We start from the raw sequence: 144,179 nt of genomic DNA, 5'->3' as shown, positions 1-144,179 counted from the left end.
TTAATCATGAGGTATCTTTATAATATTGGATATTAAAATTCATTGATGAATTGAAATTGAATTGTCGACAATTCAAGTAGATATTTATCAAATTGCAAATAAAATATATATTTCTGTATGTAAGACCAGAGTATTTGTATTGAAAATTGCAGCGATATGCAATCAATTATTGTTTAAAATTCACCTTTTTTCCATTTATGTAAGTGTAGTTTTTATCCTGATTTTTTTTTTTATTTTGTCAAATGTAAGGCAAATTGGTCTGATTAAGGATTTATCTCCTTTCCTGAGTGACGACATAAAGCTTACAGAACTAATAAACGTTACCCTACTAACAATTTTGCTTCTATAATGCTTTACAGAAGCAACAATTTCATTTTATTTAATTTATATGTACCTATGTGCTAAGTTTTTATGTGTGTATATTTTTTTTAAAATAATGTGTACAAAAAAATGACGGACATGTATTTAAAAAAAAATTATAGGTAATTTTCTACTGTCACGGGTGGGACAGAAAAAACAAGTGGATTTTAGATTGTATTCCAATATTTGCTTTTTCTATAAATATAAACATAAATATAAAAACGCTAGCCTTTTTATAAAAAAAATCGAGTTATTTCTGTTAAACGGGTGGGACTGTTTTTGTCACGGGTGGGACATTTGTGAATTGCAGAGCATGAATAGAAACCATTTCGAGGACCAACGATATCAATAAAATTAAAATAAAATTTACTTTCGATAGAAGGCTGAAGATTCGCATTCCTAGTTGTTATTCCAATAACTTTTACAAGTGTTTGAATATTTATATCAGCTTAACTACATATATAATAAAACCTACCACATTTGACTGCTTTAGATATCAATTTTTATTACACATTTTTATGAAATTGCTTGATGCAAAATTTTTTTGTAAAATAATGGTCAAAATGCAATTTCCGGGACTTTGAATGATAGAATTTTACTGACATAAGACTTTTTGTTTTTTTTTTGGCATTTCGTTCCAAATTTTATCCAAAAATCAAAAAAAAAAAAAAACAAACAAACATAAGAAAAACTCAAAGCTTAGTTAAACAAAGAACGAGTTTATTTTAGATAAACGGTATACAAATTTATTTTAAGTCAAAAAGTACCTACACTAGTCTGCAAGGAAATCCTCCTTTTAATAAAACTATACTTTTCTATAGGATTTTTGTATGCTGATTTATAATCTGAAGTCAGAATTGGCCTAGCACATCACGTTTTTTTAGACATTTCCGTTAAAAAATCTCAAAAACCCATTTTTTTTGCTGTTTTCGAAGAAATATTTTGGCATAATGTAATATTTTTCAATTAAAATCGTTAGGGTTTATGAAAGAATTTATTTTTTTTTCTTTCAAATTGAGTTTCAATCATCTCGATACTTCTTTTCTTCTCCGAGATATCTTAATTTAAGTAAGTTTAGTAGGTTTGGCATATCTTACCATAAAGAAAATTATCTCTAAAAAATTCATAAATATCTTTCTCCCTAGAACAAAAGTATACTTTTCTAATGGATTTGAGTGTGTTGATTTTGAATCCGAACTCAAAAAAATTCGGTCAGCTCTGGTTTTTGAGATATGTAGTTTTTTTTGTGAGATTTTCTAAAAAAAAACTTGATTTTGTGATCCTTTAATGTGAATATCTCAAAATTCTGACCTGATAGAATTTTGTTGACTTCGGATTCTAACTCAGCCCATCAAAAAATATAAGAAAAGTATACTTTTGTTTCTAGGAGAAACAAATCTGAAGATTTACAAAAGGCAGTTTATTGAATGGTTTATTACAAATAAGATATTTCTAAATAGAAAAATAGTACCTATGTATGTATATAAAATTACAAAACATGTACAAATTTTGTTTAATGTATTTTATTATGGTTTTCTTTACATATTTGACTTTTTAAATATAATAGGCGTTAATATTTTACATTTTTCTTAATCAAGGTGTTTTTTTTTAATGTGGGATTTACTAAAAACTGCAGGATTTCGATATTTTTGCTGTTTTTGTCAATTAGTATCTTAAAATGTGTTTAAACTTTTCTAAATAAATGCAAATTTGGTGTCATATGACAGATCATGTTATGAGAAATAAGTCCTCCAAATTTGAGCTTAATATGAATAACAGTTTTATTTTTGTACAAGGTCAACGGAATCTAAAAGGGTTATTTTCTAAAATTTACTCATATTTTAAAAAAATTATTTAAAACAAAAATGGTACATGCATGCTAGAATTTTTCCAGATTTAGATTCAGGAAAGTCAAATCTTTCATAATTTCAAAAAAATTATTTTAAGGAGAAAAAAAAGATAGATTTTGCAGACAGGACTTTTAAAAGTCATTCGTTTTGTTGATGTTCCAAACTAAAAATATTCTGTATATTAGTAAATTATGTCAAAAATGCCATATGGTATATGAATTCACCCACCAGTCATTCAATTCAACTAAATGTACAAAAAGCATACGCATCAAAGGATTCATATGTGAAGTGCAATTATAGTGTCACCTTCAAAAATATGTAGCTGACACAATTTGAAGAAGTCTTATGCCTTATTACAGAAATAGCTTTTGACACTTGAACAATAATAACCCAAGAGTGCAACAATCGGATTTTCTACTTTATTTCAAACTTGAAGCTTGTTAAAATTCATAACATTTTGTGTGTGTGTGTCTCCATATTCTCTATTCTTCACCTGAATTTTATTTTTCAAAAATATAAAAAATTCTCTCCATGTTTCTTTGTTAAGGTGCTTTCTTTGCAAAAAAATATGATGTACCTCCTACATATCTATAAGGACATATGACGAAAAAAATGTGCATCTTCTGTTATAAGAAAACATGAAAATAAATTCCATGTTATCTTCTATAACAAAGGAATTTTCTCTAGCATTGTCTGCTTGGGTTTTTCTTGAGAACAAAAATTTCTCACTGAAATATATGTACGAAAGAACAAAATTCTGTGTGATGACATCGAGGATATTTCTTCGGACAATATGAACAAAGAATTTTTTATTTTTTTTTTTAAGTCCTTTACACAGGTTGTATAACAATGGTATTTCCTCCGGTGTTGGTGTGGTCTTCCTGGGCTAGGTCTAAGAATATAATGTTCATTATAAAGTCACTTGAAATACTTACATGACAGGAAATATTATTCTGGAAGATGAAAGTCAAAAATTCTTAAACCATTGTTATTGTGAATTATTCGTTACATGTTATTACAACTTACATATAAAATTAGATCTTCTGAAATATTGAGCAAGGATGATAGTTCCTGGGGTAGGTATAACTTTTGTAATTTAAGTTTTATTTTGAATTATGTATTACAAATAATTTATAATTTTTAATACATTAAACAAAGTCGTGTTAGTTACAAAATTTATAACTCAAGAAAGGCTGAGGTGTTTTTTGATGATTTGTTGGATTTGTCTCACTTTATAATTGCAAACGAAACTACAAAAAAAAGAGGTTGTCTGTAAAGCCGGCTTACGGACGATGATTTTACGTGATAACGTCGTCAGAAAACAAGTTGTGTGCTTTTAAAATGAGTCAATTGAAGCGTTTATTTATTTCAAATAATCATAATTTACAAGAAAAAGCTTAAAAAAATTACCTTTTTTCTTTTCTCATTATATTATTTTTTTTATTTTAAAAGCTTACAAAAAAATTATACCATTAAAAAACCAAATATTTCTTCTAAATAATAAATTAAATTTTTACAATGCTCAAAAAGTATTAAAATAATTTATTAAAAACAATCATTTCTTATGAAAAAAAGAGCTAGAATTTTTTGAACTCGATCAATTTTCATCAAAAAAAGCAAAAAAAAAAAAAATTAATTTTATGTTTTCACGCTATTGAATCAATTTTTTTTAGACAACCTATGAAAAATTTTATATCATGTAAAATCTTATAATTTCACCTTTCATATGACGTTTCAATCTTATTTCTGCAATGCCTAGAAAAAAAGTTATAATTTTTTAAAGCCAACCATGTCGAAATTCCAAACTGAGATTACGGTACTTCCCACTGATCAACAGATCTCCACAGGTGTTTTGAGGTATTTCGCAAGTTTTTTAATTTAACATTGTGTAGCTTGTAATGAATGTACAGTTATGTATGATATACCAAATGAAAGGTAACATCATCAGGATGTTCAATAAAGTTAAATGAAATTTGAATTTGCTTTAGATCAACAGATGGAACATGTTGAATAATAAAACTTTATTATCAAAAAACTTTATTATCTCAAAATTGTGACCACAAAATTGATTGAAATTTTGCACAGATATAGTTCTGTCTATTATCTCTTTACAATATAAATGTCATTAATTTATCTGTTGAAGAAAAAAAGATAAAAATAAAAAAAACGGTTAAAAAGGTAAAAAAAACTTGGGACAAAAAAACTTGTTTTTCCCGTTATTTAGTCAAAAACCATTTTGAAATACCAATTTTTTGCACATGTATGCAGTCATAGACTACATGTTCTATAAGCTTGAGATTTTTTGAATGCTACAAAAAAATTAAAAAAAATAAAAACTCACCCAAAAATACCCCAAAATAAGTAGGGTAGAAGGGGGAGGATTTGCCAGGATTTAGGAAAATTGACTTAACGCAAAGATTTCACGTTTGTTTTAATTTTTTTATATCTGATATTATTATTGTCTTTATTATCTTCACTTAAATATTTTGTTCATCTTGATATATTAATTGTTTCTATTTTTAATAATTTATTCAAAAAAACGAAAAGTGATGTGGCAAAGCCTCCCCAGGTGGGTGGCTTTGCCACGGGGGTGGGGAGGGATTGCCAGTTACCTAAATATCAAAGTTAATACAAATAAAACCAATAAAATCAAAAACAAAACTTCTTTTTAGCTGAAAATACGAAGAAGGGATTGATTTTTTAAGATTTTGCTATCCTCTTTTGAGGAATCTCGCTTCTGGCAAATGTACCCCATGAGGTGCATATGCCAGAGCAAAACCTACCCAAAAACAAATGGCAAATGTACCCCACAAGCTAATCTTTCGAAAATTTACTTGTAACTTTTTTATAAGTTAAACAGTAAAAAAATCACTTCTACACAGCATAGTACACATAATTTTCAAAAGATACATATTTGTATGAAAAAGTAATTTAACAAGCCAAATACTAAAAATTTACGACGGTTACGTACCTTCATATTTTGGTTTTCAACATTAAAAAACTAACACAAGCGTCTAATTTATTTCGTGTCCAGCCAAAAGCTGTCAAACTTTGTGGAAAGTTTTCAATCATTAATGTGCAACAGAAAATGATTTTTCGGTATTTAATATTCTGTTGGTTTGGAAAAAAACCTAGACTGGCAAAGGTATCCCATTGGCAAATGCTCCCCCTTCTACCCTAGGTGTTTTTCAAAAATTCATATTTCGAAACGCAGAGACTTAAAAAAAAATCCGTATCAGACCCCTAACATTTTTTTTTATTATATTTAGAATGACGTTTTTCAAATTGTCAAAAGAGGTAGGAGTTATAAAGCTTCTTTACTAAGCTTATTACATTATCGGCATCAGATATACTCGTTTATTAAAAAAAAAATAAAATTTATAAAAATAAATCCCAACAACAATTCCTACAAAAAATTGTTAACCCCATCGACTTTTAATTTCTTGCAATCCTATTAAGGAAAAAGCTGTTTGCCCTCAAAGTTGTTCTTATTTTAAAACCTTATTATAAAACTCACCTTTATTTTTTTTTTTTATTTTTTTTGCTAGATTAAGGTTAAATACAATGATTTAAGTATATGTTTTATTTATTCAAAATACATGCACTTTGCAATCATTGTGAAAAAATGTAACACAACGTAGAACTTTTGTTTTTTTCCTGTGAAAGTCAAGAATTAAATTTCTTAATGCTCTTTTGTTTTTTGCTTTTATCCGCACCATAATTCCATTGGATGTTAAAGTTTCCTTGCTTTCTTTTGTGAAAATAAAATTTAAATGTTAAGAATAATTCTTTGAACCGAAAGCCTTAAAAATTTACATAAAAACACTTTCAAGAGACCATTAAAAACGAATCGACTGCCGCAGGTGAAATGATTCTTCTTTTTTTGTTTTCCTGGAAATATTCACAGACAAAAAAAAAAAAAACAAGAATGAATTATAAAGAAAAATTGAGTAAAACATTCAATTTTTGCTGTAACATTTAAAGAAGGAGCATGCTCAAGGTTGATGAAAGTTATATAAATTATACTTTTTTTTTCGGCATGGGTAAACATTTCTTTAATTTTATATTCCTGTCATTGAAAAAAAAAAAGTATAAACAAACCACCTACGTCCTTGATCTAACACACTCTTGTAAACTTCTAACAACATCCACAGAACTTTAGGCGACTTGAATTTTGAAAGGTCAACTCATTATAGTCTTCGCACTTTTAAGAATAAACTTTGATAATTGTTTTTTCAGCTGAGAAGTGTCTTTTCAATAGAAAATATCGAATTAAAGTTAAATTTATCTGAAATTCTAAAATATACCTAATCCCGAAGGATTTGCTCGTGGATACTGAATGTTTTTCTATGGATTCGAAGAAATAATATTGAACAAACAATAAATCTCCGTGAATCAGAGAAAAGTTCTAGATTAAACTTTGCTTAACTTTTGTTTGTCTGTGTTGTTGGCAAATTGGCAATTATACTTAAAAATAGTACGTGGGTAGGATTTTAACAAATTAAGTGTCAAAGGAAGAGAAATACCCAAAGGTTTCATTGAATGAAAATTAAATTCTCGAAAATTAACAAAGTTGAAAATAAAATGTGTTTTTGTATCAATTAAAATTAAGATGCGATGATCTTAAGAATGGCTTAGAAAAAAAAAAAAACAAAAAAACACAAAATCAATTTTGTTTGTTTTTTGTTTGTTTGTTTCGACTATTGTCATGATATCGAATCGGATCATAACTAACCATCCCAACTTTACTAATTAACCTTATTGTGGAGTACCTAACTAAAGCAAATTATAAAGGAACGTAACAAACTATTATGGCCAAAACATTTTGAAACATAAATTTATATTTTACAAGGAATTTCATAATATGTACATACATAAGTAGTGTAAAAAACATAAAATCTGTTTTTATGATTAATTAAGCACCATTTTAAATGATTTCTTGCACAAAATGGAATTTAAAAAATCGTTAGAACCGGTTTTTTAAAATAATTTTATATATATACTAATTTTCTAACATTTTTCAAAAAAAAAATTGGTATGCCATTTTTAAGAAAATTTTATTCAACACATAAAAACGAAATTTCGATAAAATTCATCAACCCGTTTTAAAAAAATCGATTTTTCAAAAAAAAATTGAAATATTTTAAAAAAATCCAAAAATGTGTTTTTTGAAAAAATTTAATGTTTTTAAATAAGGTTTATTTTAACGTTTTCGTATAAGTCTGTTTTGTAGTTCACGATAAATTCATAAATTAAAAAAGAAAACCGTTCTAAGACAGTTACCGTTAATAACGGTACAAAAAATATTTTTTTTATATCAAAAGTTGGCTCTACACACAAAAATTTTAATCAAAATTGTTAGATCCGTTTTTGAAAAAAATTAACTTTAATTAATTGATTCCTTCAATTTACTTGATTTTAAAATTATTCATTAAAAATGACATTATTAAAAAAAAATAAATAAAGAATATCGTTTTTGTTGTTTTTTTTTTCTACAGAAAACAATTAACAAACTTTAAAAAGCATCTATAAATCAAACTAGTTATCAGAAAATTTTTAAATTTTTTTTATAGAATTCAAAAATGTGTTATTTATAACTTATTTTTAACCTTACGATAACTTAAAAGCACTTGTGGGTCAAAATCATGGAGTTGGGAAATTTCGATGACCGAATTCTTAAAAAATCAAACTTTGTTTTATGATACAAATTTCATGCTGAAATTTTTGCTTTAGCCATAATTTGTCGGTCCATGAACGGGCAGAGCACTAAAATGTATATTTTTCAATTTACCGCAAAACTTCAAAAACAAGTAGGTACCAGAAAAACGTTGCTCGAAATGGTGGTGATCTCTTCCAAACGATTTTAGAGGTCTGGAAATAGTATCAATGTGAATGATATATTATTATTTATTACATAAGATAGTAGGTCTTAAATAAATCAAATATAGCTTTATTTCTTGGGGCAGAGACCGATTTCTACAAAAAAAAAAATGCTTTTATGCACCTCAGAAACACTTAGGCCATAAGTAATTTTTTCGGGTTGGGGTCGAAATTCTGTATTCAAATTACTGTATGTCAAAATACTGTATGTTAAAATTCTGTACGTGCAAAATGCTGTAAATTATTTTATCAGATTTTTTTTTTTCAAAATATTTTTTGTTTTTATTTTTAAATTTTCTCAAAAACTATGAAGACATAGAATCATATAGTTTTAACTGTTCGATATGGAATCAATTGAGGTAGTTTTCTGGGTGAGTAATTTTTTTTATTAAAGTCTGGACAAAAATACCTAGTGTAAAATAAGTTTTAAAAAATTTTTGTTTGTCTATTTTTATTTTTGAAATCGATTATTTCAAAAATTATTGATTATAATATATTGATTTAAAAATTAGAATTAAATGTACAATGTTTACTTTTGGAAATGGTATCATTTATTACTGTAAGTGTTGCCGTTGGTTTTTAATAATTTTTTTTTAGAAAACTGCCCCTCCCACCTAAACATGGGGAGATAGACCCCCCTCCAAAAAAAATGTTTTTATTGAACTCCTCTAGAAAAACCCGTTATCAAATCCTGGCGCCCAAGTTATCCTACTACGTGCCAAAACAACATTTTTGTTCTATACCTACATAAAAGTTCGAATTTCTGTATCTGGGTTGAAATCGTAAAATTTTTTTTTCTAAGCCAATTTTAAACTGATTTTCATAAAAAAATACCTCGTTTGATTTGGAAATAAATATTATTTTAGAATATATTTTTAAAACAGCATGTTGTTGTGAAAATATATACTTTAATTTGATGTCGAAGTTGGGTAAATGACGAAAAAAAATGGAATTTTGAATTTTGACAGCTTATAAATTCTAGTTGGTTACATGTTACATGTGTCATACATTGTTAAAAAGGTATAAATATATCCTATCAGAAACTGTAAAAATCGAAAATGGGTGAAAATTTGACGAAGCCATTTTTATCAATGGGTGAAGGTCAAAAAAACCGTTTTTTGCCCCTAAATCCAGATTTTGGGGGTGTTAGGGAATTTTTAAATACCGTTTCGTAATCAGTGCGACTAGCATATATTTTAAAACCTCATTTTTGTAACACCGTGTAATTATGTTTGTGTTACAACTTTATTGTCAATAATTATATTTAAAGCTAATTTTATGTGTTTTTTTTTATCAAAGGAAATTTCTTGAAAAATACTGTATTGAAAGTACCGTATTTGCCGTACAGAATTTTACAAAACAGAATTTTGCAAGTCAGTATTTTGTTTATACGCAGTATTTTGACGTACAGAATTTTGTATTTACATTATAATGACGTACAGAATTATGGTCTTACAGTATTTTGACCCCACAGAATTTTGACAAGCAGAATTATGACCAGCTCCCAAAATACTGAGTAAAAATAGACAACAAATGCAAAATTATGAGTGTAAGACTACATTATTTATTCAGATTTTAAGAGCGTTCCCGGAAATGACGTTCCCGGAAATGACGTTTTGACCTTAATTTATTTTTATTTTTTATGTAACAAAGTAAAACGAAATATTTTTGAGATTATATCGTAGTGGCCTCGATTTTTGATCATAATATCACCAACAAATTTTAATTTCAATCTATCTATACTCCAAAACAAGCGTTCCCGGAATGACGGTTAATTATTGATGTACGGTACTTAAAAATGAAACTAAAACTAGTTTCTAACATACATTTTATATATTAATCCATAAAAAATGGTGTGGAATGATAAATCTAAATAAAATTAACTTTAAAAACCCTTTTGTAGGTTAGATATGATTAAAATATTGATACATTATGTTGGTATTATGCGTTATTTTTCCTTGGATAAATTTTATTAATGTATAAAAAATAACAAAACTTAATTTTTTTGTAAGAGATATACCAATTAATAAAGAGTATTGTGCATTATGTATTGTTAAGAAAAGAAATACTCAAAATAATTAACTTTTGTGTGATTTTAAGCCATTTGATCTTCAGTTTTTGAGTTATGGACATGTCCGGGAACGTTTTTTTTTTGGGTAGGTATATTAGATGCAATAAAAAAGGAATGGAAACTTTTCTAACCGAAACAAATATATTCTTAGATATGTGCCAACTATTTTAATTGGTAAATGAGAAAAAAGCTTTAAATAAATGTTATTTTGATTAAAAAAAATGCCTGGACATCAAATTTTCCACCTCCATGATTTTTAGTTGAAATTGGTCAAATCCTTTACCTGTCAGTTATAAGTTAAGTCCATGCCATGCTTCGATGCTCACAAAAGCCCAATTACATCACGCTGTTATGTGATTCGGGCAGATAATACTCGTACTAATTTGCGTTGGTTAGGGACTACTGCCGTCGAAGAACTGCCCGTCCAGGAGTAAGAGGTAGTTAAAAATCTACGACAAGCAGGCATTTTTACAAAACTAAAATTCGTATGTGATAAGCTTTGAACGTTAGATCATGGTTCATGCAATACTGAAAATAGTTTTTTTGACGTGATAACGTCTTATAAATCGATGAACCATGGCAGGTGTCACAAAAAAGTGACGCCATTTTCGTCAAAAAAATTCAATTAAAAATTAAAAATTAACTATTAGAGATACAAAAATCGTCTATAGCTTATTTGAAAGATAATAACCTAAAGCTTAATCCAAATGAAGGATTTTTAAAAATTCCGTCATTTAATAGGGTTTAACAGGGGTAAAACGGAAAGATGAAATTTGAGTTAAAATCAAAACGCGAAGTCGTAGAGAATTGATTATTATTTATGCTATAGATAGATGAGATTAATTTAAGAATAACTGCATTTAAGAAAAAATTCTAAAAAATTTTGAAACTAAGCTATAACGTTTTGTTTGAACGTTGTACACGTGTTGGAGCTATGACAAAATGATGATTTTGGGTAAGGGAATTTTTTTTTTTTTGACAATTCTAAAGATGCCAGGTGAAAATCGAAGGAAAAAAAAATTAGGCGTCTGATACGGATTTTTTTCCAACACTCTGCGTTTCGAAATATGAATTTTTGAAAAACACCTTGTTTTTTAGGGGTATTTTTGGGTAATTTTTGATTTTTAGCTTTTTTTTTGGAGCGTTCAAAAAATTTCAAACTTATAGGACATGTAGGTTTTGGCCTTATGCATACATGTGCAAAGACTTGGAGTAATGATAGACCATGACTACGACTATATGTGTGCGAAGTTTCAATAATTTTCGTAAACACAATTTTGAGATAACGGTAAAATAAAATTTTAGAATTCAACATGTTATAACTTTTGACCAAGAGCAGATAGAAATTTTATTAAACTTTTATGAGCATCCTGATACAATTACCTTTCATTTGGTATATCACTCATAACGGTAGACTAACTACAATCTACACAATGTTAAATCAAGAAACTTGCGAAAAACCTCAAAACACCAGTGGAGATCTGTTGCCCCCCGAACAGCCACCAGTGTGGGAAGTACCGTAATCTCAGTCTGGAAATTCGACATGGTTGACTTTAAAAAATTCTAACTTCTCCTGTAGGCATCTTTGAAATGAGATTGATACGACATATGAAAGGTGAAATAATAAGCTTTCACATGGTATAATTTTTTTTTATAGGTTGTCATTGAAAAAAATTAATAAAATAGCGTGAGGACATAAAAATGAATTTTTTTTTGCTTTTTTTAATGAAATTTGATGGAGTTCAAAAAATTCTAGCTCTTTATGTAGATGTCTCATAGACCTGATCGATATATATATTTTGAGCTAAGACAATAAGCTTTCAGATGGTATACAATTTTTAATAGGTTGTTAGGGAAAAAATGGAATTAATGACATGAGAAGATAAAAATTCATGTTTTTTTTGCTTTTTTTTGATGAAAATGATTGTTTTCAATAAATTATTTTTATACTTGGCTTTTAAATTGCATAATTTTTTTTTTAAGCTTTTAAAATAAAAAAATTAATATAATGGGGAAATAAAAAAGGTTTTTTTTTAGCCTTTTCTTGTAATAATTTACAAGTAAACGCTTCAATTGACTCATTTTTAACATAAGCACACAACCTGTTTTCTGACGACGTTATCACGTAAAATCATCGTCCGTAAACCGGCTTTACAGACAACATCTTTTTTTATATAAAGAAATACATAACCTCAAACAAGTGATTATATTAATTATAAAAATCTCATTTAATATATTCGCTAATTAAAACCTAACTTGCCTGCAAGTACAAACATTAATTAGTGCAAATGATGGCAACATCAACTTGAGCCGAAAACTATCTTGAATAATATGCTACTAATGATGTTTGAGTCCACACATTACATCCACATCTACATCTTCTTCAGCACACATTCACACATGACAATCCTTTTTCGGATGAAACTCAAAATTAAAGTCATTACCATCCAATTAATGATTCAGCAAAGCTAATTGACGTCGAATGCATATAGTTAGCAAGAATCCTAGTTTCTATAAATGGCGACCAAACCAATTAAAAGCCGAAGAAGAACTTCACAATCCTCAAAAGCTTAATAATATGCCCTAATTACAATGTGGTTCATATAAGCACAGGCATAACAAAATCTCATATAATATTTTCAAATTCAGCCATTGTGCTAGCTTGTAAGTGTGTTTTACCTTTACCACATCGTCATCGTCTCTCTCTAGGTACCTATCTTAAATCAGTCTACCATTTAACTCAACAGATTTTGCGATAAATGAGCACATAAACATGACTGATGAGTGGCATCTGCCGAAGGAAAACTTAATTACCGTCAAACAGGAGACGATTGCGAGTAAAACCTTTCCATGACAGTTGTTGCGCTCGCTGCGGTACAAACCACGACGACGAGCGCGACTAAAAATGAAAATGTTAAAACGTCCTTGATATTCGTCGAAATTCGCGAAGAGATAAAGTTTTATTATCCCTGCGAATGAAAGCTATCACACTCAGTGGAATATTTAATCAAAAATTCAAAAGTACCTTCAAAATTTGGTTCGGTGATAGTCAGAGTATACCGTATAACTGGGTGATGGCAGGTTTTATTTTGTTGAAAACAAAAATACATAAGTCGGATCGATTAATTTCGAGAGAAGAACTTATCTCAGAGAGGATAGATAGGTACAACTTTTTGGCAAGGAATTTAGGAGATAATTGTTTTTTGTTGTTTGTGTTATAAAGATTTTCGAAATGGGGGCGAAACAAAGTCATCAAAAAAGTTGTGCTGGGATGAAAATCAAAAGTCATTATTGGAAAAGTTGAATTGAAAATGTCGACAAGCGAATAAAAGAGTCTTGATACTTTCAACAAAACACTGTTATGTGTTGAAATTTTAGAAACTACACTTATCCAAAGTGCTAATAATAAACAAGACAAGAATTTAAAACATCGAGGACTTTTGAACTTTTAGTGTGAGTGCTTTTAATAATGTAGGTAATCTATTTTTGAAAAACTTGTATATCGATGTAGACCTTAAAACTATGCATGACTTATTTTGATAGGTGTTTTCGAAAAATGTGACAGGTTTGCTATGTTCGTTATTGTAAGTATTCTGCTGCTGTTTCTAGATTTTTTTAAAGTTTCCCAAGCGAAAATTGTTGTTTAAAGAAAATAAAAATAAAACAAAAAATATAAAAAGATTGTCATACGCCATAGTGAACCCTATTTATTTATTAATTACTTGAAAATTCGGGTATTTTTACTTGCGATATCTATTATATATGTATATATTAAAGTTTGGTTTTGTGTACGTTCGCTAACCAGCCACACCGGCTGACTTATTTTCTTAATTTTTTTTTTTTAATCAAAGAGGTATAAGAGAAGAATGTTTAAGGCAAAAAAATTTAAGATTTTATAGGGTAAATAGGGGTAACACGACATTGAAAAAAGAGGCTATTTTCTAAACGGTAAGTCGTAAAGAGTTGACTTTTTTTTTAAATGATAGATAAATTTATTCAATAGTTAAAAAAGGTATTGAAAAAATTCAAAAGAACTTCAAAACCAAGTTGTGAAGGTTTTTTTTTCAGTCATAGACCTTCGACAAAAGACTAATTAGAGGTACGCAAAATTTTGCACAGAAATTTGAGTTACACCATGAGAAAGATATTAAAAAAAAATTAGGGGTCTAAAACGGATTTTTTTCATAGGCCCTGTATTTTGAAATATGAGTTTTTGAAAAACAACTAATTTTTAGGAACATTTTTAAGTAGTTTTTTTTAATTTTTTTGAATTTTTAAAAGCCTGCAAAAAATCTCAAACTAATAGAAAATATAGGTTTTAGTTATGCGCATTCCTAAGTTTTTTGCATAGGTCACTTTTGCTAAAAGTTTAAAAGTGAATATTTTTAAGCTCATTTCATGAACTTTTCAAGTTTTGATCCTCTTTTTCATTTGAAAATTAACTAATTACAGAGTCGAAAATTAGAAATAAATACAAGAAATGGCGGAACGAAGTCCGCCGGTCAGCTAGTAGGTACTATACAGGGTGTCCCAAAAGTAATGGATCAAACGAAATATGCTGATAGGCCAACCTTAGGGCTCTCAGAATTAGGTAACTTGTTCATCCCAAATCCTTACGGTTTTCGATTTAATGCAGTTTTTCTGAAATTTCGAAAAATCCCGACTTTGCAACAGTATTTTGCTTCCTCCGCTCATAATTGATTTTTGTTTTTTACAATTTTTTCACGAAAACATTGCCAAATAATAAGAAATAATTATTTAATCAAAATATTTTTTATTTCATATACGCCATTTTGCTGCAAATTAATTAACAGTTCCATGTTTTATGAAAACTCAATTTCTTAATTTTTTTTCAGAGCAACACCCTGAAAATAATTTGTATGGTGTGACACAGGTTAATTATTTTAAAAACTTGCCGTGTTATTGAACTTTTCAAAAATGTATAAAAGTTTCCAAACATGAAGTAAGAACGAAAGATATTACAATTTAAATGCAACAAAACAGGCCTTTTTAGAGAAAAATAACAAAGAAAAATAAAAACATTTCCTCGACTGTTGTTTGTTTATTTCTTTTTGAATTAAAGTCTCGATTTTTGTTTGTTATTTTGCTCTGAAAACCCCTGTTTTTTTGCATTAAAATTGTAATATCTTTCGTTCTAATTTTAACTTTGGAAATTTTTATACATTTTGGAAAACTGCAATAACACGGGAAGTTTTTAAAATAATAAACCAGTATCACACCATACAATTTTTTTTCGGGATGTTCCTCTCAAATAAAAATAAGAAATTGAGTTTTTATAAAACATGGAACTGTTAATTAATTTGCAGCAAAATGGCGTATATGAAATAAAAAATATTTTGATTAAATAATTATTTCTTATTATTTGGCAATGTTTTCGTGAAAAAATTGTAAAAAACAAAAATCAATTATGAGCGGAGGAAGCAAAATACTGTTGCAAAGTCGGGATTTTTCGAAATTTCAGAAAAACTGCATTAAATCGAAAACCGTAAGGATTTGGGATGAACAAGTTACCTAATTCTGAGAGCCCTAAGGTTGGCCTATCAGCATATTTCGTTTGATCCATTACTTTTGGGACACCCTGTATATCAAGTTATGCATTCGTAAAAAAAAAAAAGTTGAGATAGCATTTTTCCATGACATTACGATGGTAGGGAATGCCAAAAAAGGTGGGTCCCCGAAGTCTGTCTGTCTGTCTGTATAAGGAGCTACAGCTTAAACGGATAGACCGATTGACTTCAAATTTGGTATCTAGCGTTATTTGGCGACTCTCCAGAGGGTTTTTTGGAATTAATTTTTTAGGACCAAAAATAACGGTACTTGTCATATAACGATTTTAGTAAAGTTGAAATTGCTCAAAAACGGCTCCAACGATTTTGTTTAAAAAATTCAAATGTTAGTTTTAAGACAAGGTCTATCTTCTAATGAAAAAAAATTTTTTGAAAATCATTATTAACGGTACCTGCCATAGAACCCTTTTTTTCAAATCCGATTATATCCGAAACTGCTTATTCGATTTCAACGAATAAACTTTTGTGAAAAAGCATTTATATAATTTAAATATAAATTAAAAATAAAATTTCAAAAAAAATAATTTTTGGTTTTTTTTTTGAAAAATCAAGTTTTCGAAAACAGGACATTGAATTTTTTTGAAATTTTGTTTTTAGATGTTGATAAGTGATTTCTATAAAATGGCATACCAATTTTATTTTAAAACTTTTTTTCCAAAAAATTATTTATAAAAAATTAGTTTTTTAAAAAACGGCTCTAACGATTTTGAAATTTTTTTTTCTAAAAATGCGTCTTAATATATCAATCAAAACTGCATACTTGTTTTGGAGGGCAATTTGATTTCAGATTTTATTTTATTTTTTTAAAAAACGAATTTAATTTTTTTTAAATTTTTTTTTACGTGTATAGTAGTAACCTACATTTTCCAAATTTCTATATAAAAGGTCTTAAAAATTTAAGCAACTTTAACTCTTAGAGCAAGTTCGTGCGACCCAGTCGTTCATTTTATTTTTTGAAATTTTCATCATTTTTGACAATTGCACTCAAGTTCGACAAAATTAAGATTCTTAACCATCATAACCCACTGCTATAAATCAGAACCACTGAGTGAATTCACTCACGGACTTTCTCTACATAATCTAATCGCACTAAGATCGAAGTATTTGGACTTGTCGCATTATTTAAAAAAAACTATTTTAGAAATTATTTTGTTAACATGACGTTATTTTTAAAAACGAATAATGGAAAATAAAAAAATTAGATTGTGACAGATTGTTGTGAGCGTTTGTCTTTATTATGGGTACTCCTCTGCTGAAAATAACATAAGAAAGCACTCGCTGAATAGATAAATTAACTTCTTTGATCCGCTGGTACGTTTGGTTGAAAATAATGGTCTTCGAAATCGTCTACAAAAGTTTTGGCCTTTTCCTCGTTGGATGTAACCTAACCGTTAAAGGTGGTGTTGGTTGCTTGAAAATGAAAACCTACTTCTGGATGTTGATAATTATTGTCCTTGTCCTGCGAGGTCATCTTCTGCTTCCGGCTCTCAAGTACCGCGGAGGCAATTTTTTCTTAATTGTCAATGCCTGTGTCAATCTCTAAGTTGACATGATTCCTTGGTGACTGTGAGTCGCTCTTCGGTGTATATCTATGTATAAGAAATTAAGCATCACCAGTTTGCGATAGTTGATGTATTCTTCACGTCGTTGGCTGATATTAAAGATCTAGTGATGAAGTTTTATATGAGTAATAGGTACAGTTTATTAGTTCGAATCAATAACAGGTAAAATAGTACCTACATAAAATCAAAAAATAAAAAAAAATTGTTAACTCTCATGAAACTGGCAAAAAGTTTACTTTTGGGATAAGAACCAAGGAAAGGGTGTTTTTTTCGAAGATACAGTAAAATCACGAATCATTGGCTTTTTGGGACCAATTTCAAATTTTACTGTCTCTTCGAAAAAAAACACCCTTTCACCTAATTTGTTTTAATAAAAACTCTTTATTCTTGTTTTCGATCCCAAATTTAACGTTTTCACCAAATTTCATCATTTTTGTTTTCACTCAAAAAAAAAAAACACCCTTTTAAGCGTGAAATTTTTATAGACACTTTAGATTCTAGTTTCTTATCTCAAAAGTAACATAATTCCTGAATTTAAATAGGGTACCTCTAGTACTACTCTAGTATTGCACACTTTTCCAAATATACCCATATTTCTATACACCTAAAATAAAAACACCCTTTCACATGAAAAATTTTTATAGATTTCTTTTATTCGTAATCCCCATGAGAAAGAGAACATATTTATTGAATTTCGTGAGGGTACCTTTTATACCATTGATTTTATTGGACTTATCGCGGATTTTCCCTATTTTCACAAAAAAAAAAAACACCCTTTAACCTAAAATATTTGTATAGACTTTTTAGGTTCGTGGTTCCTATTATAAACGAAACATTTTTACTAATTTTCTTTGGTGTAACAATTTTTTCCCAGTTTTTGTGGTACTAATTCTGAATTTCATCATTTCTTGAAAAAAAAAAACACCTTTTCACTCAAGATAATTTTGTACACTTTAAAGATTCTTAATTCTTATACCAACCAAAACTTTTTCACCAAGTTTTAAAAATTAATAAAATGTAAGTCAGCTGTTATTATACCCTTCTCACACACAACTTAACCTATCAAAAAAACACCCTTTCACCAAAAATAATTTTAAGAACTTTATGAATCCTTTGTCCCTGCTTTATCTAAAACATTCATCCCCAATTTTATCAGTGTAGCATGTTTTTCACATGGGTTTCGGATATATTTTACCTGTTGAAGTAAAAAAAAACAAGCACCCTTGTTTTTAATCGGCAATAACTTTTCTTAAAGCAATCGTATTGACTTTATTTTTATGTCATTAGATTCATCATCAAAAAAAAACCTTGAAAACATGTGTCATATGATGATATTCGAATAACAGTTTTTTTCAGTATATTTTTGATCGTAATTTAAGTTGGATGAAAAAGAAGTTAAAGGTTTTCTTAAATAATGGTTATTCTTATGACGACATAACTTTTCTCAAATCCTTCTTGTTTCACTTCCCATTGACTAAAATAAATAGATTTTGCGTGTTTAACTTCTTTCAATGAAATATAAACCCATTTTGATTTTTATAAGGAAATATTGATGAATGTTATCAACAGGTTTAAATAGGAGGTTGTTAGGTAACAAAAAAAAAATATTTTAAATATTTAAAGCTACAACATCAAAGATAAGACAACTATGCACAATAAAATACAGGAAGTTTGAATGCAACGTGACCTTTCCGGATGGAAGTTGAGGACTTCCATTCAAGTGACAGATGTTGAAAAAATGTTTTCCTTTATCATGACTACGACACCAATATCACTTTTTCTTTTAAAGAGAAAAATTTTTAAAATAGAAATATTGGCTTTGATGGAAATTCCACGAAAAAGAACAACTGACTTTACCAAAAGAATGAATTTCAAGAAGCTCCTGTCTTTCTTCTAGACACATGCAGGAAAACCAAGATATAGGTGCATATGTATTTCAGTAGCCCTTTTAAGAGGTAATAAGTTGATTGTGTTTAGCTTATTCAATATTATTTCTTATTCCTACAATCTTGATGCCTGTGGCTTTTTCATTTTTCACTCTCCCCACCCACTTAACTTTAGCACAACCTTAAACATATCTAATATTAAATTATTCTCATCGTTTAAATTAATAAAAACAAAGTAACATCAATATATTTGACTCCACACTGAGATCAAAGGAAACAAAATTAAAATTTTAATAAAATTCCCACAGGTATTGTGTGTGTGTAATTCTAAGCATTCCATAACCTCTCTCTACAATCTCATTTTGCAAATGTAATTTCCGTTCATTTGAAATTCCATGAAAAATTTAAAATGATCCATTAGAAAAATGAGAATGAAAGAATAATAAAAACTAGGTACTGCAATGAGACTCAAACATTACGTACATCATCAAAATTAATTTCTCAGAGAGCAAAAAAAGACAGAAATTCTTGTGTAAATTAAACAAAAAAAAATATATTCAACTGTAATTGACTGCAAATACACTAAAATTACTCTTACTGTCGAGCCTATAATAAAAAGTTATGAAAAATTTAGGTCACTATTTGAGTTTCCTCGAAATATCCCAATACTATCGTTTTTTGCCTGCCTGAAATAATATTTCCCATCATCCTTAGTTAAATTTACTTCCCAACTCAATCATATTATATACTTTTATTCCATGGAGAAGAAAAAAGAAAGAAAAGAAACGAAACGAAAAAAAAAAAAAACATGAAATTGAAACCCTGAGCTGATTTCATTCGTTCGTTAACCTTAAAAGTAACATTGTTACATTGTTAGGCCCCACACTGATACATTTCTCATATTCATTAAAAAGGATGAAGTTTCCTTTTTCCTTCCCTTCATTCAAACAAAAATCACGATAGGATTCGCGTGATTGGGGGGACTTTACTTGCTATATAAGTAAAAGTGTGGATGGATGGAAATTTCACCATCATCAGAACTATACCCAACGAGCGACGACGACCTACTCTCATTTATCATGTTTGGGAGAGGTATAAAGAATATTGCATAAATTTGTGAAAACACACTGCACGCCTATATTATACTATATACTACCGACTGTGTACCCACATGTTTGAATTGAATTAATTACACAGAATGTATAATTAAAATTTTGCTAAAATTAAACGAAATGAATTCAGGAGAGCTTGCTCTGCGAGAAAACCAACATTTCCATAGAATGTTTTGATTAAAAAAAAAAAAAGGTTAAATGCATGTTAAAGGCTTGAAGAAAAGGATAATATTATTCACAATGGAATTGTGCAGTGTTTCTAAGAATCTTATTGTTTACTTGTTTACTTAATAATCCCGATGGGGGTTAAGATAAACTTTAAAAGGGCTCAAAAACATACTTATTTGATATTTTGTTTTCACAGTCCAAGAAATATTTCTTGGAATTCCAATTTATTTCTGTTAGACGATAACATTTTACAAATTAACACCGTATTTTTTTTAAATAATAAAGTAATAGTTTAAACAATTGTTTATATGTAGGTAGGTATATATTGGGACAAAAAGATAGACGACGACATGCAATATCTAATCGAAATTCAAAGAGACATTTCTCTGAAAAATAACACTATCCTTAACAAAATACTTGAAACGAAATACTTCGCTTACAGTAATAGTCTTACAACTGGCTGTGAATTACAACCTCAATCGTAAAAAAGAAAAAAAAAAGTCATGTGTACAATTCACACGAGGTAGAAGTGAAACCTTAAAAAAAAAATGTTCTTGCAAAAAAAAAAAAAAAGAAAAAATCTACCTATTTTTTTATTCTATCTCCTTTAAATACATGTTTTTTATTTGACAACCTATATTAATTTTATATCATCTGAAAGCTTATTGTTTCAGCTCAAAATATTTATATCGTCCATGTCTATACAACATCTAAAAAAAGAGTTTATTTTTTTCAAACCAAATCACTTTTCATCAAAAAAGCAAAAAAATCAATCTTATTTCTCTTTTAACACCATTAAATATATATTTTTTTTTAATGACAACCTATAGTAAATTTTATATCATCTGAAAGGTTATTTCACCTTTTATATGACGTATGAATCATATTTGTACCATGCCTAGAAAAAAATAAGAATTTTTTTAAATTCAACTACATATGTTGAAATTTCAAGCCGAGATTACGGTACTTCCTACACTGGTCATCGTAAACAGATCTCCACAGTTGTTTTGAGGTATTTTTCAAGTTTTTCAGTTTAAGATTGTGTAACTTGTAGAGCACGTACAGTTAATTGTGATATATCAAATGAAAGGTTATGTTATCAGTATGCGTATTAAAGTTAAATCAAATTTGTATGTGCACCAGATCAAAAGATATAACGTGTGTAGAAAAAGAACATTTTTTTACCGTTATCTCAGAATTTTGAATAGGAAATTAATTAATGTACAATTATAGTCTATTTAATTACCTATCTACAGCACAAATTTCATTCATCTATCTATTAAAACAAAAAAGTTATAACAAGTTGAATGTTCGTGTCACGTTTTCGTTTCATCTTGTTTCAAATCACTACGATACTAAAGAAGTTTTCACTTCAAAAGTTTTGCTGGTTTGGAAAAAATAAAAAGATAGTACTCGCAAGGTATTCTTGACGAAAAACACTTAAAAGAAGATCTCAATACACTAAGTGGCGGGAACTAAAGCTGGATTTAAAGAGTTGTTAGAAGGCTCTTAATTGACCATTTTTGAAAATTTATTTTCTTCTTTACACTGAGGAAAAAAATTCAATTCAAAATGTAATATGGTCAATGTTGATTTATTGTTATAAAAACTTACACGAAACATTTTCCAATTAAAGTTGAAAATTTAAAAACTTTTTTCGGACCTCGGCTTTAGTTAAAGTTTATCACACTAATTTTCTATTCAACAGTGAGATAGCTTGATTGTAAAACACTCGCCTAGTGACCCAAGAGTTGGCAGTGGCTGTCATTTTTTTATTTTTTTTTTTATTTAAATTGATGATTTTTTTTCAAAGTTGAAACAAATTTGAATTGAGTATATGTATTATAACTATGCAAACAACTTTAAACCAACCATATTTAACTTTGACTGTAAAATTATCGTGTTCAACGCAAAATCATTCCGAAAAATAGTTGAATTAAAGTGATTTTCGTTGAAATCTTTTGCGTGACGTTTTGACAATTTGTTCAATACATCGGAGTTCTTTTTTGACGACAATATTAAATTGGCTTTGCTCTCATTGACCGTTTTGCCAATGTTTGCCACTTCCGATTCGTTGCAGAGTGTGAGTCGAATATTTATTGAATTTTCAGCATTTGCTCGGTTTTAGAAGCTGTCGCTCAGGATTTTTATGCGTGGCCGTATACTCAGAGAAAGAATAGTTAAAATCGGGATAACTATTTTAAATAGTTAAAAATGGTTATTCGTGACTATTTGAATGGCAAGCTGTCTGTGTAATCAATTTATATATTGAAGGTTTTGAATGAACAACAACAACTTGTGTGTGTTACCAACAAGTTCATAGGCTGGAGTTATAGCTATTTCACGGGGACCAATCCGCTTATGTTCTATTAATTTTGAAAATTGCCGAAGCGAGGCTTGAACTTACGACCTAGCGATTGGGAGGCCAACGCACCGCTGCCACTTGTGAATTTGTAACCCCGAACAGGTTTTTCAATTATCAAGTTTACTTGAAACGACTATAGCATTTTGTGTGAGTTGTGTGAGTTAATAAAAATGCTAGGCGGTTCATAAATCACAATATTCATTTTTTTTTTTTTTTTTTTATTATATGGCTTTGGTTCACTGTGGCGTATGCGTATCATTTAGATCGACATTAAAATTGGTTTCAAATGAAGAACAAATTAATACTGTAAATAAAAAAATATGGTTGCCAATTTTAAAATTGCAACTTAATTGTGGCAACCCTATTTTAAAAGAAATATTGTAACATGCCCAATTTTGTCATATCTTTATAGTTTGATGAATCTAAAAGTTAAAAATACCAAATAAAACAATTAATATAAATCATAAGATCATTTTGGGAATAAAGATCTATGGACCCAGCAATTCCTTTTCCAATAAGAAAATAAAAACACTATAAAAGCAATGTTTTCCATTTAATGTTGCCGAAAATCTTTTTTCTTAATTTAATAAGTGCATAATAATTATGTATAATAATTTTTAGCAAAAAAAAAAACAAAACCGACTTCCATTTATCAAAACTGGGTTTTATGGTTTTTAAAATTGTTCCTATGGCTAAAAGTGAAATGGGAGCACACTGCAGTTTTCCAATACAAAAAGAATTATCAAAATTGATTCACTCAGTCGAAAGTTATGCGGTAACAAACATAAAAAAAAAAAAAATTACAGATGAATTGAATACCTCCTCCTTTTTGGAAGTCTGTAAAAAGTGTACAATATACATAAAACATGCGACGACCGTGTTAAAGTAATTCAAATTTATGTTTATGTTGTTGACACCTTATTTTCAAAAAAAAAAAAAAAAAACACTCAATCAATAAATCTTATCGTTTCTTTGAAACCATTTATACCAAAATATGGCCTTTTTCGTCCAAATTTGATTTTCTAGAAAACTATAAACGAATTTGTATTAAACCAACAATTAACCTTCAGATGAGAAATATTCTTCATTTCCCTGGAGGTAGTTCGTATGACCAAGTGATACATTTTACTTCTATCCTGAACTAATTGTTTTGTGGTCTCATAGCTCCTTATGCCATAAAACACTTAACCAACTCTCATTCTCATGGCACTCTACACATGCCCATTCGCTCGGTTAAATTTGGCTTAGAGCACACCAAAAATACAGTTATAAAAGAATAAAGTGGACAATGGCATTTTGAGCACTAATTGCCTTTTACCACGGGATTATGCATGCATATGGGATATGCACTTTCAACGATTGGAACTTTTTTTTTTCTAATAAAAAACGAAAAAAAAAAAAAAAAAATAGAAAACATTTTCCGTTTCTCTTTGTACCGCGGTTTTTTTTTCTCTCTCATGCGTCCTCTAGATTCTAAAAACTTTTGTTCATATTTTACGTTTTACACGTGAACGTGAGGTAGAATTGGTAAAATGCAATTTATAAAGCAACGGCGAAGCTGACCTTCCTCCGGTCGTTTGCTTCGCTTCCGTTGTTACTCGTAACCGGGATATAGAACACAAATAAGCCACCCATTTTCCTCTGACCATCATATAGAATAGCTATGTTAAACTGGTATGTCATCTGCAGGACCCTCTCTACAAAATTACAACCCTTAATATATGCAACTTTACCCAACTCTGGAGGATGTACGGGAAGATATACCTGGTGTTGGTGTTTTGGCTGGGAATTGTGTGTGTCAGAGAATCCTGGAAAAGTCAACACCACCATCATAGAACCCATCAACCCAAAGTCGACGATGCGGTTCGGTTGAGGGCAATGATTAGATTGCTTCGCACAGATGTACTCGTAGGTCGTATTCATCCTCTCATATATTAGTGCGGCTCGCCTCTTTCGGTTTTGCGAAGCAGAAATGTATCTCAATCATGATCTGGCCAATGTGACATTGTTGGAGTTGTACAAAACCGAATTTGCATATATTATAGCCAACTTCGGGTCAAGTTTGCACTTCCTCTTGCCTTGTTTGGTCTTAACTTTTAACCATTTAAACCAAACCACACCGCAAACTACGACACATGATTGGGGAGGGGGGGGGGGGGGGGGGGGGGGTTGCGAGGACGTGCTTTAAAGGATTTATCCTTTGCCATGCTATAAGAGCCAATCTAAATTAGTTTATATCATGTGTGTTTGCCAATCCTTGTAATTCAGATTTGGTTTTCCAGGAAAAGGAACTAATTGCCATTAAAGTAAAAAATTGACAAACAAAATAAATATACAAAAATTAGCATTTTGAGTGGAGCAGATAAAAGTTAAAAAAAAAAATAAATCACAATGTGAAAAGTGCGGTTGTTGCTACCACCGCCACCGGAGTAAACTAATAAAGGGTTATTCATTTAATCCAGGATAATTGAGCAAAGTGTTAAATTGTAATTAAATGCAGGCTGAACATAAATTTAATGTCAATACATTTTCCATTATGTTGGGATTAAATTAATTTGCTTTTATTTTTCAATCGATTTAGGGTTTTTTACAGGGACGAACCTGCCATCTCCTTAACGTTTATCACAACAACATATTGTATTTATTATATTGTGACGGAAAAAACGTTTTAACCTTGCAAACATACACAATGTGTATTACACATAGAAAAGAACCTATTGATGTAAGAAACAAAATTTCAGAATAAGTAAAAATTGTCATGAAAAGCCCTTGCATGCATTAATTTGTCGAGAGCTTACTTCTAACCTCGATAACGTCTAAAACGATTTCAACAAAAATAAAAAAAAAGAATACATTTTTAATGACCTCATGTCTAAAAATAAAATTTCAAAAAAAATGATTTTTTAATAAAAAAAAAATCAATTTTTATTTTGAAAATTTAATTTTTTGAATGCAGTAGATAAATTTGTTTGTGTTGATTAATATTTTTTTTCATGGCAAATCATTTCGTCGGTTCAAAGGAAAAACTTACTAACAGCTATTGAAATCCTATGAAATTAGTGAGTTTTTCCTTGGACCGACGATTTTTTCAGTATTTAAAATGTTTTATTTACAAAAACTATTTTTTTTAATGACTAATTAATTTTTTTTCCCAAAAATTCTTAGTTATTTATATTTATTATATATTTTTTTTTTGAAGTTCAAAAACATATTTATTTTTTCCTATGGAAACTGGTCCCAGGTTGAACAAAGATGAGACTTGAAAGGTTAAATAAAACTTTATGAATTCTATATGTGTCCTTAATATTTTCAAAATTAGTTTTATGGATCTTATTGAGCCTAAAGTTGAGTTATGAAAAATCAGGCTTTTTTAAAACAAATGTTGTAGCATCGTTAGCTCCTAGAAAAAAATTGTTGGTACCATTTATTTATTATAAAAAATCAGCTTTTAAACTTTAAATGCCACTGCGTTACCAAGATAAAACACAATGTTACCATAATTTGTAAACAATTCGATCCAAATTTGGGTTCCAAACTTGTAAAAGTAAATAATGTTAATTTTATAACTCAATATAGTTTTTCTACTAATTTGTACTTTTTCTTCAAGAAAAATGAATTTCAAAAAAGGGGACATTTTTTTAGGCCCATAGGTATACACGGTTTTTAGAACTGTTTCGAAATAATTTCATTATTGCTGCTTTATTTACGACTCGAAAAATTCAGTGATGACCTATGTTTTTTTAAACTATTTGTTATCTTCAATTGATAAGTTTTTATTTCATATACAAAATGCTTTAAATAAAAATTAAATTAAAGTTTATTTGAGGCTTGATTAATACATAATTGAAAATACAGAATTATGTTATTTTCTTAAATGGAAATAACTACAATTATTCAATATACTGCCCCTAATCTCGTAAAGGCCCTAACTATATTTTTCATGCTTATGAGTTATAGACAGAAACATTTAATCCAAAACCGCAATTTGCATATAAAAATGAAAAAAAAGAAACTCTTGTAGTTAGGGCCTTTACGAGATTATGGGCAGTATAGTACATATTTTTACTTGCGATATATGTAGGTACTATATTTATCAAGTAATGCATTCGTACAAAAAAAAAGTTGAGATAACATTTTTCCATGACATTACGATGGTAGAGAATGCCAAAAAAGTGGGTCCCGGAAGTCCGTCTGTCTGTCTGTCTGTCTTTCTGTCTGTCTGTCTGTCTGTCTGTCTGTCTGTCTGTCTGTCTGTCTGTCTGTCTGTCTGTCTGTCTGTCTGTCTGTCTGTCTGTCTGTCTGTCTGTCTGTCTGTCTGTCTGTCTGTCTGTCTGTCTGTCTGTCTGTCTGTCTGTCTGTCTGTCTGTCTGTCTGTCTGTCTGTCTGTCTGTCTGTCTGTCTGTCTGTCTGTCTGTCTGTCTGTCTGTCTGTCTGTCTGTCTGTCTGTCTGTCTGTCTGTCTGTCTGTCTGTCTGTCTGTCTGTCTGTCTGTCTGTCTGTCTGTCTGTCTGTCTGTCTGTCTGTCTGTCTGTCTGTCTGTCTGTCTGTCTGTCTGTCTGTCTGTCTGTCTGTCTGTCTGTCTGTCTGTCTGTCTGTCTGTCTGTCTGTCTGTCTGTCTGTCTGTCTGTCTGTCTGTCTGTCTGTCTGTCTGTCTGTCTGTCTGTCTGTCTGTCTGTCTGTCTGTCTGTCTGTCTGTCTGTCTGTCTGTCTGTCTGTCTGTCTGTCTGTCTGTCTGTCTGTCTGTCTGTCTGTCTGTCTGTCTGTCTGTCTGTCTGTCTGTCTGTCTGTCTGTCTGTCTGTCTGTCTGTCTGTCTGTCTGTCTGTCTGTCTGTCTGTCTGTCTGTCTGTCTGTCTGTCTGTCTGTCTGTCTGTCTGTCTGTCTGTCTGTCTGTCTGTCTGTCTGTCTGTCTGTCTGTCTGTCTGTCTGTCTGTCTGTCTGTCTGTCTGTCTGTCTGTCTGTCTGTCTGTCTGTCTGTCTGTCTGTCTGTCTGTCTGTCTGTCTGTCTGTCTGTCTGTCTGTCTGTCTGTCTGTCTGTCTGTCTGTCTGTCTGTCTGTCTGTCTGTCTGTCTGTCCGTCTGTCTGTCTGTCTGTCTGTCTGTCTGTCTGTCTGTCTGTCTGTCTGTCTGTCTGTCTGTCTGTCTGTCTGTCTGTCTGTCTGTCTGTCTGTCTGTCTGTCTGTCTGTCTGTCTGTCTGTCTGTCAGTCTGTCTGTAAACGAAGCTACAGCCTAAACGGATTGACCGATTGATGTCAAGCTTGGTATGTAGCGTTATTTGGCGACTCTCCAGAGGGGTTTTTGGAATTAATTTTTTTGGACCAAAAATAACGGTACTTGTCATATACCGATTTTAGTAAAATTGAAATATCTCGAAAACGGCTCCAACAATTTTGTTTAAAAAATTCAAATGTTAGTTTTAAGCTAAGGTCTACCTTAAAATTTTTTTTGAAAATCATTATTAACGGTTCCTGCCATAGAACCGTTTTTTTTTTTAAATCCGATTATCTCCGAAGTTGCTTATTCGATTTCAACGAAACTTTTTGTGGAGAAGCATTTATACAATTTAAATATAAACCAAAAATTTTTCAAAAAATTAATTTTTGGATTTTTAAAAAAACTTTGAAAACGGGACATTGATTTTTTTTGAAATTTTGTTTTTAGATGCTGATTAGTGATTTCTACAAAATGGCATACCAATTTTATTTTAAAACTTTTTTTCCAAAAAATTACACTGGTTTACAAAATTAAACTTTTTTTTTGTTGCCATAACAAAAATATACTTTTCTGAAGGTTTTCGGTGTGCTGAACTTGAATCCGAAGTCAAAAAAATTCTAGCAGCTCCCGTTTTTGAGATATTACCGTTAGAAAGTGCAGCACTTCGGACCTTATTCTTTTATATAAGGAAAATTGTTTGAGAATATTTAGTAACGGTTTTTATAAGAACTATTTACCACCTTTTTAAATCTGTTTAAATCTCTCCGATATCTTTTTTACTTCCCGAGATATCCTCTTCCTCAGTTGTTTGATATTTTTAAAAATTTTATAATGTCATTATCTTCTTTATGATATATGAAGCCAAACCCACTGACTTCAGTTTAAGATATCTCGGGCAATACATAAGATATTGAAAAGATTTAAACAGGTATCGAAAGATGGGAAATAGTTCTTATAGAAACCGTTACTAAATATGCTCAAACAATTTTCCTTATACAATAGAATAAGGTCCGAAAAACTCAAAAAAAACGTTTTTTTTGCATTTTCTAACGGTAATATCTCAAAAACGGGAGCTGCTAGAATTTTTTTGACTTCGGATTCGAGTTCAGCACACCAAAAACCTTCAGAAAAGTATATTTTTGTTCCGGCAACAGAACCCTTGTTAACCAGTGTTATTTATAAAAAATTAGTTTTTTAAAAAACGGCTCTAACGATTTTGAAAATTTTTTTTTCTAAAAATGCATGTTAATATATCAATCAAAACTGCATACTTGTCTTGAAGGACAATTTGATTTCAGATTTTATTTTATTTAAAAAAAAACCAATTTTATTTTTTTTTTCCAAATTTCTATATAAAAAGTCTTAAAAATTTAAGCAACTTTAACTCTAAGAGCAAGTTCGTACGACCAAGTCGTGCATTTTATTTTTTTATACTACCTATGTATTTCCTCCTGTCCATTATTTATTTTTGTTTCTTATTATTCTTTCTACATATATTACATTGGTTGAAAAAATAAATAATTTGAATAAACATTATTCATTTCTTACACCAATTAACAATTCGAAAAACAATATTAAAAAAAATATTTAAAAAAAAGTCATGTGTGCAATTCGCACGTGGTAGAAGTGAAACCTTAAAAATTCATTTCTCTTACAAAAAAAAAAATCAAAAAAATCTACCTACCTTTTTTTATTCCATGACCTTTAAATCCATATTTTTTATAGGACAACCTATAATAAATTTTATATCATCTGAAAGCTTATTATTTCACCTTGTATAATGACGCTTCAATCTTATTTCTACCATGCCTACAAAAAAGTAAGAATCTTTGAAAGCTAACCATGTCGAAATTTCCAACTGAGATTACGGTACTTCCAACAAATGTGACTGGTCATCGGTAACAGATTTCCACAGGTGTTTTGAGATATTTTTCAAGTTTTACAATTTAAGATTGTGTAACTTGTAGAGCACGTACAGTTATGTATGATCTATCAAATGAAAGGTAATATTATCAGCGTTCGTATTAAAGTTTAATAAAATTTGTTTGTGCTCTAGATCAAAAGATATAAGGTTTTTAGAAAAAAAAAACATCTTTTTACCATTATCTCAGGATTTTGAATATGAAATTAATTGATTGATTTTTCCTGTCGCTTTTTCGTTTCATCTTGTTTCAAATCACTACGATACTAAAGAAGTTTTCACTTAAAAAAATTTTTCCTGTTATTGTTATTTTCAAAAAAGTACAAAAGTTTTCAAAGATGAACTTCGAAAGACTTTACAATTTTTATTATTACAAACCGTATAAATATTTGTAATAATCATTCCTTGTTTGACGGATTTTAGTTCTCACTCAAATCTAACATATTGCATCAAATCCTCATATTCGGAAAAAAAAAATAGGTGCACGTGCAAGAGTTTCCGCTGATATAAAGTTTGTTGTATCTGCTTTCATTTTGTAGGTACCTAAATTTTTGAACCGGAAGATTAGGTCACTGTGGTGTATGCGTAACATTTTGTTTCTATTAAATAAAATTGTTCTTATAACTCATAGTTATATGTATCTAAATGAGTTCGGTTACGATTTTTAGCAAATAATATTTTTAAAAGCCCATATACTTAATAGGTCCTAAAATAAATAATGCTTTTCAAATGGCCTTCCAAATTCTTGCAAACATTTTTGTTTTCATTTGAAACATTTTTAATATAAGAAAATAGTCCGTTTTCTATGCGTTTAATGATTTATAAGCAGAAAAATAAAAAAAAAAAATATGCTTTTTCTTTGCGCCTGAGTTTAAATTCCTCAACAAAAATATTGCGGAACTGCTCATGGTTAGGTTATGTATTTATTTTTGTAGAGGAATATCTATTTGGAAGATTATTAATTTTATGTTACGTTAAGCCTCTATTAATTTGAAACAGTTGCTGTGATTGTTTGATGTTATAAAAAGCCTCTATTAAAATGCATAATAATTTAAATTTGCTAAAAATCTCTATAAGAATAAAAGCTGTATGGTTATACTATGAAACAGAATAATGTTTCACAGTATAATCATACAGCCTTTAATAGCTCTCATAATTTAAGAAACCGGAAATTATTTCAACAGATGGTGCTGCATTTATTTAAGTTCTGAAGTCTTTAAGAAATAATTCACATAAAGACTACTTATACTAACCTGTCGTAGTCTACAGGCTGTAGATCATTTCAACTTTATGAAACCCCAATAGAAAGACGGCGAAATAAAAATAAATGCCTCTAGAGAGGACCCATCTATTGTTTCATTTTTCTTTTGCTCTATATGACTTGATAGTGATATCCCCAACACTTTTCCTTTGCAGTATTTCAGTGTCCGATTATGGAACACTATAACACATTCAATTGAAGATTTGGATATGTAGACTGCAGAATAGGCTAGCATGAATTCGAAGAAGCAAACCAAACGGAATCTGAATGTTTGCCGCGCTTAATCCGCATTAGGATTAATGCAATGCCTATGCTCATTTAGATGTGCTTGAATAGTTGATTCAACGGTATTGTTACTTTGTACACAACAACATAAATACTCGTACATTCGCCGTAGTTCGCGTTCAAACAATGTAACACCAGTTAACAAGAAGCAGGTTTATGGCGTAGGATACAAAGTATGTTCATTGGGAGTTGAGTTGAGATCAGACACCTTTGGCTGACCTTAGTCAGCCTTGTGTTTTCATTTCTTCGTGAGTTTCAAGAAGTTGAATGTAATCGTACAGTATAGTATCTATACTCTATAGCTATAGCAAACCATCATCATGCATTTCAATGGAATGTTATGCAATCGTGTATAAAGTATTAAATGCTTCATTGAGTACAAAGAAATTTGTATTGAAAAGACTCTTGGAAGACTAAGAAGTAGGTGCTCAGAAAAAATAGACCGTCGAAGGAATGGGTGGGTGGTAGGTAGAAAATTCACTTCACAGATCTTTATTTTCTTGTGCCCATTGCAACGTATAAATGATTAACAATCCTATAATTTCGAAATTAGTTCAAAATCTTAAAATTAAAAAAAAAAATATCATGTGTGCAATTTACACGTGGTAGAAGTGAAACCATGTCTGTCAAGTTAGCATTACCATTTTCGAATTTCGAAAATCTAATGATGCAGTTAATTGTCGTGAATTTGTCGTAAATTTGTCGTGAAAGAAAAAAATTTGTCGCGCCCGATTTTTTAAAAATAACCCCTGGTAGTGCTAACTTGACAGTCAAGTTAGCACTACCACCCCTCAAAATGTCTCAAAACGAATTTTAAAACGAAAAGTGAGTATGCAATTAATTGTCGTGATTTTGTCGTAGAAAAGTGGCATACTCAAAAAAAAAATTAAAATTTTTTTTTTTAAAATAACCCCTGGTAGTGCTAACTTGACAGTCAAGTTAGCACTACCACCCCTCCAAAATCTTAATACAAGCTTTAAATGGAAAAAAAAGTATGCAAATAATTGTCGTGATTTTGTCGTAGACCGATGGCATTAAAAAAAAATTTCTCACGTTATTATTTTGGAAATTAGGACCCATAAACTGAATTTCATATAATTACCCTTACAAAGAATTTTTTTTTTCAAAATGCCCAATTACTATAAATTTTTTCAATAATCTACTGTCCCTCGATGATTTTTAATAGATTATGCAAAATAAAAAATTTTCCCAATCTTATTTTGCAAAAAATGCAAAATTAAGCGAATTACCCAAAGCTAGTACTTCTATATGAAAAATGAAATACAAAAACCTAGCACTACCATATGAAAACTTTTTGTTTATAAGACTTTTTGATGAAAATTTGTTATAAACAACGTCTACTATGAAATTCAATCATAAAAAAATTTGTCGCGTCCTTACTTTAGCAACCAGACTCCCTTAACTGAGGCGACTAAAATCAGAAATTTTTTTTTTAATATATAATTTTTTTTCTTTATTAATGCTTATTTCCTATAAATTTTGCCATAATCTATCGTAACTCGACGACTTTCAACAAATTATGCCAAAAAATAATTTGTCGCGCCCTTATTTTGGAAGAAACACCCAAAAAGATGAATTACCAAAAGTTAGCACTACCATATGAAAACTTTTTGTTTATAACACTTTTTGATGAAAATTTGTTATAAACAATTGTCGTAGAACGTCTACTATCAAATTCAGCCATAAAAAATTTGTCGCGCCCTTACTTTAGCAACCAGACCCCCTTAACTGAGGCAACTAAAATCAGAATTTTTTTTTTTTAATTTTGATTTTTTTCTTTATAAATGCTTATTTCCTATAAATTTTGCTATAATCTATCGTAACTCGACGACTTTCAACAAATTATGCCAAAAAATAATTTGTCGCGCCCTTATTTTGGAAGAAACATCCAAAAAGGTGAATTTCCAAAAGTTAGCACTACCATATGAAAACTTTTTGTTTATAACACTTTTTGATGAAAATTTGTTATAAACAATTGTCGTAGAACGTCTACTATCAAATTCAGCCATAAAAAAATTTGTCGCGCCCTTACTTTAGCAACCAGACCCCCTTAACTGAGGCAACTAAAATCAGAACTTTTTTTTTTTTAATTTTGATTTTTTTCTTTATAAATGCTTATTTCCTATAAATTTTGCCATAATCTATCGTAACTCGACGACTTTCAACAAATTATGCCAAAAAATAATTTGTCGCGCCCTTATTTTGGAAGAAACACCCAAAAAGATGAATTACCAAAAGTTAGCACTACCATATGAAAACTTTTTGTTTATAACACTTTTTGATGAAAATTTGTTATAAACAATTGTCGTAAAACGTCTTCTATGAAATTCAATCATAAAAAAATTTGTCGCGTCCTTACTTTAGCAACCAGACCCCCTTAACTGAGGCGACTAAAATCAGAAATTTTTTTTTTAACATTTTATTTTTTTTTTCTTTATTAATGCTTATTTCCTATAAATTTTGCTATAATCTATCGTAACTCGACGACTTTCAACAAATTATGCCAAAAAATAATTTGTCGCGCCCTTATTTTGGAAGAAACACCCAAAAAGATGAATTACCAAAAGTTAGCACTACCATATGAAAACTTTTTGTTTATAAGACTTTTTGATGAAAATTTGTTATAAACAATTGTCGTAAAACGTCTTCTATGAAATTCAATCATAAAAAAATTTGTCGCGTCCTTACTTTAGCAACCAGACCCCCTTAACTGAGGCAACGAAAATAAGAAATTTTTTTTTTTAATTTTGATTTTTTTTCTTTATTAATGCTTATTTCCTATAAATTTTTCAATAATATATCGTTGCGATATATTAAAAAAAAATTTTCTGATTTTAGTCGCCTCAGTTAAGGGAGTCTGGTTGCTAAAGTAAGGACGCGACAAATTTTTTTATGATTGAATTTCATAGTAGACGTTGTTTATAACAAATTTTCATCAAAAAGTCTTATAAACAAAAAGTTTTCATATGGTAGTGCTAGGTTTTTGTATTTCATTTTTCATATAGAAGTACTAGCTTTGGGTAATTCGCTTAATTTTGCATTTTTTGCAAAATAAGATTGGGAAAATTTTTTATTTTGCATAATCTATTAAAAATCATCGAGGGACAGTAGATTATTGAAAAAATTTATAGTAATTGGGCATTTTGAAAAAAAAAATTCTTTGTAAGGGTAATTATATGAAATTCAGTTTATGGGTCCTAATTTCCAAAATAATAACGTGAGAAATTTTTTTTTAATGCCATCGGTCTACGACAAAATCACGACAATTATTTGCATACTTTTTTTTCCATTTAAAGCTTGTATTAAGATTTTGGAGGGGTGGTAGTGCTAACTTGACTGTCAAGTTAGCACTACCAGGGGTTATTTTAAAAAAAAAAATTTTAATTTTTTTTTTGAGTATGCCACTTTTCTACGACAAAATCACGACAATTAATTGCATACTCACTTTTCGTTTTAAAATTCGTTTTGAGACATTTTGAGGGGTGGTAGTGCTAACTTGACTGTCAAGTTAGCACTACCAGGGGTTATTTTTAAAAAAACGGGCGCGACAAATTTTTTTCTTTCACGACAAATTTACGACAAATTCACGACAATTAACTGCATCATTAGATTTTCGAAATTCGAAAATGGTAATGCTAACTTGACAGACATAGTGAAACCTTATAAAATCATTTTTCTTGAAAAAAAGCTCACAAATTAAAGAATTAAGCCATACTTACAATTTTGAAATGCTCAAAAAGTATAAAAATATTTTTAATCTTTTTTTCATGAAAAAAGCAAAAAAAAATCGTATTTTTTTATTTTAACACCATTAAATCCTTTTTTTTTTATTACAACTTATAATAAATTTCATGTCATATGAAAGCTTATTGTTTCAGCTCATAATATTCATATCGACCATGTCTATATAACATCTACAAGAACAGCTAGAATTTTTTTTAAACCCAATCAGTTTTCATTAAAAAAAAGCAAACAAAATTATTTTTTCTCTTCTAACACCATTAAATCAATTTTTTAAATCAAGATCTGTAATAAATTTTACATAATCTAAAAGCTTATCATTTCACCTTTTATGAAGCTTTAATCATATTTCTATAATGACTTCAAAAAAAGTAAGAATTTTGTAAAGCCAACTATGTAGAAATTTCAAACTGAAGTGTTTTGAGTTAGTTTTCATGTTTTTCAATTTAAGATTATGTAACTTGTAGAAAACGTGCCGTTAGGTGTGATATATCTATGAAAGGTGCTATTATCAGCATGCGTAGCGTATTAAAGTTAAATCAAATTTGTATGTGCTCTAGATATTATAACGTGTTTAGAAAAAGAACATCTTTTCACCGTTATCTCAGAATTTTGAATATGAAATTAATGGAAATTTTGTACAATTATAGTTTATTCCATTACCTATTCACAGTATAAATTTCATTAACCTATCTATTAAAGCAAAGAAGTTATAATCAATTGATTTTTCCTGTCGCTTTTTCGTTTCATCGTTTAAAATTTTATAAACCAATGTATGCTATTCATTTAAAAAAAAATCGATGAAAAAAATAAAATATTATTTCAAACTAACATTTCTCTTATTTATTATTGAAAAAAACTTAATTAAATTTTTTTAAATAAAAATAATTAAAAGTATCTTAATAACGAATATTGCAAAAATATCCTTTCTTTTGCATAATGAAAAATATATTTAAATAAACTTTCGAAGGTTTTTCATTTTTTTTTTTTCATAAAAAAAACTTGTGCATCCTTGGTTCTTCTTTATCTATATGATCTTTTTTTTTATTTTATTTTTTTTTGTCTGCTTTAATTATTCTACTCTTGCATAACTAAAAAGGAAATATAAAAATTCTAAAAGTTTTTTTCTCAATCTAAACTATTTTAAATAGAGCCAATACTTTTGTAAGCAAAATTATTATGGGAGATGTCTGAACGTTTTCTTTTATGAAGGTTTCTATTCTTTCGAAGGATTTTGCGATAAACCTTATAATTTTTCTTGAATTTTTTTTTTATTTTTCCACATAGAATCGTTATTCTAAATACAAGTCAAAGCAGTTCGTATTAATATCTTTTTTTTTAAGTTTATAACGCAATTGTTAATTTGATTCAGTTTTTAGTTTAGAGAATATCGCACTTTGAGAAAAACAGTGACTAAACAAAAAAACAATTTTTGAGATATAGGCGACACTGGAAAACCGCGTGTGGAAATTAAACGAGGTATCAAAACGAAGATCTCTGCAAAAGATTCGAATTATGTTTCGGAACTTAGATGGCGCTCTAATTCAAAAATTTTAATTAATATTAAAAGCATTCTTTTCGCTTATTCAAAAACTTCTTTTTATAATTTTAAGTAATTTTTTTTTACATAAAAAACAAATAAAATAAAATTAGTAGAATAGTTAACATGATATACTAAAAGAACTGCCGAAATAATTTACACTTTTTTTTTTGGAAACGCCATATCTTCGTTATACGTTTTTTTTTTTTTGAGAGAGAAATTAAAAGTTTTTTACAGTTTTTATTTAAAACCATTTAAAGCACTACAGCTATTCAAAAAGTAAATGCATTACTAAGTCACACGTACTTCCTCTGAAGTTAAAAGTCACTTGGAATATAAAAGCTTTTTAAAAACTCATAACAGAATTTTTTAAGAAATAAAAAAAAAAAAAATTAAAAAAATAATATAATTTTTTTTTAATTCAAAAACATCTGTTAAAATGGTTTTGATTTCTTAAAAAAAATTTAAAATCGCTAGAACAGTTTTTTTTTTAATAGCTGTTTTATATAAAAGTGTTCAAATATTTTCACAAAATAATTTGGTATGACATTAAAAATAAAATATTAATCGACATATAAAAGCAAAGTTTAAGCAAATAAAATTCATTGGTCTGTTTTCAAAAAATTGATTTTTCCAAAAAATAAAATTGAAATTTTCTTAAAATATTAAAAATTTTTCTCAAATTTTTTTTCATAAAAAATTTCATCGAAATTGGTCGTTTCGCTTACGAGAAAGTCAGACATAAAGAAAGTGTTTCTGTGGCATGTTTTCAAAATCGTTTAAGCCGTTTTAAAGATAAAAACAACATTTTACATTTCGATCAATGGCATTAGCGTTAATTTTGATCCGTTAGTATGTCATTTTTAAGAAAACTTAAATCAACACTTATAAATGAAAATTGGGAAAAAATTCACTAACCCGTTTTCAAAAAATTGATTTAAAAAAAAAAAAAAAAAATTAAAATATTTTTCAAAAATCCAACATTATGATTTTTGAAAATTACGATTAAAAAAAAATTTAAAAAATTGGGTATTATTTGTAGCACTACACAAAATTCGAATCAAAATTGAAGGGTACTGTAACGTAGTGCGCTGCTGAGTGGCTAAGCGCATGAGCGGCAAAACCCAGAGGGCAATTTGGAGCGATAAAGTGACATGACTCATTTACTTAGCGGCAATTTCCAAAGCCTTACAAATGCTAAAAATTTTATGAGTATTCGACTCACGCTGGAAACTTATCGGTTTCATTTTTTTTTTTAATTTCTTAAAAATAAGTGAAATCCCAAATAACATTTTGTGGTTAAAAAGCGGAAAATAAACCGGATATTTACGCTGGTTATTTAACGGATAAGTTACTAAACTCGTTAAAAAAACGTCTTAAAGACGTTCCAGAAACGTCTCCACAACCGAAAATGGTCAGTTATTTTTTAACTTCGTCTAAATCGGGTTTTTAAAAAACCCACTTTTTTCTACAAATACTGGGTTTTTAAAAACCTAATTTTTACGGTTATTAAATAACTGTTTATTTTAAGTTAAAGAAGAACTTGAAATAAACCATTTACGGCTATTTTATAACCGTTTACAAACCGTTATTATACAGTTTAAAAAAAAACCTGTACTGAGTTATTTGACGGTTTTTTTATAACCGTTTTACTACGGTTATTATAAAACCTGTAATTTACGTTATTACAGGTTTTTTTGAAACCTGTAATATAACAAGTTCTTATAAAACCTGTTTTAAACGTTATTTTACGGTTTTTTTTATAACCTCTTACCTATATGTTTTTATAAAACCTGTAATAAACGTTATTTGACGGTTTTTTTATAACCGTTTTCCTCCAGTTTTTTTAAAACCCGTAATAAACGTTGTACAGGTTTTTATAAAACCTATAATAAACGTTATTTGACGGTTTTTTTATAACCGTTTACCTACAGTTTTTATAAAACCTGTAAATAACTTCGTACAGGTTCTTATAAAACCTGTAATAAACGTTACTTGACGGTTTTTTTTATAACCGTTTATTTATAGTTTTTTATAAAATCTGTAAAATGTTATTTCACGGCTCTTTTATAACCGGTTATTTACAGATTTAAAAAAAAAACCTTTAAAATGTTTGCTTACCAACATGCTGCAAACCATAAAATTCTTCCCAGCTGAAAATTTAATATTTTAAATAAGAACTCTGAAATTTAAGTTAAGTGAAACATTATTTTTTAATGAATTTAAAACTAAAACTAAAAATAAAACTAAAAATAAAACTAAAAATAAAACAACCTATGTCGTGGATTGCCCGTCAGAGGCAGAGGAGCTGGTGTTGGAACTGTAAAGAGAAAAATGTTAACTTAAATGTTGATTATAATTTTTTTTTTTAACTTACGTGGACGGTTTTCCCATTCGAAATGGGGCTTGCTTTAAAAAAGCTTTGAAAAATGAAGCACCTTCGGCTTCACTGTAAGTGGGGAACCTTGTTCGGACCGCTTCCATTATAGTTTTATATAAAAACTTGTATTGGCTGAAGCTTTTTTTGGCGTTTGTGCCCAGCCAAGAATGTTCCGCCAGTAGTGCATCTGTAAAAATGCACTTGCATATAGTGCGGATCGTTTTCGTTCCGTTGACCCCCCCATATGAGCTCAACTTACGGACCTGAAAGAAAACAAAAATATGTTTTAAAAATAATGTGCTTTAAAGTGTGTTAAGTTTCGCATCTTTGAGTGCAATATGACACAGACCCCTAAACTTTTAAATTTTCTGAATCAAAGCTAAATACCTCTCTGAAGAAAGGAGACTACAAGTGTGACATAATTATTTACCTAAGTTGTCAAAATCATTTGTTGAAATAAATGAAGCTGATGTAGGCACAGTCCCAGCTCTCGTTTATGAGATATTCCAGGTTATTATTACCGACTTCCAAAAAGGAGGAGGTATTCAATTCGTCTGTATTTTTTTTTTTTGTTTATGTTTGTTACCGCATAACTTTGGACTGAGTGAACCAATTTTGATAATTCTTTTTGTATTGGATAGCTGGTGGCTGCAGTGTGGTCCCATTTCAATTTCGTTTACTTTTTGCCATAGGAACTATTTTAAAAACCATAAAACCCAGTTTTGATCCATGGAAGTCGGTTTTTTTTTGCTAAATATGATTATTTTAATTTTCTAATGGAATACCTGTATCTCAAAAACGAGGGCTGGCAGGAAGATTCTGATTTCGAATTCTAGTTCAGCACATCAAAAGCATAAGTGGCTTTGTTTAAGAATATTAAAAAAAAATCAATTTTATTGGTCTGTGTCATATTGCATTCAAAGATTTCAGGATAAAAATAACCTATCAACATAAACTTAATATTTTTAGAGAAGTAACAAATGAAAATGAAATCAATATAGAATCTATTGATATCTTATAAATTCAAATATTTCATATATTTTGGTACTTACCAATTTTTTTTTTAACAATCGATTTTGATGGAGTTTTTCCTCCATTTCCTCAATTTGTTGGACAGAGGTAAGTGGGAAAATTTCATCAAGTTGCAGTTCCTCATCCACTTCCTCTGCATTGTCTTTTCCATATATATTATATATTATTTTAATATATATTAATTCAATATTTGTTCTGCATATCAAACCATAATTTAAAACATCAACTAAAATTTAGGGGTTAATTTAGAATACAGGTGACGCAGTTCACGTCGCCCAAGTTATTCTTTAAGTATGTGAAACGGAGATCTGTTGCAATAGTTATTATATTTTTCACTTCTTTTACTTTAAGATATCAAGAAAAAATTGTAATATGAACAAGAATTACTTGCTGTAAAGATAGTGATATGAGCAGAGAAGCTTCTAAGCAATCTGTATTTTGAAACACATTTATTTAATTTCAGTATATGACAATGACACTTCCTAAATCTTACTTTTTTTAGTCTTCAGTTTTTATGTAATTTACGACTTCTGTATTCATTAGGGCGTTCGTTAATATTGAATCAAGTTCCTAAGTAGAAAACTGTTTCTAAATAATAAAAAAAAATCCCCTAATTTTTTCAGATTTTTATTTTGACGCTAGATGGCGCCCCAAAAGGGTTAAAGTTTTTTCTCATTTAAAATAGGTGTATGTTGACTTATGAGGCCATTTTTTTAGATAAAGCCTTTGAGTAAAATTATTTGATGAGGTTCTTGTCTACATTAAACACCCTTTTCAAAAAGGTATAAACCATTTTTCTAGGATCACTGGTTTAGTCAGGACATGCACGTCCTATTTATTTGTTAAATTTAATCCTTGCACCCATATTAAATGTTTTGTAATCGGGAGGTTAAATAAGAAATTAAAATTTTCAACTTGTTCTTTAAGTTAACTCGTGGTCCTGTGATTTTTAGCTCATTATCATTCTCTTCAGCTTAATTACATAGTTGAATCCGTTCCAAGATCCAAGAAGTTTCTCTCTATTTTTTCATAATTCTGCTTAAGTCCATTTACATAATCGACATAATGGAACTTTAGTCAGATTATTGTGGTGGATTTGTTTAATCGGATTTGATTCCACCAGGAGAGAGGGTTATAATTACTGATGAACCAATGATGCAGTTCTCTCAAGAGACACCTCTTTTTTAATTTAAATCTTCTTAAACAAAAGATGCTACTGTTTAACGCTTCCATTTAACTGACCTTAAAAAAAAAAACCACTTGTGTTTTCAATCAAACGTGTATAACATCCGTATCATTCAATTCAAGATCAACAAAGATAGATATACCTACCCCAGCCCAGACCACTTAATATCACATTAATGTCGTCGGTCATTTATTCCAAAAGCACACACATAACATAATAATCTCATTTAGAAGATCTCATTCATCATTATACAAAAAAGAAAAATCAACACAATCAAAATAATAAAAGAAAATCTATTCCATCATCTTCTCTATGCAACAAAAATCTACATATAAATACAAGAATAACGAGCAATCAACAAATTTAAGCATTTTATTAACGCCACTCAAACTGACACTTGAGTTTCAATCAAAGCAAAACAAGAAAAAAAAAAAAAACACAAAAGAAAAAAATATTATTACCGCACAAGACTATAACATATACGTGTAATATATGAAAATGTGTACTCCCTTTACAACCCCCCCATTCAACCCTATAACCTCTAAAATCTAGAAGATATTTAACACTCAACCATGAGAGTATTTATGTGTGCAGCGGTATCCTCTTTATGCCAATAATAATAATTTTCACACTTCACACGCACCGCAATCTCCGCATCACTCCCAACCTCCCCCAATAAATGACCACAAAATTCAACAAACTCAATCTAACCACCCCTTTTGTTAGGGTGGTCATCATAATATATTCTTTGTTATAACTCGCCGACGACTGACGACGGTATTGCTCAGACAGAGCATATAATAAAATAATTGATATGATACTTCCATTCCGAGATTGAAAAAGATTTTCGCGCCTATTTTTTTTTCTCTAAAACCACCCCCAACATAAGAAAAAAGCAACAGAGACCTAACCTACGAGAAAGAAATCCCAGTCAAAGTTTCACAACCCCATTTCTATCCGTGTGAAATACACATCTACTACGCAAGAGAGACAATCTTAAGAGGGTCGTGTGGTTGGGTCGAACGGGCCAGGCAAACGGGCGGTTATAAGAATAGAAATGCCAACACCAGTTGCGGGTGACTTTTATAGCTGTATATAGCATAGCTAGCTGTCTGTTGTCTTATAACATGGGGGACGTATGAAAATCGCAGTGTCTAATCTGACAACAACTAAATCAATCTTATCTCTTTTTACGATGACTACGACAACGACTAGAGAAGGAAAAAGCTTTAGCCTGACAGAAACAGTGAACAACAGGTGAAAGCTCAATTAACACAGAGAGAGAGAGTGAGAGAGAGCTGCGCTAGCGTCGGTATTCAGCTCCCAGAGCGAGGACATCTATTCCACATCCTGTTGAATATCACCAATGCGTGCGTATCCTTTTTACACCATCCATGTAATCGAAAAAAAAAAGAATTCTGTTACAGGTCCCGAAAAAACTCAACGATTGTGATAAAGTTAACAGAATCCTTCAGTTAACGCTAAGCTTTCCTCTGATTCGGTTTGTTTGAAATAAGCCCAGCTAAACGGATGCTCAAAAATGACCCTCTCGTCCTTTAACGGTAGATCATTATTAAAAAAATAACCAAAAAAAAAAAAAAAAAAAAAAATGAAAAATGGTGGCTTTTATATCCTGGCAGAAAATAAAAGTGCGGTTTTTCTAATTAAAGATTAACAAAAGGTGTGTATGTGTGTGTTGGATATCATTTCTATCGTGTCTGTTGTCGTTTTGTGTAAATGTAGGGTAAAAGCGGGTGAGATGGCATACCTTTTTTGTTTTTGTCATATTTTTCAAAGTAAACCACATTTCATATTTCTAACAATGCAAAAATGTTCTATATTCAATATCCAACGTATTGTTTGTTTTACAGATTTTTACATATTAAATTTACATTTTTAAATTAATATAGAAAAAAAGTTTTAAAAAAACCATCTCCCCCTAAAGGGTGGGTGAGATGGCGCATGAGTTTGTTTTAGGTTTCTATTGCCAAATTCATTGCACAAATGGTTGAACGATGTGAAGGAGTCAAGCACCAATGCATGCCATATAATAGATTGCAACTAGTCGTCTTTTTTATAAAATTTGAACTTGGCTGAATTACTTAAAAAAAATAGTTTGAGGGTGATATGGCACATGCTACCACTATACTCGAGTAAAAAATTCTAGTACGGAATGCGCCATTTCACCCGCAAAAAGCTGCGCCATCTCACCTTTTTTCGAATAATTCCTATTCGTAAGCATCTATGAAAAGCAGACAGAAATAGAGCTCAGATTTCACATGCAATGCATAACTTATACTCTCTTGTATGTATTGGTGTATCAAGGGCATCTAAGATCCCAACGACTCACAAAATATCGGAACAAAAAAAAAGAGCGAAAAAAAAAATTCGAAAAAAATCATCACATGATTTGCTTTCAAATTTTTTTTAATTTTTTGTATCACAGACAAAGAAACGAATACTGGCTACTTCGATTTAAAATATTTAAAGAAAGCTAAAAATATTTTTCATACATTTTTAGAGCAATAAATGCTCAAGATATTTAAGGTGCGCCATCTCCCCCGCTGCGCCATATCACCCGCTTTTACCCTATAAGTGTTTTTAATGTTTTATCTGTCGCATTGATCTGCTTCCGGGTTGTTGTATTATCTGTCTCGCCAGAGGGCGCATACAATTTATAATGATAACAACTACAGTGTTTTTAGTGGAGTGTCCCTGTGGGGATATATATTATGTTGTGTGTCCCGGATTTCTTCGAATTAATATTGCCCCTTTGTTGTAGTTGTTCTGATGGTGTCTGTGTATTGTGTCATAAATATAGTGAACAGAAATAAAGGATATAAAAATATCCTCTCCGGATTTGCAATTTTATTATTTGTCCTCGAATAATTATGCATTCGATTGGTTTTACGGTTGATTACGGGATGTAAATCGGTCACTATTTTTATGTGAAAATTGTTCGTGAAAATAAATTACAAAAAAAAATGTCCTGAGTCCTTTTAAAATAAGAAAAAAAAAAATAAGTATTAAAAAAATTCTATTAAAATAACACAAAATGACCTGATAACAAGGATTACAAAGAAAAAAAAAATACGGATACAAAAAGAGGATTTCCTACTCAAAAGTGTTGTGATCGTTTTTTTTTTTTGTTTTTTTCGTCCTGTATCCAGTTCCAGGGTTTTTTTTTTTTATTGGTCCTTGTTTAGGTTTTCATTCCCTTTTTTTTTGGTTGTGTTTAAATAATCCCTTTTGAAACGGAAGTTGTGCAGTGTGAAACCTCAAAGTTACAAAAAAAAAAAAAAAAAAAAAATAAATATTCAACAGGATGCAAAACATTTCTATAGATCGCAAAATGTCCGCAACCGTTGGTCAAACGACGGACATGGATGTGGATATTGAAATTGATATACAGCTCTTAACGACAGGATACGAGGAGAGCACGGTAAGTTAAGCCATGCGTTTATACAGCATACAGAAAAAAATATATATTTTAATATAAATTCAGAATAATCCTTTTCCCTATTCCATGAAATATGAATCCTTTTTTTTTATATACTCAATGATGTTGCAGATTTTATATATCAGAGGAGCAACCTTTTCGCAGGAAACAATAAAGGATATAAATTATTTAAGAGGTTGCTTATACGCATCTTATGTTCAAGTTATTAAGGACTAAACAATATACTTACATGGTTGTATTGTTTAATTTTGGCATGATGTCAAAATACAAGGTTTCGAGCAAGTAATTAATGTCGGATTAAGATTTTCACTTCATTATGGTTGGTGGTGAAAACAATACACAAAAGGAAAGAGTAAGATTTTGAGGTGGATTCATTAAATTGATCTTATAGAACCTACCTACTTTTCAATTATTAATTAATTTGATTTTAATTGTTCCGAAAAATTTGGTACCTGTATTCTACCGTTATAAAATACTTCTTCAGCTTATAATGTTAAAGGGCAAAAAAACAGACGGCAATCTAGCTTAATTTTCCTAACTTACAAATAAATTATTTGCAACTAAAATTTTACCATGCAATTTACCATTTTGCGCTTTTTTTTTTTGAAAAATTGGTGCAAACCCCATAAGCACTTTTTGCAATGATTATAAGGGTCAAAAAAATCAATCTACATTTTATCTTTATTTTGTTCTTATTTAATCATTTTCGTTCTTTTGTTTAAAATAAAGGAAACATTCCTACGGAAATTTTTATTCACATCAATAGGTCCTACAATTTATCAATTTCTGAACGTTAGTCTCTTAAAAACAAGAAACTCAAAAATTATTGAATCGATTTGGCTGATTTTTGTTGTTGTTTATATTGAATTTTGTACGCTATAAGAAAAACGAAATTGAAAAAAAAAAAATACGTTTTTTATGGAAATTTGGTGTTAAATCAATACTTAGTTAAACGAGTTAAAATTTCTGACGACAAAACTTTTGTGTGCCTCTTGGCTCAGAACTCTAATAATGAAGGTACATGTACAAATACTCTAGGCTCTTATGGAAAAAAATTGCAATGACGCATGTTTGAATGTCCCTCATAGTAACCAGACCAAAATTATCAGAACATTGTTATTTTATCTTTTAGTGATAATTATTTTAAGTGCTCCATTACTTGTGTAAGAAAATGATCTGTTAATTAACTTAACCTAAACTTGCCCTATGATGTCTATTCAATTCGGTTTTCAATTCAATTTAAAGACTCATTTATTTCATGCTATTATTACATTTATTAAAGTTTTTATGAATTTTCAAGTTTTAAATTTCAAAATTTAAAATTGAACAAAATTTTAGCATATTTGAAGAAAAACAATTTAAAATTGTATGTATTATGTATTTGTATTATAAGCTTTGAGTTTATGCATATTCCGTTATTAGAATATGCATAACTCAAATGATGTCTATATCACAAGTAAAATATGATGTAGTCCTTTTCAAAGATAATAACAAATACATCCATCATTGGCACTGTTTCGCACGAAAAATATTTGGGAGACGGACATAATCCCGAAATTTTGAATCCAGAAAACCCAGAATCCCGAAAATCCAAAATCCCGAAAGCCCAGAATCAGAGGCGTACATGAGTTGTCGGGGTCCCGGGGCAAAACTAAATTTTTGGGTTCCTTTGATATTTGGGGGCCGAACAAATAAAAAAGTACGTATGCACCCTACTTTTTTTTTGGTACCCCTGATGTACCTAGGTATCATTTGTTGGTCGCTAAGATTATTCACACTTTTTGGAGTAAATAAGATAGATACAATTTTTCTTTCAAAAAACCAATTTATTTTTGTATGGTCCCTGAGATACCTACTATTTGACTGGCTACCAATTTATTATACATTACACTGAAGAATATAATTTCTCTCTTGTATCTGAAGTGATTCATGTCACATATCTTATCTTTTTGCTTCGTTAAGTAAATTGCCATCTCGGCACTGTCTCCAGTCGGGGCTCTGGCATGTCGGGGGGCCCCGCACAGAGAAAAATATGACCCGCTAAAAACTAACAGATTGCCATATTGTTTTACCGTCCATACATTTCATAAGGAAATCTTATTAAAATCAACGATTAATAAGGTTTTTTTAAGGAGATTTCTTATTATTTTTATAGAGAAAATCTTATTAAAATTTGACTGAAAAGTTGATTTTTTTTTGCAACTTAGCACTAGAACAAAAATCGCGATCAATATTTTCATGGCAGGTTGGTTCAGGTGGTAAGGTGGGCGACTAATGATTTGAAGTCTCCAGTTCGATTCCCAGTCTGGTCATCGTTTTTTTTATTTTTTTGCAGATTTTAAAACAATAAGGAAAACCCGATTGTTTTAATAAGGTTTCCTTCTTGGATGAAAACCATAGAGAAATCTTATTGTTTTTGTTCTATTTTATGTGGTTTATTTTTTTCTGTGCGACATGCCCCGTATGGTGTGTAGGGTAAGCGGGGGACATTTGACACCGGGGCACATTTGACTTTGCGTTTTTCGGTATGATCGTGCCCTTAATTAACAATAGTTTGGATGAAGAAAGAAGCTTAGTTTGATTTTAAGAAATTTTTGCGAAATTTCGCAGTCTTTCATTAACTTTTCGCTAAGTAGCACGTGTTTTCGTGTTTTCTGTATTTCTGATCTAATTTTTGACCAAAGGTATGTAAGCGATTTCTGAACCTAATAAAACAGTTTTTTTAATGGTGAATCAATATTTTGATAGCACTAAGCTTAAAATTAAGTTAATTAAAACCAGCTTTGTAAAAAAATAGTATTAGTTACCTATTGAAAAAAAAGAAAAATAGTTCTGTGGCTCCTTCGGGGCACCTTTGACTTTTGCAATGTGGGCACAGTTTTACGTTGATTTTGGGGAATTATATATTAAATAAATTATTTAAAAATAAATCGACATCGATTAATTTTGATTCAGATTTAAATGGAGAGATTTTTTGAAATATTTAAGGGTTTTTTGATTTTTCTTCTTCTTTTTAGAAAATAAATTTTTTGATTTTTTTTTCGTTATATTGTTTAGTAGATTGTTTAAAACCAAAAAAAAAATTTTTTTTCTAATTAAACAATAGACAAGCAAGATTCGCTGATAGTTTTAAAAATATAATGCACACGATGTGGGGCTTAATCCACCATTGTCAAATGTACCCCTTTTAAAGCCAAATGTGCCCCGGTCCCGGGGCACTTTTGACAAAATGACTTTTTTTAAAAAACATTATTTTTTTAAATGTTGTAATATGGTAAAACAAAAAATTTTACTGTTAGTATAATCTTGAATAGTCAATAAATCAAATACAAAACAAAACATTGGAAATAATTACCAGTTTTCGAAAATACAGACTTTTAAAAACTAAGTGTCAAATGTACGCCCCTGCCCAGAATATCGAAAAAAGAAAATCCCGAAAACCCAAAATCCAGAATGGCCAAAATACCGAAATTAAAACAAAACAAGCAAAAAACTTTTCAAAATTGTCTGTTCACGTAAATTTTAATTGAAACATAGAATAAAACACTACTTAAATAAGAATTTAAATATACAATCATAATTTAGGTAAATATTAAAATTTCCAATTGTATTGATTTTGGTTAAAATCAAATTTTTCCCACTCAACTTAATCACAACACAATACTGCGCTGAAAGCACAAAAAGAATTTGAAATCAAGTTCAAAGTGATATTAGTGGAATTATGCAGTTATATTGTCTTTAAGTGGTTATCTAATTTACAACTTCATACTCAGGATTATTATTCAAAATCGGTATTTAGAAAAATTACCTATATAAAATGAAAAATTTGCGAAAATTTTTAATTTTATATAATTTTTCGGAATCCCATTCGGGATTTTGTGTTTTCGGGATTATGGTTTATCGGGATTCTGGGTTTCGGTATTTTGGATTTTCGGTATTTTGGGTTTGCGAGATTTCGTTTTTCGTGATTTTGACCCAAACCCCAAAATATTTGTTTAAATATTTATACACAAACCATCGATTTCCACCTATGCAATAAGTAAATAGAATATCTGAAAATATGTACAAGACATTTTACCTATAATTTTTTTTTTAACTAAGTATTAAAAACCTAAAGTTTGTAGTTCCAGATGATATGGAAATCGGAAATTTTAATTTTATTTTCATTGAGTAATATTTCTATAATATACGAAGACAAACTTTAGTTTTGATATTATTTAACACCACTTTTCAAGTAATTAAATTTAAAAAAAAATTTTTTAAACGTTTTTTATATAGAAAAAACATTTTCAAAATAATCATATATCCACGCTTGTATGGGAAATATAAAGTTTACAAAAAGTCGTTGGCCCACTCTCTACTTTGGTTCCACATCCTATTGGTATACTATTAAATTTTTAGCCTATTATCTTATATAGAAGGGGGTGCTATCAATATTAAAAAATTATACTTTTTTTTTTGAAGAAAAGTAAAAAAAAAATTAATTTTTTTGTAAGTTAAAACTGCTTGAAAGTTGATGTTGTTGTAGTTACTCATTCTGAAAAAAAAACACCGAAAAAATAATATCTGGCTCCACTTCCAAGTAAATTTCGTCAAAAGATAGTACCTAGACTTTTTATTTGCATTTTTTGCTTAATAATTGTTTTTATCAATAAAATTATTGCTCACATTAAAAAAAAAAAATATTTTATATATTTTATAAACTTAAACTTAAATTGCTTTATAAAAAAAAACTGAAAAAAAAAATCAAGATTACCTACGTACAAAAAATCTAAAAATTAAACTGTTATCAGAACCCTCTTCCACTTAAAATAGCGAGTTGAAATTTCAGAGCGTTCATGTTAAATAAGTGGAACAAAATTAGACCAAAAGTCGAAAAAAATATTTTTTTTGGGCCACCCTAATGTACATGGGAATCGAAAAAATTCGTATTGCACAGAATTGTAAACTGTGATTGAATAAAACATTTTGCACATATTTCCAATATTGCTTTATGACCAAATATCTTTCCTCAACATTTTGATAGGTATCACTTTTTACATTGATAAAAAAAAGTATCGTCTTTAACTTTTTAAATTAAAATTTAAAAATAGGTATATTAGGTATAGGCAGTAACAAGAAAACACTTTAAAAGCTTTGTTGAAAAAGGTTGATAAAAACAACTCCAAAATAAAACCATTTTCATGCGAAAATCTGGTGAGAAAAATATCTGCTCAGGTGTTTGCAAAAAATCTGTAATCAATTCAATAAACAATTTTCAATATAAATTCCTAGAAGCTATACCGTTTTTACGTCACAGAAAGAATTTGTTTTCAAAGAATAATCTAAAACAACAATTTAATTACGAGCATTTTTTTTTCAGTTTTTACCTTTTTTATATCCTTATTTGTTTGTATATCTATGTACAAAGGGTAAGAAAAATAAAAGTAGCATTTTGCACAAACATGTGTAAAGTTTTTTGCTTGTAAGTTATATTAAAACACTTTCAAAATAATTTCCCTTTTAAGAAACTGCCTGCTTATAATTTAAAATATTATGTTCAAAGCAAAAATTCCAATTATTCTAAGAATGTACACAAACATAAGCATTTCTCATTAAAGAAAAAAAAAAAACCTTAATCAATCAGACATACGAGTATCTATCTACATACATAAAATTCAAATTGAAATTTTCTCCGAACTCAATTATTTCGGATTTTGCCTTTTTTCATCACCTGCGCTTCCAAGTTCAACGCATAACTAATTAATTCAAAATATACCCATGCCATCCCCCCCAGGGAAGTCAATCAATTTCCAACATCATGTCAATTAATTGTTTTTCCTTTGGAATGTCAAACTTTCAAGGAAATAGTAGAAATAAACATACATACAAACACATACACGAACTATATAATCATGATATCCTTACCATATAATATCTATGCTACTCGTCGTATACAAAACTCATGTGAGAAGGTGGATATAAAGTTTCTTTTTGTTTCTGAAAAGTCATCAATTATTTATATGTGATGTCTCTGAGCAAGCGAAACAGTTATTCACTTTAGTTTTTTTTTTTCTTCCACTTTTTTTTCATTTTAATTAAAGGATTCTTTCCAACACAGGATATCCAATTAACTTCAGCTAAATCGATAGATTATATACTTGTATCTGTGTATTTTAAAAATGTGCATTATACGTATTTTCTCCCGGTCCTTGCAGCAACTTCTGCAGAACATACATGCAACCGATGTAGGAGTATTTATATTGTAATCATGATTACCACTTTGGGAGTTTTCTACTATAAACGTCAGTGCTTTGAAAGGATTTTTTTGTTTGCTTGGGAAAATGGGTTTTGTTGTCAAACTTTCACTTCGAGTGAAAATTTATAAAATTGAAATTTGTTCCCATTTATGTAGTTTAAAAGAGAAAAGTTTTTTGATAGAGGAAACTTTAACAAAAAAAAAAAAAACTTTGGAAAAATTAACGTTAAATAATATTCAAGAGGTTGTGTGAAAATTAATAGTGACAATGTTCCGTAAATGATTTATTAAGTTTCAGTCTCATATTAATTTTAATGAGTTTGATTTTCTTAAAAAGACGAAGAACTAATACATATTTAATAACTTGAAAAATTCATGCATTTATATTGAAATTCTTTTTAAATGGGTGTTTTTATATTGTTAGCTTATTAAAAAAAATATTGAAAACCCTGGGTCACCGTGTCGTATACGCAACATTTATTTCTATTGAACACATTTTATGAGTTATCAAAATTTCTGTTGTTGACCCAGTAAATTTACCTTTATTAAACAGATAGATAAAAATATTGAAACAGACCTACGAAATTCAAATACATAGGCCATTAGTTTTGTGTAGATAAAAAAAAAAAAAACACTAGATAAAAGTATCAAAATGTTGCAGTTTTATTTATCCTAACTTTGAAAACAAAACTAAATATTCTAAATCCCAAATGATTTTTTACACAGAAAAAAAAAACCAATATCAATTTATATTTTTAAATGTCACATTTTGGAAATTTTTTTTGATATGTTATTGTCATTTTTTCATATCAATTTCTCATTTGAAATTATTGAAAAATATTAAATAAAAAATTCTTAATTTGTACTAATTTTAAAAGCGCTTTGTGTTTTTTCGAATTAAAATGTATGATTTACTGAGAAAATTTGATCGGCAATAAGATTTTACTTCACATAGAGAAAATAACAAAACAATTATGTCACTATAATAGAAAAAATAATATCACCACTATTTTTTAAAGAATATTAAATTTCAGTAATGTTTTGAAAAAAAAAAAAGAAAATAGGTACCTACTTAAAATAATAAAAATAATAAAAAAGAAAAAGAAAGAAATAGGTTTCATTATAATAAACTAAAACGTAAAATCTAGTCAACATTAATATTTTAACTGTCAAAGTGAAATTTTCACTGTCCACCTAAAATTAAAAAATATCAAAATGATATGATAAAATATCAAAATTGATATTTTAATTATTGGACGACTTTTGTCACTCAAAAATGTTAATTTGATAGCTGTTATTATCACATTTTTTTTTCGGTGTAGTAAAATAGCGATTTTCTGGAATACTATTAGTTCAACATTGAACTAATTAAAAAAAATTAACTGAAATTGAACTAATAAAATTCTTAAACATCTCAATAAAAACATACAGCTCTAGTTTAAGAATGAGGCACAAGCAAAATATCATTTAATGCATGTGAAAGTCACTATAAAATTTGTTTGTAAGTCTCAAAAACTTATCTGCAATAAAATTTTGATTGTTCTGGTTTTTTGAATCCCAATCTGAAGTCATAAAGTTGTATTTAGATCAAGGAAACTAGATATTAGTTATGTTAACAAATAAAATTAATTTTGAAATTTTCAATATTTTTGTAAAAAAAAAAAAATGGTTTGTTTGTTTAAACGTGATGTGATGTGATGAGAAATAAAAAAAAATTTTTTTTCTTTTTTAAATGCGCGTTACTAACATAAATCAAACTGATTTTATTTTTTTTTTTTTTTTCATTTTATATATTATACCACCATTCAAATCTAATTAAATGATTCTCTGAGCAAAAATAGATGTGATAGTGTGAAGTTCTATTTTGTTTCAATCTATCTTATAGTGCAAGGATTTAGTGGCTCAATTTCAATTTTATTAAAAGAAATACAAAAGTGGGTCACTGTGACGTATGTGTAACATTTTCCTCCCATGACAATAACTTGAAAAACTTTTTGGGATCCAAAAACTCAGGTTGAATTCTAATTAAAATTTTCTCGACATTTTGTAAATTCCTTCCAAGTCAGCTAAATACAAATTCAGACTCCATTCACAAATTTGGGATACAAATATTTTTTTTTGGGAGGCAGAATAAATATATTCTACGAAGTCTGTTATTAAAATGGTACAACTTTGAAAACTGTTCATAATAACATGTTTTTAATGTGGCTTATATCTAAGAATTCTTTAGAAATTTTGAAGTCAGTTATATCAATTAAAATCAATTGCTAAAAAATAAAATTCTTTTGAAATTAAACTACAGTACCTTGCTATATTATTAGGCCCAAACGAAAAAAATATTCATGTTGCTGAATTTTTAAAGTTTTTGTCGAATTATCTTAAATTTTTTTTGTCTCATTTAATCATTTAGATAGACCTGTCCAATACTACTTTTTTTTCTGAAAATCTATGTATTTATTTTACTAGATCCGTCCAATCATAAATCAGTTATAGTTTTTATATTTAAACTAAGACCATTTTTAGAAAAGAAAGAATGACTATTAATTTTTTTTTTCAACAAATTTTCGATTTTTGTATCATTTTTGAGAGGTTGCATATGTGAAAAACGCTCATATTCAAAATTCAAAAAATAAATTTGAAAGCACCAATATTTTTGTTTTTAAATATTTGGCTAAAAAGAATAAAAAACACTGTAGTTCTAACAAAAATGTACATATTTGTTTTTTGATTAAATGACAGGAAAATTTTGTTTAAAAATAGCATTTTTAAGATTCAAAATCTGTATTATACTAACTTACATATTAAATTTTTATTCAATTTTTTGTACATATGTATTTGTCGAAATCCTGTCTTCAGGCTTTATACAGGGTGTCCGGTAGAAAATGGATAAGCCTAAAATGGCTGATAGGTGCACTTTTGACTGTTCTGAAACGAATAGAAAAAGTTTCTATCGCAACAACTTTAGAAAATATTAGCTTTTTTTCGTTCAGTGTACTTTAAATTTCATCATCTTACGTTTTCTTTAACCACAACCACGAATGAATTAATTTTATAAAATTCTTATTTTTATAATTTTCTACAATAATTGGCTCAATACATAAGAAGTTAAAAGTTTTTATAACTGTTGCATCTTTTCTTTAAAAAAATTTTGAAATGAGTTTTTCGATGCAAAATGTGAAAAAAATTTTTATGAACATTTTCCAACACCTATGGTATACAAAAAATCCATAGGAACGTAGGTGGCCAACTTTTTTAAAAATATGAGCGTCCAAAGGGGATTGCAGAATGGTAAAAGTTTTTATGAAATCAAGAGTTACTAGGAAGTTATTGGTACCAAAGTGCAAAAAAAGCCTATTAATTTAATAAATTATTTTAACTGTAAAATTTTAAGTTTTTCACATTGCTACCACATTTTCATATTTAGAAGGATTTTTAAGACCCATAAGAATTTATATAAAAAAAACTAGCTAGATTTTGACGTACATTTTTTTCCATCTTTAAAAACTTAAAAAATAAGATAATTATACATTTCTAAACAAATTTTTAAACATCCACTAAATGGCCAATGTTGACTATGACATTTATAGCTAAAAATTCTGTTCAACTCTTTTTTCATTTCTGAACAGACACACTGTGAATTAAACAATATAGAAAAACTGGTTAGTATAAATAAATAAGTGACATTGTATATGTGTGATAAATTGGTTTCCGATAGACCAAAAAAATATTCAGAAAAACAAATTAAAATATTAAAATGAAATTCCTACACTTTTCGAAATCGAATCTTGATTTTTTGTTACAATTTTAAACACAATTTTCAATGACCTGGCAATCATAATAATTGTACTTTAAAATGCAACAAGAAAATTTACAAAATTCACATTAATAATTATTAAGGAGCTCATGCAAAGGCACAACAACAAGTATATCGCACGATATAGGATATAGAAGAAGCATGTAACACATAGCCTTTTACCAATTTTTTCTCGCTAACAGTGGGATTATAAATTGCTCTACATTTTAAGTAGAACTTATTGCTTTGGAAATTGCCATTAATGAAAACCAATTCAAAATTCAGAACACAAAAAAACACTAAAAAGGTTATAAAAAAAGGATTTCTGTTTTGTTTTTCCTTTGATATGCATTTTGATGTTTAAAGATAACAAAGAACGTGAAAGGAAAAAAATGGACATCCTTATTTTAAATTTCACAAAGCTACAACCTGAATTTTGGATTATGGATCTCCTTAAAATCCAACTTTCTACAGAAGGCTTTTTGCTTTTTTAAATATTGTTTTTTTGGTATTCAAAACCTAATATAAAAAGGACTCCCATATAGATTTAAGATTTTGATTTTGTAAAATCACAAAATACTAGGTGGGAATGGGAAGGTGTATAGTAATGTAAGATTTCCTTATACTTTCTTCTATGTTAGCACAGCAATTTGTTTATATTTGATTTCTTTTTGTTTCCTTTTGTTATACATTTTGAATAAAAAGAAACCCTTTTAGGCTTAAACAAATAATGCTGTTAAAGGATTTCATTCAGCAGGCAAAATTGATAAGGGATAACCTTGTAAGCTGCTGATATTGGGATTGGAATGGTCGCCGCCACTCTCTCAAAGTGAATACATTTAAATAAATTCGAATACAAATTATTTGACTTTGGCCAGTTAATATGCGCATTTTTTGACATTGTAATTTTGTTTTTTTGATGTGTTTTGTTGTAAATTATGTATTATGGTTATTGGATATTGTTTTGTTTTTTTTTTTTTTTTTTAACTGTGGATTTCAGCTCAGGAATATAATATCAACATGTTGATAAAGTCTGAATTATAATAAATTCTATAGAAAAAAGGATAATTTAATTTGATTTGGGACTGAAAAAAAAAACCTTAAATTTATTCAGATAACAATTTTTATGTGGGTTTTGTATTTTCATAAATTTTGATGGAAAATCAAATTAAATGGACAATTGGTTTTGGAGAACTTGAAAGGATTAATTCAGTTAAATATAAATGAAATATTTAAAAGAGAGAGAGCACTTTTCTGGAATGGAATTTTTCATTTTTTGAAAAATTTAATTATTGCAATATATGTAAGGAATTTTTAAAATTTTGCTCTCTCTTCAGTTTGGTCTTTTTATAAAAAAATGTTGTTATTTAATCAACGGAAATTGTTTGAAATATAAAACATTTCTTGTTAAATACCAAATTTTTCATTTTCTCGGAAAAATTACTCACTTTTTATAAAAAAGGGCTCAACGCATATTTCAGCGGAAAATAGTTGCATAAACATGAAATAAACAACGGTGAAAACTGAAAATCGTATAAAAAATATTTCTAAATATATTTTCAGAATAACAATGTATTTTTTAATATCTTGAAATAAATGTTTCAATCATGTTTCAAAAATGTTCCATATTGAAACTTTCAAAATTCGAAAATTTCCTTTTTTTAATAAAAAAAGGATAATTTTTTCGAACAAAAAAATCGTAAGATACCCAAAAATTATTATTTTGATTAAGACTTTCATTGATAAAAAATTTCAAAGATTTTTCAGAAAAGTGGTGTTTTCTCGTCTTTGTTTGCATAGGTACAATCAGACATGATTTTAAATTTTTCATTGACAAGGAAATTTTTTTTAATCTAAAATTTTCTTAAAAAAACGATTCAAATAAAAAATATTTGATGAGACTTTAACTTCTGAGGTGACCCAAAAAATATAAATATTACTTAAATTACCAAAGCTTTTAAGATCACAAAATATTTTAAATTTGATCTTATGAGAAATTTATTTGCTCCTTGGCGCCCCATGTGACATTTCTGTAACAAACCGAAAAAGATCGCACAAAAGCTGTACAAACTATATTTTTTTTTTCATTTGAAGCTTCTAACACAACCTTGAAGTTTTGCTTTATCGAAATAGTACGCCCTATTTCTAATAATTGGCACCAATCGTTTTTGATTGGCAGTTAATATGAAACTACGAAATTCAGAAAAAATAGTTTTTCTGAATAAACCAACGGGGTTTTATTTTTGGATTTTAGGAAGTGCCTAAAAATAAATATTAGGTAGATAGTTTTTTGCTTGATTTTTTGCATTTTTATATAAAAATAAATTATTTAAACTTTTTTTTTTATCCCTAAATATCGAAATAACTAAGTAAATGATTAATTTATCGAATTTAAAAAAATACGTGTTTTATTATAGGTAAATGCCAATCGATTGACATTATAAATTGTATAATTTACGTTCTTGATTTACAGAGGTTAAAAGCTTAAAATAAATAATTTATTTATAATTTTATCTATACAAAATTTAGTTAGTAAAATTAAAAACAATTTAAAAAAAATACTATTAAGTGGTTTTATAAAAGAAATAGGCTATGTTTTAAGTTTTTGTTTACCACAGAATTTTGTCTTTAAATCTTTAGAGTCATTTTAAAATAGTAGGTATGTATTTTAATGTTTTTTAAAGCAAGCGTTTGTTTATTTTCGGAAATAAAATGATAGAAATGAATTCAGGACCCATTACGCTAATGATCTGTGGCGAACCCTAGTCATTTTCATAAATATGAAGATCATTCTTTTATTTGAGAAAAATTAAAGAAAAATTGTCAAAGTACTTAAGATATAGCTTGTAAAAACCCTTTAATTTGCTACACACAAGATTTTAAGGAAGAGGACATTTCTTATGACTCCAAGAACAACAAAAAGTCCTAGATAATAAATTTTTGTTTTTATTTTTTTTACATCCAATAAAAAGTCCACGTACAACGTACTTTTACAAATTCAGATTCATGAATATATTTTTTATTAGCATTTTATTTAGCAGTAAATTGGAGTCCTTTATAAAATCAGCCACAAGTTCACATTCGTTTTATTTTTATTTTTATTTCCATATCTCTTTATTGTTAGCATTTAGATTAGTTCTGTCAGTCGATATTGTTGTTGTTCTGTATTTATTTTTTCAAATTTTTTTTATATTTTGTTTTTGTTTTTTTTTTTCTTCTATTATTTGCCTGAATGTGGTTCAATAAATGTTCAACGGATTGTTACTAACGTAACGTTCATCATCAATAATCCACATCAGTAGAGCGTAAGGACGAAGAACGATGAATTGTTTCTATTTATGTTTCTGTGCGGTGTGTATCTTTTATAACTCTGACGGGATAATATAAAATAAAAATACAATCGATTGGCCAATATATGGCAAAGGGAAAGGACAAGAAGGCAACACGGACTGGGGGTGTCAACCATAGTGTATTCTGAATAGTTTATTTGGATAAAAGCTCTATGAGAACCGGAGACTATCAGAAACAACAACAGAAACAGAAAAAAAAAATATGGTAAAAGTCTGTGAGAGTTGTTGAGCTATAAAATTGGAATAGTTTGTGCTCCAGAGTTAATGGGTTTGTTCTTAAGTTCGATATAGACGAAAGGGGTTCAATCATCTCTCTGCTCTGTTTCAATAGATTTTTCATGTTCATTAATCTTGGCCTATCTACATTCAGCCATAATGATCATTGAGTTTCGGATTCATTATTAAGTAGGTTGGACAATATACTTATTGTGATGCCTGGAGCAGAAACGAATCGGTTTTGGCATCATTTACATTAATTTTATTCCTTGTGAAATGTGAGAAAGAAAAAAGCTATAGAAAAAGAGATAATTTTACTTTGATTTAAGTGCTATAGACAGAGTAATTGTTCATAACAATCATGGCCTGTTGTTAAAGTAAAAGTTTATATTATTAAATAATCTACAACATTCATTTCGATCATTTTATTACTTTATCAATAATATTGGGAAAAAGCAAAAAAAAGTCATGTGTTCAATTCACACGTAGTAGAAGTGAAGCCTTAAAAAAAAAAAAATTTCTTGCAAAAAAAAAGAAAAAATCTACCTATTTTTTATTCTATCTCCTTTAAATACATATTTTTTATATGACAACCTATATTAAATTTTTATCATCTGCAAGCTTATTGTTTCAGCTGAAAATATTTATATCGTCCATGTCTATACAACATCTACAAAAAGAGCTTATTTTTTTCAAACCAAATCACTTTTCATCAAAAAAGCAAAAAAATCATTCTTTTTTCTCTTTAAACACCATTAAATATATTTTTTTAAATGACAACCTATACTAAATTTTATATCATCTGAAAGGTTATTTCACCTTTTATATGACGTATGAATTATATTTGAATAGTTTATTTCAGAAACAGCATAAGTCCACTTTTTCCAAAAATTTTTTTTTTGGAAATTTCTCATTTATGTATAGTTATTCATCTTCTGAAAAAAAAATTAAGTATGTCAGACCCCCAAAATACGAAAACTGAAAGAAAAGGGTTCAAAATATATGGAAAATTTTCACCCGGTGACAACATTTTTGACTGTTAAATACATGACTTTTTACCAGTTTTAAATTATTTTGGCAGCAATATTGACACGCACCCCCTTTTGTTATATATCTACAAAAAGGTAAAGAATTACTCTATCTATATCTATTAAATTCATTAAAATTGTACTCAGGATTCAAAAGTTATAGCCAGATTTCTGGTGGTGGCAGCATTTTTAACTCTTGAATAATATGAAATTTTACCAGTTTTAAATTTTTTTGGCAAACATCATGACAAGCAAGCCTTAAAGTTATACATCTTTAAAAAGGTAAAGATTTACTCTATCTACTGCTATTTAATTTATTATCGAAAGTAGGGTTCAAAAACTATAGCTAAATAAGAACAAAAGTTTTACCACAAAAATTTCGTTTATTTCAGAAACGACATAAGTCCACCGACTTTAAAGGCTTAAAAACCCGCAAAGACCTAAAAAAAGTTTATATTTTAAAGGTTTCTAAATGCATCTTAGGCTAGATTATAACTCGGCATACTCTAAATTTGAAGTGTTGTGGAATTTTAAGTAAAAAACAGTTTTTTGTTGCTCCTGAAAAGTTTATGCTCGTGGACTTATGTCGTTTCTGAAATAAACGATTCATTTCTACCATGCCTAGAAAAAAAAAAAGAATTTTTTAAAGCCAACTATGACGAAATTTCAAGCTGAGATTACGGTACTTTCTTCACTGGTCATCGTCAACAGATCTCCACAGGTGTTTTGGGGTATTTTTCAAGTTTTTCAATTTAAGATTGTGTAACTTGTAGATAATTGTATGTGCACTAGATCAAAAGATTTAACGTGTGTAGAAAAAGAACATAATTTTACCGTTATCTCAGAGTTTTGAATATGTAATTAATTGAAATTTTGTACATTTGTAGTTTATGTAATTACCTATCTGCAGTACAAATTTCATTCATCTACCTATTCAAACAAAAAAGTTATAACAAGTTGAATGTTCGTGTCTTGTTTCAAATCACTACGATACTAAAGAAGTTTTCACTTCAAAAAATTTTTTTTTTAAGGTTTATCCTTAAATATTGCTTTTAAACGCTTGTAAATGCATTTTGTAATGCCCCCAAAAAAAAATTCCACGCAACCGTTTACAACAATTTATCAATTTTTTGAAAATTATAGAATATTTTCGTGTTTTTGAATATACGCATTTTTCGTTACACAAGAGTTCTTCGCTTCAAAAGACGTCTATTTATCGTTAGTTTCTTAAAAGTCAATGTGTACAACATTACCCGCCTTTACCACATTACCTATACCAGAACTTAATCTAACTGATTTCTTGTATAAGAAAAAAGTTGAGAATTTTTATAAAAAGGTTTTAGACATTTATTTCAACTTTAAGTAGTTTGATAAAGCGTTAGTAAATTTTCAAAAATTGCCATGGAAAAAAAAAAACAACATTTTCAACCACAACACATTTTGAATGACTATGAAGTGAGAAACAACTGAAGCAATTTATTTGCAGAAAATAATTATTAGTTTGAAATTTAGGTAATTTCTTCTTCCGAACTAACTTTGTGTTCAAGTGCGGGTTTAATTTCATGCTGTTTTGATTTCCGCTGCTAATGAAATGTTGTCAAAGTATAGGTATCTACCATTTTATTTACAACATTGAACATTCTTGAAAGAGGTCATTTCAATAAATACTTCGAAATATTTACAATTTATTGTTTTCTTGGAATTCAATTAAAATTTCTAGGGGTCTAAGATTTCAAAAACAAAATTGCTGACGTTCGTTTTCGAATAAGTTGTTCTAATTTTTAATTAAAAAACACTTAAGTTTTCCTTCTAATTAAACAAAAATATTAGAATGACTACCAAATACTAAATTGAAGGCCTTAAATATTTCTGTATTCTTATGCTGCGTATTTAAAATGAGCACATGAACATCATGTAACGCATACAAATGGCAATTTAAATTTACCTCATACACACCTATAAAAATTGTCTGTCGTAAAAACAGAAAAAAAAACAACATTTTTTCTGTTATCCTGATAAATAAAACATCAAACTTAAAAACCATGTTAATGGCTCACCATAACCACAAAAACTTACCTTTCCAAGTCCTTTGCCTTTACAAACATATACCAACAAGAATTTCTACGGAAAAAAAAAAATATAAAATAAAAAATTTTTCCCCTACAAAGTTTGAATTTATTTTCCTTTTACAGGCGTAAGATCTACACAGAAAAAAAATTTACATACTAAACGAAACCTCCTCACATCTCGCACACACATTACGCGTGACGTCACCTTTTGCCCTCCATATCCTTGCTATCTAATGCACTCTATTTAAATTTTATTTCACTTTCTTAACAGGACGAAAAAATATAGGATGATATACACACAATCAACACAATTGAGAAATAACATGTTAAATTTTTATAAGTTTTGGGTGGGAGCTAAGAACTTTGGGTTGAGTTGAAACCAACACATAAATAAATGATTGCGGAACATCAATATTTTTGTGACAAGATAAAATTTAATGTCAACTTGGAAGATGGATCCTCTTAAGTTGATGACATCTGCTTCTGTTTACACATTATACTTATGCGTATCATCATCATCATTATCTCACTTACCTTGTGCAAAACAGGGAACAGTTTTTATCAATAAATTGTCTTCATTATTATTCAAAGAAATGGCAGGAAAAAGGACCTGTGCTATTAGGAGTAACGAGTAAGCAATAAGTTGTTTTGCGATTTAATCACTTCCTTTGGACAGAGGCACCAATAACATTCACCATAGGACGAAATGGTTTTTTTTATATCTTATTTTTCTTCGTCCTTTTTTAATTTTCTCTGTCCATTTTGACTTCGAAAGAGGCTCAAGTAAAACACACAAACAGACATATTAGAGACATTTCAGTTGGTCACTTTTGCGTATCCTGTATCCTGGAGTCCTGTCCTGAGACTAAGTACCTGAATAAGTTACCTTGTTGTCTTATCTTCACCCAATTCCGATCCGATTACTTGTGGGATTTGTCAGTTTTATTTTATTTTGTTGGTTTCATTTCTATGGAAATATTGGTCGTATAACTGTTTGTTGTATATAGGGGACATATCCTTTTTGGCGCTAACAGAGAAGCAGAAGGGGCTTTTCCAATTTCGTTTTTTCATTTGTTTTTGTTTTGATTTTCTTAGCATACGCACATTTGGAAAGCGATAGAACGAACATGAGAAAGAAATGAAATTGAATATCCTTTTTTCAGATCCTATCATCCGCCATTAGATCCTAGAGGTTTTTATTGTGTGTTTTCTGCACCCAAGTTTGGTTTTTTGGAGAGGTGAAAGCTACTTAATTAAAAAAAAAAAAAAAAACACACAAGAATAATTTGGTTTGATGATACAAGTAAGCCCCCTTGGGAGTGTTTTAGCTTTCTTTGAAAAAAATAAGGAAGACTTAAGAGGGTTCAAGAAAAAAAGGGTCTTCATTTGAGGTTGTTATTAATTTTGTGTTTTCTTGTTTTTGTTTCCTCTTTTGACAATTTTAAATACTTTTTATTATGCTTTTTGTCTGTTTTGATTTATTCTTGGAATTTTTTTCATTTTAATTTAAAAAAAAAATATTAAAAAAAAGGACTCTTCACTTTTTATTATGAAACACAGGTTTTCTTATTTCAATCTTAATTCCTTTCTTGAATATATAATTTTTTATATAAAAATTAAGTCAATTTCCAAGGGAAAGTTTCTGTTATTATTATTTTCTATAGAGAGGATAAATGGTTGTTGTTGGTTTGGGCCAACAAAATAAATTTTGTGGTAGGTATTTGGTGGAAGTGACATTTTATGTAACCGCATATGGGGATGGGATTTTCTGAGTTTAGTTTTGGAGTCTTATGTAGTGGCTTTTGTTATTTTGTGTGTGTGTATAATGTTGACCTGGACCTGGATGTAAAAGATAAAAGTAGGTATATGTACCTTCATTTTGTGTTTGGGTGATATTAATTTTGTGAGAAATGTTTGGTTACTCTTACTGGACAAAAGCTGTTAGTAGGGTATAGGCTAAAAGTGCAACAAATGGGGTCATATTTTATAAAAGAAATTGGAATTGAAGGCAATATACATTTTACCTGTCAACAATATTTTTATCGAAAGGAAGTTATTAAATGAAATATGGTTGAGAGGTAGTTGGAATACATTATTTTTGTTGAAGCAAATGGGTTGGAAATTATGAATAGAATAATATTTATGCATAGCTTTGTATATTTAAAGATGTTTTTCAAAATGTTTTATATTAGATAGATCACAACAAAAACATTACTGTTAAAAAAAGAGCCTAGTTCTCCTATGTTCAAATTATGATGGCACAGAAGTATTGAGATGTAAAAGTGTACCAAGTTCTAAAGTTTGGGTTCAAATTCGTATTAATAAAATTTTGTTTGTTCTCTTGAAAATTTTTCTTTTAATTACCGATTTTTAAAGGTTTTTCAAAAATTGCCAAGTAAACAATCAAAATTTTATTTCCTTTGTATAAACTACCAGCTCTACCATTCTACTAAATTTCAAGATTTACGATAATCAGAAGTGCTCTATAATATTTGATGAAAATTCAGCGAAAATTTGTGGATGCTACGCCCCCTGAATTGAAAATCTCAAATTTTTTCCTATGTATACACCAGAAGTACTATCACCGTGTAAAATTTCAAGTTTCTACGATATCGGAAAGTTCTCCATAATTTTGATGATCTGTCAGTGAGTCAGTTACGGTTTTTGCGATTTTTGCAGCCCTATATCTCAGAAACTACTCATCGTAAGAGGCTGAAATTTTGTGAGGTCTTTGGTTTTGACCAGCTTCACAAATGTAGCATCTTTGGTGTGGAAGTTAGAGGGGGGTCGAAAATGGCCTGAGTTGTTTCCTGTGTAGTGCCAAATTTGCTAGAGAACTTGGCTGGGCACTATTGTGCCCCTTGATTTCTTAAGGCGTAATGTAATACCAAGATATTTTATTTTGCTTACAAAAATTATATGCTTATTTAAAAATTTTATTTTCTATAATTTTTGATAATAATTAATCGAAAATGGGTTATCATGTCCCTGTGAAAGGAAAGAAAAAGAAAAATTTACTTTGAGAATTCGATAAAAATCATCTACTAAATTTGAAGAAAATTCACTTAGGTAGTGCGAATTAGTTTAAAGGTACACACGGACAGATTTAAAATACTGCATTATGAAAAGAATTTTTTTGGTATTTCTCTATATGAAAAGGGAATAAACAAAAGGCCGTGGTTTCCATTTACACAAATTATTCAGAAATTGAAAAAAAAAAACTGAGACAAAGTCAAATAAGTAAAATTAAATAAAATCGTAAATTTGGACTTGCAAAAGAAAATTCAGCAGAAAATTGTTCGAAAAAATTCTTCGAATTAGAATATTTAATTAACCATTGTTTTATATGTACATTAAATAGCAATTTTGTCGAAAACAATAATCTCCGAGTGACAATCAAAAATTTTTAAGCCCACTTAATTATAATATTTCTGAATAATAGGGTTATTTAACGATTCTTAGAAGGGCTCATGCATAATTTTCCATTCAACCATCTGTCAAACTTTCAATTGTCAAATTCTAAAGAAGGATAGTTTCGAGCTATGACGCATTGAAAAACCTCTTAATAGCAATGGTGAGATTTTCTATTGTCAGATTGTTGAAAGTTTGAGTAATGCATGCTTAAATCTGTAAATTTGAGACATGAGCATTGATGTTTTCAAAGAACTTTTTGTTTTAAGTTACATTTTTTCAAAATCGTTAAAAAAAAAATTTTCAAACATTTTTCAAAAAAAAATTGATAATTAAAAAAATAATCGACATTAATGAAAAAAAAAAAAAATAAATTTAATTTATCTGTTTTCAAAAAATAATATAAAAAATAAAATTAACTTTTCTTAAAAATCTATGATGACATTTTTTTGAAAATTTTTTTGTTTTTTGAACAGAAATTTTCATTGAAATCGAATGTATTATTTACGAGAAAATTTGACATAATTCTATGGCAAATACCATTAATAACGGTACAAACTTTTATATTTTGGTCCAAAAAAAAGTTCAAATTCACCTCTCTTTCATCGTTATGTCATGTCTGATTGTTATCTACTCCCCTGCGTTTAACCAGGAGAGGCAATTTAAAAAAAAAAATGACTTAACTTGGAAAAAAAATACAATATTTAAAACTAACGATTTCAATTACAATGACTTCCTATACTTTTCTGCCAATATCCTTCATTTTGTTTTAAACAAAGCTACTGTAAGGAACAGTTTTTTTTTTAATTTAATTTTGAAGAAGAATTTCAAAAACAAATTGAAACTATTTTCAAAAAAAAAAAAAAACTACAGTTTATTTTACGTAATTGAACCTGTTATTTAATCAACCATATTTTTATTAACTTTTAACTTTCATGGCTATTATGAGGCTACATTAAGGGATAAACCCTGAATTAATCCATATTTTCATTGATAACACCCAAAAATTTAATTGTAGTTCTCTATGAAAAATATTGAATTTCAATTTTATTTAAAAGAAGAAAGAAAGTACTTGAACGCATTCATCCTTATGTAAAATATTATTCGGTTCTAAAATAAAAGTAAATTAAAAAAAAGGTAAAAAAATCTTTAATTTAGGACACCAGCGTAATTAACCTTTTTAAAGGAATATTTTTATAATACTGAATTCCTAGAGCTTAATTCTATGAATTAAACAAACGACCAATAAATTTATTTTATTTACCTGTTATAAAGCTCGCAAAATCCATTAAATCTCAAATTCCTTTCACTTACACATTAAAGGCTTTATTCCTGTGCTAAAACAAAAAATTACCTTTCACATGAAACACTTTACCGTGGGTCATAAAATAATAAAATATGTGCCACAATTTAAATAATTATCATAAAGCATCAACATCAAATCATCAAAACCCACAAAAACGTAGGTAAATTTTGTAAAATAAACTAGCTAGCTCTGAAAATGCTGTTAGCATTATTTTGTACTAGTTACCACTACACTCACATGCGTTTGCAATAAAATATTAAAGGATCATTAACCGCAAGCATAATGTGAAGCCATTTCCATTTCATCTATGTGTACGAGTGTGCGATATAATAATGTAGCTGAAAGGATTTCGCGCTTAATATTTTGGGGGGCTTACACGAGTACTATACAAGCATAATACAACATAACCATTATTCTTAATAATACCCACAGGCATAAGCTCGTATCGTATACAATCAAAAAGTCACTTTTATTCCGACGATACGATATTAGGGTAGGGTATAGAACGAAGGATATTGGTCTCTTTCAAAGTTTGCAAAATATAGCTTCTAGGCATTTTTCTGATGGTTCCTGTTGCTCTCAAAGACAATTATGCCAACTAATTGTGATTATAAACGACTTCCTAAGTACCAATCCTATATCGCTGGGAATATGTTTGCTTTGTCCACTTGGCCATTGATGATACTAGGAAGGATGATGTTTGCACACATCAAACGACACATTGATACCCCCTATCCAAAGAGTGTTCTTGTAATTAATGTGAAGAGCCATCTCAATGGACAGACAATTTATTAGCATCCTGTGTTGAGTTGAGAGAGGCAAGTAAAAATAAAAGAAGAGAGTGTAGTGATAGTGAGTAATTATTGTTCTACAACATCTGAAGTATTTTATTGTTGTTTTTATGGCAGGAAAGGGATAAAAATAAAATTGTGCCACAAACTTATATATTATGTGAGTGCAGAGGTCATATCATCTTGTGGGTGGAAGGAAGAATAATTTACCTTTATTGGCAGGTGAAAACCTTTATGGAAAAGTGGAGGTAAACCACAAGTCTATAATTCCATTATAAGTGTTCCACACAGGATGATTATAACTCCTTAAGTGTGGACAGTTATTTGCTATTCCTTTTGATTTTAATGGAGTGTTAATGGGGTGAATTATCATGTGTTAAAATGATTTGCGAAGACACCTTATTTGGGTGTAAGATGCACTACTGCAGAGAATCACGTTCTTTACTTATGAGTTAGTGTTTAGAAATTTACGAACCATATAAACTCAGGTTTTAGGGTCCAATGCAATAAATATTTCGTGTTTATGATAAAATTTAAGAAATGCTCGAATTCTGTAGACTATCTGAAGCCCATAGCCAGGTTATATTTTTTTTTATCTATCTTTTATGTAATTTTTGTAAAATTCGCAAAAATTATTAAAATTATTTTTATTTTAAGTGGAGTGATTGAATATAATTCAATATAAATTTTTGGAGTTGAGGTCACTTGAACTTATATTGAAAAAACCTCTCTTTGGTTTATGTTGCTCAATTTTTTAAGTTGCACAAATTTTTTTTAAAAGATATTTCGACAAAAAATTTTAAAATTGAACATCAGTTTTTGTTCACTTGGGCCTTATAATATGGCAAGGTACTGCACCTGAAATCCCTACAATGTATGTCGATGTCGATATTGCCGTTGTCATCGATCAAAAATGTAAAGACTTCATAATCAAATAATGAAACTGAAGCATAGGTACACAATTCGAATAAAAAACCAACAAAAAAAAAATCTTTCCCATTATTTTGTGAATCTGGTTAGCCCCACAGTCGGATTGCTAAAGTGAAATGTGAAGAAGATATTTTGGAGAGTTATGATTACCTTCACTTTGAAATTTTAGCAGGGCCAAATGAAAATAAAAAGAGGTTTTTTGTAAAGCCGGTTTACGGACGATGATTTTACGTGATAACGTAACGTAACGAAATAAGGTTGTGTGCTTTTGTTTAAAATGAGTCAGTTGAAGCATTTATTTATTTCAAACAATCATAATTTACAAGAAAAAGCTAAAAAATTAACCTGTTTCTTTTCTCATTATATTAATTTTTTTTATTTTAAAAGCTTACAAAAAAAAAAGCCACAAATTCCTTCTAAAGAAAACCATTTTTAAATTTAATGCTCAAAAAGTATATTAAAATAATTTATTAAAAACAATAATTTCCTATGAAAAAGTGAAAAAATCACTTCCATCACCCAAAAATCCATTTTTTTGATGTAACATCCTATAATAAATTTTATACCACCTGCTTCAGCTCAAAATATATATATTGATCATTTCTATTAGACATCTACAAAAAGAGCTAGAATTTTTTGAACTCAATCAATTTTCATCAAAAACAGCAAAAACAACATATAATTTTATCTTCTCACGCTATTGGATCAATTTTTTCAATGACAACCTATAAAAAATTGTATATCATGTGAAAGCTTATTATTTCACCTTTCAAATGACGTTTCAATCTTATTTCTGCGATGCCTACAAAAAAAGTTAGAATTTTTTAAAGCCAACCATGTCGAAATTTCAAACTGAGATTACGGTACTTCCCACACTGGTGGCTGTTCATGATCAACAGGTCTAAACAGGTGTTTTGAGGTATTTCGCAAGTTTTTGAAGTTATACTTCTTATGGGAGGGTGGGTATGAAAATTTACTTTTTGACAAGAATGTCAAAGGGATTATGACGCGATCACCCTGGGTAGCAGGGCTGTCGTTTCACCTTTCGAGTAGGCAGTACAGTATTTAAAAATGCAGTACGCCCAGTACGGCAAACATAAAACACACAACACGTTGCAAGTTACATGTTTCATGTGGCAAGTTGCATGTGGCAAGTTGTATATGGCAAGTTGCATGTGGCAAGTTGCATGTGGCAAGTTGCATGTGGCAAGTTGCATGTGGCAAGTTGCATGTGGCAAGTTGCGTGTGGCAAGTTGCATGTGGCAATTTCCATGTGGCAAGTTGCCAGGGTTGCAAAAAGCTCAAATTTCAGCTCAGCTCACGAGCTCACTTTTGAGCTAGGTACCATAGCTCAGCTCATTTGAGCTGAGCTGAAAGTGAGCTGAGCTGAAAGTGAGCGCCCCCAACTTCCAACGCCTATATCTTTGAATTTTGAAGAAAATGAAAAAAAAATGTTTTGATGCCAAAAGGTAGCGGGGACTCTAACCTACATTTGGGTACAACTCTCATCCCTGTAGGTCCACGCATTCTTAAACCGAGAGAACTTAAAAGCAAAAAAAAAAAAATAGGCGCGATTCTGAAAAAATAGGCATGATGTGGCGGTTTAACATGGAAGGCGATTTTTTAAAAATCTGATAATGTGCAAAGCGTAGGCCCATGACACAAGCTATCATTTGGCATCACTCCCAAAAATTGCTCTCAAACGGTTTAGCTTCCAGGAGCGTTCAAAGATTCGGGGATTTTTCGAAAAAAAATTTTACCCTTACTTTCAAACGCGATTTTCTCGGAATTTTGAAAAAATCGAAAAACCGGATTATACCACTATCGGGTAGCTGAGAATATAAGCTTTCATATGGCACCACTCCCCTGTCTCTAGATCAAAGCGTTCGAACGCCTATATCGCGGAATTTTGAAGAAAATGAAAATAAATTTTTTGATGCCAAAAGGTAGCGGGGACTCTAACCTACATTTTTAAAAATTTAAAGCTTTTGGATGAGTTATCAGAAAAAAAAGTTAAAAAATGGATAGGACCTTTTTTTTCTAAACCCTTTTTGTTTTTGAATGCATTTTATCCTAAAAAAAAAAATAAGAATTATGTTTATATAAATTGCTATTCCTTCTTGCGTGACCTTTTAAAAAAAAAATTAATTCTTCTGTTTTGTAGGCTATAGGTCTTTTCTAATGATCCTATTTAATACTTCGACTGGTATGAAATAGGATCATTAGAAAAGACGTCAACTGGTATTAAATAGGATCATTAGAAAAGACCAATAGCCTACAAAACAGAAGAATTTATTTTTATATAAATTGGTTCACCTGATAAAAAATTCCTAGGTATAAACAAGTTCTAGTCTCTTCCACGTAGGATAGTACAAGAAAAAGCAATTATTGGTAGCTACTAAAAATAATAATACAATTCTATATTATCCATAATTATACTCCTATAAAACTTGCGTTGAACAGGCATGTTATTTGTTTGAATTTTCAATGTAAATTTCAGCTCGTAAAACCTTTGAACAATTACGATTGTTCAACGCAATGCTTTTATCGTTCAAAATTATTTAAATTAACTATTTCCCATAACAAAATTTCGATTATAGCCATTAAAATTGAAAGAATCGCTGATATCATCATAATACAAAAGAGCATCCTTAATAGAATAATTTCAAACCGAATTATCCTTCTTTAACTTTCAATGCACATCATCGCAGTTAAATCCATTTAATATGCGTATTCTCATAAAAACCAAAAAAAAAATATCATAAAAAATTTTCCACGTACACTCACCCATCCACGCATTTGGAAATCGAACAACCTTTATATGCGTCTCATAAAATCAAACGACATAGAAAGTGAGTGCGTCGCATAGAATATTGTGCCTTTGAGCAAATTTCGTTTACAAACACAAAATTCTAAAAATGTTTTTCTCCTTATATTCTGACCTTATATTTAATATATAAAAGGTATAGGTACTCGTTCGTTGGTTTGTGTTTGTTCGTTTTCAATTTAAAAACTCAGGTGGATTTTATGGTGTTCTTATTCCACGTGCCTAATTTAATACAAATTATTATGCTTTGGATGTTCATTTGAATGAATATTATTTTTGGGTTGGTTTGCTCCTTAAAGGTTATAGAGGGCTTTTAATCATTCAACTGATTACTTTGCAATTCACAAAAATTCTTGAGCCATGCTTAATTTATGTTTTGTTGAATTTACGTTTTTAGATTGTGGTGTATTTTTTTTTTTTTTTAAAGATGTGGGTTCCACGAAAAGGATTTGAAAAAATATTTAAATATGAATTATTAATATTGAATCTTTAGCTAGATGGTGCAAAATTTTTGATCTTGGATAAAATCTGAACTGGAATTAATTTAAATCTTGTATTATTCAAATGTATTCGTGATTTAGGGTGTGCAAAACACGTATTTCACAGCTCGTAAGACAACAATGCAAACAAAATAAAAAAAATATTAAATTAACTCAAGACCTTGCCTTTACAAATTGTTTAAAATGCTTAATTTAACATTCTACCCCAGGTTCGACTTAAGTACCCCCATTTGAATTTTTGATGAAGGATTTAATTTTATTTAAGTGAGTAGTCGAATAAAGGGTAATCTAGACAAACGAAGCAATTTTCACACTTTAAAATGTTAAGGTTTAATAAATAATTTTAAAATCATACATCAGTCCTAGTTATGAAAAATAATTATATTTTTGGGTCACTTAGGCGTATACGTATTTTTTTTTTTTCAATAAATAAAAAATATGTTTTTTAGTAGGTATTTATGACAAATTTCTAAGATGTCGCAATATTTTTTAAGTTTGAACGTTTGGTGAAAGCATTTGAAAAAGTGGACTTTTGAAATCTTAAGAAAACCGAATGTCCTGGAACTTGGAAGTTAGTGAACATAGATAAGAAGAAGCACTTGTACAAAGAGTGATTGCATAATGAACATCCAGTTGGTTGACAAACCATAAGGATAATACCGGAAATTATAAAGCTAACAAATAAAAATCTGGTCCAAAAACTTTCCGAACTGTGTAAAAATAGATGAGGATTTTTTTTGTTGTTGTTGATAATAACTCGAGTACAACACCATTCAAAATAAAAGATAGCTCATTTTTATATTAGAAACTTACTTAACTTTTTTCTACTCTACTATATTTTGCTTAGTTTCAAGTATAAAACTATGATTAAACTAAGCAAAATAAAGTAAGGTTGAAACAGTAAAGTAAATCATATAAAGTGCTTTTATCGAGAGTGTTTGTTCAAGGGATATATTACACTTCACAATCTTACCTTGTAGTTATTATCTTGCGAATCGAAAAACATTATGCAATTCTTTTGTTTATGAACCCTCCTTTTTGCAACAAGAAAAAAAAAATCAGTGTAAACGGATGTGGGTTCTATTTGGATTCCCGAATTCACTGGTCGGCAACGAAAATAAAAAAGACTTTCTTGTGAAAATAGTGATGAGAATAGCTCAAAAACTGTTCAATTAAGATCACTTAAGAAAGTTTTATTTTCGACCTTTTTTTTTTTCTGACCAGTTTTATTATTAACAAGAAAGCCAGAACAACTTGCCATTTTTCTGGTAAAGTTTTGGCTTTTCTGCACAAAAAAAACGTATAAGTGTTTAATATCTGCCAGAATTAAAAACAACACTGAGCTAAGGCAGTATTCAGTACAATGTTTTTCATTGAAAAAAAAATACCAAAAATAAATTTTGATCCTTCTTTCAACTTAAAAAAAAAAAATCACAATAAATTCTACTATCAATGTGAAAAAAAAGTTGCAAACAAAATCCTGCAACGATTTTGCATACCTAGGATGAATACATTGGTGAGAAAGTTCGGATTAAATGTTCTTCACAAGCAAGCTAAACCAATGGTTCCAATATGGTTCTAATTCCAGAGGCAAGGTTAACAGCATACACTCGTTCTTTTTTTAACGTCAGAGTAGACTTTTTTCGGTTTAATAAAAATGTGTAAATATTTCACTACACATAAAAAAATAAAATTTAAATTAGTGATGGGAACTATCGAATAAAAACTATCAAACTATCGATAGTTGTAAAATCAGAATTCATTTATTCATTCATTTAGTTACTGAAACTGAAACTATTCGAAAAATGTTTTCATTCGATAGTTTCTTATTCGATAGTTTTTTTTTATTGGAATAGCTTTTTATTCGATAGTATTTGTATTCGAATAGTTTTTTTATTCGATAGTTTTATCCGATAGCTTTTATTCGAATGAATGAATAAACTATTCGATAGTTCAAATCATTCAGTTGATTACTAGTTCCCATCACTAATTTAAATGTACTTTTAATTGGAAGCAAAAAGTATTACAAAAACAGCTAATTTTTCTGTTAGAATAAACAATTTTATGATCCCAATATGTGTGCGCCAAATTTTCATATAGGTAGCAAAATTCAATACTTTATAAAACATGACACATTTCACAAATTAAGCTTTGGATGTGAAAAATTTAAGCCGATTAAGGGGGGGGGGAAACCCTCTGGATTTTTTTTTATTTTTGCATTATTAATTTTTTGCCTAAAAAAATCATTTATCAACCGAAGAAACTATTTTAGTGGTCTTAGCCTTAAATGAAGCCTCAAAAGTCCCCAGATAGTCCTAAAACCCATGGGTTCCGAGCCTACCACAGTACAAAAATGAAAACTTTTAACGAATTTTTTTCGAAACACGTTTTTTTTCAGCGCCGTGCAACGTAACTCAAAAACTAATGAAGCTATCGACTTGAAATAAAGTGCAAATTACTCGTTAACTCATTGGTCATTGCATGAACCTAAAAGTTTAATATAATTTTCACAATAAATATTTTTTTTTACAATTTGTTTATAAAAAAACATTGTGTTTTTTCGTTTTTTTGGTCTCTAATTTTTATTTTACACTTTTTTTTGCTAAATTTAGGTTCATGCAATGCGAATAATTATATTTTAATGGAAAAAAAAATCTCTTTTGATTATAAATAATTAACTGGACCTGGGCATTGCACGGCGCAAATGCGAGGCATCAACTTTAAACGGCTGTAGAGCCGCCATTTTGTTTTTTTATTACTTCAAACAAATTGTGGTAATACTTCATGATGTCAATAATATCAAGTATTTTTCCAAACTTTAATTAATGCTTTCAGTTTTTAAAAAAAAAATCTTGAAAAACCCGTCTTCCAGAGGGATTTCCCCCCTTAAGGGGGGGTTTCCATAGCATTTTAATGGAAGATGGTTGATTAATTGTTGTATTACTTTTGCAGTTTATAAGATAATCTTATGAAACTTACTTTTTTGAAAAGGTAATAAACGTACGAATATTTTTGCATCATTTAAATTTTAGAAACATTTCTTGTGTGATTTTTATAAGGGTCGAAAATGATTTTTTTCCTGCAAATTTAGATTGAATCAGAATTTGGGTTGGGGCACCGTTGTTTATAAACTTTTTATTTATTTTTTTTTTTTGTTTTATAATGATCAAATGTGTTTTCATGCACTACGCGAAACAGATTTTTTTTTTTTTTTTTGTTATTAGAAAAAAAGCTTCGTTAATTTGTTGTAATTTCATGTTTTTTTACTCACTCTTCTTAGAATAACTTTACCGTTTATTAGTGTTTTTAGATGAAACAAAAAGAAAACAATAAAGGGAAATTAGGAGAACCCAATAAAATTTCTAAAATTTAATTTGAAGTTAGTTTGAACGGTTAATTTGAAGGAAAGGTGTCAAAATGCACTTTTTTAGCATTTTAGTCGTGGGGCAAAGCGTGATTATTTTTTAAAATGTTTTTGTATTTTTTAATGAGAAATTAATAAAGTTGTTCATGCAACCCGTTTACCAAAAAAAATATTTTTTTTATTTACACACTAAAAATTTGATTTTAATAAACCAATATTTGCATTCTGTTTTTGAGGAAGGGGCAGTCAAAGCATCCACAATTTATTTTTATTATTTTTTTTCATTATATTTCAAATCAGTTTCAAAAAAAAAAATATATATTTTTGCTCACAGTATTTTTAATATAAATTGTTGAAAAAGTGTCTATTTTAGCTTTTTTTACTTTGAAAATTCCATTGATCACGCACACATGCAAATTTAGTTCAAAAGAATGCCACCCATAAGCTGGCGCTGATGAACTCTTTTTTTCTGTTCTTTTCTATTTATTGAAAAAAAACTTGCTCTTGCGCTCTCATTTTCTCCTTATATTTTGTTTTTTTTTTTTTTTGTGTTTACATAATACTTTTTTTTTGTTTCCTCTTTCCTCACTCAGGCAGGCAGAAATCATTCATGAAATTATGAAGATGATGCAGAGAGTAGGTAGATAGTAGATATTTTTTGCAAGATCATTATCTTTGGTTTTCAAAAAGGGTTGTTTTGTTCTTGTTGACTCTTGGGTTTTTCCTAACAATTCATTTCGTGTTTATATTATCGCACTCGCGCGCGCGAGTTGACACTTTTAGGTTTTTTTTTTGTGTCAGCGAAATTCTTTGCATTGTGTAATATTCACATTGCTCATGCGGGGATATAGGTAAAGGATTAGATATGTGGTATGCATTTGTTTTTGTGTAAAAATGTGTATTGACATTTGACATGTGCTTGTGCACAATGATTGATTTCCATATTTAGGTTGATTTCTGGGTTGTATTGTTTATTATATTACACTCGCGCGTGCGTGCGGGGTTATATAATATAAATATTAGGGTGGGTCAAAAAAATCGAAAATTTTTTTTTTGATTTGGTACTCCGAAAAATCGATTGCTAGACCCCTCTAGAATATACACACCAAATATGAGTTCTTTATATTAATGGGAAGGTCCTCCGCTTTGCAATTTTCCATTTTTACATCAAGCTTCTACTAAAAAAAAATATTTTTTTTATTAATTGACTTTTTAGCAAATTTCTTTTCAGATTCTTGTAGGAAATTGAACGCTCTACAAAAAAGGCCTTATACACTTTTTTCGTTTATCTAACCGTTGAATAGATATTTGAGGTAAAAAAATCGAGAAAATCTTTAAAAAATCGTTTTTTGGTCTTAATTTTGTAACAAACTGAAAAATTATAATCATCAAACGCGCAAGACATATTCTTGTTGGGAATTGACTGCTCCACAAAAAAGGTCTTAATAACTTTTTTCAATTATCTAACCATTCTAAAGATATTAGAGGTCAAAGTTAAAAAAAAATATAAAAACTTTTTATATTTAAAAAAAAATTCCAATTCACTGAAACTTCATAATTTTCAAATCAACAAGATATATTCTTGTAGGGGCTTAAACGTTCTACAAAAAATTCCTTGGAATGAAATTGATTGCTTTAACCGTTTAGAAGATATTCGTATCCAAACCAATGCTCACTGATTTCAATAGTTTTCTTATGACCCGTATGCATTTCGATTTGGATACGAATATCTTCTAAACGGTTAAAGCAATCAATTTGATGCCAAGGAATTTTTTGTAGAACGTTTAAGCTCCTACAAGATTACGTCTTGCTAAATTGAAAATATTAAATTTTCAGTGAACTGGAAAATTTTTTAAAATATAAAATGTTTTCATAATTTTTTTTAACTTTGACCTCGAATATCTTTAGAATGGTTAGATTAATGAAAAAAGTTAACAAGACCTTTTTTGTGGAGCAATCAATTTCCAACAAGAATATGTCTTGCGCGTTTGATGATTATAATTTTTCAGTTTGTTACAAAATTAAGACCAAAAAACGAATTTTTAAAGATTTTCTCGATTTTTTTACCTCAAATATCTATTCAACGGTTAGATAAACGAAAAAAGTGTATAAGGCCTTTTTTGTAGAGCGTTCAATTTCCTACAAGAATCTGAAAAGAAATTTGCTAAAAAGTCAATTAATAAAAAAAATATTTTTTTTTAGTAGAAGCTTGATGTAAAAATGGAAAATTGCAAAGCGGAGGACCTTCCCATTAATATAAAGAGCTCATATTTGGTGTGTATATTCTAGAGGGGTCTAGCAATCGAGTTTTCGGAGTACCAATTCAAAAAAAAGAATTTCGATTTTTTTGACCCACCCTAATAAATATGTCCTTTTGTTTTTCATTGTCTTTGTTTATATGTTGCGGACTCGGTTTTTTTTTCTGTAGGTTTGTAGGTATAATAGTTATATTTTCGTGGGTGAATGGGGAAAGGGTTATAGGTATAAGTGTATTTGTGGTTAGAATGCACTTGATGGTATTTATGGAAATAGTTTTGCTACTGAGGAAACAGAAGCAAAAATGTAGCTAATGCCTATCTGAATTTATAAATAAAATATCAGTTTGAAAAAATAGATCATTGTTTTTCAAAGTGTTGAGCTTGAAAATTATTTTTGAAAACTTCCCTAAACTTTGATTAATTAATTGAAAAATTAATTTCAAGGTTTAAAAAAAAGTAACTTATAAGTTATTAATGCTGCCTTAATTTTGTTTCCTAATAATGTAGGTATAAGTAAATAAAAAACAAAATCGATTCAGTTACGAAATGAGTTCATTGCATTGGTGACTTTAAAAAAAATCTTTATTAAAAAGGTGTTGAAAGTAAATTGGATTGATATCGAGTCCATCCTCAAACAACATACACATAAGCACCTAAACATTCTATATATTGTAAGTAAATACATTTCCATGTCAGCCGGCACGCGTGAGTGCGAGACAAAAAATTTAGAAGAACAACTCAAAAGTGAGCAAGAACCTGAAAATCAATCCTTCTGCGCATCTACTCATATTTTTATACAAACAACACAAAGGATACTGTCAAGTATATTATATCAATGCACCCATATAACACATCCTCTACCTGCTTCTCCGCTGAACAACTATAATTATTATTATAATGCAAAAAATTTCTCTGATACACAAAAAACTCAAATGCCATCCACAACAGCAACATGGAAACAAGTTTCTTTTTCATTTCAAAAATAAATAGGTATACACTCCAGAAATCTTTCATGAAAATATTGAATTTCAAACCAGTTTTCGTCCACAAACCATATCCATATAAAGATCTATGTAGTATACCTACATTCATTTGCATGTCACCCCGCATGCGTGAGTGCGATGGCGATCTCAAAAAGAGACAATGAATGAAAACCATAACCAACATCCTGAGAGTAAAAAACCAGAGAATTCGATGGCGAGAGAGCGAAACACATTCACTAATACACACAAATGCTTTTACATGAGATTTGACTTTGCTGAAAAAGGGAACCCAGTCTTAACCAAACGCCTTTGAAAAAACTCATTCAATTCAATTTAATATCAATGATGTTTTGGAAATTAAAACTTAATTGGACACTGTGGCGATTGTGTAACATTTTTTTTTTTTTGTAGGTTATAGAAAATTCTTTTGTTAAAGAAATTAATGAAGATCGATGACCCTTGCAAACATTTACCTGACCATTAACATTGAACATTATTATGTTATCAGCCGATACTTACATATGAAGTAGGTACAGGTCCTTGTTGAATTTTGTAGGTTAGTTAAAAGTTGATACTAGATCATTTACATTCCAATCATACATTGCTGATACTTAAATTGAAAAAAAATTAGCTCCCTTTTAATATTACAGTTGCCATCAATTTATGTGAGCTGGAAAATATATTTCAACCAGTTTTTAATAAAAACAAAACATAATCTATTTCTTTTGTTTTAAAATATTCCATATTCCTCATTTTAAAACGTAGTCCATCAAAAAACAACCCAAATTCTGCCACAAAATTTCTAAAGTCTACCAAACATTTGCGCGTTGACCTCCAAAATATTGGCACAGCTTGACTAGGATTCAAATAACGACTAACATTGCTTTAGTTCATGTAAAATGTATCCATCCGCATAACTCACTTCGCACAAGCACATTATTTGACCATACAGATGTGAATTTTTAATGAAAATCGTTACCGTTAGTGTCAGTCACGCATCAAGACCAAAAGAGTGTTCGTCTGTTATGTGTGCTTCGAAATACTTCAACATTCACACACAAACACAGCACCTAAGGGGCTATATGCATAGCAATTGGGGTGTTGAGAGAGTTGACTTCTCGTTTAATAATCAAAAGCAAGGCTCGTCCTGTATGCCTGTGTAACTGTGATTGTATGTGTGTATACAGTTATCCACATGAAGTAGCAACGTTTACCAAGTTTGTCAAATGCAAATATTTCATGTTCATCGTGGCAAATGGTAGAAATGTGTGAAAACCTTTTTCCGTAATAAATGTTACCGAGCGTCGTCGTAGCTCGGTCGTCGTCATAGTCGGTCTTATATATGTATGTAATATAGTTGCCTTACCAAACCCAACACAACTGTGGGCATAGGAACCTACAATATTTGTGCTGGAATCCATGGAGTTTTGTTAACTTAATAATATAAAATTTATTCAACATGATGACGAACGACAGCGACACGTTTGAAAATATGAAATGCCTCACATTGTTTCTTGGATAGAGTCTTTTTTGATCTGTGATGAGGTCGAAAAAGACCCTCAGGTTAGAGAATTTATATTAACTTTACAGCAAGAAAGAGTGATGAAAAGTAAATAAAAGTAACACGATATTAACGTATTATTTTGAAATCGTTCTTTAAATACATGAGTAAAATGTAGTGAATTGAGTTTTGTTTGCTTTCGTGTGGTTTTCAGATTTCTATATTATGTTTATAATACTCTTACACTCAAAAAAATAACCAGTCATAACGCAAGTAGTACGGATTTTTGGAATTGGAACAAATAAAAGCTTCTAAATCAATTATGACATTCTTTTTTTTAAAGAATTTCAGTTCATATTATAGTCTATTAAATAGACCAGAACTCCAGAGCAAAATTAGAACAAATTTGTTCAAGAGTTTTTATTGCTGATTATGATTCCTTGGTATAAAAGAATACTCCAGCCAAAAGTGCTACTAAATCCATTGGTGCATTTCTGATAAAACGGCACCACTGGTCGGTTTTCAGTTTTTTTGAATTAAGTCGAAAACCAAGCCTAACTTTGAAATGGTTCAAAGACACTTTTCATAGCAAATTAAATTTTCTGTCAAGTTAAGATGGTTAAAAAATTTTAAAAATTATTTTTGACTAAAATTCTAACCTAAAATCAAAGAAAAAAAAGTTAAAAAAATTGACGATTTTATTTTTTTTTTTACTAAATCAAGGGGCATTTTGTGTATGTAGCCGGCACGTCCAAATTTTGTACTAATGAAATAAAGTAGAGGTAAAATCCTTTGATAATATGCAATTTTTAATTTTTTTTTGTCAAGAAACAACTTAAATGTACCTGTACCTATTCAAAAATTAGCAGTTTTTCTAAATTTTTAACTTTTTTAGTTAAAAGCAAGTTTTTAAAACTCGATAAAATCGTATTAATTGGTAACTTTTAGACTTTTAAAGTAAACAGGCTTCAAGGGATTGATTTAATATAAACTAAATATGACAAACAAACAAATTTATTAGCATCCTTATGGCCTTGTGAGCAATTTTGTGTATGTGCATTTTTATAAATACGGATCGAATGGATGGACGGAGAGCCATTAGCTTTGGTATATTGCATAGAAGAACATTTAATACCAACTCTTTTATTGTTTTCAATGGCCTGAAAGACAATTCTTGGAAAATCAGCGACCAACAAAAAGTTTCTCTTAAAAAATGAAAAAATACTCAAACGAGATAAAAAAAATCATATTTGTCAGGGGACGAATTTTTAAAGCAACATTCAGTATTTTGAAAAATATAACAAATTTCATAAATTACACTTTAGCGTTTTAATAAATCTAAGTAATTAAACGTTTGTTTAAATTTAGCATCATTATATTTAAATAACTTAAATGGTCACTGTGGCTAATGTGTAACATTTTCTTTACACGTTTTATGGTGTTGAACAAAAATTTCTTGTTAAAGAAATTTATGATTTATGATATTATACTCTTGGGAGTTTTTCCTGACCACTCACACTGGTAATTATTATTTTTTCAGCCTTAACATATGTATAAAGCACAGGTCCTTCTGGACTTTTGATACTAGGTTATTTCACAGAGAAAAATATGACCCGCTAAAAACTAACAGATTGCCATATTGTTTTACCGTCCATACATTTCATAAGGAAATCTTATTAAAATCAACGATTAATAAGGTTTTTTTAAGGAGATTTCTTATTATTTTTATAGAGAAAATCTTATTAAAATTTGACTGAAAAGTTGATTTTTTTTGCAACTTAGCACTAGAACAAAAACCGCGATCAATATTTTCATGGCAGGTTGGTTCAGGTGGTAAGGTGGGCGACTAATGATTTGAAGTCTCCAGTTCGATTCCCAGCCTGGTCATCGTTTTTTTTATTTTTTTGCAGATTTTAAAACAATAAGGAAAACCCGATTGTTTTAATAAGGTTTCCTTCTTGGATGAAAACCATAGAGAAATCTTATTGTTTTTGTTCTATTTTATGTGGTCTATTTTTCTCTGTGTTTTAATCTTTTTATTTCTCTATGCAGAGTTGTCATTATTTATAAAAGAGTTAGTCACGCGAAAATTAAAAATAATTACAATTTTCGAAAACACTATTTTTTTGACAAGTTAGTTTTTAGAAAACTATTATTATTTAAAAAAAAAACTTTTTTATAACTGCGTGAATCAGAATCAAAACCCATTATATCCACTTTTCAAAAAAAACAAAAATGACTAAAGTAGGTATGAGGTTTTGTTTCTATTATTCAAATACAAGTTGCGCCCAAGTTTGAGTCACTAATTACATTTTTGGGTATAGAAATCAGACCACAAAGTTAGAGGTTAATTTCAAAACCCATTTTATCCACTTGAGTTTTGGTTTCAAAACCCATTATATCCAAAAAATTTTATTCGCATCAAAATCCATTAAATCCATTCAAAACATTATTTCTAAAATAAATTTGAAATTCAAAAACCATTTTATCCATGGGATGATTTTAGATGGGAATATCGGAAAAAAAATTTCGGCATTTAGGATTGAATTTATTTGTTCAAGAAAGTAGGCGTAGTTAAAAAAAGGAAATAAAGTTTTCTCGTTTTTAACTGAGTTTTTTTTTAATGCCATATTTTCTTATTTTGGTCTGAAATTCAGAGGTGATTTTCAAAACCAATTCTATCCATATTTGTTTTGGGTATAACTCAAAAACTAAAACCCTCAGATCACGATTTCTGAACATAAACTGTAGAGGATCCTAATTGAACCAATCCTGCATTTAAAAAAGTACTAAACAAATATTTCGTTTACGAGATATAAGTTTTTCTCGATTTACTCGAAATCAAAAAAAGTGGATAAAATGGGTTTTGATGCTGATCCACACAGACTGAAATATTTTTTTTTTTTCAAAACGACTAAGGATTTTGACTAAAGATACTGTGTGTAATTTTGGAAATAAATTGCAACTACACAGAGAAAAATAGATCACATAAAATAGAACAAAAACAATAAGATTTCTCTATGGTTTTCATCCAAGAAGGAAACCTTATTAAAACAATCGGGTTTTCCTTATTGTTTTAAAATCTGCACTTGTAGGGTTTTTGAAAAGAAAAAAAAAAAAAAAATACGACCAGGCCGGGAATCGAACTGGGGACTTCAAATCATTAGTCGCCCACCTTACCACCTGAACCAACCTGTCATGAAAATATTGATCGCGATTTTTGTTCTAGTGCTAAGTTGCAAAAAAAATCAACTTTTCAGACATTTTTTAAAAAGATTTTCTCTATAAAAATAATAAGAAATCTCCTTAAAAAAAAAAACCAGTGCGTACTATGTACACGCGATTGAAGTTATACTTCTCACTTACAGCAATTAATTCTAATACAAACATCAGAAAAGAAATATAACTTGCCACATGCAACATGCCACATACACTTCCACGGGTTGCATACTGAATGCCACATGCCTCGTGCTACTTGCCACATGCAACATGCATTGCAACATGTTTTATGCCACATGGTATTTGCCACATGCAACTTGCGGCGTACTGCATTTTTAAATACTAAAGTACTGCCACCTCTAAAGGTGAAACGACAGCCCTGCTGCCCAATTGTCAGTCTCGCAGATGGCGATCGCGTCATAATCCCTTTGACATTCTTGTCAAAAAGTAAATTTTCATGGCTCACCGCCGCAAAAGAAGTATAACTTCAAAAACCTTATTAATCGTTGATTTTAATAAGATTTCCTTATGAAATATATGGACGGTAAAACAATATGGCAATCTGTTAGTTTTTAGCGGGTCATATTTTTCTCTGTGTATCTACATACTTTTGTACTAAAAAATATTTTTGAACCGATATTAACGGTTTCAGCCATAGAACCCTTTTTTATATTTTTGAATGTCTCGTAAAAAATTTTGCCGTTATCAATTAAATTCTTTACATTACCTAGTGTATATAAAAATTTTCATTTTTTTGAATTTTTAAGAAAAATAAAATTTTTTGAGACAGGTTTGTGTGTTTTTTTTAATTCATTTTTAAGTGATTGATAGTTTTTAATACAGTGCCAATTTTTTTTTTTTTTTGAAAAATGTTAAAAAGTTTGATTGAGGTTGAAAAAATTATATTTATTAAAATGCTTTTTATAAATTGTTACATAGCCTATTTTAAGCGAAAAGGCAAGACACTACCAAGACAAGACAATTTGTCAAACGACGATAAGTAGTTTAAATGCTATATGATGGAACAGATGAACTGTCAAAATACAATTTTTGTGGATTCTTCTTTTATGGATACATTCTCTCTTTTTTCCAAGGAAGTAAAAGTAGTCATAAAGTTGGGTATATTTTTTCTAAATTTTGCGAACAAATTTGCAATTAAATTAATTTTTTGGCCACAGAAGATTCAATTTTGACGTTTTGTCATAATCTTCTATAATAGAGCTGTAGCAAATCGTATGTATTCGTTACTAAAATGCGGGTATTCACTTCAGTAACGAGTAACGAAACGTTACTTTCTAAACAGTATCGTTACTCGTTATGTTTCGTTACTGGGTACTGAAGTAACGAAACATACGAAACGTACGAGATACGAAACATACTAGTAACTACGCTATTCCAGTTTCAATACTAAATCCGATGTAAGAGATACGAAATGAAGTGATACACTCAATTTGTCGCATTTCGCATCTCGTGTCGGTATCGTAACCATAGTCAGAATGCTAACTGCAGATAATTATCTGGAGTTTACTTTTGTCTCGATTAAAACAGTAGTGCTAAGGTTCAATAATCATTGTGTTATCGATAATTTATACAGAAATATCAAAAGAGACGTTTTTGTATTTTCTCTATTTGGCCGAAATATGTATATCCACGACGCAACCAATCTGTTTATGGCCTTGGAGTTAATGGTATTGATATTTATCTTAAGAATGTACAAAAGTTTTTTGGTTTTTCAAAAAATTATTTTATTTTCGGTGAAAAATTTTCAATACAAAAAAAAGCAGAGAAAACTAGGTTTGAAAATCACTCTCAATAGAAAAAATAAATGAAAAATTGTTCGACATGGTTGTATTGAAGTGTTAATATTTCGAGATCTGCGCGTTGCACTTTTGAAATAAAGGTCTCTAAAGAATTGAGATAAGATTACTGAAAGAATATAAACAAAAAATTACCCAAGTTTTGTCTAAAAATTTGGAAAAAAATCAAGAAAGTTTCCACGTTTGATTAAAAAAAAAAACGAAAAAAATTCAATATAGCTACCTTTAAACTCTTATTACATGAGAATGCCGCAACTAATTTTAATGTTTATGACCTTAAAATGTAGCTTAGATTTATAGAAATTGTTTTTGGTTTTTTGCAAAAAAAAAAATTTTTACACCTTTATACCAATGTACGAAACATACTTAAAATACCAAACATACGAAACGTATCAAATACATGAAATATACGAAATGTACGAAACACACGAAGCATGCGAAAGTAACGAAAGTAACGAAACATGCGAAACACACGAAACATAAGAAACATACGAAATATGCGAAAAATGCGAAACATACGAAAGTAACGAGTAACGATATTATTGATGCGGGTACTAGTATCAAAAGTAACGTATACATGCGGGTACTCATTTTGTGGTTACTTTTACAGCCCTATTCTATAATGAATCCTTTTAACATTAAAGCATTCAATTTATATATGGATTTTCTCTCTAACTGTAATACTGATAGAAATTCATATTCTGCTCTCAGATTTTGTAAAAGCTGTTTAAAAAAACCAATTCGAACAAAGTGTTTTCAGTTTAATATTTCGTTTGTGTGTTCTTTTTAAAGCAAACATCATAAACGATAGAGATAGATCTAACAGAGTTCTCTTCTTCTTATAAGCCTTGAGGCTCCTTATTGATAATCCTGCATTTATTTTTCTTCTTTCTTAATCGTCCGTAATTGAGGAATTGATTTTTGAAATTCCTTTGATATTCCAAACAAACTCCCTACTTGGTAATATCTCCATTGAAAATTCATCCCACAGCAGTAATAAAGTAAACTACACAGCCAACGGCATCCACAAAGTATATAACCACTCTGTTGTGGTGGTTGGAGAGAAATACCAACTAAGCCATATCATACCCATTCCATTCCATCAGACTTTGTCTTCTTTCCCTTTTTTCGGTTTAAAAGATAAAGCGATGTCGACTTAAGATGTCTGTTCATGATACTTTGTGTGTGGTTTTAAAAATATACAATATAATCTTTTTTCTTTAAACTTTTTTTTTTTTTCTTTTCGTTTTCTTTGAATTTGATATTTATTTTCTTGGTGTTTGTCGTTCAAAAGCGCGAAAGTAAGAATACAAAAACGTTTGTGATAGAGTCTCTATGGATTAGAAAACTCAAACGAGGGGAACATTTTTCTAATGGATATAAAACTTTCAAACGTGAAAACCATAAATATTTTCCGAAGCGGAATTTATCAAAGCACAATCGTGCGTAAAAATGCTTCATCGGATTTCGAAACATTTAAGACACCTTTGGGGTGCTTCAGGAAAAATATTGCGCGATTTGACCTTTGCCATCGAGGCATTATACCGTTTAACGAAATGAAGGGTAAGCCTTGAGAAATACCTATATACTTCTGCTGAGTGGGTGTGTGTGTGTATATTTGTGAAAGAAGACAAAAAACGAAATAAAAAGAAATCAAAATCGAAACGTGATAAAATGCTAATGAAACATTTCAATTGGCGATATTTCGCACGTTTTCCCATCGGTACAAAAAAGCTTTAAATGATGATTTCTAAAGGTTGATATTGTTTGGAAAAGTAACAAAATTTCAAGGTTTCCAAGAATCAAACAAAAAAAACAATATTTCGATATAATGAGCAAGTCATATCATTTTCCAAATTACTCAACAGTAAATGTGTCTCGTTAAAAGATACTTCTTTTTATGACAGACAACAATATATTTATAAGGACTCCCAAAGATGGTGACAATGGTACACTCTCTTGAGAAATAATAAGTTGTGAAATAGTTCGAAAATACAAATCCCAAAAGAAGAATAGATAAAGAAGTTCCTTATTCTCGTTTCACTAAATCGCTATCATTAACTTTCTATAAATTTTGTTTTGAAAGTTTTTTTTTGTCAAGAAAGAGACTTTGTCAAAAGTTAGTAGTTGTTTAGAGATGCTAAAGCGGTAACTGATAATATCAATCAAAGCTAGTAGAAAACTTTGGGATTTGGGAAGTATCTTTGAACTTATATAACTTTTAATCAATTGATATACCAAACTTGAAGTATTATAATGTAAAGGGAATTGATTTGAATAACTTTTGGGAATATTGAATTTGTGTACATCTTAAATAAAATATAAATGAAAAAAAATATGATATCGGAGAAAATAAATAAAACAAAGAAAAATCATGTGTGCAATTCACACGTGGTTGAAGTGAAACCTTAAAAATCATTTTTCTTGCAAAAAAAAATCGAAAAAATATAACATTGTTTTATTCCATCACTTTTTTATATGACAACCTACAATAAATTTTACACCACCTAAAAGCTTATTGTCTTAGCTCAAAATAAATATATCGATCAAGTCTCTGAGACATCTACAAAAAGAGCTAGAATTTTTTGAACTCAATCTATTTTCATCAAAAAAAGCAAAAAATTAACATGTATTTTTATATTCTCATGCTCTGAAATCAATGTTTTTGAATCACAACCTATATTAAATTTTATATCATGTGAAAGCTTATTATTTCATCTTTCACATGACGTTTCAATCTTATTTCTGTGATGCCTACAAGAAAAGCTAGAATTTTTTAAAGCCAACCATGTCGAAATTCCAAACTCAGATTACGGTACTTCTTACACTGGTGGCTGGTCATCGGCAACAAATCTTCACAGGAGTGTTTTGAGGTATTTTTCAAGTTTTCAATTAAAGATTATATAGCTTGTAGAGCACCTACCATTATGTGTGATATATCAAATGAAAGATAATATTATCAGCATGCGTAAAATTAATTAAATTTGTTATGTGCTTTTGAATATGAAATTAATTGAAATTTTGAATATGAAATTAATTAAAGTTTATATAATATGAAATTAATTATAATTTATATAATTACCTTTCTACTGTTTAAATTTCATTCATCTATCTATTAAAACAAAAAAGTTATGATCAATTGATTTTTCGTGTCGCTTTTTTGTTTCATCTTGTTTCAAATCACTACTATACTAAAGAAGTTTTCACTTCAAAAAATATTAGCTCTTAAAATTTTCAAATGAACGTGAAGTATCTTAAAGGTGAGTGAATCAAGAAAAATATAAAGGACAACTTTTAGTAAAATCAGCTGTAAAATCAGTTTTAATTACGTCATTTACATTAATTTCATTTAAAAATTTTCTTATGTTTCATTTTATTGTAAATATTAATAATAATAATAAATAATTATAATTATCATAGTATGCGGTTTTAACATTTACACCAACAGACGTTTCAAGGACATTTTCTTAGGTTATTGTGGTTTTGTTTTGAAATAATCAAGAAAATTATTGAGTTGAAAATTCCTTACTTCACGGTTACGTTAACATGTTAATGGGGAAATAAATTTGGCTACTGGTTCAGTCAGTGGCAACATAAGACCATCACCACCATAACCGCAGCTACAATTATTTGGTGTAAGAAAAATTATCTATAATTTGATGAATGAATAAATTAAATAAAATCAATTATTCAAAGGAAATATTTTCTTCTGTAATCACAAAAAAAAAAAAAAAAAAAAATAAATAAATAAATCTGCCTACAAAATTCCTTTAAGGAGACATGAAATTAACGTTTTTGTCAGATTGAAATAGAAATGAATAGGTTTTATTCTCTTATGATACAGTCTTGCAACAATATATGAAATCTCTGAAATATTATAAAATAAAATAAAATAAAATAAAATAAAATAAAATAAAATAAAATAAAATAAAATAAAATAAATTAAAATAAAATAAAATAAAATAAAATAAAATAAAATAAAATAAAATAAGATAAAATAAAATAAAATAAAATAAAATAAAATAAAATAAAATAAAATAAAATAAAATAAAATAAAATAAAATAAAATAAAATAAAATAAAATAAAATAAAATAAAATAAAATAAAATAAAATAAAATAAAATAAAATAAAATAAAATAAAATAAAATAAAATAAAATAAAATAAAATAAAATAAAATAAAATAAAATAAAATAAAATAAAATAAAATAAAATAAAATAAAATAAAATAAAATAAAATAAAATAAAATAAAATAAAATAAAATAAAATAAAATAAAATAAAATAAAATAAAATAAAATAAAATAAAATAAAATAAAATAAAATAAAACGAAACGAAATAAAATTAAATAAAATTGAAAAAATGTAAAAAGAATGAAAAACAATGCATAGTTAATTTTTTAAAAGAATTTTTAAATGATTTTTCTTATACAATTACATTTTCTGTCTTATATGCGTCAGATACTGTTCCAAAATGTGACATTTATTCAGATTGAAATAAATTATAACAATTAACTTCAAAGGAAAAATCACACTGATAAATTCTCAACAACAAAAAAAGTAAAATAATGTCAAGCTTTGATTTGAGTTTGTGTTTTAAATAAATGTCTATCAGTCAATCAAAGCGATTGAATTTCATAAATAATAAGCCAAGTTGAAAGCGTGTAGGCTCAACCAACCACAAAATATAGAAAAAAATAACAACAAAATTTTGATTGTAAAATGAAAACAGTGAGGAGCTTTATTAAAAATATTAAATTTCAGGATTCTCATAAATTCAGCCTCGTTCTTGTTGGTTTTTGCCATACAAAATTCCAGCTAAAATTAAATCTAATATCTTTCCTCAGAGTCATCGTCATAGCCTTCGTCGTCGTTGTTGTCATTGTCATCATCAGAGAGAAGTGTATTTCGGATAAAAGGCTGAATTGATGAACGTTGGCGTTGCAATTTGTGGTACTTTTTTTTTTTTTATTGATGATGGAATGCCCGAGGGACAAAAGCATTTTTTTTACTCTGAGTTTTTTACTGTTTTTAGATTGTTTTGATTAAAATACCCTTTTGTCAGAAAGTTTCTTGTGCTTATCTTAACAATTTTCAGAAATCTTTTATAATATTCTTTTTGAGTTGATGGGAAAGAATTTCAATATGCCATCAAATGGATTTTTGAAATACTCAGTCAACACTTTAGTGGATTTGAAGAATTTAAAAAATTTAAAAGGAGTAATTAAAGTGTTTTTTTTTTAAAAATATTTTGTTAATATAGGTAGCTTTTCAACCAGTGTAATAATTTAAGGTTTGGTCCACGAAATTAAAGTTCTTAAGTAAGGTATTTGTTTTGTGTTGGAAAATAATGTAAAGCGTTTCACTTTGTACATTTTACCATGGAAACGTTCAATCAGAATTAATTTTTGTTCTATTTAATCAATTTTATACTAATATCGTGTGATGAATATCAATTAAAACTTTTAAATGCGACAAAGAAATAATTAGTATCACATCAGTGTCCCACTCCCCCTGATAAGAGAATCTCTAAATAAAAGTGTGTTACTCCATTCTAGCAAATTTGACAGGAGAGTAAAGATGTATTTCCTAATTTCAATGCTTCCCATTTAACAAATTGCATCAAAATCTTATTTTTCACTATATTCTAAAATTAAGGGGTGCCGGAACAAACTTTTTGAAATTTAAATATTCAGACCTCCATACAATTTCAATAAATAAAATTACTTTTCGAAATTAACTTATACAAAAAATGTTTCTTTTACAATATTAATGTTTTCTTAACAAAAATCAGCTCATAGTGAATCTGCTAATGTTTCGATTTCAGCAAATTTTTTTTACACAAAATCGTTGGTATAATTTTATCATAAATAAAAAAATATTGATTTTTTTTTAAACCAAATATTTAAAAACGTGACACTGATTTTTTTTGAAATTTTAATTTAAAGCATTGATTGATTAATAAATAATTGCTACAAAATTGCAATTTCATTTAAATTTTTTTTTCAAACAAATATTTAAAAAAAATTAGTTTTTGAAAAAAAAAAATGATTAACGATTTTGAAAATATGTATGTTTTTTTTTTTTTAATGCAAATTAATAAAATAAATTGGAGCTCAAATTGATTCGAGATGTTGTTTTTTCCTTTGAAAAACGAATTTAATTTTTTTTTTCATATTGCAGTTCCAACAAAAAATCTTAAAAATTTTGTTGTGTGGTCGAATCAAATTCGAAAATACGAACTAAAAATATCAAAGTTTACCTATGAGTTTAATTTGGGTAGTACCGTCCAATGTTTATGTTTTCCTAGTTCGGACTACACGAACGGTTAACAAACCTAAACCAACCCTAATTTTCCATCCAATATAATGTACCTACATTTTTATGTTCATCTGTTCCATCATAATTTCGAAACTACTTATCGTTGTTTGACAAATGAAATATCAATTAATTCCTTGATAGGAATACTTACACAATTTTAAGAAATGACCCAACAAACAAAGTACAAAATCGTAACAACAAACTTGTTAAAGATTTATTCCTAAATACATTTATTAATGAATCTGAGAAAAAATGTATGACGACTTATGTTGCAAATAGTCCAAAAATGTATGGATTGCCTAAAATACATAAGCCAAATGTACCTCTTAGGCCAATTTGTTCTTCGCTCAGTGTTCCTTGTTATGAGTTATCCAAGTATATAGTTAAAATTTTAAATAATATAACTCTTAACTCAAAATATAATGTTAAAAATGCTTCGTCATTTATTTCAACAGTTTCTCCAATTATATTAGAACAAGATGACATTCTTGTTTCATTTGATGTACTTTCTTTATTTACTAACATTCCAATTCCGTTAGTACTAGAATTAGTTGAAAAAAGTTGGAATACCATAGAAAATCACACTAGAATTCCAAAAATTAAATTCTTGGAAGTGTTACGTTTTTGTGTGATTGACAACAATTATTTAGAATTCGATAAAAAATTTTATCAGCAGAAACAAGGAGTTCCGATGGGAAGTCCAGCTTCTCCAATATTAGCAGATATTGTTATGGAAGCTTTATTAGATGACGTTTTTGATAAAATTCTAGATAAGCCAAAAATAATAACAAAATATGTCGATGACATTTTTATAATCCTGAAATCTAGTCATGTTAATACTACTTTAACTGCTTTAAATTCGTTTCATCCAAACATTCAATTTACTGTTGAGTATGAAAAAAATGGAGAACTTCCATATCTTGATGTGATGGTTATAAGAAAAAATAATAAATTGATATTCGATTGGTATAAAAAACCAACATCTTCGGGTCGTCTTATAAATTATAATTCCAAACAGCCTAAACAAGTAATTATTAATACAGCTAAAAATTTTATTAAAAGAGTTTTAGATATCAGTGACATTGTCTTTCGTCATAAGAACATTAAAATCATCATGGATACTTTACTTTCAAATTCATTTCCTTTGAATATAATAAGAACATTATTGAACCAACATTTTAATCCGTTGGTTCAAACAAATTTAGGAACAAATGTTACACAATTTTCGTACAAAAGTGTTTTATATATTCCAAATCTTTCCAATAGAATGTTGAATGCTCCTATAATGAATAAAGACAACGTTCGCTTAGCATTTAAATCGGCAAATACTTTAAGAACTTCATTGTTCTCGAATTTAAAAGGTGAATTTTCCAAAAATGAAAAATCGAATATTGTATATAAAATAAAATGCTTAGGTGATGGAACAAACTATTGTCCTTCAGTCTATGTAGGCACTTCTATGCAGAAACTTAAGAATCGAATAGCTGGTCATAGATCAGATATAAATAGCGGACAGTCCCAAAAAACAGCGTTAGCTTTACATTGTTTTGATGAAGGACATAGACCTGATTTCAATAATGTAGACATTTTACAAACAGAAAAACACTATAGTAAGAGAATGTTGCTAGAAATGTTGCATATTTTAGATACAGATAATACTGTTAACAGGAGATCGGATTGTGAGGGACTTAGCAATATTTATAGTCAGTTTGTCCAAAGAAGTATTTTAGATTAAATCTTATTTTTTTGACTAGAATTTTTAGGTAAGATTTGTTTTTGTTTTTATAAAAATTTGAATTTCTTATCAAATAGAAATTTATTAAACTTCATTATTTTGAAATTTTGATAAAACGAAAGTCTTTTTCAAGACTTCAATTGTTGAAATTTTGAAATATTAAAATTTAAAAACAAAAACAAACAACTTTCCAAGAAGTTAGAAACCTAAGAGGTTAAAATATATTTAATATATTTCACTAATATTGTAAGTATAGGTAAATTAATTATACGTCTTTTTTAATATGTTTAAGTCATGTTTTTTTATTAGAGTCCTGAAGAAGGGTATAAGCATACCCGAAACGTCGACTAGTACTAACAAAGTATATTGAAGAAAGACCTATAGCCCACGGAAAAAGTAAAATTTATTCAAATGAAATATCATTTGAAAGGTTTTGATTGTCTGCTTAACATAGTTTATATGGCGAAATTGATTATGGCGCCCCCTACAAGCAAAATTCATGAACAATTTTATGTGCTTTTAAGTGATTCTCTGCAATCCATCTTCTTCATTGTGATCTATTTTTTTTTTATAAATATCATATCTGCAATAATTAACAACCTCTTGAAGCAATTATTATATCATTCCAAGTATTAAATCCTTCCCAATACAACCACAGAACTTGCTAAAAGCCCTCCTTAAAGCTAAAATTCCTAATATTTTACTGATTAAGTGCTTTTCCACACAGACATTACCCTACAACGTTAGATTGGACTACAATTGCATTAAGAAATATAATTGATGTGTTTATGGCATATCTCACGGTTAAAACGCTACACACAAAAGCGAGAGTAGATAACGACATAAAATTGCATACAAATTACAAAACGAATCCTTTTGTTCAATTACGTACACAGAAAATTACAATCTGCATTTAGAAGTTCTCTCAGGCAAAATCCCACTCCCAAAAGTCACAATATGCTCTCTCGACTCTCTAATGAATAAATGCAATCTCCTTTGGGTTATATCCTTTGGTCGTCGTCCTTTGAAATTTTAATTAGCGAAACCAAATTGTGATAATTAGAACATCATGTGATGCGCTTTGGAAAATCTCTACATTGTAACGAAAGGAGTATTCAATTTGGCTATGCGGTGACTTTTTTGTATGTTTTTTGTCTACAAAATCTAGAGGTAGGTTTTTGGTAATTTTGACATCTGCTACAAATATTGTACTTTCTATCTAAAGAGACGAGATAAACTCCCAGATGGCCACAATTAGCTATCCGAAAGTGTTTCAAACCACCAGAAATCTGCATCAGCCAGGATATCTACCCAACAGACATCCTTTGTTTTTTTGTCTTTCCTGATTTTGGATTGTTTTTTGGTCATCACAATACGACTCCATGGCATCTGACCAAAAAACATCGTACAACACAACACAATAGTTGGGGTTTCTAATTTAATTAAAATTCCAAAACTGTATTTGGCAGTGAAATTGAGTGCTTGTTTCGTAGCCGAAAAACAAGGTTAAATGGTGGCTATATTGCCGGAAGCATTTTGTGGTTATATTAATGGTTTATATAACATAGAGGACAAGGACATAGGTAAAATGTTGAAAAATTGTTTTATTTTGATAAATGACTGCGTTGAACTTGACAAGATAGATGATTTGTGAACATGAAGTTGAACACCTATCGATCAATTGAATCCTTTTCATTACAGAAAGGACCTGCATAATAAACCTACTAAAGTACTCATTTCGACAGTAGTTGCAAACATGAAAATATTATTTACTAAACTAATGATATATTAAATCCTTAGCAGTTTAAAACCTTTAAAGATTTTCAACAACTTTAGTCAGGAAACAGGATATTGACGAAATAATCAATATTAAAGACTTTAAGGAACCTCATGAATGAAAAAAAAAACCTCAAGAACCTCAAAAAAAAAAAAAAAAATCAACAAAATTCTATATCCCCCTTAAGCAATAAACTAATTCAGTTCACCCCAAAAAAATATCCTTCCTAAGCTGAAAGAGACTAAAATGAAAAATACCTTTAGTATCATCCTATTCACACGCAAAGCTTCTTCTTCGTTTTCTTCAAAAAAATAAAAACCCCAAATAACAAATTTTCTATGTCTTGATCTTATCCTAAAGGCACGTCGCATCTTTTTTCTTCACGACACATCCTTTTATGGTTTTTTATCTATAGAAATCTCATTGTTTAAATCGACCATTGTGCTATACGCCTACTATATACCCGACCCGCTACCTATATAATGTTGTCATAATAATAGTTGGGGGCAACCTTTTTACGATGTGGGCGATTAACATACCACTTTAAATCCGCACGCACCCTAAAATAAGTTAAATATTTTGTTTTCGTGTGTTTTTCGACCTGAAGAGACTTGAATTTACACTGAGGGAAATAATTTTATTTAATTTTTTCGTGTGGGTAGATTTTGAAGTTGAATGTTTGAAAATTGATCATTTCGGAGAAAAATTGTTATGGTACAAAGTGGTATTTCCACAAAAAAAAAATACTTATAGAAACTTTAATTTTAATTTTACAATAATAACATGCCATAAACTTTTGAATTAAATAACAAATACAAAAAGTCACAACTAAAAACAATCGGTTGGGAATATAATAAACAAATGGTAGGCGCGTTGAACTTGTATACGAATTTAATATTTAAGTGCCCTAAGTCATTCTCAAAATTTCTAAGAAAACATACTATAAATATACAGTTGAAAACGTTTGAAATAACGTACGTAATTCTATGAGTTTTTTTCAAAGCACCAAGGCTTTATTAAGCCCTTTTCTGTCAAACTCAATGCAAAACAATTTTTGTTCTTTTTTTATTTTTTTTTATAAGAAACTAATTTTTATTTCACTCTATGAAAAGTAAGAAAAGACCATAGACTAAGGATTGAGGCTCCACTACGGTAAAATGTACAAAATGGAGCCGAATAGCTATAAACTTATTTACTTTACACTGACCTGATTCTCATGGAATTTCGATTCTATATAATTGAATGTATTCTTAAATGATTTATTCTTGAATACAATAAAATTGGTTTGATTTTCTCGTAATTATTTGGATTCAATATTTTAATTATTTCTTATTTTGATTTAAATTCAGATGAAAGTTTTCTTTGTGATAAATTGATTGATTTGAAAAAAAAACAAAATAAAATGGAAATTACTTAAATCGTTGTATTTTCATTTTCGAGACATCAATTTTATTAAGTCTTCCTATGTCTTTTGGCGGTAACATTCCTAAAGAATTTTTGATATCCTGAAAATTAAAGACTGTTAAAATTTGACGTTATTTTACATCTCCGAATACAAGGCTTTTAAACATTTCTGAACTAACTTTGCAAAATCTCATCAAATTAAGAATAGCTTTTGGTTTATAAAGCTTAAAAGTAATGAGGCATAACTTAAATGTACTTTTTAATAGTTAAACTATATAAATTAATTAGAATTAATTTATGTGACTTCATGCAATTTAGCTAAAAATTTTCCCTAAGAAACTAAAAAAAAGTGGAAACATTTTACCCTTTTTCAGTTTTTTTGTAATTTTTTCTATACGTTCTTGTGAATTCATTTTAAAGGAAACAAAAATGTCAATCATTTGAGTTCGAGACCAAACAGAATAATTTTCAAAATACAGCTTGTGAAAGCCTGCTAAATTTTTGAGCTTGAAAATTAAGTAATAATCTTCTGATATAGTATTATTTATCTAGCTAGGGCTTGGTGCTAGCTTTGTTCCTTTTATTTGATAAGTCAAAAAATTTTCAAATGGGACAAAGCCTTCAAATTAAGCTAATATTTTTGTCCTGGTGGAAATCGTCGTGCGATTAACTCAGCACACTTTAATTAGAAGACGATGTATGTTCAGAAATTAAAAAATCGTATAAAAAAACACAATCTCAAAATCTCTTGAAAATGTTCAATTGAAGAAACGTATGAAAACAATTTTTTTTTATTGAAACTGACTTTTTCTTATTATGATCACTCCAACTCAGGGGTGGTGCAATATTTTTTGAGAATTCACGTAAAGCTTTTTCTTGTTACAGTCCATTTCAGCATAAACGATAAAGTCAGAAATCTTTATTTATAGCAGATATCGCTTTACTTATACATACATATCTACCCGAAATTATATTTTTCTAACAATTTTTAAATTACACCTGTATCAAACCTTCCTAAGACCAATGAAAATATTTGAAATGTCACAGAATGCTTACAAAATGTCAACTATTTTGAATAATTTCTAAAGATCAATTTGCAATATCATTTTTCTAAAAAGATAGTTACTCATACACCCCAGTGTATAGGCATCCGAATCTTAATAATAACACTCGCACACAAAAACAACAAACGGTAGCGTGTACAATAAACTCTAGACCCTTCTTGGGTTATGTATTTCCTTACTTTGAATCCCAGTCCGAGGTTCGTTTGCCACTTAGAGTTTTAACGCTACATACCAGGTTTGAAGTCAATCGGTCCATCCGTTTTGGCTGTAGCTCTTTATACAGACAGACAGACAGACGGACTTCCGGGACCCACTTATAAAAGATAAAAAATTTCTTAAATAAGTCTAAAATTTTCTCTTCAGGTCTGGTGGTTTACAAAATTTGGCTTTGCAAAATGGAATATTTTTATTTTGTGGAATATTTTTGTTTAAATATTATTTTAGTGCATGAAGGTAATCCAGTCAGTTGGAAATTTTAAAAGGTAAATTTTCTCCAAGTTTCGTTTTTTAAACATTATTTATTATATGGCCACAAGGTATCAAAAAAAAAAATCATGGGTGCAGTTCACACGTGGTAGAAGTGAAAACTTAAAAAATAATTTTTCTTGCAAAAACAAAATCGAAAAAATCTTCCTTAAATCCATATTTTTTAAATGACAAATTAATTTTATATCACCTGAAAGCTTATTATTTTACCTTTTATATGACGCTTCAATCACATTTCTAAGGCTTAAGAAATTTTTAAGCCAACCATGTCGAATTTTCAAACTGAGATTACTGTACTTCCAACACTGGTGGCTGGTCATCGGCAACAGGTCTCCACAGGTAGTTTGAGGTATTTTTCAAGTTTTTCAATTTAAGGTTGTGTAATATGTAGATCACGTACCGTTATATGTGATATATGTATCAAAGGTGATGAAAGGTATTATTATCAGCATGCTCAATGAAGTTAAATAAAATTTGTATGCGCTCTAGATAAAAAGATATAACGCGTTTAGAAAAAGAACATTTTTTAACCGTTATCTCAGAATTTTGAAAATGAAATTGATTGAAATTTTATACAATAATAGTCTTATTTGATTACCTATCTACAGTATAAATTTCATTAATCTATCTATTAAAACAAAAAAGTTATAACCAATTGATTTGTCGTGTCGCTTTTTTGTTTCATCTTGTTTCAAATCACTACGATACTAAAAAAAGTTTTCACTTCAAAATTTAAAAATATTTAATATCCAAACATATTTTAAAAATTTCAACAGAAAAGTCTGTTTTGTTTTTTTTTTTTTGTTTTAGTTCAGCAGAAGAACAACGAAACTAGTGTTTAAGTATTACACTTTTCAATGATTTTGTTTTTTTTTAGTTTCAACATTAACTTCTGATTTTATTTTTCTTAAGAAAAGCATCAACATTCGTAGTAAAAGAGTATAGAAAGTTTTCACATTACGTGAAGAACTAACTTAAATTACATTATAAATTTTCCAACAGGACCATTATTGAAAAAAAAAACCCGATTGGAACATTAACTTGTTTGAACAATTTTAGTATCGATGCAACCCTAAAAACAAACTTAGAAACACTAAACATATTATTTGGTCCTTGCTTCAGAAGGTCTTACCAATTTCCAGAACTTTGAAATAAAAGATATAAACTGCCACGAAGAATCCACTAAAATGTTATGTCAACCTTGTGTCCAAAAATTTGACACCATTTTGCTGACGTACAATAGAAACCTAAACATTATAAAACATAATAGCCATGTTTTTTTTCCAAAGCTTTTTTCTCTTAGTGCAGGCCAATCTAAACACCTGTCCTATCTATCCCAATCCCATCCTTTGACCTCCATAAACGGTTCTGAATATTATATGAAAATATATATAAAATTAAATCATCATAGAAAAAAAGCTAACAATAACCCCTCCTAACACGCCCTTACAACATTATTTTATCCATTCCAGGTGACTTCATACTACAATGAGACAACGTGGATGAGTCCAACGCAAGGAGACACAATAGTGGGTGAGGATCCGGATAATCTGTCACTTGTATCGATTTTATGTGTTGGTAAAGTAAATGTCGTTGAATGTCTATCAAAACTAAAAAAAATTAATATAAAAAAAAAATTGGTAACCATTTTTATTTTTTTCATAAAAAAAAGCTTGTATGCTGACTTGAAGTCTTTGTTTTAGGTGATTTTATCCTTGCATAGCTTTTTTTTTTTTGCATGTTATTCGTATAAATGTGCTTTGTGTATTGTATCTATAGAGTTGTTGCATGTTGCAAGTCGTTATCCTGGCACACACACATGAAGCATGAATAAGCGATGATAAATCGCATTTTATCATCTTCTTAGTTAATCTAAAAGGACTCGCCATATTTGCAGGTGTTTTCCTGTCATTACTCATATTTTTGTCTGTGGCGGGAAATATCCTCGTCTGTTTGGCCATTTATACGGAAAGGAGCCTGCGGAGGATTGGCAACTTATTTTTGGCCTCATTAGCGATTGCGGATTTGTTTGTTGCATCATTAGTTATGACATTTGCTGGAGTCAATGATTTACTGGGTAAGTAAATATATTTTTTTTTTTTCAAATATTTTTCCATTATTTTGATTAAAAAAAAATCAAGGATCTGTGTGGAAAGAGGGTCGGAAAAGGGGGTTTGATATTATGAATGCGTGAAGGAGCCTTTTTTCATCTTCTGTGTTCAATGAAAAGATATTATGCAAATTTTTGACAACCAACTCCGGGTAATGGGGATTATTAATGATTTATTTCTTCCTTTTTGCCATCGCAGAGGAGATGATCCTGCTGCCGTTCGAGCTGGTGCTGGTGCCTTCACACAGTGCTTTTTTTTTGTTGATGGCTGATTAAGATGGCTGTTTTTTTGCCATGATTTTTTTTTTCTTCCATTTTATATTGAGATTAATAGCATGAATAAAGAAGAGATATGGGGCAATTGAGAGCAGCAGTTTCAGTGTTGCATTGGCGTTAGCGTTGGCTATGGATTTTTTTTTTTTTTTTTGCTCTGGATATGAGAAGCTGAACAAGGAAGATGCTTTGCATAAATGAAGTAGTAAAAGCACTGGGTTGTTATTATAAACGGTTTTTTAATCGGGTAAAATGTAGTTTTAAGAAACATAATAACGGGAGTTTCATAGTCAAGGATTATTGAGGTACCTTCTTCGTTTTAAAGCGATGAAAGTCAGGTTATCTGGAGTCATTTAAATTTTAAGTGGCTATTTGTTTTAGGAGCTTTTTGGTTATGGTGTGCGTAACTATGTGAACAAAAGTCTTGACAAGATTATTTAAAGATGTATCAGCAAATCCGAAGAATTAAATAGATTAAAGCGTTAGTGTATTAAGGATTTTTTCGTGGTAACCATGATATATCATAGTTATTAGGTTTTTTTTTTTTTTTTGAAAAAAAATTTGAAATTTCTCAAAATTTCTCATTTGGGATGGAAACCTGGAATAAGGAGGCTTCATAAAATAGTTTTGCATGAAAAGGTGTTTTTTTTTTATTCAAGAAGGGATTAAATTCTGTAATTAGTTCCAAAAAGCCAATGACTCCTTAATAACTTTAGTGATTAGTCGTTCTATTGCAATGGGAACACAAATAAAGTAGACGACTGTGTCGTAAAAAAAAGTTTGGAATATTGAAGCTCCTTAAAAGTTTATATATTTTTTTTAAGAAAACTTTAAAAAATAAAAAAATAATATAAAATTTGGTTTAAAGTTTCAAAAAAAAAATAATTTTGGCATGCCATTTTTAAGGAAATACATATAGTCGACATAAATAAAAACAAATTTTTTTTTCCGTTTTCAAAAAATTGATTTTTTTGAACTTAAAAAAAAAGTTATATTTTTGAAATTTTTTCTTCATTTTTACATTCCAGTTATCTACTAAAACCTTTGCATACAATAATATTAATCGAGATCAGACATGTCAGTTACGAGAAAGTTAAAAATCAAGAAACGGTTAAAAACGCTGAATAAAAACTATTTTTTTTTTTTTGAGAAAAACAACCTTTTCAATTTTTGTCATATCGTCGCCGTAAAACAAAATTGTTCTAAGTCACAAAAAGCAAATTTTACAGGGGACGATTTTTAAGTTTCAAATTGGTTTAAAGCGACAATTTTCTGCTAGTTTGCCATTCAAGTAATGTTTTTTATAAAGTTTGTTCTTTTCTCTTAATTAAAGTATACAAGTTTACCTCATTAGTAGGTTGTGATGCTTTTTTGCTTATGCTGAGGTAAGCTCAGGGGGGGATTCTTCCCAAAGAAGCAACAAAACTTGGGTTTTGAAAGTTCCAAACTCAAGGAAACAGCCTTTTTTTATCCTTACTTTCAATCGGTTTTAATTATTATTGTTCTTGCTTATTACTAATTTACATCGATATTTTGATCTCAATGTCTAACAAGTTATTTCATATAATTCGTGTCTCACTATGAGAGCCTATGTCCAATGAGCTAAGGAACTCAAAGGAAAAGTCTTTGGAATCCGAATGGAATCCTATGTCCCCACAATACGGAGAAAAGTCTGGTCGGAACTCGGCAGGAGAACTTATGTCCAACAAAAAGCTAGAAGGAGTAGTCTGTGAGATCCTAATGGAAACCCTTATGTCCCCAGTACCAGAGATACCCAAAAGAGATGATAAACTTCTGACGTCATACGGGTTTGCCTACAAGCTGCGGTAGACATTTTTGGATAAGTATGCCTGAAAAAATATACATTTTTGGCTAAGTTATGCGTGAAAAATCGTACATTTTTGCTTAGGTGTGCGTAAAAACACCGTGGCTACACTATGTGTGTTTTTCACATTTATTCACGAATACAAAAGCGATTACAACAACACGAAATAAACAAATGGGTTTTGGGGGGTAAAACGTACGAAAGTTTCCCATCTCCTTTGGGTTTCTGTGCCCAGTACACAACCTGGAGAGGATTCTGGACGGAACTCGCTAGGAGAACCTATGTCCAACGATAAGCTCGATGGAGTAGTCTGTGGGAATCCCAATGGAAACCCTTAGGTCCAAAATGTGGAGGTAAGTCCGGTTTAATTTGTTAGTATACAAAATTCTATTGTAAACTACCTGGGTAGATTTCTGATTCCCTAATACAACTAGCTACTTATTTACTATTTAGGACCAAACATTCAAGAAATGACAGTTTAATTACCAAGTCTTTTCCGGGTCTACTTGCCTCTGTGTCTATACTCTAAATGAATAGGTACTGGATATCAGAGATGCGCAAGATCGACGATTTTGTGATAATTTTTGCTTCCTCATATGATACCGGCGGGTGAAACTCACTGTGAAGTGTAACACATTTAAACGTTAAAAATTTCATGAAAACTAAAATTCATTTTTTTTTTTTATGTAGGATGAGGATGACGATTGTCGCGAACGACAACTCGTACTGTCTTTGTTTCTTTGTTTTGTTTCTTTTGTTTTTGTGTTCCTGGTGGTGCAGCTACGTCACTTGGCCTACCCTGTGTAGGCATTGTTGATACGCGAATTGTGTATAATTATTTATACAATTTTCATTCGTTTGTTGAAAATGAAAAACTAAGTTGTGACGCTTCGTCACAAGGTGCATACTATTTTAAAATATTTTTTAAAACTTAAAACCCAAAATTGGACGTAGAACAATTTCTATACAAGTACGTTTTTTCCTTAAATAAAAAGTCGACTCATCAGAAAGAACAAAATATGATGGGACTTAGAACAATGAAGAATACTCGGGCTCATTTTCAAAAGGCTACTTCCCTGTTTTTATTGTTCTATGTCCCATTAAATTATATTATCTACGTAATGAATTTTTTTTTAAAAAAACGGTTTTCGAATTCGGAAAGAGCACCTGAAAGAGTAAAGTGTAAAACTGCATCATTAACTCATTTTCGGTAAAAAGTGGATTTAGAACAATTTTGCTTTACGCCGACGCACATAGGGGTATTTGCCAGTTTTACGCGGAAAAAAATATTTTTCCGGTTTTACTTCATCGACTTAAAACTTGTATTTAGTACCTGAATTAAGTATTTTAACTGTGGATTTCAATAAAAACATTTTTCTTCCAAAACCAATTTTTGATTAAACAAAAAAGTGTCAAGAATGGACCCAAATGGTCTATTAAAATGCTTATAAATGGAGTTTTATTAATGGTATCGACAAGATAAAGGTCTTAAAATTTAGGAAAAATTATAAGGAATCAGGTTCTGTAATTCAAGAAGTTGAAACTTAAAAAAAAAAACTAAATACGGATGCATGAAAAAAGGTTAGAGTTTTAAAAAGCCTAAAACGTTTAAAAGGAGCAAATGTGTCGAAGTTGCACTTAGTTGCAATTTTTTTTGCATTTTTTTTAACCTTCAAAAAACATTAAATTTTATGACACAATAATGTGAAATAGTATAACTTTTCACAGAAAGAAAACTTTTTTTACGTTTAATTTATACTTATATTCAACTTATCACTTTTTTCTTTATAAAGTAATATAACATTAAGATACAGCATCTAGTAGACAGTTTCGTATCTCTATATCAATATTCCATAAAAACATTTTTCTATAGCCACTTAAAAAAAAAGTACTTGCATAAGCACTGTCGCTAAAAAAAATATTTTTTTCTTTGGGCTGAAAACTTTGAACTCTAGACCACTGCTGTTAATCATCTGGAGTGATAATTAATTTAATTTCAATAAAAAAACACCCTTTTAACCATGATAAAAATGTAAATTAATTGCTAAATTTCAAAAGGGTCTTATATTATTACTTAGTTTTTGAAATAAATCTACATTTGCACTTAAATAAAACATTCTTACTTCTTAAAAAAAACACCCTTTTACTCAATGTTGTGGACTTTTTAGATTTTAAGTTCTTAAAAAAAACGAAACTTTTTCACCAAGCTAAAAATAAGTATTTAAAAAAAATGTATGTCAGCTGTTATGAAACCTTTCTCACACCAAATTCAGCCCCTCAAGAAAAAAAAACACCCCTTCACCAAAAATATTTTTAATAACTACTTTATGGATCCTTTGTCGCTGCTTCATCTTTTACCTATATCCTAAATTACAATATTGCATCATGTGTTCCATAATGGATTCAGTTATATTTTAGCTGTTGCTCAAAACTTACAAATATTTAAATACCTAAGTGTTATTGTAAAAAAAAATACGTCTATTATTTTAAAATTTAATTAAATTCATAACTAAGTTTACCAAATGAATGAATTTTTTTTATGGAAATTATTTTTGAAAACAAATCATTTATTTTAAATTATATTCAATAGAGAACAAAAATTAGATCTGTAAGCCCATTCTAGAAAAAAATTCAAAATTTATTTTTAGAATCAATTTGCTAGATAATATTCAATTATGAAAATCATTTCATTTGAATTTAATGAACAATACAAAGTTTCAGAAATTTAACTATGTTTTTGACGGTTCAATGCAAATATGAACTGCTTTGAGCTTGTGATGCATATGAATTCATATAAGGATTTTCCGCCAAACCAATCAGGCTGATTGGAGAAAGTTTTTGACTTTTGTACATAAAACTATGGCAATTTGAATTTGAACACACTTCCATTCATATATATTTGTATAGAAACATGTATAGAAGTCAATCCAATGTAATGTTGAAACAAAATTTTTCCTCCATCGTTTTTCATTTCCTGTGAGTACTTTTGCAAATGCAAATATTTTTGTTTTAGAGCTTACACGTATAAGCATGTCAATATGATGCAGTGATGCATGCTTACATTTATTTGCCAGAGGCAATTTCAAATATGAAAGATATTTCCGCTTTGAGAATTAAAAACTAAAAAAAAAAAAGAAAAAAAACTAAATTGCATTCCCAAAAGATTATTTGCAAATTCTTGAATTTGTCATACCACATTAATGTATGTAAATAAATGCTTGTAGATGACAAGTGTAAAATGTACATATATGTATGTTTGCTACTTTAAATTAAATTTTAGTTTTTGTTTTATTAAAAAGTAAAAGATAAGGCACATGAAGTTTGTTGTTCATACAAAATATATAACACCTTCCTGCACAGGGTTTCAGCAAGGAAATTTTCTATTATACATATGAGTAGCTAGTTAAATTTTTTTCTGAAGCTGCTAAAGACACATCATTATCTTCAATAGATCATTTTAACAACTTGGGCCTTGTTATTCTGTCTGCATTTTTGACTTACTTTATCCGGCGACCAGTGGCGTATCCAGAAAAAAATTTGGAGGGGGCTGGAAAATTTTTCCAAAATGTTTTATATGGTGAATGTACGAAAATTTTTTCTCTTTTTCCGACTTACAAAAATAAGGAGGTTTCCAATTCGTGTGTTTTTTTTTATGTTTGTTACCTCATAACTTTGGAGTGAGTGAACCAATTTTGATAATTCTTTTTGTATTAGAAAGCTGGTGGCTGCAGTGCATTTCAATTTCGCTAACTTTTAGTCATAGGAACTATTTTAAAAACCATAAAACCTAGTTTTGATCCATGGAAGTCGGTTTTGTTTTTTTGCTAAAAATGATTATTGTATTGGAAAGTTGCTGCAATGTGGCCCCATTTCAACTTCGTTCAGTTCTGGCCATGTAAACTATTAAAAAAAAAAACATAAAACCCAGTTTTGGTCCATGGAAGTCGGTTTTGTTTTTTGATAAGAATGATTATTTTTATTCATCTTTGATCGAGAGAAAAGCACTGTGCTGCAGTACTGAAAGTGGTATAGTAGCATTTAACTGCTCTCGACTTCGTTCTACTGTCTCCTCCTTTCACATTCAAAATAGAAGTGTTGAGTAATCTTAAAAAAAAAACACTTTATTTCTTTCGAACTTTGCTTACAGATTTATTCCTACTTTGTCCAAAAATTGCAGATTCATTGAAAAAGGCACCAAATTTACGAACAGAAACTAAGTGAATTGAATTCGATCAAAAAAAATTTAAATGAATGAGAAAATACAGAATACCTACCTAATTTCACTTTCGGCAAGTGAATGGTTAAAAAAGTGAAATGCAGAACGTGAAAGTCTCAAAAACTAGTTTTTAATGAAATTCTTTTTGATTTTTAATCCGAAAAATATATATTTTTAAATAATATGTTCCGTTTTTAAAATATAAAAAATTTTTATTTCCAATATCTTTGAGAAATATATTATTTTTTTTTTTAAAGTAAATATACTCAAGACAATAAAATACGGCGTGATTGCATTAGAAGCCTTGCAAAATTTAACGGTGATGTAATTCGACGTCAAAATACCAAAAATAGAAGAATTCTGAATTGGAATAAAATCCGTAAAAAAAATGTATCCCAACCTTCAACGTCAACTAAGGAACTTACTCAAACAAACACAAACAACCATTTCAGAATTTGGAGGGGGCTCGATCATTTGAGCTGCCTCTAAATCTCTAAGATTTACGAACAAGTTTAAGTTAATCATGTAGATTATGGTGAAATTAGCTAAATAATAACATGATTTTGGAGGCTCAATACGCCACTGCCGGCGACCACTGGAGGTATTTGCTTCAATCTTGGCAGTTGAGAGTTTTTGTTGATTCCGAACCAGAGAAATAGTCATTTTTTTTTAGAATCAAAATTTACGATATTTTTCAAAAATAGGTAAGGAAAGGATGTTTTTTCTATCACTTTTTAAGTAATTTTTTGTTTTTTGCTTTTTTTTTTGTTTTTTAAATAAACAACCGAATCGCTATCATTAAGATGGGACGGTTCCAAAACTTTCCAAAAATCTGATATGAAACCGTATCCCAGGATTTTGGCAAAATCAATGTGCATACACTAAGGGAAAGAAAAAAACTTAAAATCAACGAAAACCACTTTGATTTAACTATTTTTTGCGGAATGATTTTGATGAATGACGTTAATTTATAGTTTTTTTTAAATCATAAATCATCCTCAAAACAAAGTTGTTTCAACTTCGAAAATAAAACAAAAATTAAAAAAAAAAAAAACAAAATTGGCAGCTCCTTGGAGGCGAATGCCTTACCACAATGCTATCTCACTATTGAAAATTTTTAAAATTTGCTCAAGTTGTTTCAACTTTAATTTAACGATGTTTCATGTAAGTTTTTTCTTCATTGAATCAATGTTGACCATATAACATTTGAATCGTTTATTTCAGAAACAGCATAAGTCCACTTTTTCAAAAAATTTTTTTTTGGAAATTTCTCATTTATGTATAGTTATTCATCTTCTGAAAAAAAAATTAAGTATGTCAGACCATCCAAAATACGAAAACTGAAAGAAAAGAGTTCAAAATATATAGAAAGATTTCACCCGGTGACAATATTTTTGACTGTTAAATACATGATTTTTTACCAGTTTTAAATAATTTTGGGAGCAATCTTGAAACGCACGCCCTTTTATTATATATCTATTAAAGGTAAAGAATTACTCTATCTATATCTATTTAATTCATTTAAATTGTACACAGGGTTCAAAAGTTATAGCCAGATTTCTGGCGGTGGCAGCATTTTTAACTCTTGAATTATATGACATTTTACCAGTTTTAAATTATTTTGGCAAACATTATGACGCGCAAGCCTTTAAGCTAGTACATCTATAAAAAGGTCAAGATTTACTCTATCTACTGCTATTTAATTTATTAAAATCGAAAGCAGGGTTCAAAAACTATAGCTAAATAAAAACAAAAGTTTTACCAAAAAAATTTCGTTTATTTCAGAAACGACCTAAAAAAAGTTTATATTTTAAAGTTTTCTAAATGCATCTTAGGCTAGATTATAATTTGGCATACTTTAAATTTGAAGTGTTGTGGAATTTTAAGTAAAAAACTGTTTATTGTTGCTCCTGAAAAATGTATGCTCATGGACTTATGTCGTTTATGAGGTTTTCGTTAACTGGCAAATTTTTGTACGCTGCTTAAGAAACTACTTATAAAGGGCTTTTTTTTGGTCTAGTTCTCTGTTTTTATATATTTTTTAAAAATAATTCCTCGACCACAATCAATACCCACTTAATTTGAAAAAAAGAAATAAATGATCATATGATGTTATGCACAGAATTGTTGCCTTTTTTAATTTTAAAGTTCTTTATTTTTCAATATAAGTTCAAGTGACCTCAACTCCAAAAATTTATAAAGCGTTTCGCCCAGGTACGACCTGGGCGAAACGCTTTATAAATTTTTGGAGTTGAGGTCACTTGAACTTATATTGAATTATATTCAATCACTCCACTTAAAATAAAAATAATTTTATTAATTTTTTATTATTTTTGTTATTTTTTTCTTCGTTGTTCTTTATTTTTTACATTTTTTCGACCCAATTTTTCACTCATTAGCGTACTGTATGCGTATCGAAGCTTTTCGTTCTAACTATTTTTTTTTTTTATATCTACCTATTACATGTATCAATTTTATTTAAACTAGCCGACCCCGCCCTCGAAATTCGAGCGCCAATTTCTTTATTTTTTTTTATTTGCAACAACTTTAAGCACAATTATACCAAAATATTTTCATTATTTTGTATAGTATTTGTTGTTGCGATTAACTACACTTTTTGAAGACAAAATACACAGGTATATACAGGGTGTCCCACAGTCACCGCCCCAAATGAAAACCATGGATTCTTGAGGTCATTTTAAGTTGAAAAACTTAATAGGTAATTTTCTCGTTATCGTCCCGTTTTCGAGTTACCACGGTTTTTATGATTTTTGTTCTCTTGTCCTTTAACTGGCCGTATCTTTGCCAAACTAAGTGTGATTTGAAAGATTTTTCTTACAACCAATCAAGAATTTATTACAGTTTAAGTTTGTGTCAAAACTTTTTTTTCTGCGGACAACCGTTTCTCCACAATTTTGCATTAAACACAATTTTCTTCGTTTTTTAAGTTGTTTTTTACACTTTGTATCATTTAAGTCAAAAAAACACGTTAATGAGTATTAATTTTTTGTGCTTTTTATTAAAGCCCAGTTTATTTTCATAAAAAAAAAATAAGTTTTATTTCATAAAATAGGCTACTGAAAGTAATTTAAAAAAAATAAACGAACTGAGTGAATTAAAAAAAAAATAATTTTTAAATAAAAAATTAATTTAAATGAATTAAAAACTTTTTCTGAGCTATTGTGGTTAAGAAAAGAACAAATAGATAAAGCTCAGAAAAAGTTTTAATTCATTTAAATTAATTTTTTATTTAAAAATTATTTTTTTTTTTAATTCACTCAGTTTGTTTATTTTTTTTTAATTACTTCCAGTAGCCTTTTTTATGAAGTAAAACTTATTTTTTTTATGAAAATAAACTGGGCTTTAATAAAAAGCACAAAAAATGAATACTCATTAACGTGTTTTTTTGACTTAAATGATATGAAAGTGTAAAAAACAACTTAAAAAACGAAGAAAATTGTAATTGATGCAAAATTGTGGAGAAACGGTTGTCCGCAGAAAAAAAAGTTTTGAGACAAACTTAAACTGTAATAAATTCTTGATTGGTTGTAAAAAAAATCTTTCAAATCAAACGTAATTTGGCAAAGATACGGCCAGTTAAAGGACAAGAGAACAAAAATCATAAAAACCGTGGTAACTCGAAAACGGGACGATAACGAGAAAATTAGCTCTTAAGTTTTTCGACTTAAAATGACCTCAGGAATCCATGGTTTTCATTTGGGGCGGTGACTGTGGGACACCCTGTATAATATACCTACTTTTTGATATTTTTTAAACCTGATTTAGATATTGTTGAACTACGTTTTAACTGCACTCAACTACGTAAAAAAATTATCGAAAAAGAAAATGCAAAATGTAATCGCCTTAATGCATTGTGTTTGCACCTTGCATTTGGCGATTCAATTCAACCTGTTTCATGTTCCATTCATTCAAATTCCATCATTCAATTATTCAACTTCCACCAACTTCCACCAACTTCACTCAAATTTGTCATTCACATCACTGTATACTTTGTAGGTTCTCGTCTTAGCTTAGCTTGTAGAAGTTTAAATTTCCGGAAGGGAGAGGGCGTTATTTATCGCACTTCCAGTTTGGAATGATATTTGTGGTAAGGTTTCCATTAAAATTTGAATGAATGCGTTCAGATACTTATTAATGATTAAAGATAGGTTCACATTTATTAAAGGTGCGTTCACAACAACGTCGCACAACAACGTTTTTTTCATGTTAAAACCATAACTACAATGACCTAAAAGTGGGAAATTTACAAAATTAATTTTTTTTTATTTCTTTCTAGCAATACTTGTTTTTGTAAAAATTTTTGGAAAAAACTACCAAAAATTTGTTTGGAAACCAAAAAATAAGCTTTTTGCATCATTATTTTTTATTTTGTCGTCGTAAAAACTGTCATAAAATGAGTTTGAAATCTATCACTTTTTGACTTTTCGAAAAAAGTTGCCGTTGTAGTTATACTTTTAAAGCCTTAAGGCTTAATTACAATGACCTTAAAAGTGAAAAAGTGGGAAATTTACAAAAGTTAAAAAAATTTATTTCTTTTCAAGCTCCATTTGTTTTTGGAAAAAACTACAAAAATTGTTTTTCAAACCAAAAAATAAGCTTTCTGCATCATTATTCTTAATTTTTTGGTCGAAAAAACTATCACAAAACGAGTTTGAAAATGTTGAATTATTGACTTTTTGCATAAAGTGGCTTTTAACTACATTGGCTCAAAAAGTGAAAAAGTACTAAAGTGAAAATTTTCAAACGCATTTTTGTATGGTTTTTCGGGCTAGAAAATTAAAACAAATAAATTGCACGACTGGGGTCGCACGTACTTGCTCTTATGCTTAAAGTAACTATAATGTTAAAGCTTTTCATTCAAGAAATTTAAAATTTGATATTTTGAAGAAATTTCATAAGTAGTATAAAAAAATTAAATCTGTTTTTATAATTAATTAAACTCCGTTTTTAATTATCTTAAAAAAAATAAAAAATATGCCATTTTATTTCTTGTATAAAAAGGTATTTTTAGAAAAAAATTTTCGAAAATTGTAGGAGCCGTTTTTTAAAAAAATAATTTTTTATATATAAAAATTTATTTACATTTTTTAAAAAAAAAGTTGGTATGCCATTTTGAAGAAATAATTAATTTACACATAAAAACTAAATTTCAAAATTTTTCATTGATTCGTTTTCAAAAAATTGATTTTTCAAAAAAAAATTTTGAAATATTTTTAAAAGAACCAAAAATGCGTTTTTTGAAAATTTTCTAAAATTTTAATATTATCTTTACTTACACACTTTTGTATAAAAATTTTCATTTAAATCGGGTTAATGTTGTACGAGATATTCAGAAACGAAAAAAACCGTTCTATGACAGGTACCGTTAATAACGGTACAAAAAATATTTTTTTTATTTAAAAAATGTGTAGTACTACACACAAAAATTTTAATCAAAATCGTTACAGCCGTTTTTGAAAAAAATTAACTTTTCTATTTCCGTTATATGGCAGGTACCGTTAGTTTTGGTCATAAAAAAAAAATTTCAATTTCCCCTCTAGGGAATCACCAAAAACTGCTAACCACCAAGTTTGAAGAAAATCACTTCACTCGTTTAGGCTGCAGCTCCAGATAGAGACAGACACACAGACAGACAGACAGACAGACAGACAGACAGACAGACAGACAGACAGACAGACAGACAGACAGACAGACAGACAGACAGACAGACAGACAGACAGACAGACAGACAGACAGACAGACAGACAGACAGACAGACAGACAGACAGACAGACAGACAGACAGACAGACAGACAGACAGACAGACAGACAGACAGACAGACAGAATTGCCGGACCCACTTTTTTGGCATTCTCCATCATCGTAATGTAATGTAAAATTGTTATCTCGAGTTCGATTTTTTTTACGAATCCTAAACTTGCCCTATAGTACCTATATCGCAAGTAAAAATGCGGAAACTATATTTTTTTTTGTATAAAAACAATTTGTTAAAGGTATAACCACAATGGCCTAAAAAGTGAAAAAGTGGAAAAACTACAAAAATTGTTTTTTAAACCAAAAAATAAGCTGTCTGCTGGAAGGTATAAGGAAGAAAAAAGACGTTTTTGTTAGTTTTCCCTGAACCTCATAAGAAAAACGCTTTGCCATGCGGCGATAAAATATTAGTGACTTTTATTTAAAAATGTAAACGTCTAAAATTGAAAACTTGGTAAAATGGTAAAGGAACTGTCAAAGTCAGCTATTACATGAATCCTCAAGAGGCTTGACTCTTTTTTCGAATTTTCTTTTGATACACAGCCACACAAAAAAAAATAAAAGTTCTGACCTGGGGTTGCTACTAAGTTTTTCATATAGTTTTTCAGTTTTTGGGTCGCTGCAACCGAATCCGGAGTCCGTTTTGTCCCATCACGTCAGGTTTTCGAGATAACCTCAAAAAATGTCACGAAAACAAAAAAAAATTTTCTCTGATCTGGATGTGCGAATATGTTAAGCGCATAGTTTTTGGACCGTTGAATCCAGATTCGAAGTCAATTTTGCCCTATCACGTCAGGTTTCTGAGATATCATCAAAAAAATGTCAAAACCAGAAAAACTAAATTTCTTATCTGGGGTTGCATCTAGGTTTTCATATATTTTTTGGGTTGCTAAAACCGAATTCGAACTCTATTTTTCCGTATCACGTCAGGTTTTTGAGATATCCTCAAAAAATGTCAGATAAGAACTTTTTTTTGAGTTTAGACATTTTTTGAGGATATTTCAAAAACCTGACGTGATACGCCAAAAAAGACTTCGGATTCGGTTTCAGCGACCCAAAAGCTATATGAAAAATTTAGTCGCAACCCCAGATAAAAACTTTTGTTTTTTTGGTTTTGACATTTTTTTGAGGATATCCAGAAACCTGACGTGATAGGGCGAAATTGACTTCGAATCTGGATTCAGTGATCCAAAAACTATATGATTAACATATTCGCACATCCAGATCAGAGAAAAAATTTTTTTGTTTTCGTGACATTTTATGAGGTTATCTCGAAAACCTCACGTGATGGAGCAAAACGGACTTCGGATTCGGTTTCAGCGACCCAAAAACTATATGAAAAATTTAGTCGCAATCTCAGGTCAGAACTTTTATATTTTTTTGTGTGGCTGCCCTACTAACAATTTTGCTTCTATAATGCTTTAAAGAAGCAACAATTGCATCTGTAAAGCTTTATCGAACTAAATTGGTTTGTCGGCTTTGTAATCATTCTGTGAGGCGCGTACTATTACACGATGCCTCTTGAGTCAAGGACTCAAACTTGACATTTATCTTTTGAATTAAAATTTGTTGTTGTTGTATTGCACCAAAAAGCACAAAGAAATGTGAGCGAATGTTGAAAAAAAAAAAAGTGGAAAAAGAAACGTCAAAAAAGAGTCTCGGACTCACGACCCACGACTCTCCGGTCGGATAATTTTTTCTTTCATCTTTTTTCTCTTTTGCACTCATTATGTTTAAAAAGAGTCGCTCCTCTTGAGGCTTCATGTAATTGCTGACAAATTCTTATGTTCATTGGTATCAAAAGTGTTTACAAAAGATTGGACCTTAGTAATAGACTCGATTTTAATAGAATTCAATTTTAACAAAAAAACTCATGGTAATAAAACAAACATCTTACTTCTGAGCTTAGATTTCTAAAACAATGAAAGTAAACCATAGTTAAAACAACACACCAATGTGAAACCACCTTAATGTTTTTTTATTTTCGCTGAATGCTTTCATTCATTCATTCAGTCATGAATGACATTTCATTCCAGTCGATTGGAAATTTTCCAATAGATATTCCAGTTGGTTTTGTTTTGTTTGTTTTTTTTTTTTTATTTTCTTTCGAATTTTAATTTGTTTAATTTCGTTATTTCGGTTTAAAAAAAAAGTAAAAAAAAGTGATTCTGCACATCTACGCGTCATTCATTTTCGTTCGGTGTATAATTTATGCCCTTTCGGTTTTTGGGGGCCCGGTAATTTGTACCACAAAAACCATGCTCGCCGTTTAATTATATGATACTTCCTGATGGTTTTAAGGACAAAAAAAGAGTGTTTGTACACTGTACAGTAGGGTGGGTCAAAAAAAATCGAAATTCATTTTTTTTCATTTGGTTCCTCGAAAACTCGATTGCTAGACACCTCTAGAATGTACTCACCAAATATGAGCTCTTTATCTTAATGGGAAGGTCCTCCGCTTTTCAATTTTCCATTTTTACATCAAGCTTCTACTAAAAAAAATCGTTTTTTATTCTTAATTTTGTAACAAATTAAGAATATATTCTTGTAGGAAGCAGATTGCTCCACAAAAAAAGTCTTTATAACTTTTTTTATTAATCTAACCATTTGAAAGATATTCGAGGTCAAAGTTAAACAAAAATATAAAAACTTTTTTTACTTTTCAAAATTTTCTAATTCATTTTATTATTAAATTAGTAAGATGGATTATTGTAGGGTCTTAAATGTTCTACAAAAAAGTAATTGGCCTCAAATTGGTTGCTTTAACCGTTTAGAAGATATTCACATCCAAGTCGCAATGCATAGGGACCATAAGAAAACTATTGAAATCAGTGGACATTGGTTTGGATGCGAATATCTTCTAAACGGATCAGTGAATTAGAAAATTATTAATCGTTTAAAGAAAAGAAAATATTCAACAAAATTTGATTGGTTCAATTTTGTATTGCATGCGGTAGAAGCTTTATTTTTAGATTTCAGCGTAAAACTCAAGAAGTCACTATGGCGTATGTGTAACTTTTTTTTTTTTGTAATGAAAATGAAGCTGATCAGGATTCCTTATTTTTTTTTACTGTTGAATATTACATTGAATATTAAATCACTTTCTTATGTTTTAAGTACAAAAGTTAATGTCAAATATTGTTTACCAGAAAAATTATTACCCACTTAAATGTCATTTTGATTATTTCGACGCGACCCTTGAACTTGAAGTAACTTCAATTTTGTTTTTTAACGAATAAACACTGTTCCCCTCGAAGTGCTTATAAATTAATGAAATTGGCAATCTATATAGTACTCTTAGATAAACTTAATAGGCATTTTCAACAATGAAACTCAAAAAAATAAAAAAAAAAAATAATATTCAGAGGACTTGAACTATAACCCTTTCACTTGATGATGGAATACAATAATTTTATACCCATACATCAGCATCACAGCCTTGTCTAGTAGGCTGAATATATAAGTGAGATGAGGCACTCTATTTTTACATCCTTTTTATGTTGTTCAATTAAATTAAGTCGTAAGCATGCTGAAGAGGATCGATGAATGAATGGATGGATGGATTGTATAGTATTATAGTCTGTGTAAGCATAAGCAGGTTTGATGAAGGCTCACCTATATTGTCATATATGACAACAACGACAATATGACGATGAGCGATGTCAATGTGATGGATAAAAAGTTGTCTATATATCGTACCTTTACCTCTATCTATCCAAACAATATGAAAATATATGAAAACCTTGCAAATACCTATAGGGAGTTGAGTTATAGGGAATATTTTTAGAAATTATATTTTCTGGTCTTTAGCCGAGAGGGAAATTTTCTTTATTTTTCAAAAAAAAAAAAACTCACTCCAAATTCAGAACAAATTGATTTTCTATTCTTCACAATTTATGGAAATTTTTTGTCAAACCATAGAATTATTGATTGTGTACAATGTACAGGTAGGGGAGAGTGGCGGACAGTGAGACACCCTTTTTTTAAATTGGTATATCTTAGAATGTTTTCGAGATAGCTTAACGAAACTTTGAAGATAGTTTAAGACATATTTTATCTTAATGTTGCAAAAAAACTTATAGTTAAAGAATGAATGAGGGCATCACATTGGACTAAAATGTAGAAAAAGTCAAAACGTCTCACTGTTTGAAAGGGGTGCGATCAGTGAGACATTCTTAGGTGAAAAAAAAAATAACGAAAACGTCAAATAATTAGGTAATTGACAAGTACATACTTAATTAATTTATGTTACTTTAACCCATTTATTCAAAAAAAAAAAAACAAAAAGCCAAAAAAAAATGAAAGAAAAAACAATACGAAATCATTTTGAAGTCATGCTAAAATAATAGATTTTTTTAAAATCTATATGTCTCACTGTTTGCTTTTTAAAAAACCTATGTCTCACTGTTTGCTTTTTAATAATGTCTCACTGTTTACTTTTTGTCATTTTTTGGAAAAATATAAAATTACAAAAAACGAGAAGGAATTCTAATTCAATGATATTTTTTTATGAAAGAACATATAAATATAATACATATGTAAAAAAAGTTCTGTCCACTAACCAGATTTTTTTGTGTTATACACTCTTTTTATAACACTCCAAAAACTACTTTCACCTGATTTTGTGTGATATTTTACGGCGGGGGAAAATGGACAGCTTTAATTAAGTCGGGACAAAATTAAAAGACGCAGACGGGGAAATAAACGTTTTGACCCAAACTAGCGTTACTGTGCTTATTTTCAGAAAAGAGAAAAATGGATTGTCTCACTGTTTGCACCGTCTCACTGTCCGCCACTCTCCCCTACTCTATAGAGGGTACACTAACCAACCATAGCCTCATCTGTGTGATGTCTGTTTGGATATGTGATTAAATTTACATCAACTTGTATTTTGTTGTTGTTGTATATATATTTTGTTGATTATTCTTTATCTTTTAGGTTACTGGATATTTGGTGCTCAGTTTTGTGATACTTGGGTAGCGTTCGATGTAATGTGTTCTACGGCGTCTATTCTTAATTTATGTGCCATTTCTATGGACCGGTATATACATATAAAGGATCCCCTGAGGTAAGTTAACAATATTGATTTTTTTTTTTTTTAAATTGTGTTGGTTTTGGTTTTTGTTTCTAAGTAAAACAAAAAATGCGTTGTAGACGATGTATTTTAGGAGGAATTTTTTGGATGTGTCGAAAAAATTGGGAAAACTGTATTGTCAGCATTAATTTTAATTAAAAGAGAACAGTGGACCTCAATATTTGCAAGTACGAGTATGTGTCTATTTCGCTAATTATTTCGTTGTACCGTACATCATGATTCATGAATATTAGGTAGTACCTATACGAATAAAGTTAGATATAAAAATATTTGTTATATCGAGAAGATTTAAGAGCGAAATAGAAAAGTTCTAATTTATGTTTGCCAGCCAAACAATGTCCAATTGAAAGCTTAAGTGTCACTTCCTCAATTGTGAATCGATGACATGGTCTTAGAAATTGTTTGCAGTTTTTGAAATATTTTCGTTTTGCTTATAAATTAAAGAATACAGGGCTGGAATCGACTAAATTGAATGTTGGTACAAAAACATGAAATAAAAAAATTATAAATAATCCACTTAAAAATTCGTTGCTATCGTAGTAGTCAGGAGTAACTTGTTTTTTTTTTCGGTTTCTGTTAAGTTAAAAAATGTGTTTTAATTTAGTACACTTCCTATATTTTTTCTGTCTTATCGAATGTGAGCATAAATACATAGATAGAGATGGGCGGCTTTATTTTAATATTTTTTTCTTTCTTATTTGTATTTTTTGGTACATTTATTTGTATCGTTTTGGAAGAAAAAGCACCTTCTGGAAATTTAAAAGCCGTACGTTTTGTTTTACTACGCTTTTTGAGGATCTTTCCTTTTTTGTTTTAGGTCTGTTTCATTTTTTTTGAACCCTTCCCTTTTATTTGCAAAGAAGATTGATATATTTCTGTGTTTTCTTCAGGGCCTTATTTTCATTTCGTAGACTATTGATTTCTTGTTTCAACCCAAGTTAATCGTTTTAGTGGTTGACTTGCCCCTATCTTGAGCTACAGCCTGAACACTGAAACGATTAACTTCTAACTTTTTAGTTATCAGTTTATGGTGATTCCCCAGAGGGAAAATCGAAATTTTAATTTTAGGATCCAAAATAACGGAACTTGCCATATGATAAAATTAAAAAGACTGTTTTTATAAAAACGTCTTTAACGATTTTGATAAAAAAAAAAATACTTGTAATGTGGCAAATAAGGTCGTACTTTTGAAATCAAACAAAAATATATTTTGGGCCGTTATTAACGACTTTTGCCAAATTTTTAAAACAAATTAATATTTGGTTTTTTAAAACCAAGTTCAAACGATTTAGAAGAAAAAAAAATTTTAAATTATTTATTCAAGCATTAAAATAGCATACCTCATTTGGGGGTCTGAACCATTCAAGAAGGTTTTTTGGACCTTTAAAACTTTATTTATATCTTATAGGACATATTGGTTTTGACCTTATGCATACATGTGCAAAAACTTGGAATCGTTTAGTTTTTGACCGATTTTAACCGATTTTCATCGTTTTTTATTTTTATCTTTTTTTATTTAATAGATACAGGAATAAAGTATATAGAGTAATGATAGACCATGATTACCACTATATGTGTGCGAATCAATCATTTTCGTTAACACAATTTTGAGATAACGTTAAAATAAAATTTTAAAATTCAACAGGTTATAACTTTTGACCAAGAGCAGATAGAAATTTTATTAAACTTTTATGACCATCCTTATACAATTACCTTTCATTTGGTATATCACACATAACGGTAAACTAACTACAAGCTACACAATGTTAAATCAAGAAACTTGCGAAAAACCTCAAAACACCAGTGGAGATCTGTTGCCCCCCGAACAGCCACCAGTGTGGGAAGTACCGTAATCTCAGTCTGGAAATTCGACATGGTTGACTTTAAAAAATTCTAACTTCTCTTGTAGGCATTTTTGAAATGAGATTGATTCGTCATATGAAAGGTGAAGTAATAAGCTTTCACATGGTATATATTTTTTATAGGTTGTCAAACAAAAAAATTGATTACATAGCCTGAGGACATAAAAATAAATGTTATTTTTGCTTTTTTTAATGAAATTTGATCGATTCAAAAAATTCTAGCTCTTTTTGTAGAAGTCTCATAGACCTGATCGATAAATATATTTTGAGCTAAGATAATTAGCTTTCAGATGGTATAAAATTTTTTATAGGTTGTTAGGGAAAAAAATGGAATTAATGACTTGAGAAGATAAAAATTCATGTTTTCTTTGATTTTTTTGATGAAAATGATTGTTTTCAATAAATTATTTTTATACTTTTTGCGCATTATAAAAATTTAAGTATGGCTTTATGAAATGAAAGGTTAAATATACATATATCACATAATATAAAAAATTTTATAGGTTGTCATTGAAAAAAATTGATTCAATAGCGTGAGAAGATAAAATTATATGTTTTTTTGCATTTTTTGATGAAAATTGATCGAGTTCAAAAAGTTCTAGCTCTTTTTGTAGATGTCTAATATGCATGATCTATATATATATTTTGAGCTGAAGCCATACGCTTTCAGGTCGTATAAAATTATAAAGAAATATTTGGCTTTTTAATGGTATATTTTGTTTTTGTAAGCTTTTAAAATAAAAAAATTAATAAAATCATCGTCCGTAAACCGGCTTTACAAACAACCTCTTTTTATTTTTAATTTCTTAAGAAGATCTTTTAATAAATATGATTTCTTTTGAAAAGTCAAAAGAATTGTTTTTCTTTTTATTTATGTGAAAAAAATCATTTCTTTATTTTGCCAATATTATTTATTTATTTTATTATTATTTTTTTTTTTTTTTTCAAAAATCTATGGATCTAAATATTTGGAATTGGTTCGCCTTAATTAGTTACACCACTCAATAAATTCGAATGAATATAATGAACTCAGTATTTTATTTTCATTTTTTGAAGCTTTTTGCCCCAAAAATTGCTCATTCCCTCAATCTATTTTGATTTTCTGGTGGTTAAAAATGATGTTTGTTAACAATGCATATTCTGATGATATTTTGAATTACCCAAATTGCAAAAAGTCGGAAGAAACATCCTGTTCTTCAATCATTTCGGATGGTCGGCAATTGCAGTTTTTACAACGTGTCTACTATCCCAGATTAATGGTATGGTTTTTTTTTTATTTTTCAAGCGAAAAAAATATTTTTCCTCTACAAGTTCAGGTAACCAGATACTTTCAAAAAACCTCTACCTCATGTGGTTTCAAACTCGAGAACTCAAAAATAGGGAAAATCCTTCTAACATACTCGGTGTATCTATCTGGCTTGATATAATTTAAAGGTAATGGCGGTTGATTGAGCACGTGTGGAATTTATTTCTCTGTGCTGTTGCCAAAGATGCGTGTGGTTATTAATGGCGCAATGGCATGTATACGAAACAGGAGCACCAAGAAGATGCTATTTAATAGCAAAAGATGCTCTGCTCAATTTACCCTCAGCTCTGATGGAAAAATTACCCATTAGATTCATGGGTAGATGTGTGTGGTTTTCTCATAGGTAAGGTATTTTCTGATGGAGATGATATGGGTACATTGTCGATATACCTCGTACCTTCAACCTACAATTACCTGCTCTATGTGGTTTAACCTACTTATTTGCAAAACAAATTTATTTCATAATCCGTTAAGTATTTTTTGTTTATTTTTTTTTTTCTGTTCGTCTTCTTCTTTTCTCAGGGAAGAAATAGAAGTCAAAATAAATTGCCAAACATTACCCAAACCATACGTGATCAATTATTTGCTTCTGTTAAAATAAATCACTTCCTTGAGGTGTGTAAGGATATTAAGATTGCATGGATGTATTTATCAAAGGAAATCAATCATGGGTTAAAGTGTTGGTAATTATGGCAGATATGTGAAATTATTAAATTTCGTCTGGAATAGAAATAAGCATAATGAAGTGGCGAAATAAGATGGTTTGCCTTTGGAGGAAATAATTTGGTTCTAGACCAAAATTTTTTCAGACAGAAAAAATTGGTTAACTGAAAGCAAATCATGTGGAATATTTGTTTGCTACCAATTTCATCACAAAAAATTCAGTCAATATTGATATTGACCGGGGACAAAAAAGCAAACGCATACCTTCTTCAAATTTACTTAGGTGAGTTTATTAAGAAGCAATCAATCAAGAAAACATCATGCACTGCATATAATAAATAAATCATCTTCCTAAATCCTAATCAAGAACACTTATGGTCAGTTCTGTAATCAACAGCTTAAATAAACAATAAGAGAGAACTAAGCAAAAAAAGCAACACGTGTGTTTTAAGAGCAAATAATAGATTTGCTCAAAGCCATGCCTTCCAGGAGCCCAAACATCATCATCGTGTATCTTAACATCCTGTCATCATAAATCACCATAAATATCATGTAAGAGAGTATAGAAAAACAGAAGCTTATTTATATACAGCTTATACAGGATGGAATATTTATTATCAACATTTATTCGACTTTTGTGTTATCAATCATCTGTGTGAAAATTTGTTATTTTTTGAGAAGAAAGATCAAATCTAGACTAATATCGAAGGTTTATAGAAGGACAGTTCTAGGAATTTTATTTAAATTGGAAGTTATTAATAATTTATAAGATTGGTAGGTATTTGCTGAGTGGTATAGTCACTTAGAATGAAAAGTTCTGGGAAGGAAAGATTTGGTAATAATAGAGTAAAAGAATTGAACAGTCTCGTAGATACAGGTATGCAATATATCTGTGGTGTGTAGTTTCTAAGGATGTTTAAATATGGTCCCACATATTTCCTCATGCAAGTGGTGTAGAGATATATTTGATTAAGCGTAAACCAATAAGCCTTCTATTAAGTATTCTTTAAAGTAAGAAATATAGTATGATTTTTATGAATTGACTCATTTAACTACAGTAGCCCAGTAAGAATAAACGAAAACTTGTCAAAGAAAGGAACAAATTTGTAACAGGGTGATTTTTGGTATACCTACAGCTTGGTGCTATCTGTGAAAAGTCCTGAAATTTGATCTGTCCGATAATTTCATTATAAGGAGTCAAAGGTCACAACATTTTTTATTTTAAGAACGGTAGGTTTTAAACAAAAAAAAAAATATATTCTACAAAATTGTAGTTGAGGTTATTTTACAAAAAATAAATAAATAATAACTTGTTTAAAAGCTAGAATATCACCCTTAATCATAAATTTTAAATGAAGATATTTTAAACAAAGATTTTTGAAATACTTTCCCAAAATTTTGAGAAAAAAAAATTAAATACACATTTACTTATAAATTTTTCAAGGCTTTAAAACTTAATAAAAAAATTACTGGCAAAAAAGTAACTGTCCCTACTGTCCTTTTACCAAATAGTTTTTAGAAAAAGTCTATCTTTTAATGAAATTGTTTTTCAAATATCGTCAGGTATTAACGGTACCTCCCATAGAAACATTTTTTTTAAATTTAGTTTTCTTCCAAATGATTTGCTTAATTTCAACGATTTTTTTTAAACAAAAGCACTTTTATTTTTTTTTGTATCAAAAATAAAATTTTGAAAAAAAAAAATGTTTTTTGGATTTAAAAAAAAATTTTAACTTTTTTCAATTTTTTGAAATTTTGGTGTTGATTAATTCAAAACCAAAAAAAAAAAAAGTTCTTATCTGACATTTTCTTAGGATATCTCAAAAACCTGACTAGATACGGCAAAATAGACTTCGGATTCGGTTTAAGCGACCCAAAAAACATACGACGAACATATTCGCAACCCCTGATAAGAACTTTTGTATATTTTTGGTTTTTTTTGACATTTTTTGAGGATATCTCGGAAGCCTGATGTGATGGGGAAAAATTGACTTCGAATCTGGATTCAGCGACCCAAAAACTATATGATTAACATATTCGCACATCCATGCATTTTTCGCGACATTTTTTTAGGTTCTCTCGAAAACCTGACGTGATGGGGCAAAACAGACTTCGGATTTGGTTTCAGCGACCTAAAGGGCAAACATTTTTTTTTTGTGTAATTGCTACAAAATGGCATTTTATTTTAAACCTTTTTTTATTTATAAAAAATAAGTTTTTTTTTTTCAAACGATTTTGAAAATTTTTCATTTGAAGAACAAATTTTATGTTTTTTTTTAATTTTTTTTTTGTTTTTTTTAAATTTTTTTTTATTTTCAAACTCATTTATTTTTTTTTATACGTATAAAAAAGTCATAAAAATTTTAGTACTTTGAATTCTAAGAGCAATTACGTGCGACCCGATCGTGCATTTAATTTTATTTGTTCCCACAAATACAATGTCTTTATGGAGCTAACTACAGAATTTACTTACTCTTCAAAGAAAACACCCTTTCACCCAAAAATTGTTTTATGAGGTCTCCTTGTTCCTGGTTTCTATTCCAAATGCAACGAACGTTGGTACCAATTTTGTTTAGTGTGACCCATCAATATTTTCGATAAAAAAAACACTATTTAAACTATGATATTCTTATATAAGTGCACTTAAGATTCTGTATTCCTATCTTAAAAAATTTCAATGAGCCACTATTATTATTTCTTAGTTTTTGCAATAAGCCTACATTTTCTCTATACCTCAAAAAAAAAAAAAAAACACCCTTTCACATGAAAAAAATGTATAGTACTTCCTATGGCAAAAAATCACATTATCACAGAGAAAAATATGACCCGCTAAAAACTAACAGATTGCCATATTGTTTAACCGTCCATACATTTCATAAGGAAATCTTATTAAAATCAACGATTAATAAGGTTTTTTTAAGGAGATTTCTTATTATTTTTATAGAGAAAATCTTATTAAAATTTGACTGAAAAGTTGATTTTTTTTTACAACTTAGCACTTGAACAAAAATCGCGATCAATATTTTCATGGCAGGTTGGTTCAGGTGGTAAGGTGAGCGACTAATGATTTGAAGTCTCCAGTTCGATTCCCAGCCTGGTCATCGTTTTTTTATTTTTTTGCTGATTTTAAAACAATAAGGAAAACCCGATTGTTTTAATAAGGTTTCCTTCTTGGATGAAAACCATAGAGAAATCTTATTGTTTTTGTTCTATTTTATGTGGTCTATTTTTCTCTGTGTAAAAAAAAAAAATCGTTAGTGTACCTTGTTAAACATTGATTTTTTCGGCCTTATGGCGAATTTGTCAAAATGTCGTTTGTCAAATTACATAAAATAGCTTAGAAGCAATGATGGAGCAGATGAACATTCATACATATGTAATTATGTATGTACCTACCGTATTATTTGATCATTTGATTTTGAGGCTTTGAGGTTCTGCAGTTCCTTTTAAAGAAGAAAGAGTGTCAAACTTCGGTTTTTTAGTTGTTTTGAGATTAAAGACTTTTAAGATCATCTGATCTTTCCCGACAACAATTTCATGTTTCTTATGTCAAAAAGAGGTGTCAGTGATTTTCCTCTTTTAAAACCAGGAAAATATTCTAATCATCTTGAACCATAAGTTGCAACTTAAATTATCTCAAATAGGTGAAATAAATGTATGTAAGTAATGGGTTTATTTCCTTATTATTTTTATTTCAAATAATCCAATTTAATACTCCTTCATAAATAAATCACATTTTAAACAGATCGAAATTCAGTGGCATTAAAAACTTTTATCGTAAAGAAGTCGTACATCCATTTCCGTAATCCTTTTATATGATGTCTTCTCAAGTGGTGTTTGCTGCCTTATGACTTGGTAATCTATAAACTTTAACGCATCTCCCATATGAAACTTTTAAGCACGATAAGTCTTCACAGACAATAATGCCATTTAACTTGAATGCCAATGATAAATAAATCAAAAAAACATTACATCGACTAAACAAGAAGAACCAACTCGAAAGTAAAGAACGGGTTTACAAAATTTTTATCAGGAAATCGCATGACGTATTGTTGTAAATCTCACAGTAAATCCCAACTCAAAAACCTTTTGGTTTCTTACAACGACATTAAAGCTTCCACATATCATTGGTTAAAAAAATGGGATATTTTATGTGACAGATACCAACCAACAACGTGTATTTCAATCCCATCAACAAACTGATGATGAATAAATCCAATTTTTGGTTAGGGTGTCGTCGTCGGTTGGTCGTACTCGAAAGATAAAATACACGCGTATGCGATGGAAAAAGTTTTCCCTTTTTACCTGCCTCAAACCATGGCCTACTAGAGTAGGTATCGTTGCGAACAACCTCAAGCTCATGACGTTGCATGCTACTCCTATGTATGATTACGGCGATGTCACCTTGAGGCTGAATTCTAATGGGAAATGTGGCTTTAGAAAAAAAAACCGCTTTTTTTTCATCCAGAATGGTATTTAAGGGTCTGGTGAAGGAGCGTGTTAAGGGGTATTATATGATTTGCCCTTGGGAAGACAGTCGCTTGGATGGAATTGAATTATTCCTTTTACATTTTTTAGCGTTCGAGATATAAAATTCATCTTGCCGAAGGAATAATGTTTGAATTTCTAAACCCCTCTAGGGACTATGGATGTATATAATTGGAAAGCGAATTATATTGAGGAAGGTTTTATGTAACTTTAACAACTTACAAATTTAATGGAGAAAGGGATTGCTACCCGGAAGAAGTGTATTATTATTTCGGTGGTTAATTTTTTTTTTTTCTAAATGATAAAAAATTTAAATTAACAGATCATGAGGGATTTAGAAAAAAAAAAATGAATCAGCTAGGAAATGATATATGGCGGCATCATATAAAATTATAGCACGGGCTATGGGACAAAATTGACACTTTACTTGAGCATCATATTTGACGACATTTTTACTGGTGGAAAATGTTTATAGCCATATTCTTACTTAATTATTATTTTCAATTCTTGATATCATAGGGATGATTATTTTATAATATAACATCTTAAAAAAGGCTTTTTTCACCCCTTCTTTACCCTTTATATCAAGGGGCACGGTAGTGTCCAGCCAAGTTATCTAGCAACTTTGGCACTACACCCTTATTTACAGGAAACAACTCAGGCCATTTTCGACCCCCCTCTAACTTCCACACCAAAGATGCCAGAATATTAAAACTCTCTACTTGTTGAGCTGGCCGAACCTAGGTTCCTCACAAAATTTCAGCTTCTTAGGATGAAAGGTTTCTGAGATATTCTACTTCAAAAATCGCGAAAACCGTAACTGACTCACTGACAGATCATCAAAATTATGGAGAACTTCCCGCTATCGTAGAAACTTGAAATCTTACATGGTGATAGGACTTGTGGTGTATACAAAGGGAAAAATCGAAAATTTGAGATTTTCAATTCAGGGGGCGTGGTAACCGCCCATTTTAGCCGAATTTTCATCAATTATTATAGAGCACTTCTGACTATCGTAGAATCTTGAAATTTGGTAGAATAGTAGAGCTGGTGGTTTATATAAAGGAAAAAAATTTATATTTGAGAATTTTAGCCAGGGGGCGTGGTAACCGCCCATTTCTGCTGAATTTTCATCAAATATTATAGAGCATTTCTAACTGTCGTAGAACCTTAAAATTTGGTAGAATGGTAGACCTGATAGTTTAAACAAAAGAAAAAAATTAAAATTTGAGAATTTTAGACAAGGGGCGTGGTAACCGCCCATTTTCTCTGACTGTTCATCAATTATAGAGATATTAAGTTCTACAGCAATACCTTGCAAAAAGTGGTGAAATCACAACAAAAACATGGGTTGGGGTCAAAATTCTGCCGGGGTCAAAATTCTGCTATACAAAATTCTGCTTTCAAAATTCTGCTTTTCATAATTCTGCTTTTCAAAATTCTGCAAAAAATTAAAAAAGGGTTTGGAAAATGTTAAAAAGCGCGCGCTTTTTAACATTTTCCAAACCCTTTTTTAATTTTTTGCAGAACTCTGTAAAATCATCTTTTTGAAAAATTATCTGCTTATTTGATTACTTACCTACATAATTTGTCATTTTTTAAATGCGAATTAATTTTTGTTTTATAAATGAATAAATTTGAAAATATTTAGAAAAGGTTTTTAATATTAAACATTTCCGAAAGTAACTAAAAATTTATTAATTTATCAAATAAAGATGAATATTCAAAAATTTGAATAAGAAAAGGAATATACAACATCGGTTCCAATTAGTATACATATTTTATCTGAAAGAAAGTCAGTATATGCATTTCAAAAAATATTTGCGACACTTAAATAAAAAAATTTAGGAAAGTACCAATGTTGAATTACATTAATGAGGTGTATTTTTCTTTAGCCAGCGCATATGCTATAAAAAAAACAGAATTAGCAGAATTTTTTTGTTCAAATATAATGCTGGCAGAATTTTGAAAAGCAGAATTTTAAAAAGCAGAATTTTGAAAAACAGAATAGAAAAAAAGCAGAATTTTGAAAAGCAGAATTTTGAAGCCAGAATTTTGACCCGATCCCCAAAAACATTACTGTTAAAAAAAGAGCCAATTTCTCCTATGTTGAAATTATGCTGCCACAAAAAGTACTGAAATGTAAAAGTGTACCAAGTTCTAAAGCTTGGCTTTAAATTTGTATAAATAAAATGTTGATTATTCTCTTGACAATTTTTCTTAATATTACCGATTTTTAAAGGTAATTGAAAAATTGCCAAGCATCAAACAATAAGCATTTTATTTATACAAAGCCAAGCTTTAGAACTTGGTACACTTTTACATTTCAGTACTTTTTGTGGCAGCATAATTTCAACATAGGAGAACTTGGCTCTTTTTTTAACAGTAATGTTTTTGTTGTGATACCCCTTTTTCCATCCTATGATCTTTGAAAATTATTGTATATGAATCACGAACATTATACAGTATTTTATTATCTTTTTATTTGACCACAGCGTAGCATAATAGAGAAAGTTGTCTTTTTATATATGTATCTTGGCATGTATATTCCCTCATAACTTATAAACTACTTATCAGAATTTATTAAATGAGATATTGTTATAACCGTGTTGATTGCTTGCTGGTTAAAGGCTATTTAAAACTCTCTAATTTCTACAAAGTTCATCATATTCGTGAAGAAATATTTTTCAAACCATTAAACTTAATAAGACAGTATTAAGTTTAAAATATAATTAAAACGTGATGTTTGAGAAATTACAGTTTTTTTCTCATCGATTGTTTTATTCGCAATGTTGTTTAAATGAAACAGAAATTTCATTAATTTCCCCACTTTTCGATGGTGATTGCTATCATGTTGTTTCAATAAAACATCATTTCGACCAAAACAGTCGACGAAAAAAAAAAATGGAGTTTCTCAAACATCTTTAATTAAGTAAACACTTTGTCAAATAATTCCTCATATAATTAAGCAATTAGTCAATTTCGGCTATGACTATGATACAAATGGCGTCAAAAAATTTTCTTCTTGTCTGTTATTTTCAATGTTTTGTTAATTTCTTAAAAAAAAACCCATTTTTGCTATTTACTTAGAAAACAGAACAACTTCTTTCTGGTCAGATAGTTTAAAATATCTTGTAGTTATAATTTCATGAAAATATGTTTGCCTCTATATTTCTGTATTAAAAAAGATTTAATGAACAAAAAGTTACGCATACGCCATAGTGACCACAATACTTATTAATGTATTGTAACTCTTAAATGGTACGAAAGAGGATAGTTTTTTTTTTATATATATATTTCCAATAGCATAGAGGATTTGGATGAAACTCGGATTGTAAAAAAAAAAATAATGAACGCTTAATTTACTTCAATTCAATACCAAATATGACATGAACATGTTTTAATATTTTTTTCTTATTTTTTTTTTTTTTTTTTTATTAAAAACTTTTTTCAATTTTTCGTTTTTTTGCAGATATGGCAGATGGGTGACGCGACGCGTTGCTGTTGTCACGATAGCAGCCATTTGGCTGCTGGCAGCTTTTGTTTCATTTGTTCCAATTTCATTAGGACTCCATCGACCCGAACAGCCACTGATAGTGGAGGACAATGGTAAAAAATATCCAACGTGTGCATTGGATCTGACGCCCACCTATGCTGTTGTATCCAGTTGCATAAGTTTCTATTTTCCATGTGTGGTAATGATTGGAATTTATTGCAGGTGAGTTAATCAGCCATTTAACTTAATAAATATCCTATTTGGATTTTAAATTTGATTTTATTTTTATGAAAAAAAGTTAATGATTTGAAATTGAATTTTATTGTTGTTATCGATATTTTTGTACATTTTCGGATTATTAAGGCTGAATAATCGACATTGTCACAATATTTGTCAAATTTAGGTAGAATGTAAAGTATATTTTCTTTCTTGGAAGATTTATGAAAGTCTGATAAAAAATGTCAGTCACAGTATTTTACTCAACAAAAGTGATAGTTATCTTTTTCTACGAATTTGAGTTTTTCCATTCTGCCCCAAAACAAACCCTTTATCTTACTTACCATTAAAAATATTTAAAAGTATTTACATGTCATTCTTGGATTTAATTTCAATAAATTGTAATCTCGTATTGTATACCAAATAAAACATGAATCGAAATTCTTTTTCAAAGAAATATTCTTTGAAAATATGACTGAAGACTTCTGGTACTATACAACCAAGAGTTATTGAATATGTGTAAGTACATTATATGATTTTTCTGGGAAAGCAAAACAGTACGCTTAAGGGTTTTTTAAGATGGACATGAAATATTACTTTGAAAATATGGTAACAAAATATAAAATATTTCAATTTATATTATGGAAACATAATTTCAGTAGTACATGAACACAAAAGGTTTATTACTGAGAATATTTTCAAAACACAAATCCTCTCTTGTTTGTATTGACTTTTCATTGTGTCCAAAATTGACTATTGATTTTTATTTTTAATAATATTATATGTTTTTTTTTTTTTGTTCAAAGGAATAATCAGATGAGAGAAACTGGTTTAAAGTTCCATCATAATTTTATTATAATATATTGATTGTCGAAATGTTGACATTTTGCAAAGTCTTCTGAGTGATTAAATCTATTAAAAAGCTTTTTACTCATATTCAAACATTTATTTATAACTTTTTTTATATTAATTTAAATTTTTATTTCATCTTATTTCTTACAATATTTTGGAAATCTTTTAATTAGAAATAATCGTTTACAAAATATTGCCCTTAAATTAATGGAAAAATCAAAAACAATAGTCAATAAAGTAAAAATTATATTTTTTGTAGGTTATAATTAGGTTTTTGGAAAACATTGCTTTCAGAGCCTGTACGAATATTCATTAAATTTGATAAAAATATTTTCAAAAAACTAAGTTAAAAAGTAGAGTATTTGTTGGATCTCAAATTCATTTAGATAGTTGGTTTTTTCTTTAAAAAACGAATTTATGTTTTTTATTTTTAATATTAACTATATGCAAAAGTTTTACGCAACGATTTTCGGATCTTTAACAGTTTTTGCATTATGTATTTCTTTGCTTCTTTTATAATTTTTTTTTTTTTCAAACATAGCCAAATAAAGACCCTTATAAATATAATAAAATGCATGATCTCGGTTTTTTGGTTATTATATGAGAATTTAAAAATAAAAATAAAAAGGATTTCATTTAAAATTTATTTGAATAGAGGTTGTTTCTGACATTCAAACGAAGTATGTATAAAAACCGTTGTAATTTTATATTAAATTTTCAAATAGGTATGTTCAAAAAAAGAAAGTTAATTCAAAAGAAATACCAAACAGACACTGGAAACAAAGTTTCAAAATATTTCATTGAGCAGAAAAAATCTAAGTTTATTTAAGATTTCCAAAAATGTGTGTTTTTTTTTATTTTAGGCTCTTAAAGGAAAATTTTCCTTGACATTGGTTGAATTCTTTTGAGTTTTTCATAAATGAAGTAAACGGTTCTATGTTAGGAACCGTAACTAAAACGGCTAACACAATATTTTTTTAATCAAAAAAGTAGGTACCCACAATAATAAAAAAAAATTATTGAAATATCTAAAACTTTTATTTCTTTCATTATTTCACATAACCTCAAAAATATTGAGGAAAAATGTCAAAAATTTATTTTATTATGTTTTTTATTTTAAACAAAAAAGTTCAGTTTTGAAGATATATGTATTCCTAAGTATTTACTGTTCATTTCAATTGAGCTTAATTTTTACTTGCTCCATAGGGCAAGTATTGGTTTCGTGTAGAAAACAAAAATCGAGGTTTTAATCAAAACCAACATTACGATGATGGAGAAGATCAAAAAAGTGGTTTTCGTCATGCCGTCCGTCGGTCTGTGCGTGTGTACGTCTGTGCGTCCATCTGTACATCGAGCTAGGGCCTAAACTGATGGATGGATTTGCTTGAAACTTGGTACAGATGATTTTTACGTAATTCTCTAGACCAGTTTTTTTAATTTTTTTAATATCTCCATTTTAACGCATATCTCCCATATAACGTTCTCGAGGTATTGCAAATTGATCGAAAACGGCTCTAACGATTTCGATTAAATTTGATATACGTAATAGAACTATTGATTCTAACAAAACTGCGTTTTTAGTTTTTCGCAAAAAATACCGAGAACGGAAATATGGCGTTGCCGTTTTTCAAAAACTGACATATTTTTTAAGTTCATATATTTCATCAAAGCATAAGTCAATTTTATTAAAAATTTACAGACATCATTTTGAAGTATATAATATAAAAAAAAAAAATATTTTTAAAAACATTTTTGAAAAAAAAAATTTTTTAATTTAATTTTTAAATTGTTTTTTCTCGACACTAAACAAAATCTTAAATTTCCAATAGATATTTAAGATAAAGACACTGTGAACTACAAGAGCAAGTACGTGCGACCCAGTCGTGCATTTTATTTTTTATTCTATTAATTTTTCGATATTTTTAAATTTTTCAATAAAGAATTTTTTGTTAAAACTTTTACTTTAAAATATGTAAAACAAAAAAAACTAAGCAGTAAATGCCAGTTTTGAGGTGTTTATTTTCACATCATTTAAAGTCCTAATATTTCAACTATTAACGTCTACCGTCGGCTACTAGCCATTGCAATAATTGGATTTTTATTATCTTATGTATTAAAAAAATTAAAACTTTCAAGCCTTTAAAGTGATGTTTAAAATATTAAGTTTTGGTAAAGATTCTTAATAAACTCAAGAATTTAATTTTCAGAATTGTCCTCCCAATTCTGACTGTCTCCTTCTAGAGCTAAATCCCAAGTCATTGAAGTAATTACCTTCAAGCTTGGTACTTATGGTGCTAGGTTTTTTTTTAGAGGTGAAATTTATTTTAAGAGCATAAGAGCATTCGGAACAGCATGAAAAAAGAAAATTTTCTCCAAAATGGCTCTAACGATTTCGATAAAAAAAAACTTGTACCACGGCATGTAAGGTCACGTTTATAAATAAAAAAAATTTTAACCTTTATTTATGCAACCGATTTTTGTGTGTCTGAATTTCCTATCTTCACTTATTTCAAAAAAAAAAAATATTTTGATAACCTCCATGATAGGAAAATTGTCAAACAGAATTTGAGTGTTTTTTTTAACAAAAAATTTTTTTTTTGTTTTAAGGACAATTTTCTTGAAATTTTGTTCTTTATGTTTCCTTTTAAATGCACAGTGAGCCTGAACAAGTTTAAGGTTGACCTAAAATGACGACAAAAACTAAAGATGAGGCTTTGTTCCTGAAGGCCTCAGCAATAATAATCCGTTTTTACCAAAATCGGATTAGCTTCTTTTTTCGAGATACCCCCCCTTAAACGTGTTTTTTTCGAGAAAAATTCATATCAACGCAAGGCTCGAGTACGATAACTTAGGCACCGAGAATTGAAAACAGTTTTTAGTAGAGGTATTCAATACAATCATTTTTGGTTTTGGGAGGGAGGGTCTATGTCTCCCCCTTTAGGCGGGAGTTGCAGTTTTCTAAAAAATCAAACAAAAAATTATTAAAAAACAATGGCAACACATACAGTAGCGAGCAAAAAAAATGCAAACAATAAAAACATTTGCATTTTTTTGCTCGTCTTAAAACGCATATTTAGGTAGACTTTTGACCAAATAATGCTTTTGGAGTAAAATATTCCACAAATTGACTCTGTTTAATGAAAATAAAACAGTTTCAATATGCTAAATTTGGTAACTTACTTCTTGTTCAAAACTCTTTATAGTTTTTTCGTTTGCATTTTTTTTGCTCGCTACTGTACAGTTAGGAATGATACCTTTTTCAAAAGCAAGAATTGTACACTTAATTGTAGTTTTTAAACCAAGTTATTTTAAACAGTTGTTTTCGAAATAATCGATTTCAAAGTCAACAATTGTGAAAAAGAAGTTTAAAAAAAATACATTGAATATTATTTTGTCAAGACTTTGGGTTTCCTTACGGGATAAATTGATAAAGATTGATAAAATCTACCTCAATAAATTCCTTATCAAATACTGAAAACCATATGTTTCTATGCCTTCTAGTTTTTGAGAAAATTGGAAAATAGGAAAACTACTTTCTTTATCTTATTTTTATTTTCTTGGCTATTTTGCTTTGCCATTATCAAAAATCAAAAATTAAAAAGTACTGTGCTTAATCTACTTCGATTCCATGAATTTGTTTTATTTCCATTTAAAATTGGATCTTAAAAATAAAATTTTTTAGTACAAGTGTGGTACCAGAACGCTCATTAGTGAACCTGATAAAGAAAGTAGTTTTCCTATTTTTAAATTTTCTCAAAAACTAGAAGGCATAGAAACATATGGTTTTCAGTATTTGATAAGGAATTTATTGAGGTAGTTTATTTTATCAATTTATCCCGTAATGAAACCCAAAGTCTTGACAAAAATAGTATTCAATGTATTTTTTTTAAACTTCTTTTTCACAATTGTTGACTTTGAAATCGATTATTTCGAAAACAACTATTTAAAATAACTTGGTTTGAAAACTATAATTAAGTGTACAATTCTAGCTTTTGAAAAAGGTATCATTCCTAACTGTAAGTGTTGCTATTGTTTTTTAATAATTTTTTGTTTGATTTTTTAGAAAACTGCTCCTCCCGCCTAAAGGGGGAGACATAGACCCTCCCTCCCAAAACCAAAAATGATTGTATTGAATACCTCTACTAAAAACCGTTTTCAATTCTCGGCGCCTAAGTTATCGTACTCGAGCCTTGCGTTGATATGAATTTTTCTCAAAAAAAAACACGTTTAAGGGGGGGTATCTCGAAAAAGGAAGCTAATCCGATTTTGGTAAAAACGGATTATGATTGCTGGGGCCTTCAGGAACAAAGCCTCATCTTTAGTTTTTGTCGTCATTTTAGGTCAACCTTAAACTTGTTCAGGCTCACTGTGAATGGCCTTCAACCTTTTTTTGAAAAATTTGATATAGGTACCAACAAAAATCTTTTTTAAGAACATACGGATTCAACAATTTTGAAAATTTTTTGAAATTTTTTATCAATAAAAAAATTAAGGTTGAAAATTTTTTTCAAAATTCTTCATCAAATTAAATTAAAAATATTCTCATAGATTTTTAGATGAAAGACTTTAATATTCCAAGCAAATTTTTTCCTAAGTACACAGAGAAAAATAGACCACATAAAATAGAACAAAAACAATAAGATTTCTCTATGGTTTTCATCCAAGAAGGAAACCTTATTAAAACAATCGGGTTTTCCTTATTGTTTTAAAATCTGCAAAAAAATAAAAAAAAACGATGACCAGGCTGGGAATCGAACTGGAGACTTCAAATCATTAGTCGCCCACCTTACCACCTGAACCAACCTGCCATGAAATTATTGATCGCGATTTTTGTTCTAGTGCTAAGTTGCAAAAAAAATCAACTTTTCAGTCAAATTTTAATAAGATTTTCTCTATAAAAATAATAAGAAATCTCCTTAAAAAAACCTTATTAATCGTTGATTTTAATAAGATTTCCTTATGAAATGTATGGACGGTAAAACAATATGGCAATCTGTTAGTTTTTAGCGGGTCATATTTTTCTCTGTGTACGACCTAGTCGTGCATTTAATTATTAAATTAACACAATCAGTTGTACTTAATTTTCTTTACTTTTGGCACGTGTAAGGATTAATTTCATTCAATCACCAGGCACCTTTTAATGTATACCATAACACATTTAAATTAGTCTCCCAGACACCTTAAGTGATGCCATTCACGCCTTCCAAACAATATCAATCCCTTTAGTTGTGGGAAAGTTCAAAGGTGTTTTGGATTAATGCCACTAGTCTACGCCTTGATGTTAATTTCCATGTAATTTCCCAAGTTGCCTTAAGTCTATTGAATAATGAGAGAATGTGACAAAACATACTCATAATAAATCAATTCCAAAACCAATCTTTAGAATACTTTAATGACATACAATATTGATTAAAATAATAAGGTAACATATTCTTTTTGGTTCTGCCTTACAGTCATAAAAATAATTTAAATAAAATACCTCCTTTTAAAGCAATTTTTCTTAGAAAGACCTTAATTTTGTTCCATGTAAAACAGAGCATATATTCATCTGTCTCTCTTCAACTTTTAAATTACTGTGTTTTTTTTGTTAATTTACAACTTGCATAACTCCTTTCATATAGTCCTTTTTGCTATTCATTTTAACTAGTTCCATCATTAAGAGTTTTTTTTTTTCATTCTGTTTCCCAAAGAGCCTTAAGTCCTTTTAATTGCTCCCCAAGTGAGACGTTCTTTTTTTGTTTTTAATACAACAAAAAATATATAAAGAACATACATATACGAGTACCTAACTATATAAATGTAAAGACACTTAAATATATAAAAATGAGGACACAGAAAAGGAAAGAACTCCTATATTAAACCAGAAATGTTCTTTTATTTTTTTTTTGTGTGTCCTTAATTAAGATTTCTCTTTCTATATATTCGGTACCTTAACTTCTTACAGAAAACTATTACTCTATTCAATTTACACAGGACGAAATTATCCTCAAAGAAAAAAATGAGAGAAAAAATAAAAAAACAATTTAAAGAAAATATAGGTTTTCGTTATATAAAAATGTAAGAAATTCCAATTTGTAAAGTCATCACGAATTTTCCAGTTCACATGACTCTCGTCTCGGTTTATCCTGTTTGGCCATATCCAGGACTGTGTTATTTAATCGAATGCATTTTTTATGTTTTTTTTTTTTTTTATTATGTTTATCACTACTACGAAATTGTTGCTCCCACCCACTTACAAAACTATCAGCGACCGTGTGTGTTTTTTAAGACTCTTTACAGATTTCTATTAAAAATTAAAAAAAAAAAAAAAAAACACGAACTTCAATTCCGTGTTGTCCTTAAAACAAATTCAGCAAGCCTCCACCTTCATAAAATGGGATGTTAAAATAAGCAAATATACGGAAGGAAAACTGTTTTATATAGCAAAGTAGCTTTAAAATAAGTCAAGCATTCACCAACAACAACATCCAGAGAAAAAAAGGAGGCCTTCAATTTTTTTTTAAATAGGAAAGGTAAAAAGGTATCTACCCTTGTTCCTTGCAAAACACAAGCCAGCCAGCTCCAGCTCATGTATGTGAGCTATATTTTCACTTACATCAACATCCTTATACTTCTACTATTTTGTACCTATATGATATTTATTAACTTTCTCTGTACCAACTACAATTTCCTGTCGGGAAATGATGGTAGGTACCTCTTCTCGTTTTTCCTTCTTCTCATTCTGCTCCTATTGCATGCTGGTGGGAGGTGGGTTTTAGAGAGAGAGAGCCTTTTTGTTGAGGTGGTGAAAGCTTCACAGAAGAGACCCCAGACCTGATGCCATCCGGATGCAGGGAATGAATTTTTATTTGCCTGTTAATCTTCTAAATTATTCAGATTCATTTAGAGAGAGAATATTTTTGTAATACCTACAGCAGTGCCAGATGTGTAAGGATATAACCAAACCCAACAGCCAGCTAGCACTCCAGATGTTTGCACTTGTTATCTTTACAAAAATTGGATTTTTTTTTTTTTTTCATTTTTTTCTCGAAAGGTTCTTAGAGAGGTTTAACCATAAAACCGCTGGTCAGTATTTTTGTTCTTATATCGTCTATTTTTAAAATTTTTTTATGTTTGTGTTTGTGTACGTGGAGGACATTGAAACATAAAAGTTCTTTTAACGAGTATATGAAAAATGTTAGGTAGATTTGTAAGAGTTTAGAGTTCGGTGCATTTAAGTGGATTAAGCATAGTTTTTAAAATGTAAATAGCATTGCAATAAAAGTTGTTGAAAAAAGTTATGTGTAGTTATGGTGGGAATAGAGAAAAATAATGGAGGTTGTTCTATTTTAAGATATGAGTTTATTTTACAAGGTATTTTTTAGGACTATATAAAAATAAAATAAAAATGGAAAAAAAAGAATTGCAGAATTCTTGAAATACTTAATTTGGATTATAAACCCTTTCCATGAAACATACTTTTTAATATACTCTCTATTTAAAATTGGAATTAAACTTTTAGATTTATTGAGGTGATTATTTATAACAAATGAGTCGGTAATTTTAAAACTCTGGAATAAGTTTATGAAACAAATTTAATAGCTTAAATTTGTTCAACAAACTGAATTTAGTTTTTGCTTCATATCTTGGTGTCTGTTGGTATGTAAATGTAATATTCTAATTTTTAAAATTAACTAGGTTGGATCTTTCGATATGGTTTTTTGGTCTTATTTCACATCCCCAGACCATTTTATATTATACTGGTCTGCAAAGAAATCCTCCTTTTAATTAAACTATACTTTTCTAAAGGTTTTTTGTGTGCTGATTCCGAATCCGAGGTCAAAATTGGGCTAGCATGTCACGTTTTTAGGATATTCCTGTTAGAAAATCTCGAAAACCCATTTTTTTTTTTTGCTGTTTTTGAAGCAATATTTTGGCGTAATGTAAACTTTTTCAACTAAACTCCTCACGGTTTATATAAAAGAACTTATTTTTTTTTTATTTCAAATTCCGGTTTAAATCTCCTCAATATGTCTTTTCTTATTCGAGATATCTTTTAAGTAAGTTAAGGTCCATTTTCTTCACTCGGAGTTGAACATAACTTGAGAATTTTTAATATAAAATTTCTCAAGTTGTGTTCAACTCCGAGTGAAGAAAATGGACCTAAGTAGATCAAGAAATTTTTATCAACTCCTGTTTTTGAGATACAGTAGTTTTTTTTTGAGATTTTTTTAATCAAATACTTGATTTTGTGATTCTCTAACGCGTATGTCTCAAAATCCTGCCGTGCTAGATTCTTTTTGACTTCGGTTTCGAACTCAGCACATCAAAAACCATAAGAAAAATATACTTTTGTTCCTATGAGAGACAAATTTTAAGATTTAGAAGGCAATGTATCGAATGGTTTATCACAGATAAGATATTTCTAAATAGAAAAATATTATATAAAATTACAAAACACGTATAAACTGTTTTAATGTATTTTATTATAGTTTTCTGTACATTTTTGACTTTTTATATATAACGGGCGGGGCGTTGAGATTTTACATTTTCCTAAATTATGGTGTTTTTGTTCATGTGGGATCATAGCAGTAATTTTTTTTTCAGAAAATCAAAAGATATAGTATAAACAAATACCTACAAGTCTAATATTTGCAGTACTAAATGGTTTGTTTGTGTATTTTAGTAATTTAATTACCTATCTGAAAATCTCCCTAAAAGTCTCTACCAATTTCGTATCGTTAAAGAAGCTGTCGATGAAGTTTTTATAAGGAAAACAACAATTTTGTGGTCCATTACAACGTTTGGTAAGGGATTTAAAAAAAAACTAGTTTTTACCTCTTTGATCATTTCCTAAAGCACTATGTAAACACCTTAAAATGTTCTTTTAAGAACCCTTTAAATAACACAAGGTTTTTGGTGTCGAGACTAAACTATACTTTTTCAAAGGGTTGCTGAACTCGAATCCGAAGACAAAAATATTCGATCACATCTCGTTTTTGAAATATTACCGTTAAATCTATATAAATCTTTCCGACATCTTATCCTTTTATTTCAATGTAAAATATTTCGTTATATTTTTAGCTTTCTATTTATCAAATTGTTTCAAATTAGAAAATTAGCTCATGCCAAACAACTTGGATTATTTCAAATTTTTATTTTTAAGTATTCCCGATTTAATTTAGAACTAAATTGATATAATAGAATATATCTATTTTTTGCTACAAAATTTCAGTGGGAGAATGTTTTTATATATAAAATTGTGCGAAATAATTTTTTGTATAACCCCTAATAATGGTTCAAATTTATTTCTTCAAAACAATTTTCTTGCTCGCTAACGCTCGCAATTTACATCTAATAACTTATCACTCCTTGTACCAATTTAAACTAGAGATGCCGCCGAATATTCGGCCATTTTATATTCGGTACATTCTTAAATTCTTCTACTGTAAGCAGAGCTATTTTAAACTTTTAACTATGAATTTCTCTCCTAAAAAATACTTAAAAAGGATATTGGCAAGTTTTTCGCTCTGACACAGTTCTAATGACCATTTGCTTTAGCGGAATTAAGAATCGACTGCAGTTACATATAGTTGATAAAAAAGTTTTGTGTTTCCTAAAAAAAAAATTTGTTCGGTCTGAAGTAACCGCCCCCCGAAATGAAATCCTAGGGATTTACTAAAAACTTCAGGATTTCAATATTTTTGCTGTTTTTGTCAATAAGTATCTTAAAATGTGTGTAAACTTTATTTAATAAATACAAATTTGGTGTCATATGATAGATCATGTTATGAAAAATAAGTCCTCCAAAGGACCCCGCACATTTTGTATGGTAAGTGGCCCTCGGTGAAACTGTCTGAAATTTTAGCATGTTGTTCTCTTAGCCCTTGATCAAAAGTTGATATAGGCAGAAAGTCGAAAAATGGACAGTTTTTTAAAATAACGGGTTTTTTCCGACGACTATCTCAAACCTTTTAAAAGGGATAGTAACTCTCTATATTGTGTTTTGCGCTTTTTTTAGTGGAACCCATATGTTTTTCGGGTCGCTGAAACCGAATCCGAAGTCCATTTTGCCCCCATCACGTCAGGTTTTCAAGATAACCTCAAAAAATGTCACAGCCCCAAAAAAAATTTTTTTTTGAAATGGGAGTGCGACTATGCTTAATATATGTTTTTCGGGTCGCTAAAACCTATCACGTCAAGTTTCGAGATAACATCAAAAAAGAAACGAACATCTTTTTTGAGGTTATCTTGAAAATCTGACGTGATTGGGCAAAAAAAACTTCGAATCTGGTTTCAGCAACCCGAAAAAAATATAGTAAACATAGTCCTTTAAGGTCAATACGAATATTAGATATATTTTTGTACTAGGTCAACTAAATCTAAAAGGGTTATTTTCTACAAACTACTCATATTTTTCAAAAATCATTTTAAAAAAATGGTACGTGCTAGAATTTTTTTGAAACCAGATTTAGGTTCAGGAAAGTAAAAAAAAATTGAAAAATTTATTTTTTTTTTTAAACCAAAATTGCGTTTTTTGAAAATTTCCTAAATTTTTAAAATTACGGCTACTTAAACGCTTTTGTATAAATTTTTTTGTTTAAATGAAGTAAGTCATATACCTACCAGGAATTCAGAAATAATGAAAATGGTTATACGGCAGGTACCTACCGTTATTAACGGTTAAAAAATATTTTATTTATTTAGAAATTGGGTTTTATTTGTAGAATAAACAAAAAATTTAATAAAAATCGTTAAAGCCGTTTTTGGAAAAAAAAAAAACATTTCCATTTACATATTTGCGAAATTTTAAATTTCAATTTAACTTTTAAATTTCCAAAAAAGTTTCTGAAATTAAGCTGGGTTCTGAATATGTTATTCATTATTTAAAAAAATTTTAATAGTGGAGGTTTTTAGCTTATATCTGAAAAATTGGAAAAACAGTGGTGGGAAACCGCCGCAATAAATAAATAAAAATTTATTGTTTTTGTAGAAAATTAGATTTGTTTATGAGTTAAATATATGCAAAAATCTGATATAAGCCGTGTTTTATTGGTACTCAGTATTTTACTGAGTAAACAGTTTATGCTGTAAGCAACAACAATTGATTGCTTTTATTTATTTATTAATAATCCTTATTGTTGAAGGGTCAAAAATGTATAAGTTTAGAAAAAAATTATCTCTTTAAACCAAAAAATAAAAAAATTTTGTTTATCCTTAGCAATCTTTTGTTGTTGTTTCCCGTGTAAAATTTTACTGAGCTAAGTACTGAGTTACCAATAAAACACGGCTATAATTGAACATTTGATATAACGATATCTGCAAAACAATCATTCGGAGAATAGAAAAAAAGTAAACATTTTTAACAGTTAATTGTACTATATAAAAGTTTTGGGTATACATAATACTTGTCCAAAGATGTTGCCGTTTAAAATTTTTCATAAATAAATAATCAATATTTTTGACATTTGACCTTGATTAAGTAACGAAACGTTAACGATTTTCTTATGGACCTCCAATCTCAAGTGGACAACAAACTGGTGAACGGATTTTCTTCAAATTTGGTACAGAATATTTTTATGGAAACTGAAAACAAATTTTTTCCTTAGAAATGCATCTTTATAATAATAAAATATAGAAATCTAGTTGCGTTTTGGGAGCTCAAATTCATTTGAAAAACTCAAATTGAAATGAAAAGCAATTTTTCAATTCCTGTTAAATGATCAGTTTGAGATACTAAAACCACTTAGAATTTAAGTTGGAAGGGTGTATTTGACATTAAGTTGGGACTGAACGACAAAATGTAGAATAAAAAGTTACCTATATGAAATAAGGAAATACGCAATTCTTAGAACATTTGAGTAAAAAGTTCTAATAAAGATTTTATTTACTGGGAACTTTCAAATGATTGCCTTCCAGTTTAACCCTGGATTCTAAAAAATGTTTGCCTAGAAAATGTTTTTCCTTTAAAAAAGTGTTGGATTATTTTTTATCAATAAAAATTTCATTTAGTTAACCAAGTTTCATTGAATTTATTTTAAATTGCATTTTTAATCTGGCAATCCTACTTTAGTAAAAATGTCCTTTCTTTTATCTCTTTTATCCTTTTAGGTTGTATTGCTATGCACAGAAGCATGTTAAATCGATAAAGGCTGTAACTCGTCCAGGTGAAGTAGCGGAGAAACAACGCTACAAAAGCATCCGTCGACCGAAGAACCAAAAGAAGTTCAAAGTTCGTAACCTGCATCACTCCTCGCCATACCATGTATCCGATCATAAGGCTGCTGTAACAGTCGGTGTGATTATGGGCGTCTTCCTCATCTGTTGGGTGCCGTTCTTTTGTGTGAACATCGTTGCTGCCTTCTGCAAGACCTGCATAGGCGGACAAACATTCAAAATACTCTCATGGCTGGGCTACTCGAATTCAGCCTTTAATCCAATTATCTATTCAATATTCAACAAGGAATTCCGAGATGCATTCAAACGAATCCTAACCACGAAAAATCCATGGTGCTGTCGTCGGGAGCCAGGCAATATCCATTCGAGGAACAGTGACCGTTTTGTGACCGATTATGCTGCCAAAAATGTCTGCATGAATTCGGGCCGTTCATCGGCCGAACTGGAACAGGTATCTGCGATTTGACCAAAACGCTCCCTGGTCTGCTGCATCTCAGCATCGGCCTCGTCATCGTTATCTTATGTGGAGTGAGACGAGGCCGATACAGAACTGGATACCCAGGTATGAATATAAAAATAAAAATGATGCATGTGGGACACATAAATTCAAAAAAAAAAATATATCATAAAAATATTTTTATAACAAAAAAATGTATCAAAAGAAATGAGCTTAAAAATAAGAAAAATGTGAAGGACGACTGTATATTATATCAACACAAAAGCAAATAATCAGAAACTTGTGAAATTGCTGCTCGCGTAAGATTTGCGAACCTACGAACAACTAAATTAAAAAAAAAAAAAAAATAAGAATTTACCATTTGTACAAAATCAAACAGAAAAAAAAAAAATATTGTAGAAAGTAGAAATTAATTTTATCGTATTATTTGGTTTAGATAGTTTTTAAGAGATATGAAGATGAAAATCAAGTTCCCTAATAAGTTTTAAGCAAAAACAAAAAGAGATGATATTTAAGAGAAACATTATGAGTATATCAAAAGATATAAATAAAAATAGGTATTTATGTATATTTAACTCGTAAGAATAATAATGAATAATGTGTAAATGTTATAAAAAAGATATTATCAAGACTGATTATTTATTTTTTGAATTTTAAGCTATATGTAAAAGTCGTATCTAAGAGAAATCATTTTTTTTTTATTTTATAGATGAATCAATTTTCCAAAGATATATTTAGTACCTATTAATTTAATCCAATTTTGTTGGTGAAAAGTTTTAAGCATTTTTATCCGATTTTAATAGAATTTTTCGAGATTAGCCGATATTGTGATTGCACTTTGTAATTTTAATGTCGGGTTTAAAAATTTAAAACTTTGCGCAGTTTTTTAATTTTTTTTTTCACAATGCAACAGAGATTTATAAAATACCACCAGAGTGAAAAATGCCTTAAATGATGTTTTCGTAATTTTGAAAAATACAAAGTGCATGTTTTATGAATACCAACGTAACTCAAAAAAGTTAGTGGTCTCTAAAAGTCTATAAAAAAAATTTAACCACCTGACTTTCGGTACACAAAATTTTTTTTTAACAACATCAAAAAAAAAAAAAAATTACTAATCCATTGCATTAAAAAACGTGTGAAAAATGTCGATTTTTATCTTTTTAAAATATTAAATATTAGAGAATTTTGAGCAAACAATGCTTCCGACATAGTTTTCCCCTTAAAACTTTGAAACGGAGTTTCGAAGCCTAAAAATAGAAACTTTTGAGTTATTAATGAAAAATTATGCATCAAATATCTCTAAAATGTTTTGGAAAATACTGTAAAACACTGCAGTACTTGGAAAAAATACTGGTTTATTGTTAGTTAATTTTTGAAATTTTACGCGTTGAAAAACAAATTAATAAAAAAGCCATAAGTACCTTAATTATTCAAGGAACACTTTTTAAACATTATTTATTTGTAGTTTAGAGGTTGTTTTTATTCTGTAGCTCAGCATAAAGCTTTTCCAGCAGCTAATTTTGGAGTGTTTAAAAATTTTCTGAAATTTTTCATATTAAAAGACGTTTTTTATGGAATTCATGCTCGGAGACTTACCAAACCAGTTCAATACTACTTACATGTTTTCACTGAGGAATAACATGAAACTCTTAGTTTTATGGAAAAATAACACATCTTGCATAAATAAAGAAGCTTCGAGACAAGCCCCAAAACCCTATTCCAACGTTTACACGCTACTTTTTGTGTTGTGCCTGCGTTATGGTGTTTTCTGCAATATAAAAAGAACCTAATCAAATAAAAAAATGTATAATAATAATAAAATAATAAACTAATTACCTTCCTTTCACTGAAAAATAAGATTCACTAGGGTGTATACTTACTTTTTTTCCAAAAATTATTTCTAATAAAATGCGATAAAAACCTAAAGTGTAGCCAAGGACATGATAAAAACAAAATTTAATTCGAAATTCAAAATAAAAACTTTAAGAATAAAAAAAAAAAAATTTCGACAGATTTTCTAAAGCAAATTATTAAGGAATCCGGCGGAACAGCTTTGATGATTTTTTTTTTCAAACGTCAGTAATTAAAAATACTTTAACCTCTATAGATAAAGAAAAAATA

The 144,179-nt window shown here is 29.1% G+C and overlaps 1 protein-coding gene across 2 annotated transcripts; it reads left to right on the top strand.

Annotated features, from left to right (window-relative positions):
- The first annotated feature begins 44,606 nt into the window (after window positions 1-44,606).
- LOC129913099 (dopamine receptor 1) lies at window positions 44,607-142,449 on the top strand. Of its 2 annotated transcripts, none has more exons than XM_055991581.1 (6): window positions 44,607-44,862; window positions 98,739-98,799; window positions 99,164-99,343; window positions 116,403-116,532; window positions 128,351-128,596; window positions 141,533-142,449. In XM_055991581.1, exons 1-6 carry the CDS (start codon window positions 44,746-44,748, stop codon window positions 142,062-142,064), a joined length of 1,266 nt encoding a protein of 421 aa, XP_055847556.1. In that variant the 5' UTR covers window positions 44,607-44,745; the 3' UTR covers window positions 142,065-142,449. The 2 variants fall into 2 exon arrangements, with proteins under 2 accessions (XP_055847556.1, XP_055847555.1); XM_055991580.1 differs by having other exon boundaries at window positions 98,739-98,844.
- Window positions 142,450-144,179: the final 1,730 nt, after the last annotated feature.

Source organism: Episyrphus balteatus, chromosome 3 (assembly GCF_945859705.1).
Source record: "Episyrphus balteatus chromosome 3, idEpiBalt1.1, whole genome shotgun sequence".
In the NCBI taxonomy this organism is placed as follows: domain Eukaryota; kingdom Metazoa; phylum Arthropoda; class Insecta; order Diptera; family Syrphidae; genus Episyrphus; species Episyrphus balteatus.
This window is presented reverse-complemented; position numbering and strand designations above follow the sequence as displayed.

What these genes read in the sequence shown, in the direction of transcription:
- LOC129913099 (XM_055991580.1), top strand. Translation starts at nt 44,746, where the DNA reads ATGCAAAACATTTCTATAGATCGCAAAATGTCCGCAACCGTTGGTCAA. An exon ending in CAGGATACGAGGAGAGCACG is followed by an intron (nt 44,863 to 98,738) that starts GTAAGTTAAGCC and finishes TATCCATTCCAG; the next exon opens with GTGACTTCATACTACAATGA. An exon ending in ATGATTGGAATTTATTGCAG is followed by an intron (nt 128,597 to 141,532) that starts GTGAGTTAATCA and finishes TTATCCTTTTAG; the next exon opens with GTTGTATTGCTATGCACAGA.